The 104484-nt window shown below is 36.5% G+C and overlaps 4 protein-coding genes across 7 annotated transcripts; 3 read left to right on the forward strand and 1 right to left on the reverse strand.

Annotated features, from left to right (window-relative positions):
* Positions 1–14648: 14648 nt before the first annotated feature.
* Positions 14649–15967, forward strand: PMCH (pro-melanin concentrating hormone). The gene is made up of 3 exons (XM_053943250.1): positions 14649–14959; positions 15459–15660; positions 15880–15967. Exons 1-3 carry the CDS (start codon positions 14708–14710, stop codon positions 15927–15929), a joined length of 504 nt encoding a protein of 167 aa, XP_053799225.1. The 5' UTR covers positions 14649–14707; the 3' UTR covers positions 15930–15967.
* PARPBP (PARP1 binding protein) lies at positions 15653–54156 on the reverse strand. 2 transcript variants are annotated; one of them, XM_053943248.1, is made up of 12 exons: positions 54086–54102; positions 53292–53439; positions 52908–53065; positions 46671–46898; positions 45684–45791; positions 44066–44236; positions 42358–42512; positions 31717–31900; positions 27355–27533; positions 26064–26145; positions 17243–17384; positions 15653–16614 (listed from the first exon to the last, which is right to left on the reverse strand). In XM_053943248.1, the coding sequence occupies exons 2-12, from the start codon at positions 53326–53328 to the stop codon at positions 16280–16282; spliced, it is 1779 nt and encodes a 592-aa protein (XP_053799223.1). In that variant the 5' UTR covers positions 53329–53439; positions 54086–54102; the 3' UTR covers positions 15653–16279. The 2 variants fall into 2 exon arrangements, with proteins under 2 accessions (XP_053799223.1, XP_053799224.1); XM_053943249.1 differs by lacking the exon at positions 53292–53439 and having other exon boundaries at positions 54086–54156.
* Positions 54157–54320: 164 nt separating this feature from the next.
* Positions 54321–74924, forward strand: NUP37 (nucleoporin 37). Of its 2 annotated transcripts, none has more exons than XM_053942804.1 (10): positions 54321–54410; positions 55898–56117; positions 57734–57858; positions 58847–58919; positions 62501–62595; positions 70284–70374; positions 72133–72314; positions 73220–73270; positions 73678–73771; positions 74572–74924. In XM_053942804.1, exons 2-10 carry the CDS (start codon positions 55962–55964, stop codon positions 74683–74685), a joined length of 981 nt encoding a protein of 326 aa, XP_053798779.1. In that variant the 5' UTR covers positions 54321–54410; positions 55898–55961; the 3' UTR covers positions 74686–74924. The 2 variants fall into 2 exon arrangements, with proteins under 2 accessions (XP_053798779.1, XP_053798778.1); XM_053942803.1 differs by lacking the exon at positions 54321–54410 and adding an exon at positions 54480–54576.
* Positions 74925–79045: 4121 nt separating this feature from the next.
* WASHC3 (WASH complex subunit 3) lies at positions 79046–93724 on the forward strand. Of its 2 annotated transcripts, none has more exons than XM_053942805.1 (7): positions 79046–79147; positions 80657–80755; positions 82980–83045; positions 84316–84444; positions 86005–86115; positions 89414–89478; positions 91965–93724. In XM_053942805.1, the coding sequence occupies exons 1-7, from the start codon at positions 79097–79099 to the stop codon at positions 92047–92049; spliced, it is 606 nt and encodes a 201-aa protein (XP_053798780.1). In that variant the 5' UTR covers positions 79046–79096; the 3' UTR covers positions 92050–93724. The 2 variants fall into 2 exon arrangements, with proteins under 2 accessions (XP_053798780.1, XP_053798781.1); XM_053942806.1 differs by having other exon boundaries at positions 86008–86115.
* Positions 93725–104484: the final 10760 nt, after the last annotated feature.

Below are 104484 nucleotides of genomic sequence, written 5' to 3' on the forward strand. Positions count from 1 at the left end.
TTAACCACCTGCCAGTATTGCCACCATGACCACACCAGTCCATTTAGCCCATTAAAGCAACAGAAAATGGAAAAGTGAACTCTGACATAGCAGAAGTAGAGGCATCACTTGATCCTTTTTACCATGGGAACACATGACAACTTTGACTTGCAACCCAACCCAGAAGCAGATGCGCATTTATCACCAACCTAAAGCCATATTCAAGGTATAGGGCTGAACTGTAGAGGGAAGGTGACAGTTCTGCTGCCTGTGTCTGTTCAAGGACAGAGGAAAAGTTTCAGAACTGAGTCAGTACCTTCTACCAGCACTAAATTCATATTTGGAAAAAACAACACATAAAAAGTCAGTGATTATAATATACTAAATGAGAGGCAGTACTCTAGGCCAACTATTATTATTTTTGCATTCAGGCTGCAATTCTTTATGCCACTAAGCTTCTGGTGACTCACACCACCATATTGTAGCAACAATGCTCTCAAAATGCAAATTGCTAATGACTTCTTTTAGCGCAATACAAACCCAGGAAACAAGTACAATTCAACACAGTATTTCCAGCAGTGCCATAAACATCTTCGCAAAATAGTTTAAACTAATGGCACTCAAAGTTTTATCTCATGCCTAAAGCTACTGTCATACTGAATAGCTATGATATAAAGAGCATTAACATTCTTGCATAAGGCACATTCTTGCTTCACAGAGTTAGCATACCTTTTATATACTTGAATAGGTATCAGTAGAACACAACAAATGCTTTCCCTTTTAAAATAGATTTCTATTATTTTTATGACTACCATTTTAAAGTATTTGCCTTATTGTGAGCAACAATTTCTGGGAAATCAGCCTGTACACTGACACCTGTTGAATTGGGAATAAACACAAGGAATTAAGAGATCTGTGTGCAGTTGCAGGACCATGATATTGCTATGCTCATGGAGACATGGAATGATGGCTCATATATCCACAGTGTTGAAATGGATGGAAACAGGCTCTTTACAAAGGACAAGCCACGAAGATGAGGCAGTGGAGATCTCCTTTATGTGACAGAACATTTGGAATGCATGGAGGCAGCCAAGAGCATTGAAGAGCAGCCCAGTGTGGGTGACATTACACTGGATGTCTGCTCTAGGCTACCTGGCAAGGAAAAACAAGCACATGAGACCTTCTGCAGACACCTAGAACAGGAGCTGTGATCAGGGGTACTATTTTCACTCAGTGAAAAGTAAAAGATATTCCAACAACACTAAACAGCATGCAGATCACCTGACACTTAGGCCACAGGTAAAAGACTAGCATCCCATTAATTTTCTGCCTTTTCCTCACTATTTTCAGATCAGACAAGATTAGGGAATTCAGTTTCTATTCAGATACAATGTTAAACTGCAAGTACATTTCTCAGTGAATAATCTACAGGTGAATAAATTACTTCAGTCTAGTGAGGCACATGTAAAATATGCGGTGTAAATGTGCTCACTTCTCATCAGTTTTTGGAGCCAGGCAAATATAAACCTAAGAACTGAACAGAAGAGTGGGTACCACAGAGAAGTACTTGTTCCCCAACCTTCTGCTAAATAATTGTGGTTTTTTCAAATCAGTGTTAGAGAGTATTGCATTAATGTAATTTTTTTGTTTTGAGGGTAAAATTACATGTCATGATAAGAACTACTATTCACCATCACTGTACTAAGTTTCCCTGATTACATGTGAAATCATTAAACTAGAATAGGAAAAGACCTGCTATAATGTTGCTGGCAATACTACCTGTCCCAGCTACAAAACAGCAGTAGATGAGCAGATATACACTGACATTAAAAAACATGTTTAGGAACCTTGATGGCAATAGAACAGGGTAATCCTTGTAACATGGACTGTTAACACAGGACCACTGCTGCAAAAGGCAGGAGTTACCAGAGTTTATGACCTGTTCTACTGTTGGCAGGAGTTAGTTAGAAATGGGGTTAAGTGCTTTGTTGATATAAATCCACTTCACTTTTTATTCTCTAAACAGGATGAAGCAAATGTGATTATTTACCATCTCATTTGCAGCAGTTCTTTGTCATCCCTCTCAGAGATGGTATTCTGCTACTGTAGTTTCTCACTTTCAGAAGCACTGGGCACAATTACAGGAAAAATCTTAACAAAAATTATTTTTATGGCTATGTTTATATGTATTTTACACAAAGGATCACACTATAGCAAGTGTTCAAGTTAAAAATGTGATAATTGTATATCTGTGAATGCTTCAGACAGACCTGATTTTATTTAATGCTTAACTAACACATTTCTCTTCTCTAAGTGACAAATTAACCCCATGAGTAAATGACACAAAATCCAGTTACCTTATTTACCTCATCCAAGTCACTGTACACATCAGGGAAGTAAAGAATAAAAGAATGAGATTACATTATTTACCTCAAAGCTTTTCTTATTAGTTAGGTACAGGCACAGCTCCTCTTTCAAACTTTGCCACTCAGAGTTTAAACTCCTACCACTGAATTACTCATTGCCTTATTAGTTTAGAAGGCGTAATTCTCCAAACTTAGAATATTTTCAAGGACTACAGATACATTAGGTGGTAAACAAATGAATTTCAAAAGAATAAAATTAATTCTAAAATTTCCTAGTGTGTCTTCTTTTCAAAATTATCCCCCTAAATCCCTTTATAACTTATTTTAATTCATAATTTTAAAACTATCTTAGTATTTGTAACCTCTTTTCATTTAACTTAAAAATAGGTATTGTATATTTGGGCAACTATAAAACCCAGTGTTTCTTCACTAGCCTAAAACTAAAACTATCTAACCCTTATTTTAATATTTTTGAAAGTGAATTTGAAATATGATAGAGTGATGGCAAATTACTAGAACAGATACAGAAATTATGTAGAGAATTTTACAAACTTTATTACATACGCAGAGAAAAAAAAAGAAACAAAGCTGCCAAAAATTATCAGGAGACTTTAAGACTACAATGCTTCTTATGAAAAATGCAAAAATGCTGTATTGAAGAGAACATCCCAATTCTAGGAATAAAATACAGAAGCAGTGGAGCATGTTACACTAATGAATAAATGACAATAGACATTAAGGTTAGCCTGTAGAAGTGAAAGAATGGTTCTTAGCACCTGGAAATACAATTTTGTATGCTGTATGCCAGAAACAAAATCAAATGTAATACCTCTTGCATACCTACCTATGGCAAATGAAAAAAACAGCAGAGTTCTGGTTATTACTGTTAAAATTTAAAAACATAGCCTCTATTCACTCCAAGGAGTTTTGCTTCTATTAAAAAAAAAAAAAAAATACTAGGCTGCAGTCACACTCCCAGATATATTGTGCATGCACCTAATCACCTTTGCAGGTATTTCTTCTGTTTACAGGATACATTTTCCAGTGGGTGAATATGCAGCCAGTCATACTAAAAAAGGATTGTCAGGCAGTTACTGTGCAGCTCAGCTTCTTGCTTTAGTGCAGCCATTGGGATACTTCACTACCCAAATACAAGGACTGCTCAGACTGAAGAGGATTGATTTCCAATTAGTTTTATGAGTATCAAGTACCACATGAAAAACTATGTAACATTCTTCATGCTGACCCAAGCTTTATATGGCAAAACAGAGAAAAAAAATCCATCTTTTTAATTTACTTTTATCTTACATGTTAAAGTTGATTTGCAAATGAAATCTCCCTCCCAACTGGAAAATCTAAAAACCTACAGGAACAGAAAGCATGTAATTTAGCATAGGTGTTTATACAGACCTCTGATTCAACTTTGATTTATCTATCAAAGAAAGCATTGATATCTCACTTGTTCCCAAAAGCATAGGGCCATGAACTTCCCAAGTTCACTTGCATTTTCAACTCCATGTCAATTTGAACAGTGCATTTCTTTCCTAGCTACTGCAAACAGAATATCATTAAAGAAGATACCATTCCAGCATTCTTGATTTTAATTTACAGATTAACCAGAAATATTAGGGAACAGCACACCATTTAAAAGCAAGTTATGTTTCTAAGAAAAGATCACAGAAAAATGAAAGAGGACAGTTTTTGTGAAGGTGAAGATAGGAATCACAGTCCTCTTTGCACCTGCAAAAATAATGTCAGATATGCAGGTACAAGGTACTATCAGTAAGTACAGAGAGGTTCTCTTTGCTCAGCAGGCAGAGGTCCCATCAAGAAAGGACTTAGCGATGAATAAAGAAAAATTAGCAGCAATGAAAGGAACCACTCTTACTCAAACAAGGAAAAAAATTATATAAGCACTCTTTAGCAAATAAGACCTAGCATATGATTGGCTTGAAAAGGAAAAACCTACATTTACTTCACAGTATAACCTTTCCTCATCAGCAAGACCTACAAGCCTCTCTAAATCACAAACTAACCTTACAAGTTCCTGACTTGATGCTTTCACTCAGCAGCAGCTGGCAAAAGTGATGTAGAAGTGATTCCCTCCCTTTGGAAGCCCCAAGGACATGTGTTCTTGTGCCCAGAGTAGTGACCATAACCCTCTCCCACAAACTCGAGTGCTCACAATTACAATCAACACTTACACACTTACCTGGTATCTTACTTGTCTTTTAGAAAAGTAGCCAGCTGTCTCCAAGATCCAGTATTGCCAGACACTCACAGGAGATGCAAAATAACAAAACTTATTACTGACCTTTGACTGCATTATGTACCTTTGGACATCCTTTGTCAACACTAATGTGCTCAGCATTTGGGGATTCCAATAATTGCTGTTATCAATTTCATAAAGTACATGACACTTCTCAATGTGAATTTCCCCCCAAATACTCTGACTCTAGCCTGAGTTCTATGCAATCACATGCCAACAACATTTGTTTATTAAGCCTGTGACATTTTAATGTGCAAGATGACAAATTTCATTGTCTGGCTAGGCTAGAAATGTCAGGGCAAAAAATCTCAGTGAGACTCATTTTTCAGTCCCAAAATACTCAAAGAAAACTAAAGTTACTATGTTTTTTAATATGTGTACTTGTACACAGATGGTTTTACTTTAATGAAAAGCTATTGCTGGTCAGTAGGAGAAGTGGATTTATATTCATTTTCTACCCACAAAGTCTTTTGGACTACTACTAATTAAATATTCTCTTGGCTTTTTTGACCAAGGAATGGAAGAAAGATGCATTCAGACCTTTTAATTCTTAAAACAATTGTTCTATAGCAAATGGTATATAGGGAATGCATTCAATGACCCCACTAATGTATGTCATGCATTTGACATTTGTGAGACCCTAAGACCTCAGTCTCCAACACATGAAATTTTTACATGACAGAGACCCACTATGTTTGCAATTGTAAATCTTTGCACATATACAGAGGTTACAAAACACTGCATTTTCATTTGCAGACTTAATTCAACATTTATCATACTTTTCAAAATAAACCATGAAATGCATCATTCACATAGATTTCTTACATTTGTCTTTGAAACTATAATTCACAATTACTTTTAACATTAATAAACCCTACTATTTCTCTACCTTTTCACTATTCTAGTTCAATACCTGATGGTCAAATTCTACTATTTCCTAGAACAGGTATATATCTAGGTCTAATTGTAAGTTTAACTTCAGTCATCTCTTCTGGTTGATAAAATGCTTACTGATTTGACAAGCTTCATCTCTAAAATGATTCATCTCTAAAAGAAAGAAGTTAGTGTTTAAAATTGGAAGGACATGTTACTCAGCTTCTCTTGATAATTAAAACCAATTTTTCATTAAGCACTACAGCTCTTACAAAAATATGTAAAGTTAATGACAATACCTAGCAAAATGTAGAGCTTGATTATTTCTAATGAAAAATTATGTAAAGAATTGCAATTAAGTCATCGGAAGCATGATTTTGCATAATCATCATGTGAAAAATACTGCAGGGATTATCTTATTCAATATAATCAATGTCATATGTAACTGTTTCGCTTTTGTACCCATTTTCAGATGCTGATGATAATTTCCTTACCATTCTAGAAATGTTTGCCTGTTTATGAAAGAAAATTCAACAACAGGAAAAAATCTAGATGATTGCAATTGACACATTTTCCTAACATAAAAACACTGTTGGTTTTTTGGATTATCTGTGACTTCATCTACAAAAATACTCAAGAGATTATGTAATCAGAAATAACAGTGCAAGGAGAGTGCCAGAAAAGGACTAAAACGTAATTGTGCTTAAGCAGCAGCTTACTATCAAAGTATCACAGCAATGCTTAGAAACCTTTTTTCCTCTTTCAATTTACATATGCAAGAAGGAGGTAAATAAAACAGCTTGGTATCTAACATGGACATTTTCATATCTTACCACAGAGTTATTAACATATTACCCCATGACTATGAGAACAAAAATATTCAGTTTAGAGACAATATTGCATATTATATATAAATCAGAAATAAAGTCAGATTCAGAAGTCAATTATGGCATATTCTTCATACAAAATTGCACAGAAGCATAGAAATATACCACATAAATTAAATTCTCTTTATTTTCTTCAACTTCTGTTCAATAACTCATGCTCAACAACTCCACAGAACATAATGAATATAAACTTGTTGCACATTCATTAAATATGAAATAAATTTTAAAAATGCTCTTCATCACTTTCCACCAATGAATATGTCTAAATACGTGGCACTTAATTTCCCACTAACAGTCAAAAGTCTGATGTTACATTTTCTGGAATGTTCTATGGCTTTATTAAATAAAGTAACATAAAGTATGTTAATGTAATTACATTTTAAAATAAATATGATAGATGTGTATTAATTAGAACCCACAAATATAAATACTGAGAAAAGTTGTTAATGGTTAAAACTATTCATGCAGAAGTGGTGATATTGCAAGACAGATGTTTTTACTTGCAACACAAAGTACAAGTTTACCACTTCAGGTTAAAAATACTTATGCTGGATGTTAAACTCAGACATTTATTCATTAAACGAACTTGAATAATTTTCACCACAAAAGATCAGAAAGAAAACCAATTCATCCTGATCACTTACAGATAATGTTATTAAACTATTTCTGCTTACTTTTATACCCTGAAGAGAGTGTTTTTGTTGAATATTATAGATATTTTATTCCTCTGAAATTCAAAGTTGTGATCTTATTTGCCCTGTTCTTTTCTTCCAGGGTCCTGAACACCACCATTTTATGGTCACCGCAGACAAAAATAAGACAATCTTCATACCCAGTTTCTAATTATTGGCACCAAGTCCATTACAGTGCTTTGCCTCATCAGGCCTTAAGTCAGCCTGTGTCAAGAAGTCATCACTGCAATCCAGATGTCTCCTGGAATGTGTGCAACTTGCTCTGTTGTCCTTTTTTTATAGATTTTATCATAAAATCCAATCTTGAAATCTGATTGTTCCTTGCCAGAAATTGCCTAACACATTTATTTAAAATTAATGTTTGCAATTATAGATGATAACTCTGAACAAATAGGTAGTGGTCATCAAACTTGATTGTGACTGCATATTACTAATAGCTTAGAAATTGTAAACTATTTCAACTGAATCCAATCTTAGCAATTCAGAAAAATAGCTAATGGGTGAAGATTCAATGAACACCAACATTTATCCACAACATTTATGAAATTATTAGTAGCTCAAGTTCACATATATTTTTACTTTGGCATGGGTAAGCAACAGATAAATATAATCTCTGCTTCACATTTTGGTCAGGAAAAACATACATGAGATTTCAAGACTGTACCTACATAATATATCCCTACATAATTAAGACAGTGGTGGGATGGTTTTTTACCCTCAATAGTTCCATTATTTTGAAGGGCTAGCTGGTTTGCAGTGTGATACTGTAAACAAGTCTCCAATACATGGTAAGGAACATTCAGATCCTAAGTACAATGATACTGGCAACTCACAATAGATCCAGAAAGATCTAATATCCCTGCAAAGTAGCAGCAAGTCTACTGGCTGAAGCTGTAATCCTCATTGGTTCTATTCTTTGTATACATGTAGCACTTCCACTTATAAAAATCTTGATCTTGCACAGAACTATCATAAGTACTCAGCTGCCACATACCAATAAGTGGAGCATAAAGGGCAGGAACCCTTTCCTTGCTCATTTTGCTCACTTAAAAATCACTTACAACTCAGTGTCCACAGCAGGCAGTATCAGCAGAAATAAAAACAGAGTATGATATGGGATGTGTGCTGATAACATTTCAGAGGATCAGACATGCTGTCAGCAAAAGATTAGTCTTTGAACGTGAGTCAATGTGGATGCAACAATAAATGGCAGACAGCATCCTCCAAAATGGTGAGACAGAATAATTTCAGCAGCAAATAATACTTCTAACCAAAACCTGGCTACGAAATGAATGACCTAGCTGAAGTCAATCTTTGGCAAAGGTTATTGCAGAAGTACATTTATCAAAGAAGGTAGTTCGTGTTGTTTACCTTTGGGAAAATAACACTTAATGTTCAAAATATGGGGCATGTAAAACAAGTGCTAAACATAGGGATATCCTAGGCTAACCATTTTTATTTTTTGCTTGGAAATAACTGAGTCTTGTAAAACACAAAACTCTAAGGTAAATCTTTCATGATCCTATATCAATGCAAATGATGATTGGTATTTCACTGACAGCAGTGCTATCTTCCATAAAAGACATCTCTGATTAAAGCAGCAGCAGATCATAGCTAGAATAAGATCATTTAAAGCAGGTTGGTTTCACTTCTAATTAAGTAACATCCAGTGCAATTCTTTACCTTGCGGCATTGTTCTTTGTAGACCTTGATGATCGTCTGTCCAGTGGACTGCTGCCACGGCTAACGGTCCTGACACCAGCATACACAGACTTGTTCAAAGCCTGCAGAAAGCACTGGATAACAACAATCCACCCATCTGGATTGTCAACACTAAAGAAGCAGATATCTGCCAAAGTAATTTGGCTGACTCCCACAGGTCCTCATTTATGGGAATTACCAAGCATGCTGGCATAGAGGGACATGGTATGTCCAGAAACTTAGTTATTTCTCCTGGACTGCTTCCATCAGAATCTCCAGTGTGATTGCCATTCTGTGTAGGAACTCTTGAGAGCTTTTATAAGTATCTGGCTGTACTTTTGAGTATCAATGGTAGCACAGTCTCTTCTGCAGACAAAGGTAATACAGAGTAGAAACAGTATGATTAACAGCCTGTAATTCCTCTTCCTCAGAGTCTGTGAGACAGATGTTTCAATCATACACAAAGTTCACATACTTGGGATGAAAAAGCCATGACTGGAATTGATATAACAGAAGCAGGTACAATTTGGTTAGATCACTAGCATAGATTTTAAAGAAAATACCTTCAAGGATATGAGAGTCACTAAATCATAATGTCACTCCTAGTCCTTGGATAACAACCACAAGCATTGCAACAATTAAGAGAACACACATACTGTAACATTCTGTACACCAGTGTGCTAATACCATATGAATGGCAGGAGTAGCATCACAGAATGGTTTGGTTTAGAGAGGGCCTCAAAGATTATATGGTTCCAACCCCTTGCTGATAGAGTAAACAGTAGAACAGCCAAAATCACTGGTATGGCAAACCAGAGAGAGAATACCTGGTGGGTACTTGTAGGTTTTAAATTTTACTTCACAATAACAGAATTAAAAGATAACTGATTCTTTTTCCAGAATTCATGAGGAGAAACCCAGACCCACACCTTAGGTATGTGGCTCAGCTTACCATGTGAAAACTATACTAGAGCATTTCTGTGTGTAAACACCTCTGACTTCTGTGTTTATTTAAGGAATATCTTACAAAATAGCATACCTCAAAAATGTACCTGACATCCAAAACAGTGTAAAACAGGAAAAAATCTGTTTTTTCTCATGCTGCATTTCATGGACTCATAATGCAGCATTATTGTTCCATAACTACCAAGATTCCAAACAACTGTTTGGAATCAGAGGCTTATACTCTGTCAGGAGAAAAAAAACATTAGTAGAAACAATTCAGATGAAAATGCAATTGTGTTTAAGAGACTGAAATGTAAAAATAAACAAAAACAAAACCAAACCAACCTAACAAAAAAACCTAAATAAAAATTGTCATTTTTGGTAAAAAAACACAGGTGACAAAAAGTAAATTATTTGTATTTTGATGAAGTGCCAATTTACTGAACAATTGCTCTGCTAAAAAGAAATTAAGCAGAGTTGGATTCATTCTTCTATTTACACAAGAGCTGCATCTTATCATGCAAACTGACTCAGAGGATCCAGCTCAGTAAGAGAACCTGGACTAATGTGTAGGACACAACTACATCATCACTAGGAGCCATGGATAATATGAACAATATTGATGATAACATTCATTTACCTTACCCAGACCCCTTTCAGATAATAGCAAAGAGAAGAACTGCTGCTCTGCTCCTCTCAAACACCAGCTGTGGTCAGTCTTACCATCACTGTGCACCAGCAGGAGCATTCACTGCCCTTTAGGGGCCTTAATCCACCAATGGTTCTTGCACCATTGGTAAAGAGCTATCAAGAATCAATATTGCTAAAAAAAGTATTCCTCCTTTCATGTTAGTTATGCAAAATAAATTACTCCCCTCAGCACTATCAAAACTGTATGAACAGTAATGGTGAAGAATAGAAAACACAGGAATTTTAGCAGGCTTGCACTCGATAGCCAGCTTCAAAGCCTCTCATGGACATCCTGTGCTCAAATGAAGCTCAAAATTGCAGTTGCACCTCTTGCTTTTTCCTGGATTTTTTTTTTTTTTGGCTGAAATCCTCACATCTGCCTGCAAAGTAAAGGGGCCCAGTCTTTTTATCCTCTTTATTGTTCTCACAAGGAAGTTCCTGCTGTTGGCTGGTTACAGAATAATTGAGTGTGCTTTGTCCACAGGCATTTCTCTCAGAAATGCAGATTTTTACATGAAAACAGAATATTTCACTATCACCACTGGTTTTTTTTCTTAATTAAGAAGCTATTATGGCTTGAGCAATCTCCCTCTTTTCCTCTTTCCACTTCATTGATTAATTGGGCATCCTTAATAGATTTACATATGGACTGCTTTGCAAAAGGTCCTTCAGAAGAAGAAACTTAGTTGTTGGCAGGGGGGGACATATTTCAGGGGGTGTTAATTTGTTTTTAAACAGTGAATCAATTCTAAACATAGTGTATTAGCAAATCTTTCCTACAGGAAAAGACCATTTTATATAATACAAATAATTCTAAAAAAGGACAGACACAGTGATCAATATGCTTATCACTAACTTTGTTAGAAGAAACTATGCATAAATTGTTCTCTTCTACTGCTGCACAGTTCCTTAAGAAATATTCACATCTTTATGTATTTGCTTCAAATTAAATTCTGAAATGCTTTTCAAAATAAACAGCAGAAAATATTTTTAATGTCTTCAACTGTGAAATTAATTTGTAACACAAATTTAACATTTAATTCTATAAATACACAGAGTATAATTCAACAGAGGACTGAAATGGATACCCTGGATCTTGGGCAGAAAATTGGTAAAAATCACTTAGTTTATGGCATTTCATCCCCACCCTTTTCTTGTACATTCTCCTGACACATTTACAGAAGATGACTTTTAGGTTCTCCAAATATTTACAGCTGTGCTCCTGCACAAGTCCAGAGCTGATCTCTTATATGCAGCATTGTGCCTATTTCATGCTAAATCAATTTGCTGATTCCAGGTGACTACCAATTCAGCAGGAGAAACAACAAAACAGTGCTAGGCAAGAGTCTTAATTTCCTACAGTCAATAATGAAGTCTCCTAATTATCTCTTATCTGCCCTGTGAACTGCTGTCACGCTCTTTCCGTTTTTAGCACAGAGAATCTCCACTTTAACACCTGCTTGTTAGGTTTGGTGGGAAGGGCTTAGAACTAAAACACTGAGGTATTTAGAACAACACACAAGAAAGGATTAGTATTTCCACAAATCAGACTAAAATACAGCTGTTTGTATAAAATGTACAAGATCCAAACTAAAAATAAAACAAACAAAACAGATCCCAACCACCTTTAAAATCAGAAGTAGTAAGCCACTGGCCAAATTAACATTCACCAATTGGTTTTGTGCTATTTTAAGATTGACTAAAATTATTTATTAAGGTTGCTTAAATAGTTTCTCTTGCATTGTGAAGATTTCAATTCTGATAATAGAAAATAATTGACTTTATACAATACATACACCTGCTTCATTTAGTCTTCAGTCAATACTAGGAATTAGGTTCAAGCACTTGTACATGGTAATTACAGTAGCTACAAGACCAAATTAAACTATTGCTATTGTTTTGTAACTCATTCCTAGAAGAATTCAAACAAGTACAGAGAAAGTCCAGGCATGTTATCACCTAGATTTTATTTACTTACATATACCACATGAGATTTCTGATGTTAAGAGTTCATATTTTGTTGTGACTAGATGCAAAGTGGAAGCAAGAAGAATTTCTCAAAGTAATTGTTATTGTTCTGAAAGCACTACTGGGTTAATAATGCTATTTATAATTTTTTTTAAAGTCCAAATAATGGTGAAAGATAGAAGCTGATGTATTAAAACATTTTACATTTTTACTAAAATTGAAAGTTGCAGGAGGAAGAAATAAAAGTGTAGATATCAGTGTGCTAGGATTCCAAGGCATTATGAAGAGCTGTACACAACACACACATAGCATACCTGCAGGTGTACAAATGTTTTCTGCCTGTTCAGAGCAGTTGTTAAGTCATTGAATTTACAGACATGTGCTCTGAATTTCTTGGCAGCCCAGTTAGAAGTTTATACTCGTTATCACTAGAATCACCCTGGATCTTCAACAATCCTTAAAAATTAACAACTACTTCAATAAGCAGTAGAAGATCCTGGGGCAAGTACCATAAGTTTGCCCTGACTTCACATTCTTTCACAGACATCAGCTTGTGTCTCATAGCAGAAAACCAGCCAGATGCTGTAGTTGGACTTTCTGAATGATCCAGGTCAGTTGTACTCATTGGAGCTGTGCTTTGTATTACATGACAGAAACATTTGAAAGTCAGCCCCATGTGAGATGCTGCACACCTGTGGGTGCCAGAGCTTCAGAGGAGCAGAAGCTCCTGTCACCTACCCAATTACTGGGTTGATAGTTTGTTTTCAACCTCTTAATGATAGACCAACATATGAAAAAGAACAGCTTGCTCCAACACAGCCCCAAAGCACTCCTTTTGTTCTGTCAAGGCTGAGCTAAATCAAAAGTACCTGCAAGAGAGCATACATGGCTTTTGCTTTATTAATTGAACAAAACTGTAGACATATTTAATGTGAGGCAAAAATTAGCAAACAGAGATTGAATGAGAAGTATTAAACCATGTACAATGAACTCCCAAATGTGTCTCCTCTGTGGCCAGGCAGTTAAAGTCAATGGAAAAAAAAAAAAACACTTCAATTACCCAAAGGCAAGTACAGGCTCTAAAGCAAGGAAATGAAAACAATGAAAAGCAACAATTCTGTTTGTGAGAGATGCTTTGCCCAGAAAGGATTAAATGCACTTTTCTCATTTGGAGAAAAGAGGGTACACCAAACACGTTTCTTAGTCAAAAAATCTGCTTAGTCAGGCATGACATTTTCCCATGAAATGCCTTACCAAGAAGTTCCTTTGGCAAGGCAGGTGCTTTTCCCGGAAGTTTAGCAGGGAACAGTGGCCAATTTCCTAGTGCTTTGCCTTGAATAGCAGCATGGTTCCCTGCACTAAGCTAAAGGATAAAACATGAAGTACTAGCTAAGAGGCACACAGTCAATGACTGTGTGGTTTCTATCACTGACATTAAGAGATTAGCTAAATTTCAGCTGGCCCTATTTGCTTCCCAGATAAGGCAGAAAACCCCAAACCAAACAAAACCAGCCAACAGCAACAAAAAAACCCAGCCCCATCAAACAGTAACAAGACAACAGTATGCAGAAACGTCTACATTTCCTTCCACAGGGTAGCAGATACATTTCAAAGGCATTTGAAATGAAAAACTGGAGTTTACTTTTCTTTCTACGTTCTTAGCAAGAATATTTGACTATGTTATATTTGTAGCAGAGAAAGGTCCACTTTCAGTAAGAAAATACAAACATAGTTAATTAGGTACTAATAAATATTTCTAGCCATTAGCTCTGTATAACGCAACCTGACGTAATAAACATCAAAATACACATTAATTATTTTAGCTTTAACACAGTAGCAGTCTAAGCTATCATGAAATTTCCAGAATTTCTGCTCTTTAGTGAATCCAGTTTTGGTCAAAACTATGATGCATCACAGCTTTACAACAGTCCTGCTTACTTATGTAGATTAGTTCCTCTTCTTAAATTGCCTTAACCAGAGGTAAGGCTTTATAAACAACACAAATGGACATCAATTTTTCTGTGAACTTTGTTGTACTGATCCACCAAAAGGAACTAATCTGTTCTAAAAACATACAAAGAAACAAATTAGGTATGACAAAGAAATGTTTTAGTTCTAAACAGGTGGGATTAGAAGGATTATGGAAAAGGTTACTCCTTAAAATTAGTCATTTTAAAAGCATGAATGCATCAGCCACTGAAGTAGTTTCCATTCAACCTGTGAAATATATAAAGTGTGCCATTCCAGAAATGGAAAACATAATTATTAACCACTGGACAAGCTTTCTTAGAATTTAAGAAGTGCCAAACCTCTATGCAAGTGTTAAATAACTAAAAAATGTGCATCTCATCATATATCCTAATTCTCTCCCTTCTCTCTCTTTTTTCTCAAGGTTTTCTACTCTCAGTTTCAAAGTCTCTGCAAGAGGTCGAAGATGAAGATATGTTGCTAGCTGCATTAAACCTAGGAAAAACTCTACAAAATGGAGACAAAAGTATGAGTAGAGGAGCTATACCTTTGCTAAAGCACTACAAGACTGATGACAGCAGTGTTTTCAATTATAAGAACGCTGGAAACATGAAGTTTTTGGTGAGTTCAGTTTTAAATTTTGGCTTAATTGTAAAATTGAAATTAATTTATACCCCTTTAGAAAACAAGTACAACAATTTAAAGCAACAACCAGGTAAATATATAAAAATATCAGTTTAACATAACATAGCCAAGAAAAAAAATTCAACTCTATATAGCTAATGCCAAGATTCTAAATGTGTAACTTGGAGAGTTTAATTAAATCTGATTTTCACAAATAGTAGCCAAAACTTGGAGGATGGGAGTGGGGGGAAGGCATAATAAGAAACTTATATTTATATTTGATGATGTCTTTATATGCAGCAACAGGTTTTTAACTTTGCCAAACACAAAACTCATTTAATTATGTTCATTAAACCATTTTGGCCAAAGATGCAATACAGGTCATTACTATTAAGGTATGATTTTGAAACATAAAAAGTAACTTCACTGTTGAAGTATAAAGAACAAAATGTCGTGAACTGACTTTAAATAAACTTCTTGTCTGCCCTCAAAACAGGACAGAAGTTCCAGACATGATTTCTTCAATCATGTTAAGCCAATCAACTTAGGTAGAAAGCAACTACCTTATCCTGCACTGAAGGGAGCCATGGCTTTTCCAGCTGACACTGAAATTCAAAATATTGAGTCAATACAGGAAAGAGATACTACAGATGAAGAAAATTCAGCTAAACTCCCTATAGGAAGAAGAGATTTTGACAGTAAATATATTTTATTTTTACACAAAAAATTATTTCATTCGGGTAAAGTACACTGCAATATCAATATAGCAATTTGGTAAAGGTTCATTTAGAACTTCCATGACTGTTATGATTTGGTGTATGGGGGAGGGAGCATTTGTTAAAGTAATATTTCCAGAAGCCATAGGAAATCTGGTTCTTTGATGATTTAAACTTTCAAGCTCTTCTTTTCTTCTATAGTCCTCAGGTGTATGCTGGGAAGAGTCTATCGACCTTGTTGGCAAGTGTGAAAACCACTTATCTCCACCACCTTCTCTGAAGATTAAACATTTTATTCTGAATTTAATGTAATTTGAAGTTACTAAGTGTTAGTGCAACTGTACATACATATCCAAAAATAATTTTCCATTGCATTGTAGAAGGATACATAATTAACTACCCAAAATAACAGTGTAATTATTAACAATGTACTGTTATTCAAAAATAAAATACTTCAGCATAATCCAGACTTGTAAGCAGTTGTCTACTATAATACATAAACTACTTTCAATTATTTGTGTATGAAAGGAAGTAATTCGTAAATTTCAACCATTTTTTTTTTGCAAAATTGTCAGCATACCATGTATGTGAAAACAAAAACTTAGAGTTGAAAAAAGTGAGTTAATTTTGCCTGACCAGCAATCAACTTATTCTTACTTGCAGTTTTGGTCTGTTTTCTCTTTCCACCAATTTTGCTGTCCAATTCCTTCTTAAAGCTGTTTGAAGTCTTAAGTCTTTTAGTATTTTTTTGCAAAGATGGTTCACTTTCCTTGTCACAGATTATTTTGTCATTATTCAAATCCATCTGTTCATTCTCAGAGTTCTTGTTCCTTGGCTGACAACTCAGCTTTCCCATTTCTGTATAACTTCTAGTCTGGTGAACACTTTCAGAAATAGTTCCAAGCCCTGGTACATCAAGATATGAATTTGGACCTTCTGTCATGTAAGAATATCAAAAACATATGTGAGGAAATAAAAAGTTACCTGGGAACATACATCCTTTTTCTATAAGGACTGCCATGTTTTTTTTTTTTTTTAATTAAAAAAAATGTATTACCAATAAAACAAAGCTATGCTGGTCATTGCTATTAAATTTGCTATGTGTTCGTAAGTGCACTGCCAATTTAAAATTGCATTGCTCAAAAACATGTAAGAACTAACATAGGGAAGAGGATTTATAACTTTAAGCTATTGGAAGAGAGAGTTAAAGGGCATACAAATTTCATATATTATATAGTTTGTACTGCAGTAAAACAAATTTTCCCCCCTTTTAATGGCAAAAATATAAATGACACTTGGCTTACTTTTGTAGAATAAGAACAAATATGTCATATATGCAACATATATCACTCAAGATAGCATCAACACACTTTTCAAACATATTTTCAAAGCATTGGCATTACAATTCTATTGCAAAAAGATTTAACTGGCATATGAGACATTGAGAACAATGAGACATTTTTGTTCCTTTCCTTGAAAACATCTGAGTTATACTAAAGGCTTTTTGCATAGCATTTAAAATACTACCCATCACATTTATTTATTCAATCCTACCACAGCTTACCTGTGGACTTTCCAGCTTTTAAATGTTGCTTTGGTACAGGATGTTTGCAGGTTGGAATTGCATGGGAATGCTGACCACTCTTTTCACTCAAGTCATTTTTATACGTACAGGCAAACTGGGATTTAATTGAAGATTGCTTCATCTGCAAATACCAATCTGCCATTAGCTTCTATTATTTACAAATTGAAAGACAACACCAGTAAGACTTGTATAATAATGAGCTTTCCCATTCTTTTCATGTAAAATACCAGAAAATTCTCACATTAAAAAGAAAATTAGATAATCATTTGCAAATCATAAGGGCTTTCAAGAATAATAATTTATTATTCTATTAAAAGTACTAAAATAGTTCAAAAATATTACTTTCAGCTCTTTCAGAAAGGTGCACATTAAATGCTAGGGCTTCAAATTAAAGTTTTCTGTCTTAAGATACCCCTGTCTTCTGATAGACTCCACTGTTTTGAGTGGGTGCCACAACTACTATAGTCAATTTTCATAATTCTGCAGGTCATCATCTATATTTATATATGAAAGAGGAATATCAAGTACTATTTCAGATGTCACATTTATTTACAAAACAAAGCCATTTCACCACTGAATGCCAGTGTCTAACTCCTCACTTGCCAAAACATACCCATTTAGTTCAAGTCACAGGAAACATTTCCTCAGCTTATTCTTAAGTTACAGCTTCACATCAGCTGAGAATTTCGGGTCAAGTGTTGTACTTTCTGCACAATTGACCGTAGGTGCTATAGGTACTGCAAGACAAATTCTGCCCTCACTGCCATTTGAAAGTGCACTGGATTATACAAATTATATTGAAAGATGTAGCAGATAACTACAATACAACTGGATTTTTAGCTTATAATTCTATCACAACAGCACAGGCAAATTTAAATGAATTTGAGCTGAACAGGTGCTTCAGTAAAATCATCAGAGGAAAGAACAAGTAATAAACACTGTTCTAAAATAAATATTACTACATAAATAGATAGCAGGAGTGATTTGTCGAATAAGAGGTTTACAGACACGTCTCCGATTAAAAGGTTTGCATTATGCAAGTCTACTTTTCTTCTTAGCACAAGCAAGATTAAACCTTGCAGATCAGATTTGACCCTTAGAGGTATAATTTTCTTCTAACTCAAATTCTCAGATTTAGACAGAAGGAAAGAGAATAATGTTCCCAGAAACCTCCTTTCACGGAGGACTTCATCCACAAAATTCAGTCACATTGATGCCAGTTTGATCAGATCCTGCTTTCCTGCATATAGGGTACCAGACTCAAACTTATCACTGAGATGCAACCTAGATATCTTTTCATGGTACTGCTGTTGGCCAAGTGAATACACAGAGAATTTGGCAAAAAATACCTCATTCATTTACAGAAACACAGTTGTTCTTTCTGGTTCAAAATGCCTGGACATATATAGCTTTACTTTAATCCTCAGTATTCCCTTCAAGAGCCAAAAGGACCAAGTTTTCCCCATTGTCTATGACTCCAAAACTGCAATCTATTTGGGCCAGATAACAGACTGGGAAAGAAAAGGAGATTTAACAGGGCAAACTAATAAGCCTGACTCTCAAAAACTCAAATCTCTTTCTAATATGAATCTACTTTGTACTTTAAAATATTTACCACAAAATACGACTATGTGCATAGATATTTACAAGGTTTGTATGCTTCAAGATTATGCCGCAGCTCACTGACTCTAAGTAGAATTATAGAATATGCTGAGTTGGAAGGGACCCACAAGGACCATCAAGTCCAACTCCTGGCCCTGCACAGGACACCCCAAGAACCACACCATGTGCCAGAGCATGGTCCAAACATTTCTTGAATTCTGTCAGGCTTGGTAGTGTGACCATTACCCTGGGGATCTGTTCCAGTGCCCAATCAACATTCAGGTGAACATCTTTTTCCTAATATCGAACCTAAACCCCTCAAAAAGCTTCATGCCATTCCCTTGTGTCCTATTCCTGGCCACTTGAGAGAAGACATCAGAGTCTGCACCTCCTTTTCCCCTTGTGAGGAAGCTGTAGACTGCATATGCCATTGTATTCTTTTCAGAAAGTGTTTTGAAGGATAGAGCAGCTGTCTAGTTTAAATTTAGTGAACATCGTATTGTACAATTACAATATTAAGAAGATACAGGGCTTGCATTTCCTTTCAGCTTCAGGTTACTGTAATATTAATGAAAAATATTTTCCAGTATTTGATATGTTTCTGAAAAACATCATCTTAATCCTTTACAAATTCCTAATTTCTCAATTATTGTTCAGTAACTGACATATATCAATAATTCTGCAACAATAAATTAAATGGCTACATTCATATTGCAAGAGGCGAATAAGCTACAATTTTGCAAAGTTGATAAATCTAAAATAAATAGAGCATGAACAACAAAGTTTGAGCAAGAAAGCCTGACAGTTACCATTCTATAAGCAACAATAAATGCAGGGTTTTTTTATAAACAGTGTTTCTTTTTGCCGCTCCCATCTGACACTTGACTAATTCAGTTTGTAGGGATAGAATATGTGGAGTCAACAGACAGAAGTCAAGTTCAAATACTGAAAAAGTCACAACATAAACCAATCTGTGTTTCAACTTCACTGAAGATTGACATATGTCTATTGCATCACATATCAGTCAGGCATTTGCAAACAGGTCCCAAAGCTCTACAAAATCAGAATGTGGATGCTAGAACTAATCTAGAGGATGTATATATGGTGTAAGACAACTTGTTGAAGCAGTCAAACTTTTCAACTAGCCCAGGAACATATATTCACTACAGTTCTGTACAGGACTGTATTACATCGGTTGAAGTAGCAATAATCACATTTTAACAGCCTGAAGGCAACACTAAGGAGCACAAGTCTAGCACCGAATTAGAAAGGAGCGCTTCAGTGGAATGTTTTTAAGAAGAAACATCAACCTAAAATTTACTTGAAGCACACAATGAAGCCTGTTAACAGCTTGAAAAAGCTCTTAGGAAAAAGCCCTTAGCATTCTTTGTATTAAATTCCCTAAAATTCACTGCTTTAAGAACACCACTCCAATGACCCACAGCTTTAGGAGAGAAAAAATGTTTGGAGATCAGTTTGCTAACTGAGTAGCTGTACACAAATAGCACACAATGAACTCAGCTTTACTATTCCTTCTCTTCACAAGCAAGTCAGATGTTGCTCTTATCCCCATACAAAGAAAAGGTCTGCTGCATTTCAGAAAAAAATGTTCACTGTTACCACTTTTCAGCTGGAAGAAAGTAGGATAGAATTTACAACTCTTCCAGCACAGATAGGTCAATTAGAAGTTCTAATAAGCAGATAAAGCAGTACATTCTCCCACCTTGACATCTGTATCTAGAGAAATGTTTCAGTTGTTCAAAATGCCCACATAAAACAGTCACTTTTATGTGAGATATTAATGGTGCATGCTCTATTTATTTTAAAAAGTTAGATTATAATCTGTTCCAGATCTCCTTCCAGCATCTGCATACAGTACTGCCAATATTTAGTCACTAAGAATGTTGAGATTTGGTTTTTATGCACTGGAATGGCATAATAGAATTTGAAAACCTACATCAGTAACAACAAACACATGTTTTTATTTTCTAGCCAAACAACTAGAGTACTATTTGGAAGAGAAAAAAAGAGAAAAAAAGAGATAAAAAGAAAATTTATTTTCTCCATCCTTACCCTTGTCCTTTGAGAAAAAAAATATTCAAGGTAAGTTGAAAGAGGAAGTTGAAAAAGGGAGACGAGTACAAAGGGACAAGTAACAAAATAATAAATTATATCTTTACCAAACCAAGGCATGTTATTAAAAAATATCCTGGATATCTCTGGTATTAGCAAGCTTTTATTGTACTGAAACAATAATTTTTTTTTTTTTTTTAGCATGATACTGTACCAGCCTTTTGCTATCCCAAAATAACCTGCTACTGTTTTGAGAACATGAACCCCAAATCACCTCATTATTGGTTTTCAAACCAAACTCACAGCTATGGATACTAAAAGTAGTTTACGGGTCTTATAGAAATAAAAATGGTATTTTCTACAAAAATGTGGATTATCAACTGACACCAAGTCTTCCCTCAGATTTTGTGCTGAACATATAACTTTATCATTCTCTTTACTTCTCTCCTCTACTAAACTACTAATCAACTTTGGTGTTCTCCATAATTATATTGCACTTAGGAAATAACTAGTTCTTGCAACAATAGATAAAACTACTACCTGAAGAAGATTGTTTTCTCTATTACTATGACTCTTCTGTTCACAATTACAGTGAGCACACAAGAAAATTCTTGATAACTTCCTGTTGATAGTTTTCCAAGTCAGAGTTTATTTGTACTGGAATCACAAATAGGCAAAACAACTCTCTCAAGTAACAGCATTTAGAGAACTAAGCTATGAAAAATAACAGCAGTGCATGAAGCTAGATATTAAGTCATTTTATAGAGACATGAAAAAGTTACATGAGAAAGGCAGACCAGGATTTTTGCTTTGTGGAGCTTTTCTCTTGGAAGGATTTCTATACACAGTAAAATTACAATGAACTTCAAGCATGCCAAGATTTGTTAGAGTTCTTAAGCCACAAATTCTTCTTAAAACTAGATCTGCAGCTATGTTCTGAATTGGAGGGAAATAGTGCCTCATATAGGAAAGGTTGTCTCCTGTTACATTAAGAAAAAAACCACACCAAACTACTGAAAGTCCTTGCAGCTGTTTCAGGGTAAGTCTGCTAACAATGCAGCATGATTTCTAAAACAATATATCAAAAAGCCAAAACAATCTTAACTTTACAAAAAAAGATCTCTTACACTCTGATATATTGCATGCTTACAGCCTAATAAATTTGATTCTTCAGTTCTCAGTTCTGAAGTTCTCAGTTCCACTCAATCCCATTAGTTCAGGAACAAGATTTCACCTACAACTTGAAAGTCTCAATATTTTGCAGTGCAGAACAAAGATGAAAATCTTATTATGCAACATTTTTGTTGTCCTCAGTTGCTCCTCAGCCTAAACAAAGCAGGTTATTGTAACAGCCTGTTCATTCCCCTCTCACACCACTAAGCAGAGCTTTAATAACCCATTGAAATCTACAAAATAACTAGTCAACAACAGGGTTTCTATTCATATCACATAAATAGAAATATGATTCAAAAAAGCAGATATAAGGCTGGATGAACCCTTTTCAGATGAAACAACCCTCTCCTGTCCACTTAACCTTCTTATGTACTCCAATAAAGGAGACAAGACACATAACAAGGACAGCCAACAAGAGACATAATTCAATATGTGTTCCACAGACCTTTCTGAATTAAAGACTCTTATAAAATACCACTCACCAGAAGACACTTAAACAATAGATAAACTAGAAACCCAAAGGAAAGGATTTTTCCCAAAGGAAAAACCAAGTTTCATATTCTTGTTCTTACCTACTTCTGCTAGAGGAAATGAAACAATGCAACATGCTTGCTCCCCAGACTTCTTTCTCATCAAGCAATAAGAGCAACAGCTTTGCTTCCCAACAAATGCCAATATAGTTACATGATATTTCTGTGTTTCTTCCAGTATTTAATGAGGGTTGATAGAGAAAAAATATTTCCGTGTCATTCACCACTGCCAGGAATTTGTTTTGGCACAATGGAAATATCCACAAGATTTATGTTATTTCTGAACACCAATTCCAGCTCATAGCTACCTGTTTATTTTATCCACTGTCCTTATTTTTAGATACTAAAACACATACTGATGACATACCCTACGTCTAAATATTATCCATCTGCATTCCTCCGTGTAATTCCATAGAAGTTGAGAAATCAGTTCCTTTTAAGGAAAGAGGGCACAACAACATTTTATCTCTTGCTTTTTTAAAATTTTATTTTAAGTTAAGGTGTTTCTCTTTTTTCTTTCTAAATTCTCCTAAATGTCTTTGTTTAAATATAGGGACTTAGCATACAACCAAACTAAGCACCACTACCATGTTTTTCTTCCGTTCTCAAATACCATGAAAAAGGTAACTTCTATGGGATAAGTCCTAATGAGACATCCTTAACTTATACTGTAGACTAACCACCTAACACCTATCAGAGGCAGCATGGTAAAAAGGCACTTAGGATAGTCTTTTGGGATTAAAGTTACCATCACACATATGGCTAAAGAAATTTCTCTGAAGGATCACAGATATTGAGAAGAAACATAACATTGCTACTCCCTTATTCAAAAAAAACAAGTATATGGTATCTCCTAAAGCAATTGCTAACATGACTGCACTATGCATAGCAAAATTTGTAACTGAATTTTACAAGCAACCTGTATGCATTTCAAGATGTTTGCATGGAATAATAATGGAGACTGACACTCGGTGTAAGAAGGTGGTAAATATTACCACAGCACTTGAGATCTATAACTATGGACAAGGAATTCTTTGTGCTATGTGCTGTACAGTAAGGACAGAACAAAATTTATTTCTACCAAGAGACATTACAATCCTAGACAAGAAATATATGGATTCACAGCGAAAAGAACTGAAATTAGTCACTGTAATGGGCATTTATCTCAACAAAAAGCACTACTAAGATTTGAGGAGAGGTTGATTTAAAGGTACTGAAAAAAGTTTGAAAGGAGTATAATGAGTTCTGCAGATATCTACAGGAAATCCCTTCAGCCATAAGAAACAGTGTAAAAGCTAAAAGGGTTCAGGTGAAAATTAAAAAATGAACAACAAAGACTGGTACTGCAGGCTGAATATAAGCAAGGACAGAGCAAAGCAGCAAATAAAATAATCAATGCATTCAGACAGGCTATAACAAGTAGTTTATATGTACCACAATTTAAAGGAACAGACTGAGATGCAAACACTAGGATGGTATCTAGTGTCTAATCACTTTGATAACAATCTTTGGAACAGTAATCTCAGTGAAGGAATGTAGGCTAAAGTTGCAGCTAACAAGTCCAAGAAAAACATACAGCAGCACATCAAGAAGTAAAATTAACACCTAATAAATTGCACTTGAGTAGACAGAGAAAAATATTCCGGAAATGTCATGGAGTGAAAATATAACATGTACAATACCTTCTTCAGTGTTATAGGAATACACCAAGACAGACAGACCTACCACCCCAAGATAAGAGCTGGGTATCCACAGCATAGTGTAGAATTAACAGAAGATACCAGTTTTGACAAAAGGGACACTTGGGTCACTCTAGATCTGTAAATTGTTGGTAGCTAAGTTTTGTTTGTAGATGTATGCAGCCACAAAGAAGGTACAGAAAGAGAAAAGAGAAAGATATGGACTTAAAAGAATATGGAGGAGTAGAAACATGCAAAAGAAAATGCAGAAATTTTTAGAGGTAGAGAGAAAAAAAAATGAAAGATCAACATTTTAAGAAAGAAGTAGGATTTTATGTAAGAGGGCAGAAATCAAAAATGAATGGCAGAGAACTGAGTCTTAGTTATAGAAGTTATTAGTTGTTTGTCAACAATCATTTTAGTTGACTCATTTTTGCTTGCTTCCATCAAAAACCTGTCAAACCAGCAAACGTCGCAAATGTGACAGATAATTACTTTTAGATAATTTTTGCACTTTGATACTGAACAAAACTGTTTGTGCATCCAATTACAAAAGTTTCATTCAGATAAGAGAATGATATATTTAAACATTTTATGCAAACATCATGACACATTTTTGCTATTTGATGAGTAAAGCTGCTATCTAAATATGCTGCTTACATAAAATAAAGTTGATCCTGTATTAATTTTTTCATAATTTGCCTATGAGTTTTAAACTAAGTTTCACCCTACTTAGCGCATGTATCCAAAATACTCGTCATTGACCCAATCCATATAAAAGGACTCAGAATGAAGTTGAAGAATATTTAAAATGCATGCTGAAAATACTGACAGTGCTTTTCATTTTGATGTCTACTTCTTAGACATGCACTATGTGTTCAAGTTTATCTAATGTTCAGTGAAAGATATTTTCCATTGTGCTGTTCTAGAACCAGTCTGATTGGTTAGAACACCTCTTCCTATCATGTTGATTACATTTGTGTTTTTACATATTGCCGGGACTAAGTTTGTAAAAAATATTATGCCACTACTTTTATTTAGCTTTCTGTTTAAATACTGCAGAAGACAAGCTCTGCCTCCATCCATAGTCCCAACGTTCAAGTTTGCCAATTTTAAGGAAAAAATACTATGTAAAATGTAGTGCACTGAAAGACAGCAATTTTCTGAAACATTGAAACATTGTTCTTTTGAATAGAGCCCCTCACAAAACCAATGTGCTGTAAAGTTCCATTTCATCTACAAAAAGCAAACATTAGCATCTTTATTTTAGTGTTCACAAAGCAATGTTATAGAAATGTCCTCAGATTGGTACAAATAAAAAGCATCAAAAGAAAAAACAAGCAATGAAACCATCACTATTATACTTTTTCAATGTCTATTTTATCAGAAGTAAAATCAGGTGCCTGCCTTCAGTTCTATCTCTGTTTTCATATAGTTCGGTTTATTTCTATGGTCCTGAAATACACAGGTAAATGAAGAGAGATTAATTCAGTACACCCTCACTAAGAAAATTTCATTAGGAAGTACTTTGAAGTTTAAAAGCCTCTCTCTTCTGGAGTTTTAGATATTTCTATTCATATTAAAATACTGCTCTAGTTGGACCAATTACCACAGGTTAATCACAACTACATTTCTTTAGCTATGGGATGAAAATCTCAAATACCTGGCTGAAATGTAACACTGTAGGAATTGCTATGCAACTATAGAGGCATTGTCATAATAGTGATAAAAGTAACAGAGTACCTTAATTACTTTTTCATCCATACATTTCAGAATACGTTGTCCAAGAGGTTTTGGAGAAGAGCCATTGGATCGTGCTGGAGATCTATATTAAAAAGAGGTAAGTATTTAGAACATGTAAAATCAATTAATTAATAAAAACTGTTGCCATACCAAGTTCCTCAGGAACAGAAAGGTAAATACCTTTACTCTCCAAGCTTTACCTTATTTTCTACCTTCCTAAGGAACCACATGTACTGCGACAACTGAAGAGAGCACAAAGAAATCAAACCTACAGTTCCAATTTCTGGTACTCATTTTGCAGTGTGTTTCCAATATTGTAGCTCTGCAGACACAGCATTATTATTATTATTATTATTTGTAATGCTAGTGATGATCTTCTAAGCCACCATTCTACTTACACCCTCCTGTAATGCATCTGGTTGACATTCAATATAGTTTTCCACATATTTCACACAAAACATTTCCACTCTCTTACATGTCATTATGTAATTAGTTACATACATCAATGAAAAAACTTGATGCCTATAATGAAAAAAATTAATGATGCATATAAAGGGGAATTTTTTGGTCTTGAAATAAGAACTAATCTGTACATTTGTAAGTAATTACTTCTCTGTTTAAGGTCATGGCAGATCAATGAGGACAGGTTCTTCAACAATAATTCATTATTTATGTAGCTCATTTTATCCAATTTTTCATAAATAAAATTTGATTTAGCTTGTTCTTTATTTATTTCTAGTTGCCTGTGGGGCAAAATTTCTGCCAGCCTTGCATTGGTTCTCCTATTTTAATTGCCAAAATACGTAGCTTCAAAATAGCTTCATCATGTTACTGTCTCCACCATTGTTCCAGTTCATGAATCTTCTTTGTAACCATAATTCTTTGTAACCAAATTCTCAGCATCCTGCTTTTTCAACGACTGATGATTCCTCAGGACCAGTGACCAAATAAATCACTGCTTCTTCAGTGCATAGATAGACGAGTTTCCTTGTCAGTGCCCACAGAAATGGGTTTTTGAGTGTCCTTCATAGAGTTTGTGCAGCCCAGAAATGTACTATATAAAAAAACCATGTTACAAAAGTATCTTGAAAACACCGAAAACGCAAATGAAGATTTAGAAAACTTTTGAAAACTCAAAACTGCTCTAAAATTGCTTTTGCTTTACACCTAATCTTACAGCAGACTGCACGTTGGTTATTTGCTTTGTGTAACATCAATGCTTTGTTAGACTCAGATCCTTAAAAAAAAGACAAAGAAAGGAACACAACAAAAGCAACCTCCTAACACTCACCTGAAGAGTGTCAAAACAGAGGTGATGCCACACAAATTTAAGCTTTCACTGTCACACAACAGATCCGCTTTGTTCTGGGTGGGAGGACTGACAGCTTCTTCATCCAGAAGAACTAGCAAGACCTTTACAGTATCTCTGCCACAATATGCAGTGCCATGATTTATGGAATGCAATTTTGGCTGAAAGTAAATTAAAAAGGAAGATAAAACAGCAAAGTTCAGCAAGCCAGACCAATAGCTTGCCTCCAAAATCAATCCACATCAGTACAAGGTGTGAGAATCCCCTCCCTCCCTTTTGCAGTAAGGGGAATTTATGCAGAATTTCTCCATGGGAAAATTTTTCTCATCCCAAGTAGTTAGTAGAGTTTAGATCACTGACAGCTATGTGTATACACAGATGAGCAAGTCACGGGGAAAAATATATAAATCTATGCTGAAAAGGTGCAGCAGAAATGAACCTTCTATTTTCTGGAACACAAACATATTCTGTGAAGTCCAACCACCCTGACTAACAGTCTGCTAAAGCAGTTGGTTAAAAGTGATATTTCCATCAAGATTTGACAACACATGTACGTGGCACAATTTCCTGTTGTTTGGGTGAATTCCCCACGATTTTCCACAAGAAAAAAGAATTCCTTAAAGAAAAAACCCAATCCGCATCTGGAAGTGCTCAATGCAACAGTCAGCAGTACAGATGAAGAAATCCATAGCCACTGTGGGACTTAAAAAATCTAGAAAGTTGCTATATTTTTCTTTAAAAGTACTAGGAATTCCATAGAGAAATTTAGGGCTTAATACACAGTGGTAGTTATTTTAAAACTATAGGTTCTCTTATTCACTAATACACAGAAACACTGAATACTCTGACTTTATTCTGAAGGGCAAGACAAGCAATGAACTGCATTTATCTAATCAGTTAACTGCTTTTAAACACAGTCTTGAAAAGATCAAATTCTATTTTTCTCTCTATTTGATTACATCAATTAGTGTATGTAGCTTTCAAGAAACCATAGCAACACATGTCAGTCAGCTACTATAAGTTATAATCAATAGCTAGAAATAGCAATTACAGAAATGGTTGTTATTTGGCTTTACAGAATTGGCCTATTTCAGTGCCATTTAATTTCTTCAAAATTTATTCTGAACCTTTTCAGTTACATCACCATAACATAGATTTTTATTAAATGTCATGTGTGCCATTGTGAATTTGTCTTAATGAAAGAAGTTCAAAATTGGCATCATTTTGACTGATGATACACAAAAAAAAAATCTTTAGAAACAATTTTCAGTTTTTAAGTACTATAACACCAGAAGCTCATTCTGTGTACTAACCATGGACAAAAGTCCAAGGCAAAATAAGAACTATAGGTAAGACAACAAAAAGATCTCAGTAAGACAAAAAAAAAAAAAAAAAAAACAAAAAAAAAAAAAAAAAAAAAACCAACATGCTTATAAATAAGCCTAATAATGAATCAAATTATTTTTTTAAATAAAATAGTTCCAGACAGATTCCATTTACAGTAGTAATTTTCCTAGGAAGAAATTAATCACAATTCCCATTAATCACTTGTGCAGGCTTCAACACAAAATAGTGCTTCCTGCTGCATAAAGTAATAACTTCTCTTGGAGCTCTAGATTCTTATAAACCAGGTATTTGCAAGAAAACTGAGCAATGATGGAAGAAAACTGCCACTGCCAGGAGAAATGCAAATATTTTTCTAATGAAGTTACACTTTTTAAGTATATTTTATGAGGAAGCAGCCTTACCAGGAGCAAGTGGAGGCATAATTTTCACCTCTATACTAAAGATGATATTTTAAATTTGCACTCAAAGAAACTATTTAATCTCTTGCATAGGAAAAAAGCCTAGCATCCTATCAAACCAAAATTTAAACTGAATATAGACCATTTTTTTCTGAAAAATTATAGCATCAGGGGGTTTTCTTATTAAATGCAAGCAAAACAAAACCCCCAAGCTCTATGTAAGAATCAGAACAAAGCATTAATCTTTGCTGCCCTGAGATCTTAATAGAACAACACAGATGCTCTAATTTCTAATAGAGCTTGAATTGATTTGGAAAACTTATTGGACTTTTAAAATTTTGCTTTCTCTTTTTATTACCCTTCCGTTTGTTTAGTAAAATGTTCTTCCACACCAAGTTCCACTAAAATATTCAATTTGATATCACTATCTTAACATTTGCCTAAGCTCCCTTTTCCACTCCTCAGCTCTCTGGATCATATGCTTAAGGATAATTGTTAAAATAGAAATTCATCACAATCTTCACAGACTTCACTTACATCAACAAAAAAATTCCCCACACCAAAATAACAAACATAGCACTGACAAAGGCAAACAATTTACACACATTCTACCCCTCATCCCTCCACAGTTACAAAAAAAAAAAGTTACCTCACACTTAGCCTGTTCTCTACCAATGTTCAATCCACATTTTACCCATTACCTCTCTCAACTACTGTCCTTATCTCTAATTCCTCAGGCCCCACAGAGGACTGTGCTGGTTGACCCTGGTTAGCTGCCAGGTGCTTGCCAAGCTGCTCTATCCTTCCTCCTCCTAGACAGAACAGGAAGTGAAAAAATCTTGAAAAAAGCTCATGGGAGTAAGATGAGGACAGATTGCTCACTTACTAATCATAGGCAAACCAGATTTGACTTTATGAAATTAATCTAATTTATTGACATTTACTCATAACAGGATCCCTTCCTCCTTCCTGGACTCAACTGTACTCTCAACTTGTCCACCTCCTTCCCACAAACGGAACAGGGGGATGGGGAATGAGGATTGCAGCCAGTTCCTAACACTTTGTCCCTTCTGCTGCTTCTTCCTTATGCTCTTTGTCTTCTCCTCTGTGTGGAGAGAGATACCCACTCCCATGGAATACAGCCCTTTATGATCTTCTCCACTGCAGGTCCTCCCCACATCATCAGGATACAACCATCTTTGCCATCTTCTGCCTCAAGGATGATGCTAAACATTTCTACAGAGTCATCAGACTATGAACTTCTGGAGAACAGTAAGAAATAAATATAATTTTGGAAAAGAAATGGTGAATTTCTCTGAAGAATAAAGTTTTAATAAAAAGCTTTTACCTGGCTTATAATGGTCTACATAATATTTTAAAATTTTATTGGTAACACAAGTAGCTAAATAAAGACAGAACAGACAGCAGTTATAATTTTCTCAGATGGGAAAGAGAAACAAATAGAAGGATAGGAAAGGGAAACAGGGAAATACACTGAACAAGCATTCATAGCAAACAGGAAAATGAGAATGAAATATATATCCAACATACTCTGTGGAAACACACATTTAAACCAGCTTAACTAGCCAATAGGGTCTGGCTGGTTTTAGCTGTCTTAAAAAAGAAAAAGGATACTGAAGGTTTGATTAAAATTTGTTAAAAATCTTTTGCTACCATGGTATAAATCCAATGACTTCACAAAAAGCATCCTAAAAATTCCAAACACATTGAAGGTGTCTATAATTTTTTTAATTTGCTAGAAAAAACAAATTACATTATTAATCTTATACATCAACAATGTAAAATAAAATAATTAAAGTTGGTTGATTTTTTCATCACAAAAAATTATAACCTAAACCAGAGTAGATTCACAGTATACGAACCACAAATAGAAATCTTGTATTATGCCCTCAACACCTGACTCACAGAACTTTAAATATATTGATTCCTTCCAAAAAAAGGAAAACAAAGTCATTAATAGCTTCATTAGTGTCTTGAAACACTAAAAGAGAAAAGCTTACATATGATTGTTTGGGGCTTTAATTCCCTTCCCACTCCACATTTTACCATCTTACAATCTTACATACTTTACCATCTACAATCTTGCATATTTAACCTTACTTTGAAGGCCTTACCCTTTGAAATACTTGATGCTGTACTAATTAAAACCTGTGTATTTTAATAAAAGACTACTGATACATGTTCTCAAATCTTAATTCTACTTTCATGAGGTTCTTTTGTTTGGAAATTTGTTAGATTCACTGCTTTGAAATTAATGGCAAATCTGACACTAAGTATCTACATTTATAATTACTGCACAACCAAATTAAGCATTAAGGAGTATTTTGTTTGCAATTTTAAGGTAAGAAATTTAGTTTATGTAAATCAGTTCTTTGATAGTCATAGTGTAATCCTCAAGTGTAAGTCTTTCAACAAGTTTAAAATCACAGTGTAGAGGAAATAACTACTTTCATACAGTTAGGAAAAAGATTATACTCTATAGATAGTCTTTTAAAAATGTAAAAGAAACAAAACAGGCAAAAGATTTTTGCTTTCGTATAAAGCTAAACAGTCAAAAGAACAAAAGAAGTCCCATTACCCGTGCTGGACTGACTCCAGTAGTGCTAGCAGTCAAGGTTTCCTGTTGTGAATCAATAATATTTTTAATCTTCAAATCCAAGTCTTGTACAGCTTCCTCCACTGCCTCACAGAAAGGATCCCCATTGCTCCGGCCTTTTATCAAATGCATCTTCACTGTTGACAGAATTCGCCCCCCTGCGATTCTGAAAATAGGCACAGGGTCATCTCCACATTAATCTTGGCAACACTTGAGTACACCTATTAGTGCTGAACATAGCCAGCCTTCATTGCTCAGAGACAACAGCTTTGATCTTTTAAATCAAACAGCAGCATAACGTATTGTCCAACAGAATAATTTGCTATAAAAGAAATTATAACATAATGAATTCAGCATTTAGTAATACTCTGAGCTGCAATACAAAACTAATGTCCACTTAGAAGTTCAAAGAAAAGTATTTTCTTTAAACCTGTATTTATAGTTTTGCTCAAATTGTTAAGTATAAACAAAATTTTTAACTCAAACATGCATTCCTCTTTAATACCCCATTAGATCTGAGTCTTTTGTGCTTTGTGAAGGTGCTTCAAAATCCCTATCTTCTTTCAGTTTTATTTAAATAGATAGTAATTAGACCACATGAACTTCCCTATTAGCTATAAAGGCACACTCCATTAATCTCTGTCTTCAGCACATGTGTCTGACTACTTTAATTAAGATTTTTGTGAAAAAGAGAATAAGCTCCTTGAGTTAAAAGCTTAACATTGTTTCCAGCACCTAAACAAAACAGTTTGTATGTTTTACCATTGCTTTGTCTTGGGCAAAGAAAATAAAGCATTACAAGAACCACTCAGCTCTCCTATATAATAATCGATTTCTTCCCAAAAGCTGCTTTTTTTTCCTAAATGAGGTTTGCAGTTCACATCAAAGCAAAAATGCAGCAGAAATGAGCTGTTATTGGCACCTACAGTAGAATTTTTAGTACATTTATGTACATTAGTACATTAACGATGCTTCAAATGACAGTTCTGTCAAAACCCCAAAGCAATGGCTTCGTTATTCCAGGTCATATAACCAAGAGTGACATGACTCAGTTTTCAACTTCCTCCATCCTTACTGGTTTCCTTCATGCTCCTGCCAGCTTGCCCTAAAAGGATACCTTGCAAATGCAAATAAAGACGTATTTTGTACACATTAAATTCTGAAGATAAATTTCAGAATTCCAGCTGGGAGAACCTTCATCAAATGAAACTCTGCACATCTACATTCATATAAAATACAAAATAATTGGGTAGAACTAGATAAGAATAGGAATTGAGTCAGAGGAAAAAGAATTTGTTTATATTGTTTCCATTTAAAATACATGGAGGGAACTGGGCCAGAGACCTTACTGTTTTGGCTTATTCTGGCTGAAAAGGACTCCTCTAAATAACTTGAAAAACCTGATGTTAACATGAAACTTTAGGCGGGGGAAGGGGGAGGGGGGATTGTTATTGGGTATTTTTAAATAGGAAAAAACCAAATATTTCCACACAATTCTCAACTTCAACTTCTACAGACTAAAGATTATACAATTCACTTAGATTCAACTCAATTAGATTTTCAGGCTTCATTAGACAGGAAAACTTATGCTTTGAAGAAATTCTAGCACAGTGTACGCACTTGGCCAAAAGAAAAATCACCATGTCCAGTTTCTCCATAGACAGCTCAAGATCCATCCAGATCTTGGAGATGACAGTTTAAAAAAAAAAAAAAAAAAAAAAAAATCTATTGGAGCACTTCTCCAAACCCCACAATTCAATCTAACCACAAAAGAATGAAAAGTTCAAAGGGAGGGGAAAAAAATCCACTACAAGTTGTCAAGAGGTAAGGGGAGAAAAATGTTGAAGAAGAGTTCTGTTTCAGAGATGCATACAGAAACAGCAGCCAAGTCTCCCGATGATTCTTGCCAGGCTCAATACTAAACTTATATTTTCCAAAATCATATACTCAAATGAGAAAAGTATTGTATTAAATGAGAACTAAACCTAGAACTTCAAGACAAATGAGCAGGTGAAGGGATTGATTAAAATTCCCTATGAAAACCAGATTCAGTTATTTCTGTCTACAGATCTGTTGAACTTGCTTGTAAATAAGCAATAAATTTATCATTTCTACACATTTAACATATATACCCATATGTATGCTGAAAGAAAAAATATTATACAACTAGTACTGGACACTAGCACAGTTAATTAACATACGCATGCCCTTAATTTAAATTCTTTGCTCTGCATGTACCTCAATTATAGATTCATAGCTTTTCAATGGGAAAAAAAAACCAAACCTTTCACAAAACTATTTTCTATGTTTATTTTGTTGCCTCTATTGCCCAATGCCAACTAAAGATATTTGCTAGTAGAAATAAAATTCATTTAATCACTTCTCCCCATATTCCTTCTTTTACAGGAAAGAGTTCCAGTCTCCTATCAAATATACAGAGTAGTAACTGGAGCAAGGATAAGTTTATTTATACTTCAACTAGAATTTTTATCAACAGGTCAAGACCTAAAATGCTGATTCAATGTGTGTGGATTAGTACTGAAATGCCCTGCCACATCTTATGCCATTTTACACCAAAACATAAGTTGTGCTGTGTCATGTTAGTGTCGTATCATTAGTCATATATATATTTGTGTATATATATTCATATATATATATATTCATATTGATACATATAAAATGCTGAATGTAGTTACTAGATCAGTTTCTAGAGAGGCTCAAAAAGACTAACTAAAAGCATGATGATAAAAGGAAAATGTGGTAAAAAAGCACATGGGATGTTTGGGGTTTTGTTTATTTTACAAAGATGACACCTTATTACAGATTGCTCTGATTTTACTCTTTCATAGATTTATATTACTCAGAAGATCAGTTGAACTTGAATGAACTTTAAAATAACTGGTATTGCACTAAAAAAATATTTATAGAAATAAAATTAGGTTGGAAACTGTTATCCACTTTGCAGCTCCTAACAGCCAGAAGAACCACCATATTTTTTTTAAATATGGAATTACATGGACATCTCTTACGATAATTTTTATAGCAGCAAAAGAAGTTTTTTCTTTTTAATTCTGAAAGAGAAGCAAAAAAACTAGTTGAATTCAAGAATTAACTTGATACATTAAACAAACCAATGCCATTTGTCTAAGGCAATTGGAAAGACCTTACCCCTTCTAGTCAGTGATCCTGTTAAAAAGCTTTCTGTGATGTTCCATTCAGATCACAGGCCACTGATAAGAGGTACTCTAGGATAAAGTGCTTCAGTATCACATCCATAGTCTAAACTGCATCAAAGGAGGACTCTTACCAAATCCAGTCAGCAAATATAGTCATCAGTTGCCACTATGGCAGAGGTTGTAAAATAGCATTAATCTAAAAGCTAGTAATATGATTCTTTTCAGAGTCACATGCAACATTTCTTTGCTCAAAAGGTATGAACTGAAAGAAAACTCAACTAGAAAACCAAATTCTATCTTTTTCTATGACAGAAATAACCAAAGGAAATTCAGTGTAATTATAAATGGAAGAAAAACCCAAACACTTTAGAAACAACCACCTTCCACTGTCCAACAGAGTGTTTAAACACAGATGCCTGAAGTCAGTGTACAGTGGCAATCCTCCAGTGAATGGGTCTAGTCAAGTCCAAACATGACCATCAGCATGAAAATTCGCAACTACTTTAGACCAGCAGAGAGAAGGAGTGGCTTACTTTCTTCAGCTTTAACCAGCACTAAAACAGAGGTCAAGCAGGATTCAGCTCACCTGTCTCATAGCTAGAAAAAAACAAATGTCTATGTATAGATAAAATCAATCATATATTAAAAATGCATTATTTGCACCGGTGCTTCTAAAGAGTTAAAGTGCAATATAAAAACTCTACCTGTTACCCAGGCACTGGACAAATCTGATCTTCTGTCACCAGTTTCTTCTATCAAATAATACTCACAGATCTTGTGCCCCCTTGAACCCTTTTTGCCTTACATCATCTGAGTCCCAACCTTACCCTTTTCTATTTCATTTTCCTTATCAAACTATCTTATGTAGAAGTAACTAATTTATAAGAAACTAATAACACACCTTGTCTATTTTGTTCCTACTGAGATTATAAACAATATAAACAAGCTCCTCTGCTTACCAAAAATCTAAATGACATCAGCAAGAGCTCTTCCTCCAGAACTCAGGCCTTAGTGTGAAAAGTTAATATGGTGCAAGACCACTTTTATTTATTTTCTGGAAATACATCTTTTCCAAAAAAGACTAAAATAGCACAAATAAGGGGAAAAAATGTTGAGGATATGGACAATATTCAAAACCTGATAAAAAGCAGAACAGAGTCCTGAAGTCTATTCCAAGAACAGAAAAGAATATATCAAAATTCTATTACACTAAGGTCAACATTTTTATTCATTCATTTCAACTTCAACAGAGGTAAAAAATAGATGATAAATATATAGCTATCTGACTCAGGTAGTGGGAACAAGTGTCTTAAAAGAAATCACAAACACTCAGTGCTCACAGGGTGGGAGGAGATCACAGCCTTTTTTCCTTGTTGTGGATTTAAAAGATGCTTTAGAACTTGACAACTCAGTTATCCAATTTTTTAATTTAGAACTATAGGAAGAGAGCAGCAGTAACTCCATTCTCAAACACAAAGCACCAAGATACCAACTAGAGCTCGATCTACCTGGGTAGAAGAATGGGACAAAATGTATCTAGGAAGAAATACTATACAAATGTTTCTAACAGAGCAGTAACTGTGCTTTTAAAGCAAATCTAAAGGCTTATTTCTTATGTTATAGCCATAATTTAAAAAAAAAATTACCAATGCATGTTCATTTAGATTTCGAAATTTTAACAATAAAATCTTATCAGTGAACTTCTCTAGATTTTAAATATATTTGTAAAAGAAAAAACTATATCAAAGCACTCATAGTAGTCAAAAACTCCACCTCCGGCAATGGATGTATGATTATTAATTTAATTTTCTGACAGATATCAAAATTAAGTGAAGACTCTTCCTTAGACCTTTTGGAGTTTCACAGATTATTATATCCATAACAAACACACAAAAAAAAAAAAAAAAAAAAAGACCCTTGTTGCAGAGTATTTTTCCATCTTGCTGTTCCTGCTTTTGCTTTATTGGCTAAAATTTCTTTCAGCTTGTTGGAAGAAACTAGAGTGACTCTTCATAGTCTCCATCCCAAGCTTTGCTACCCAGGTCTGGTGACAAAGTTGGTATAAAAGTAACCAAGTATTCTTCCCAGAATAAATCTTGATAAGCAGCCATTGAATTCCCTGTGAGAAAGTTCTAAAAGGCAAAGGCACTCAGGCAAGCTGTTATTAATTATAATAACATAAATTATATTATACTATAATAATATTATGAGCACAGGACCATTCCATCACAACACTTAGGAAAATATGCAGAAATATTAGCAGACCAGCTTGGCTAAACAGTGAACTGATAGAGCTTGAATGCAAAAAGGCTTCACAAAGAATGGGAGAAGGGAAGAAGGGAAAGATTACAAATGATCTAGAAACATCACCTGGGCATTTAGAGATGCTATCAGGAAAACTAAAGCCCAGCTGGAGCTGAGAATTACAAGGAATGTTAAAGGAGCTTCACCTACTGAACAAAGAAAATGAGGGACCTTTGCTAAAAGGCAGCTTTTGCAACAGTGTGGGCACAGATAAAACAGAAGTACTCTGTGCCTTCTTTGACTCAATCTTTACCAACACACTGATTAGAGAAATTTTTCAGAAAAGAGTTGCCAGCAGCGGATAAAGATCAAATCAGGCTTCACTTGACAGTACTGATTATGTTCAAGAACATTGAACCAAATGGATTGCATCCAAGAGCCTTAGTAGAACTGGCAAATGCCCTCATAAGACAACTCTGTATCATCATGAAAACTCAGGGTGACCAGGTGAGGTCCCTGACAAATGGAGAAAAGCAAATCATTGTTTAAAAAAAAAAAAAAAAAAAAAAGGTCCCATAAGGACAGTTTGGGGGGACCACAAGTTCATCAGCCTCATTCTGTTCCTCAAGAAAATAATGCAAAGTCTTCTAAGAACACATATCTGGGCATATGAAGGATTAGGTGGTAGCTGGTAACTATAAGCATGCAGTTATCAAATGTAAATTACGCCTGACCAGTCTGTTTCTCCCTGTAATAAAAATGACTCAATTTGCAGACCAGGGGAGAATGGTGGGTGCCATTTCCCTTGATTGTAGCAAGGCTTATCAACACAGTCAGAGAATACTCTCTGTAGGAGAGTAACATAGGAATATTGATGTTAGAGTCTGGAAGGTTGTACAATTAGAGGAGTTAACTGGTTGGATCATCATGCTCAGAAGGTAGCAGACATTGTAACAATGGAATATCATAGGAGCCTATCCTAAAACCTGTTTTTTTCCCTATTATCTTTGGTAGCGGCTCTCTAAAATTACATGCTCATCAAGTTTGCAGATGATGCCAAGTTAGATGGAATAGTCAACACTCTCGAGGGCAGAGCTGCCATGCAAAGATACCTAAACAGACAAGAGGAACGGGCTGACAGGAACTATATGAAATTCAACAAGACATGCAGAGTCTTGGAAAGGAATAACCCCTTGCAATGACACAGGCTGGGGAGCAGCTCTATGTAAAAAACCTTGGTGCATGTTCAGCAAGCAAGCTGCAAGCCAGGCGCATGCCTTGGCAGTAAAGAAGGCCTACAGAATCCTTGGCTGCAGCAACAGTAGCATAGCCAGTAGTCTGAGGAATGTGATTATCCCTCTCTAATCAGCATTCATTGGACCAAATTTAGAATACTGTGTCCAGTTTTGGGCCCCCAGTCCAGGAAAGACACTGAAACTGGAGCAAGTTCAGCAGAGGGCTGCCAAGCTGGTCAGGCACACATGCCCTGTGAGAAGCAGCTACGGGAACAGCTTGTTCAGGGTGCAAAGGAGAAGGCTTCAGGGGGATTTACTAATAGCTTTCCAATACCTACAGGGTGGCAACCAAGAAGATGGAGCCAGACTCATGTTGACAGACAGTGAAAAAAGACAATAGGCATAAACTGAAACAAGAGAGGTCCCAACTCAATATAAGAAAAAAAAACCCACAACTTTTCACCGTGAGGACAAAAACAGTTGGAACAGGCTGCCAAGAGGGAGATAAAAAACCCCCAAGGATGGAGACTGTACAAAACTTGTCTGGATAAAGTCCTGATTAACCTGAGCTGACTCCATAAGTGACCGTGTTTTGAGCGGGATGTTGGACCAAAAACTTTCTGATGTTCCTTCCAACCTGAATTATTCTATAATCCTAAATTTAAACAATCCTATATACAATGTTTTGCATATGCTTGCACAACTTTCCAGCAACTTTAGACCACAAACCTCCAGGGCTGTGTGAACACTGTCTAATTAACTCAAGCATTCAGCACAAGCCTAGATAGAGTCCAATGTGCTTCCTCTCCCCAAATATTACCACACCTCGAGATGCAATCACGACTTCCCAAAGGAAGCACATAAGAAACAGCATTTTCCCTGTCGGGGGGAAGCAAAGAGCACAAATCCACATGGTGAGGCGAGCTGTGTGATGCTCCAGCGGGCTGCGGAGGCTGCAGGGGCCCGCGATGCGGAGCCGCTCCGGAGCGCCGCGCTCGCTCCGGTAGGGCGAGCTGGATGCGGCGAGCGCGACCCGGCTCCGGTGTGAGCTGGGCGATGGTGACACCCAGTGGCCGCTGCCTGCGCCGAGGGCAGCGCCCAACTGAGGAGAAAATAAGCTGCCAACCTCCCAACTTTGCTTCTCTACAAAATGAGTGGGGATTTTTAAAGTGTATGTATACGCACCCACACCTCCCCATACTAGCCATCAAGCACAGTAACCAACATGATGAATGACCTTGTGTCCTTCCATTTTAAGTCACACTTTTTTAACAAACTTGGGAAAAGCCATTTCAGGAGTTCTTCTGGCCTAAAAGAAAAGGGTTTCCAGAATGACGGATTAGAGCTGCAGCTTTCCATTTATGCCAGCAGGAAAGAGTTTTCAGATCTTCAGGTGTATAATAATCATCCATTTAGCTGACAAATACAACATTGATATGCTCCTTGTCAAGAAACGGGTGTAAAAAAAGTAGAACATCCAAATTCTACATTTACTGTATTAACATTGTCCAATTCTTATAAATCTATAAATGGTTTTAGCATTACAAGTTTTACAGCACCCCCAAATGTTAACAAATATTCATGTTACCAATTCTTGAAAGATAGTGATGTCTTCTAATATCAGACATCTGGATAATGAGGAGAGGCAAACAATTTCAAGATGCCAGAGATTTGTAGGAATCCTCAGTCTTCAGTGAATACACCTTGAAACTACCAAATTTCATTTTGTCTTTCCATTTCTCCTGCTATCAGGCATGCCAGATTTGAACCAAACCATCATAGTTTCATTAAACTTCTATTCTTTGACAAATTCACTTTTGTGCATCTAATCTACTGTTAACTTTCTTAGCTGAATGATGGGGAGATGAGAAACACATTTTTGTTATTCTCCATAGGTTAGCAGATACTTGGTTACACAATATCTCCTACTAAGCACAAAATATTCTTAAGCACTTCCCACCACTGTCCAAGACCTTAAATTTGGTTTCTAGATTCCCAAAGCAAAGGAATCAGGCAGATGAAGAAAGCCTCTTTCCAGTATGTGTCTCACAGTGACCCACCATTTATTTGGCTACTTTGTATTTTGTGCAGTTACAGGTTTCGTAAGACGTCCACTGTAACAAAATTAAACTGAAATAAAAGATTTTAACCATTAAGTAAAAAATACAGCATTTTTCTTGCGGCATAGCCAATACAGAGACCTGGTTAATGCAGGCTGGCTAATCTCTGCATCAGAGAAAGAGCAATGCTGCAGACAGGTTGTCTAGTTTGCTCTTGGATTTCTCAGCAGGCTTGTACAGATGAAGTAACTCAGGATTCTGCTGCATTGCTTCCTTTGTCCCCCTCTGGTCTTTACTTTGCAGCAGTAACAGAACTAGAGACATTTTTTTGCATAGAACTGTATCCTCTGGAGCTCCCAACAACTGCCACATGACAGGACACACAGACAGTCCTCATCCATGGGACATACCAAACACTTGAAAACATCTATGGATACACAGATGAAAAACTTATTTTATACTGCGAGGGTATAAAAGGCATGTGGAGTACAAGAGGAGCTACAAACAGCACAGTACAACCACCTTCCACTCCTGGTCAGCAAGACAAACAGCAATACTTACATGTGTACAGCCAACTTAATGCACAGAATCTGACATTAACAAGATTTATACCCCAAAACAAATGGAACAGCAGGTGCAGCAGGGAAAGCTACATAACAAATATCTGAATGCTAAAAAGCATTTCCAAGCTCTAGAGAATTCACCCAGTGAGAAACTTATAACTCCCAGCAACTATCCCACTCCAATTTTTCTCACATTTAAACATTCTCTTTTAAACAGAGGAGTAATTAACAAGATACAGCATTTTATGTTACATTTTTCTGAAATGTATTCACCTGAGAAAGTATTTTCACCCTAAAAAGTTCATGCATATAAATATTTTTCCATTTCTCATTTTTTATCAATATATAGTGCCAGATACGATTTAAGCAAAGGAAAAATAGCATATACTATATGTTGAGCAAATAGTTTTCTTTAGTCACCAGCACAGACAGTATGTCTCTGGCATCCAGGATGTTGAAATGAAAGAACAAAAAGCAGAATAAAAAAGTAAGACAAAACTGCAAAACAACTTCAGAAATACTTCCCACTTCCAGCTTCAATGGAAACTGAACATTAACTTAAATAATGCTTATTTATAACATTTTTTTTTCCACTGTGAGGATTAGACTCCATTCAAACTTGAAAAAAAAAAATCCTTTAGTATCAAGGACAGAACTATTAAAGCTGATTTGCCAAAGTTTTGTATGTAAAAATTACTGATTATAAATGACAAAATTAATTTCTATGAAGCATAAGAAAATAGCTCTTCTCTCTGTAATAATGCCAGCACTTGCCAATTCAAACCCCTGTCTTACATTTACATTTCTCTAATTAATCATATATTTATAAGCCTGCCCAGAAGACTAACTTCAGTTCTTCAAACACAATCAAAACCAGCAACTCCACCAGAGCCTCCCTAAGAAATAATTCTTATGCTTCATTTATATAGCTAAAATGAAAGAAAAGGCTAAATAACCAACACTGTAATTTGTTAGCAGCAATAAAGACTCCTTTACAGAAGGGTAAAGAGAATGAAATGACCAAAAGGAAGGAATTAACTAGCAAGAAGTAAACCACATACCAATTTATGTATTTACCGGACGCACAAGTTGGAAATCTTTGTAACTTCATTTACAACTAGAGAAGCAACCAAACCACCATACACATGTAGATTTGATAAAAATTCAATACAAAAAAAAACCCTCAAAAATTCATAAGTTTACCCCAATTGTTTTTCAATTATATTTTCAAATAAGGTTTAATTTTTAAACATTTACTCTGAATTCTTTAGTAAGTACATTATTTGATTTTCTTTTTGTTCAAGTACAAGAAAAGGAGGGGCCCACCAAGACAAAAATCTATTACCTTGTATTTAAGACTTCACCAACAATTTCTTGCAGCTTGTCAATAAAATTAACAAAGTTGGAAAGCCCTTTTACATGGGCTCTTAAAGGATCATACATAGAAGATGCAGAATCTCTTCCTCCAAGTTCTATGGTCCGGATAAAAGATGTTGCCATCTATTAGGAGAAATAGGCAGAAATATCAAACTGTAGACAGCCATGGACTGCACATATGTTGAAGTGAGCCTTTCCTACAGGTCTGCAAATTGTGTAACAGTTGGCTGATAGCAGAAATAACTTACCTGAAATCAAACAATGGCTCTTAATTGGAAGCTTTGTACATCTCACCATAAATATTTGCAAGATCAATACTTAAATAGTACAATAGTATTAAAACAAAACACAAGTAAAAATAACCCAGCTAATTTGATGTTTACATCAGCCTTGTGAAAGCTTAGGACAAAAAACTTATTAAAACATTGTACAAAACTCTTTTGTAGTTGTGGCTGTTTAAACGCTCCCGCTGGCCTCACAAAAACTACTCTGATATTCAGAGTGCTCTCTACGACCCAAGGACAATTTTAACATAAGCATGTAAAAATTTACTTCCGCTTATAACAATATTTAGAGATGCAAATAATGTATATTCAAATCTTATCAAAAATAATCATAGCTAAGGCTTCTGTCATTCTGAAAGTGTCCACATATTTTTATATGCTGTAAGACAATTAAAAGATGTGCCAAAAGCATACCTTAAAGTACAACCCCCAAAATTTTAAGGCAACAGTAAGAACAAAAACCCTAGCAGCTGGCCAGGAAGGTGAAAGTAAGGATAACAATCCAATGCTTTTGACACAGATGCAGTAATGTTAATTCTACACAAAAATTTTAATTTCAGAATACACAGCTAAATCATAAAGCTCTTAGGGCTGGAAAGAGAAAAACTGGCATTATTCCAGCACAGAAAGTAAACCTGCTAGTATTCCTGCCTTTGTGCTGAAGATTTCCTGTGGATCAAGTACACAATTCATAGGACTTTGCCCTCCCAATGAAAAGTACTCTTATTTTCAGAATTTCTACAAGACAGAGATGCCAGAAAAGAGGACTTCTTCACACAGTAGTGAAGTTTCCCCTCTGATAACTGAAGAAGACATGGTAAATCCAGTCCAAACACATACAGTTTTTTATACAAGGTTAAATTAGGAGCATTAGGAGCTAAAATAATTAAACCTGGAACCAAGTTTTCACAACTTTTCCATATTTATTCAACCATAAAAGTCTGAGAAAGCAGCTGCTTCAGTGACTACATACCCATACTGTTTTTAGCTCAGACTGCTGTTGTCTGCACTGAGGTTACACTCCATGCAAAATTTAATAACTATTTTGAGTATGAGGGACTACAGTGGTTCTTTGGAGAAAGAATACTTATTTACCTTATTTCAACTATTTCTGAGATGGCTCTGTGCTGACAACAACTACTGCAAGATCCCATTTTAGAACTCTTGAGATACACACAGAAACTATTTTTCTGTGCACCTTGAGATCCCATGACCAAACAAGCAACCATTTCTCCCCCACAGAATCTATTGTCTTTTTAGCTTTAAAATCTTTTTCATGGTGGTATTTGACTCTGCTTGCAAACATCAGTGTTGCGCATAAAGACACATTCTCTGTTTAGAGATCTACTTTATTGACCCTGACTTCCAGGAAGATTCATTTGACGCACATACCAGAAAAATGGACATTTTTTTCTCTTGGGAGGCATGTTTCAGGTTAGTGAAGGCTTCTCTACCAAGTCCTCTGTCAGGAACATTCAGAATATGAGCCAATGCCAGATCATCCTTAGAATTCACCAAAAGGCTTAAATATGAACAAACAAACTTCTTTGCCAGGATTGTCACCTGCATGAGAAAGCATCACACAAATGGGTCAATCTCACTGCTATAAATTATGTTCCATTTTATTTTAAAGTTAACTTAGACATGTACTGATGTAGTTTTTGGAAGAGTAAGAATTCACCTTCCATCATATCAAAATGCTACTTTATGCATGAGGATTCTGGAAGTCTTGATGAAAACAAACATGATAAATAAGTCAGAATTGCATATATGGTACTTGAATATTCACAAGGTGTTTGAGGTTTATTAAAATTGGTTATAAATTTCTGTTAGAAATCTCCCCACAGACATCCCTTTTCTATCTCAAAGCAAATACTAGCACCATTAAACCTTGTAAGAATTTGTCATTAACTTCAAAAAGACTAAGATTTTAAACTATTTGCCAACTCTGCCAGAGATTCAGTAATTTTTTCTTTTGGCTTCCAGGGGATTTCAATCAAAGAAACTCTACTGCCTGAGTTTGGACATAAATTGTGACCCAGCCCCACCCACATAACCAATATATAACATTGTAATTGCTAATATTGCAGCACTGTTCTAGACCCTGTGAGAACAACAGCCCCAGAACAGAAGAATTGGCAGTTTTATTGCAAGAAAAAAAAAAAAAAAAAAAAAAAAAAAAAACCAAAACATTAACAAAAGAACATATAACAAGAAAATTTATACCTGCCATGGAATATCTTCTCATTCCACAGTACATATACAACAAAATATTGTTGCAAAAATCAAACATATACATGTGACTGTCTGCAAAGACAGTCCTCAAAGGAGGAAAAAAGAGCAAAGAATATTTTTACTGCACAAGTCAAAGCAGCAAGAAAGCCATTGTGGTAGTGGTAGAACCTGAGTTCAAAAAATAATTTCTTGTCCAGAAATATTTTGAGTTATAACCAAAGATTGATTTGAAATTGCCATTTATTATGAGAAAAGCAAGTTTGGAAATGACTAAAGCTCCAGCATTTCAAGCACTGCTAGAAAGTACCCAGAGATCCTTATTTTGGTGGTTGAAAGGGTAAAGGGAGAGAGTCCTCAAGTCCTCTATTGGGACAGCTAAACCTTGTTTGCTTTGCTACAGCTACCACCACAGTGGCTATTCAGATTTCTTCCATATGTAAGGGACTACAGGCTAATAAAATGAAATCAAAGGAGATTACTTCATTTATTTAATGCACAGTCAAAACAATGTTTGAGTGATGGTGTATTTGTAGAAAAATTTGTTCTACATTAAGTGCCTGCCATTCTGGACTGTCCTCCAGAATATAAAGTTCAGCACATAGCCCCATACACACATACAATACACTCGAGTGATACAGAGTTTGGATATGCAGGTGTTTTGTTTTTTTTAACCCAGCCACATTTGAATAACAATCATTGGAAAATAAAACTGTTATATTTCATCTTTTCAATAGAATAGACACAGAACATTACAAGAGACAAAAATAATTTTTACCTTCATATGCTCCTGACCCTGTCTGTTGATTTGTATAGGAGTAGAAAGAATAGAACCATTATTTTCTTGTGCATTCATTACACCGGAAATAAATTCCAACAGTTGAACCTTTAAGAAAAAGTTCATAATAAACTTAAATATGAAGATGATTAGAAAGCAAAAGTGGGTTTAAAACCTGGTGTAAACCTATCTCTCTGTCACTTTGCTAGTGTTTGAGGTTACCACAGCCCTTACAACCTACTTTTAGTTTTAGTCTTTAGAAGTACAACTGTTCTAGTAGAGAAATGAAGTGTAAGATTAAAATTAACTTAGAAATTATCTCAAACAGTTATGTTATACATTTGCACTAAAACCCACTGCTTGCATTTTGGAGAATATTTAACATGTTATGTCAAGTTCAGGAAGAGTTCATTAACCCACCCAAGTTCTCTATCTTCCCCAGGAAAAGCAGGAGGAAAAGAAAAACATAGAAAAACAAGAAAAAAAAAAAAGCAGGAGGAAAAAAACAAACAACAGCTGTGACTGAGTGGCTGAACTGGAACTTCCGAAAAAAGAAACTTAACATGCAAATACATATATTATACAGAAGTTTTGTTTAAAGAGCATGGTGTTTTCAAAATGGTAATCATTAAAAATATACTGGATGCATATCAACATACAACCAAAACTCCATGACATGTTAATTACTAAGCTTTGCTCCAGTTTTATCAAATCTCTAGAGTTTATTTCTTATTCCAATTTATGGCAAGGAGCCATTTATTCATAGAAGAGTTGTGGGACCTCACTATCTAGCAGGACAACAGAAATAATTTTTGAGTGAATTTAAAATCTCTTTACAAAATTTAGTAATTTAAACTCAAGGACTTCCTCCCCAAAGTTGTGAATAATCCAGAGCTCCTGTGTATAATATAGAAGGGTCATAAATCCATAACTGGAACCAAAAATATGTCAAAACAACATAAGCGGTCAAACAAACATAATACTTACAGGGGATATGATTTCATCTTCAGCTAAAAGTCCAAGACTAGAGCACTTCTGATATATGTCTATTAAATCTAACATATTGCTTCTTGCTAAAAAGGCATGATAGGCTTTTTTCACATCAGCATAATTTTCAGGTTCATTCATGTTTTCATACAATCTCAGTTTGTCATGTAACAAGTAGTTCCACATCTCCAAAACATCACTGAGTGATACTGTGAAGTCTCCATGGTGCTAAAAGAATGAAAAAAACAAAATATATTTAATATTCAGCATAGTTTTGAAAATAAATTTAAAAGAAACTGCAAATACATAAACAAACATAAATTTGAAAATCTATTATAATTTAAATTGATCGGAAACAAAATCTTACTTATAGCTTTGCATTTACAGTTGAATTTTGTTATATTCTGTCAGTATTTGTTCCTGATCTTTAAAATACCAGGCATGTATATTAAAGTTCACTCGTGAGAAAATACAGTGAATGTTGCACAACTACTTCTTACATAAAGTTTCTTATTTGCAGAAATAGTTTTCAGCATGGTAGGCATTTACTACCCAAAGGCAGTAAATATGGCTCCCTTACTTTGTTTCAAGCAGTAAATTGGGAACACACATCAGCTAAAAAAAGCAGCTTTTTTTCCTTGCGTTAATACAGTTATACTTTATCATAACATTGACAGTGTTGCTACACAGTTCTAATAAATACACATCAAGCCATGCACATCCCTCTGTTACTACTATAATCAGCATAAACTATACACTACAGACTATATTCTTCTGGTGAAAATGACCAGATTTTGTTCCATGTGCCCCTCTGCCTTCTCCTCCAACCACCTGCTCTTACCATCTTCTCTTTCACAACTTGTCGTCCTCATTTTTGTCCACACACTACTCTTTAAAATGAGTACCAGTCCCCAGTTCCTGCTGGTAAACATTTGTCCACACTACTGGTATCTAAAGCACCCCCCAAGCTGTGGCAGCAAAAAAAGGTGTTTTTCACCATGTAACATGAGATAAATGCCCTCTGATGAAGGAACAAGCCTTGCTTTGCACTGTCCATAAGGGCAGATGGCTCCTGTCTACAGCAAAGGTTTAATTCTATTTCATAACATTTCCACATTAAGAAAATTTATTATTTATAAACACCATTAGCAATAGAACACATAAGAAAACATGAGAAATTCCAATAATTTACATTGTTCCAGCCCAAATGATCCATCCTTTGGGTTCTAACACATTTAGCACAACTTTCTCAATAGACCTCATTAAGAACCTAACACCAAAATCCTGAAAGTCAACTTTTTTGGTATTGTCTAGGTGAAGAACAAGGAGTGAAAATTAAAAAACACTCACATATATTAGCTTCAGAGCACTTTTCTGCCTTCTAATTTGTGCATGGGTTATGATAAACGAACACTATGAACTTACATATTATTCCACATATCACCAGAATGTTAAAACTGCATGTGTGTTTTCTGAAAAGCACCTGATTTTCATTTCAGCCCCTCAAAAAGTTAAACATATAATCATATTATAACCCAATTTAAACAGATCAAAGCAGCAGTAAACAGGGAAAAAAATGTTTTCTCAGTTTATTTTGAATCAAAATCCTTCAGGAGTACCAAGTTAAAGTACAATTTCACAACGTATCTAATAAATCAAAACCCTTCCTCACCAGATCAAGGGCCTGCAGAGATTAGCAAAGTTTATGTTAGTGCTGCAAAAACATTTTAAATCCAAATACTGCATTCCAGATATTAACCTTTGTGATCAGACATTCTCTGTGATGGCGTATTCCATTACTTACACAGTCGATTTGTCAAGTCTCTGGTTTTAAAATTAATTTTAAAAATACTGTGGTGTTTTGCAGTAAGCATTTGTCAACTGGCTAATAGCTTAAGGAAGTTCCAAAAGTCTCATATTTTCATTCTATTATAGGCAGAACAAGTATTTCATTTCATAGGAATAGAACCAATAAAGTATTAGAAAGCATAATACAGCATATTAAGTTACCTGGGGACTCTGGTTTTAGAATGTATGAAATCCAGTAGCAACATTTCATGCTTAAAGACATCATTTTTTTACTGTTTTGTAGGTATTGTAAGTTTTCTAGTGCTAAGTATACAGCAAATCTATTTCTATTTTGACAGCAAATTGTTTTAAAAACCAGAAAGTTGTGCCTTCCAGCATCAAAATGTTGGCTTCCACCTTCCCCAAACAAAGGCTCATCAATCCTTTTAGGAATGTGTGTACAAAAGACTGCTGTGCTTAAGCACCACCATTGTGTTGGGTCTATTCTTTCCAGGCATACTCCTAGACTGCAGCATTGTTTTCTGGCTTTGTCCTTGAGTTGGGCAATTCTGCACTCCTGTCACCTCTGGTCCTGCTCAGCCTTCATTGCTTCCCTACACTCTCACACAGCAGAGGAGCTCCTAAACTGTGGTACATAAGGCACATCAGGGTAGGAGAAAGCAGCATTTTTAATAAGTTTGCTATCATGGTGACAGTGCTGTGCACAGACTGAGAAACTGGTTCATGTGAGTACAAGCACATGACATCAGACAGTTGTGAGGTTGCAAAGTGCAGAAGCAGTGAAATTACAGGCTGAAAACTCAAGCTCAGAGAAATGACAATATTATAAAATAATAAATAAAATGACAATGGCACTGAACACTTTTTTTTGTGGGTGAAGGGGAGTGTTGAGGGACAAAGTGCCAGGGCCCAAGAGAGTAGATGCTCTGTTTCAAGATTACTAGAGAGCTGTTGTACATACAGGACAGTAGAACAGTAGCTGCAACAGCAGAATCACAGAATAGGCAAAGGAAGAACTGTACTCTCCCAAACAACAAACCAGTATTTTCTAAAGCAAACTCTATCAATTATAGTGGTAATAAAAACAAAAGACTGAAAATTTAGAACCCTGCTGGTTAGAAACAAATGAAACTATAAAAAGCCCCACACATCCTTGCTTCCTCTTCTACCTCTCAAAACAGACACCTGTAATACTAGGGAGAGAGGGGTGGAAGGGAGAAGAAAAAGTCCTATTCATAAGCAAGGAAAGATGCATCAAGACTTAAGTGGCAATAGTTTTAACACCGTTAAAACAACCTCAGTTGTTAAGCAAAACAAACATTAACTTACAGTTATGATTTGATTACACACGGTATGGGAAAGATAGTAGAACAGCTTCAATATATAATTTCCTTTAAAAAAATATCCAGGGAAATATTTATTACTCCAAATTCTTTTCTAAAGAAGAGCCTGTCCCTTGTAGAGAACGCTACTCAGCACTAGTGAGACCACATTTAAGTACAGTGTCCAGTTCTGGGCTCCTCAGTAAAGCTCAAACAAAGCTCATGTATCACCCACAGACATCATTAAGGTACAGGAGCACCTCACATATGAGGGAAGGCTGAGAAAGCTGTGGCTGTTTAGTCTGGAGAAAAGAATTCTGATGGAAGATCTCCTCAATGCATACAAATACCTGAAGGGAGGGTGCAAAGAGGATGAAGCCAGGAGCTTTTTTAAGGTGCCCAGTGGTAGGAGCAGAGGCAATGGGCAAACTGAAACACACACAGAAGGTTCCCTCTGAACATCAGGAAACACCTTTTTACTCTGAAGATGCCTGAGTACTGGCACAGGCTGTTCACGGAGGTTATGGAGTCTCCATCCTCAAAGACAATTTGAAAGACACCTGGACAGGTGCTCTATTTGAGGGAGGCTGGATAAGATGACCTCAAGTTCCCTTCCAATTTCAACCCTACTGTGATTCTGTGAAAAATTAATCATGCTGAAGAACAGCCGAGACAATCTCTCTTAGTAGCATCATTACAACATGTTACAAGCACATCACATAAAATTGCTACAAAGTTAGGAGTATCTAGGTGAAAGGTATTTCCTTACATCACTGACCTTATGCCACTTGCCTTTATGCCACATGGTTACAACCCAAAGTATCTTCAGAGGGATTCAGAGCATAGGTTTGTTTTTCTTTCATCCCTGCTGTTGGATCAGGGTTTATCACACTTTTTGCTACCCTTATTCTGGTGAAATTTAAGATTAATAGCTTATGAAGCTTTTAAACTTTCCTAGAGTTCTCCTAAAATCTTTATTATTTTTCATTCTCACTGTGGATACAGGTACCAGCTAAAACACCAAATCCATTAAACTGTCCAAGCTCCTAAAGGAAGAGAAGTATATTTTGGTTGTTTGTGATAGGTTGGATATGTTGGGTTTTTCCCAATACAGCCACTCAATAGCCTGTTAATGAAATTATTTTTATTGCAGTAATTGACTTTATCAAAATAGATTTCTATTCTACAGGTGCTAACAATTCAAAATTATTGTATTTAAAAGAGAAACCTAACAAGGGTCATGCCTACAACTGTAATACTCTGCATCTTGGTTTGAAGTTTCAGTGCTGAACAAAATAAACTAGACAGATTTTGCTTTAAGACTGAACTTCAAAATGGATACCATCTAAAGAAATTGTGCTTCAGAGGCAGCACATGCAAATGCTAAAATAATTTTAATCCACATATGCAAGCCAAGGTTTGTCTTATTAGACCAACTAGAAAAAACAAATCAGGTTTTCGAAAACTTGTTCTTTTTTCAGATCTGAAGGAGAAGCTAAACATTTCAAAATTAAATTAGTTGAAAATAACTGCTATAATTTTTGTTAGACCTTCTCTGAAAGAAAATATTTATGGAAGAGAGGAATATTATCTGGAAGAGGAAAAAAAAAGGATAAAGTAAAATAAACAAATTACCTTTAGTGGAAGAAAAAACTTATTGTAAGGAAAACAGGGAGCAATGAACCATAACTTTTTTCATGTCTGTAAGTTTTGGCATACAGCAGAACAACACATTTTAGTTCTCAGAGCTGGCCTTGGAAAACTGTTTGCAGTTTTTCCTTGAGAATCACAACAAACATGACAAACAGCTATCACCTCCATATGCAATTTTGCATTAATGTCTTTTATCAGTTTTCCAAGAATTAATTTTGATGCACACTGATATTCTCATTTTAACATACATAGGTATTGTGAGGACACCAGGCTCCTAGCTGGAATATATTACATTCCAAGAAGTACCAATGTAGTATCTTGGCATGCTAGTATCCTTACTGCAACGTTTCTTACAGTGGGGGATGACTTAACCAGTTTTATACTTAATGTTTAGACAAGAGTCACCCCCAGGCTGCACATTTCAGACTACAATTTTTTTTTTCTGATGCACAAACTGAAGCAGGTCTTCTGTTTGTTTGGGTTTTTTATTGGCTTAGGGATTTCACTTTGATGTGGTTCTGCTGTTTCTGGTATGTTTGTTGATTTGGTACATTTGTTTTGGTTTTCTTACACTAAAGGTTTGTACTATATGTTTGACTTACTATGCAACACTTGAGAAAGTCTTCCAAAACCAGTCAGAATTGTTTTCATCAATAATTAGGTTAATTAACCTAAAAAGGTATCTTTAGGCTAGTAAAACAAGTATTGTAATTGTTCTCCTTAGATGAGACACAGGCAAAGGCCTGTTTGTATATTGCAACTCTTTCTGGTATGTTTCAGACATCCTCCACCTCTGACAAGCCATAGGCTTCTTTCAGAGACACTTTAGGGTTATTCCTCCTTTTCAACATTTGACAGATACTTCATGTACACACACAAAGAAAGCCATAAAACTCCTACTGGCACTGGGTACACACTCACAACTTACAGGTACATATAGGTCTTCACCTGACCAGTGTCAGGAAAAGCAGCAGCCAGGAATGGACTGTGGCAAGTACAACTGACACAAACTATACCTAATCAGTTTTGTAATCATGTTCTTCACACGTCATTCAGAAGTCTTTTTGGAGCACTCAGAAAAAAATGCACCCCAAATGCCATAGTTCTCCCACCTTGATTTATAGCACAAAAGAAACACTGGATGGAAATAAACAGAAGAACAGAAGTGACACAGTCAGTTGAAATACACTAGTGTTTAAAGTTTGGAACTCAAGCATACACATAAAGCACTTTTCCATCCTTCCTTTTTCTAAACCCTGCTTCAACAGTGCACTTAATCATAGTAATTTTCTTGCCTTGCTGCATTTGGCCCTCAGACACAACTTGTTTTATAACAAACAGCAAGGAAATGACCAAAAAGTCATTTCAGGTTAGTGCCTAAGCACTAAGTGCAGCCAGAGAACCAAGTCTCAGGTGTGCCAAGTACCAAGAACATACTGAAAAGAACACTAACCTGTTTATTGACTTCAGCCATGGACAGTTGTAACGCCATCAACATGCAGTCTGCTCCACATACAGTAGTCCTTTCAGAGTTAGAAAATAAAGGCCATTGTCTTCTGAAACACTTGACCAAGTGTAAAATTTTTTGCTGAAAAGTAACCATTGTCCAGACTAGAAGATAAGATATAATCAAGAGAAAAACAAGTAACTATGCCAGAGGCATATGCAGGTCTTCACCTCCCAAAAAGCTGTGCAAATCCTGTTGTATCTTCTTAAAGACCAAGCTCCTAGAATAAACTCTTCCAACTAAACCAGACTTGCCTCACTGTGACAGAGCAACTATGAAAATAAGGGATTAAAAGTGCTTAAGTATGTCACACCTCCACAAAGCCCTTACTTTCTTTGTACATTATGCCAACATAAAGGAATGCCATCACAAATATGACAGTCTTTGTCTCCAAAAGCAGCTTCAGAGTGTCTTCAGTACTTTCTGCATTCACTATTCACTATACATTCAGATGAGTGTCTATGAGGATGTTTTAAACCTAGAAAAAAAGATACTTAATATTTCTAAGAGTTACTAACACAGACAACTCTAAACACTTTTGTTACCGATATAGTCTTTCCCCTTTTTTTTTTAAATTTGGATTTTTTTTAATTCTATAAGGCATTATCTTCTCTGGCAATAATTGGACTATTTCATGCTTTGGTCTCTCTCACCTTCTTGTATTTGTCAAGACAAGGTACATGACAATGTAGTACAAATTTGCCTTTAAACTTGTTCTTTTCTGAAACTAAGTTCTCTAACACTGCAAGGACAGTACAGGAGCAATACCCATCCCATTTACTTCCAGAAGACAAAACTCGACCTTTGACCTTTTTTCCATACGCTGAAGCAGAGCCCACAGCACGTTTGTTTTTTGGTTATTGGCACGACTGTAAAAAACGAGGAAGCGTGGGCAAGGGGCAGGGAGGACAAGAGACATGGGGAAACAAGCACGACTGCAATAGCAACTTCTCACTCTCCAAAACAGAGAGAACAAGCAGGGGACAAGCCACTTGATAATGTGAACGTCACATGGGGGTCACAAAGGATGAAACAGGTGCGCTGCAGGTCAGCGTGGGGCAGAGTAAAACCTCTCCAGAGGCTTTTCTTTCTCCCCACCCTGCGAACTTTCCGAGGGACCATACCTGTCGCTCCCATCGGAACAGCCCGAACAAGCCAAAACCCCTGCGGAGCCGCCCCTAACACCCAGAAGCCGGAACTGGCATCACCTTTGCGGCTGAGCGGCGCCGCTGCCGTGCCCGAAGCGCCGTCCCGGAGCGCTGCCGCTGCAGCTGCGGCGGGGCTAGGCCGGGGCGGCGGCCGCGTTCAAATCCGCCGCGCGGCCCAATGGGCGCGGGACCGCTAACCCGGAAGCAGCTGCGCCGCTGCCGCCGCCCGGGGCCGGCGCTGCTGGGGAACGGCCGTGCCGGAGCCGGAGCCGGAGCCGCGGACGCGGACGCGGACGCGGAGGTGCGTGTGAAGCGGGGCTGGGCCACCCCGCCTGGCTGGGGAGCAGCAGCTGGGCCCTGAAGGAAAAAGGAGGGAGTAGGCGGGCAAAGGATGCGCATGGATGGGGAGGGGTAACGCGCACCCACGCTGTCCGGTTGCCCTAATCGTGCTTTCTAAAGAAATGAAGGTAATAATACTCTTGGTGTTTTCAAGCTGGTCTGGCGGCCCATAATTCAGGCTGAGAAAGTTGGGGTTGTTCAGCCTGGAGAAGAGGAGCTTGAGTGGAGATCTCCTTCCAGCATCTCAAGTGACACTACAGGAAAGCTGGAGAGGGACTTTGTCAGGAGCTGTAGTGATAGGGCGAGAAGCAATGGGTGCAAACTGAAAGAGGGGAAACTTTAGTTACATCTGAGGAAGACATTCTTTACGGTGAGAATGGTTAGCCACTGGAACAGGTTGCCCGGGGAGGATGTGGATGTCCCAGTCCTAGCAGTGTTCAAGTGTTGGATGAGGCATTAACAGCCTTGTCTAGTGGAAGGTATCCCTGCCCATGGCAGCAGGGTTTAGGACTACATGATCTTAAAGGTCCATTCTAACCCCTTAACATTCTAAGATTCTATAATGGCTTGTGTTCATGGGAAGCCTTGAAGGAAGAGAACTTTTGGTAGGATTAAAACTTGCATTTGGCTTTAGGAGCAACGCTATGCAAGTTATATGGCTAATGTATTTATGGTAATATAGTGGACTGTTGTATGAATTAATACACAAACACACAAATGTGGAGAACCTCTCTGTGTTTGAGTGATGCCTCTGTCAGACTTGGCTGGCTCCCAAGCAAAGCATTCAGGCTTTGATGCTGAGACCTTCAGGTCGCTTCCACACCAAAATCTGTCAAAGGTCTGAGATTTCAAGCTGGTTTTCCACGTGGTGTGATTTCCCAAAAAGTCATAGACTAATGTCAAATCTGTACAGGGACTAAAAGGAATTGATTCTGAAATCAATTGTGTATCTTGGCCTCTTGTGTTCTAGCACAGAAACCTGATTTTCATGAAAATTGGTTGAATGCATGACTGTTTTAATTTACAGTTTTGCAACCTTGGTTAACTCAGTTTTTAGTTAGACACACAGTCTGTAAAGAGGTAGACAAGTAAAGAGAATTTGAAGGTAGCGATGTGTTGTTTCTTCTCATTTGATAGAAAATGTTAAAATGCTGTGTCTGACTCTTCTGGAGTGTGTGCAGTTACTTGGTTTTTTGTATTGGTGTTGGGTTGCCAAGGGTAGCACAAGATCTGCAGTTATTGCTGAAGTCTGTAAGAGACAGTTTTGAATGTATGTTAGTTTAGTAAATATTTTGATTGTTGAAACAAACAGGCTACATCTAATTAGCTTAAGCGCAGCTTTTGTGTTCTTTAACATGTTATAGGAAATTTTTATTTGCTCTGCCACAAATACTTTACATTTTTTATTCATGCAATGAGTCATCTATGCTTTTTTAAATTTTTGTGTAGGAATGTGGATTTTTGTCCTGGAGAAGACATTGTTTCCGTGATACCTTGACTTAGTTCACTGAAAATGAAGCAAGATTCTACTAGAAACACTTCTTACACTGTGGATTGCGAGGATTATGTGCACGTGGTAAAATTCAATCCATTTGACAGTGGAGATTCAAGTTCCCTCATTGCTTATGGTGGCAACAATTATGTGGTTGTTGGGAGTTGCAGATTTCAGGTTAGTCTGTCTTACTGTTGGTTTTGTTCGATGCCCCTGAAATTGACTTTGCCAGCACCTCTACTGCAGGAAGACTTTGGTCACTTTCCTGTTTCTTCTCTCAGTGTGGTAAACAAGGGAGAATTTTACTTGTTTATTACACTAACAAGTCTGGGATATTTGTTTTTCAGGAAAATAGAAATGTATATATATCTGTAAAATACACACTGATCTATCTGTGCTAATTATATAGGTATTTCTTTTTAGGGATGAACTGTAGAAATACTTACCTATTTTTTTTTTCACAATTGTTTTTACTGATCTCCCTTACAGACTGTTGGAAACAGTAAAATTTCTTACCTTTAAGTTATTTACAGTTATATTGTGAAAAATTTTTAAATGGAAAATACTGAGTATTGTATATTTTTGTACTGGATAAAATGTTTTTCATTAGATGAGTTTTTTTGCCAAGATGCTTGACAATCAATTGAAGACAATTGCTTGGAATTTCTAAGCTTTTTTCCTTCATCTTGCTTCTTCATTATGCAATATTATTTTTGTAATTTGTCTATTATGATTAATAGCATAGCTGATATTTTTATTATTATTATTGTTACCCCCATGGTCTTACTGTTGGAAATTTTCTGAAGAGCACCTAGTGCTAACCACAAAAACATATTGGCATTTGTGTAGCTCTTTACCCTGTTTCTGTAGGTGTAGGCCTTGGAAAGGAAGTAATTCAAATTTTGATAACCACTGACACAAAGTGTTTTTTCTATAATGTTCATATCCTCCCTTCCACATGTGGAATCAAAGAGCATGTCAGAGTAGGAGAGGAAAATGTTATTCTTTCTTCCTGTTGAGAAGCATTGAAAAACTGTGGGTAATTTCATGCATCCGCAGCTGGATTCTGCTTGGCCTCTACATTATGTGGAGGGCATACAGAAAGGTTCTTAAAGTAGATTTGTGACATAAAGAAAATTGTGTAGGAATATCCTTTGAGGTGCTCCATTGGATGTTCTGAAAACTTTTAAAAGCTTTTTAGAGGCCAACTTATTGATGGAGTCCATAATCCCAACTCGTGTTTTATTTTTCCTGTTATCTGGTGTTCTTATCAGTGGTAAGAATAAGCAAGCTTGTAATTAGGATTAGATGACAGAGGATACCTTTTTATCTCCTGCTGTTTCAAGAGCGATGCTCTGGAAGTGACAGCATTTTTCCATGGTGTAAAAACAGTTCAGGGAGAAGACAGATCAAATTACATGCTTGCTTTTGTTCCCATTGCTTCTTCCTACTGCAATGTATGCTAAATTGCCATGCTGTTTTAAGTGGCCTTAGTTGTATCTGTGAAGATACTCATACAGAGAATGAGCTCAGCATCTTCATAGCTCAGTTCTGATTTTTCTGCTCTTCATTGGCCTCTGGCTTGAGACTGCAATCATTTAATGTATTTCTAAGTACTTAAATATTTCAAATTAATGCTTTCTGTATGTTCCAGATTTTCACTTTGAAGGTGTTAAGATCTGAAAAGATCCCCATATGTGTAATTTTGAAAGCCCTTTCATTTCCTAGCAATCTGATTTGTTAGAAGTCACCAAGGCCTTGTTGTGAATCAGCTAACTGCAATATTTCTATAGGAGGAGGATGCAGAAGTGGAAGGCATGCAATATAAGACACTGAGAACATTTCACCATGGAATCAGAGTTGATGCCATAGCATGGAGTCCTGAAACTAGACTTGATGCTATACCTCCCCAGATAAGGTACTTAACAATAAACAACTACAGTGAATCCTTGTCTCTTACCTGTTTTCCCTAAGTCCTTAATATTGGACTGTTCAAAGCTTATGAGTGAAATCTTACTCCTTAGAAATCACTGACGAAGTCTCTGAAATCTTCAGTAGAGTATTTATTCTTATAGTCTTCTTTTTTGTTCATGTGCTTGTTTTTGTCCTCCTTCTTCTGCCCCTTGATCCTCTCCCCACTGAACAAGCTGTAAATAATTTTTTTCATTATTTTTATGGACCTCAGACATAGTTTCTTTCTTTGTACATCTGTGAGGAGCCATTTCTTTTAAGAGCTTTAGTAAATGTGAGATCATTTGAATGGCCCCCTTTATAAAGCTATTTGGACTGATTTGCATAATATGTGCTGTGTTTCAATGTAGGTTAGACACTATTTGTGAGAGCTTTTGAGGTGTAAATCTAGCAAATCTAGAAAGATAGTTAGCTATTAAATGTGAACTTTTGAATTAAAATGTACTCAGTAGTTTGTTTGATTCTTCAAAATTCCCATAGTTGCTTACTACTCCATTTTCATACAGTCTTTTGGGTTAAAATATGTTGAATAGAAATTGGTTTATGAACTTTATATTTCAGTATTTTAAAACACTGATAATGAGGGCTGTTTTTTGTGCCCTACCACTTAACTTCTTCCAAGAAAAGTTTCAGCAGCATTTATGAGAGATATTTCAGGTAATTGGTAATTGATCCAAATTTAGCTTTGTAAAAATATCTGAATAAGTATTCTTGGCACTTGATGCACACTGTTTTACAGATAAACTCCAGTTATAACTCTGCTTGTGGCCAAAGCAGAAAAGTTAAGATAGATGCTTTTGGGTTTTTTTTTTCCAAATCTGTTTTTTTCTTTGCATCTCACTTTGCATTTTTAAGATGAAGGAAAACTGATTAAAAGGCGACTATTGCAATGTTGATTGACTGAAGGGCCTTTTTTTATTGTCTGTTGAGTGTAGGTTTTGTACTGCAGCTTCTGATAGGAAGTTAAGGCTGTTTACTTCAGACCTGCAGGACAAGAATGAATTTAAGGTAAGGGCAGCTAATGTGATTTTTAAAAGATTATTTATTTTTTAGTGAAATCTAATTTTTAATTGTCTTTCTGCTCCACTTGTGACAGATCCTAGGTCCATCATCTCTAGGGATAATAATTGTATTGTAAATACCATTCTGTCTTTAAAGTGGGAATAACTGTAATTATCACCTACATGATCTTCTGATTTCCTTCAAAATTCTTCCTTTGAAACAATGTTCCAATCCAGGTACTACTGTTAATTAGATGTTTGTGCTATCCAGTGTAAAGTTTTTTTGGTGAGGTCTTAGCTAACAATAAGCAAAGCTAATTAATAAAAAAAAAATTGGGAGAGAGTATTCCTTGGCTTTTACTGCTTTAGAATATGATAATGCCTCTTTTGATGAGAGTGGCTTATTAGGTATAAAGGAGAAAAAAATAAACTTTTACTTTTGGTGTGTTAATTTATATTAGTAAGACAATGAGACTTGTCATACAGAAATTAAGTGAATTGGGGATGTCAGTTATGTGGACATACTGATAATAGAATGAATAAAGGCAGGGGCATAAGAAGTAAAGATGGATGCTACTAAATGTCTTGAAAGAAAATGCTTTTTGTATTGCTTCATACATGCACATACTTTTCATTTCCTTCTTTTAGTGTTGGTCATACATGATTTTGTCACTGAGCAGTGGCATAACTGGCATAGTGAGTCAGCTTGGTGGGATTTCTGACAGAATAGTTCTAAAAGTTCTTTATGCTCTTTGCCTCTGAATTGATGTCTGTCATTCCATATTAAAGTCATCTATTTGTGTAATATCTACAGTTTTGTGAATTTCAGAGAACAAGCTTTAATGTTAAGCTGTGAATTAAGTCTTTTAACTTAGCAGAATGTAAAGTTTCTTTAATATTTAGCAAATGGATTGAAAATAAGTTGAAATAATTAAAAATGGGATAAATTTGGTACTACAGACTCTAGTGAGCTAAATTAAACATCTGAGTTCTTATTTTTAAATTTGTTTTGGATTAATAAGGCCACAAGAAATAGTGTGGTCAGCAGGGGGAAGGACGTGTTTGTCCCTCTGTACCTGGCACCTTGAATCCTCTCTTCAGTTTTGTGCCACTCAGGACAAGAAAGACATTGAGGTGCTCGAGCCTGTCCAGAGAAGGCAGCAGAGCTGGTGAGGGGTCTGGAGCAAAAGTCCTATGAGGGAAAGTCTAGGTGAGGGAAGTGGGGTTGTTCAGCCTGGAGAAAAGAAGGCTTGGGAGGAACCTTACTGCTCTCTACAACCACCTGAAAGGAGGCTGTAGCCAGGTGGGGGTCAGTCTCCCAGCCAACAAGTGATAGGACAAGAGGAAATACCCCCAAGTCATGCCAGAGGAGGTTCAGATTGGATATTAGGAAAACATTCTTCTGTAAAAGGGTGGTCTAGCATTGGAACAGGCTGCCCAGGAAAGCAGTGTGATCACTGTGTTCCCCTTATAGATGTGGTGCTTAGAGACAGACCTGGCAGTGTTAAATTCGTGTTTGGACTCAGTGATCTCAGAGGTCTTTTCCAGCCTTAATGATTCTGTGATTGTTTGGTGCATACATAATACAAATGAGAAATGTTGGCTTAAATTTAAGAGTAAAGCTATTAGCTTTGTTTATGCCAGCTCCACCACTGAAATTAGCTGTCCAAGAACTTTATTAAGGATGTACTCTGGCTGAGGAAAAGGTAAAAATACATACTGTTACTGGTTCAGGCTTGTTAATGTTAAAAATAATCAGAAAACAGCTAAGAATACATATTTTTACCTATTAGTGAGGAAATCATTAACAAAAAGAATGTGGACTAGTGTGTTTATGTCAGTAAAAGTTGTCTTTGAGACTGTCTTCTGGGGTTTTTTGATATAAAGTGTGGAAAACCCTTTCTAGCAATCAATTAATTTCTTATATCTGGACAATCATGCACTCTAGATTTCTTCTCAAGAAAAGTAACACCTAACTCTGATTTAAGGTACATGCAAAATCCCAGATGTTCACAAATTCTGGGTGAGCTATGCTGATCTGGCTTTCAATAAAGTTTGATACAGTGGCTTCTTATTAACAGTTAACTGATACCTCAGAAAACCTATTTCATAAACCTGAGGTTGGACTCATGATGAGCATGTGGAAAATTTTGATCCATTATACGGTGCACACTTGACACATGGGATCTTCAGGAGAGGTCCAGAACATGGAAACAAAGCTGAAGGAAGTATGTGACTACGTTCAGAATGTAATCTCTGAACATTTTGTCTTTTATAGTAAACAATTAGTATGTGTTGCGTCTGGAGGGATAGGCAGAGTAATCTTACTCTGTTTTCCCCGTGGAAAAACTGTCTTGATGTAATTATCAACAAGGAACTTGAAGCACACTTGAGTTTTCCATTACTTTGTCAACACGACTAATCCAAAATTCATGGGTTGGATCAAGCCCAGAACAAAAAAACAAAAGGTAAAATATGACTGATGGATCTTCATGAAACCTTTTTCTTCTTTTGAGGTTTTCATTTGGAAATGAATTATGGCTTCCTTGTCCTGTTTCAAATTTTGCTTAATAAAAAGCATATTTCATCAGAACTGTGGAAGTAAAATGAGGCAGGATATTTGAATTCAGAATGCTGAAAATTGTCAAAAGACTTGGCATCCTGTCTAAATAGTTTAGCATCATCTTAGGGCCCATTAGTTCTAGTATAATCCATTAGGCTTTAATAAAATAATGGAAAAAAATAAGTTGGCTGCTGAAAATGTTTCTGTATTGAATTGATGGGGCATTCTTAAAACTTTTAGAGAGTTATTGTGCCTGCTTGAGATTTTCTTTTTTTTGTTTATCAGTTCTGCATTTGTTCCTCAGAATAGCTACACTTAAAGGTGGTATGTTTTTCTTTGAGAAAACTGTGGAATTTTTTTTCATTCGACCCTATTTTCCTCTGCAATCTCTCAGTCTCATGCTGTTATTGAGAGGATATTTCTGTCTCATTTTTACGATACCTTGCTGGGCAAAACAAAAGCAGCTGTGACTTGAGACTTAATCAGTGAGACTGAATAGAAGAGGGTGGAACAGTAACAGATATATCTACACATGGAAATTTGCCTGACTTAAAATATTATGAGATTTCTTTCAAAAACACCATAGGTGTATTTAATGAAAGATGCAGAGATAAGAGTTACTTAACAGTAATCAGAGTTCTTTAATGTGGGTAGATCATGCATTCATTGCCTGGTCATTCTCCTCTTCCTTTTGGAGATTTACTATCTTCTACCTTCAAAATTCAGTGGTTGAAACAATGATAAAAAGCTCTAGTGTGATTCACAGATCTCTGTCAAGCAAAAGCATCAAACTGACCTCTGAGCTAACTACAAGGACTAGTGGGGGGAGGTCTTTTCACCTGCAGTATGAATCAACACATGAATTAGATACTTTAAAGAAATCCAGTTAATGATAAAAACTTTTTTTACCTTCTATTAAAATTATAGTTTTATCTTAACATATATCATTCCTTACCAGGTCTGTTAAATATATTGGTGGAACAGTCAGCTCTAAGGTAAAAGTATTTCTCTTCTCTGGTTGGCAGACATTTGATGGCCACTCAGATTACGTAAATGATCTGGTCTTTGCTCCCAACGAAGGTCAAGAAATTGCAAGTGTAAGTGATGATCACACCTGCAGGTATGCATTTTGTTCAAAACACTATTGAAAAACTAGCATTGGACTTTTTCTTTCTGTCCCATGTTTTATATATCCACTTAAATAAATAAGCATTTATATATTTATTTTTAGTGTGCCTTCATCGCCCTCTAACAAGAGTAGTCCACTAACAAGATAAGAAATGGACTATTCTTGTTAACTTAGGTTTTGGACTGGCTTTTTGTTGTGACTTGTGGGTTGTCTTTTTTCAAAGCAACATTTTGAATCGGCTAGATTCAAAATGAAGAAAACTTTTGTCTTGGATTTGCATATACTATTTTCCCCCTTCTGGGATAGGAATAAAATGAGAATAGGAGAGAGCAGACATGTACAGCTCAGTGCTGAATTATACAGACCTTCTCTATGTATTCTGTCATCAGGTGGGTCAAGTTTAGTCAGTATACATATGTGAACTTACCCATCTACCCAAGTGTATTAGCCTTACCAGGGGGTGGGATGACATAGCCTGAAGACAGCACCATCCTAATACAGTGGTACTGGCAGCTCAAAATACCATGATTACAGCTGCTTCAAACCCAGGTGTTTGAATATTTATAACTGGAAGTAGAAAGGAAGCATGGTTGAATGCTTTGAATCATGCTGGGTAAAGGTTTTTGATGCAGGAGTTTGTCCTTGTCAAAAGGTCACCCATCTTGTAGTAGTGTGCATGAACCTATTAAGTTGCTCCTCTTACCCCTGCATTGCAGTTGGAGAGATCAGGAGGGCTATGCAGGTTTTATCAGGTCATTGCAGTAGGGCAGCAAGAGAGCTGGGAAAGCAGCATCATTGACTTTCTTTACTCTGATGAGCAGGCAGTTTTTCCATAGATGTCTAGTCAGTATTTCCAACAAAAACATTAGGAATGAATAGTAGAAACGTATGACTTACCTGTATCTTCTCCTGATTTATTTTCTATCCTTAATTTCTTTGTCAAATCTAAACTTATATTTGGCTTATTCAGTAAAAAACTGTTTGACTCTGTGGCCTTTTCCTATTTCTTTTATGAAATGCTCAGCTTTCCTGGGATGAAAGAAAACTAGTTGTCTAATTCATAGTAATTTAAAGGGAAATAAAATATATGTGATTAATATATACTAACAAGATTTCAGCTTACTACCTATGAAAGACATTTTATGCCATAAACCATAAAGTCTTTGGTTAAAAGCCATGGGAAATAAGTAGGCTTTTTTTTGGCTACTTGAGTTCTTATTTTTTCCATTCATGCATGTGGGGCATGAAGAGTTTTTCTATTGAATTTAAAGGTTACAATTTCAAAACGAATGGAAAATGCATTCCTTGGGACTTACCAAAATCGTTCTTTACTTACTCTGTAATTTGCTTCAGTAGTAATGTAAGAAGAGGAATAATTCTTCTGTCTCTACTGAATTTCTATCCTGAAATTGTTCTTAGGATACAAAATCTGCTAATGCCTGTGGAATAAAGTTCTAGAACAATTAGTACAAGCCTTGAGTTCCACTTTTAAGTCTTCATAAAGTTTTAAAACAAATTTTCAGTATGTACTGACTATATACAAGCATGGTTAGGTCTTCCCTGGTTTTCACTCAAGAGAAAGTTTAGGTTTAACTTCATCAGAAACCACTAGGGAAGTGAGATTTTCAGTTTCCACCCACTAAATAGTCTTGCCACAAGCTCCTGCAACTGTGACATCTCAGAGTGGAGTTCAGTCATTTTGTTTGGAGGACAGACAGTGTAAGTTGGATACTGGTTATATCCAAAGTTCTTACCTTAAAGTTGCTGCTGTGTCACTCAGGAATTCTTGTTTCTTGCACATGGTCTTTATTGGCCTTGATCTCACAACTCAAAACTTTTTTGCAGCTGGGAAGTAGAACTGCACTAAAAATAATTGCAATGGTCATCTGTGTTATGGTAGCTTTAAGGAATATTTCATTTAATTCTTTGAAATGGTAAGGCAGTGTATACTTCTTTGAACATTTGCAGCAAGTGTTGGAATGTGTGCATCCCACTTTGTTAATGAGATCTGTGTGTGCAACTCCCTGAGCACCACTGTTCAAAAAAAAAAAAAAATTACTACTGGCTTTTTCCTTATGATTCAGAAACAGTCTAGGAGTCTACACAGATTCAAATGTACAAATGATTTTCTTCTGATACTTAATGAAGGCAAAAAAATTGTGGGAAATGTTTGGAAAGCATCACAAGTTCAACTGGCACCCTCCACTGTTGATGGTTATAGATACTATCTGATGTTTCTGAAATTACTTAATGCAAAACACTATCCTGTCAAAACCCACTAATCTCATATCCATGCTAAAAATGAACCCCTTGACTGTTAAAAGGTTAATTCAATCTAGTTGATAATCACCTCATAGTCCCTCCTCAGGTGGAACTGAAATGTTCCTGACAGTGTCAGACCCTTAAAAATATTAGCATGGCAATTTCTTCTGGTCATCAAGTGCTGGAATGGCTTGTATTTTGAAAAGCTAAAAAACAGTAATCCATCCCTTTCTCTCCCTCACTCTCTCTTTTTCTTTAAACTATTTCTTAAACTACATCCTCTTCCTCTCTTTTTGAGTGCAAAAGAATGTATAGTTGAATTATATTCCATGTTATCTGTGACTATACTTGCTTTTTGATTCCTTTCTGAGTTCTGTTCATCTCCTTAGGCCATGGCTCACATCACTTCATAGAGGACTTTGTGAATTCATCAGTCACTCTGAAGTTCAGCCTTTTCTGTTGCCTGTAGAATAAATGCCAGACCATGAGAAGAATAGCTTTGTTCTCTAACCAGGGATTAGGGAGCAAGGTTTGATGTCACTGAAAGCTAAATTATAGTTTTAGAATGCTTTGTAGTGTTTCATCTGGTTTTAAGGGGGTTTATCTGTAGCATATTTTTTACATGGTACTCTCGTGCCTTAGGTATTTTGTGTAGATTTTTCTCTAGACAATATGAAGGAAAGGTAATGGTAACTCCTGGGTTTTTTTTTTTTTTTTGGGGGGGGTTGTTTTTTTTTTTTGTTTTTTGGGTTTTTTTTTTTTGCGTTGTTGTTGTTCTTGTTTTCTTTCATGTATTGCCAGCCCACATTGCACTTGAATCTTACCTTGATGATACAATAAATATTTCAGTTTTTGGCTATGTGAAAAGTGGTCATTATCACTTATTTCTGCCTCCAAAACCATATTCTATTTGCATCTTATCATTCCTGGTGCAGTCAAGTATGGATTTCTGTCAAAATTTATACAAGTTGTCATACCAAAATACTTCTTCTTTCTGAGGTATGCTGGTTACATTTTATCAAGCTAGTTCTGCATTATAATTTATGAAGATAAAGAAGTCTTGAATTGTTTTCAGAGTCCAGTCTTTGAATTTGCACACTTGTATGCATCCCTGTATGTCCCCCAAATGTAGTCTTACACAATTCTGCTACATTGTATAACCATGATGCAAGTATTACCAACTGGCGTTGGACAGTGCAAGAATTAGCTAGTCTCATGTCTGCTTAAAAAATAAACAACCAAAAGCTTTCTGGATCAAATGTTTGGAACATTATTTCAGTCTTATCTTAATAAACTTTTAGTTAGGAAGTCTTCAAAATACGAGGATGATGGAGAAATTTCCTTTGTGACACATTATGGTTCATGTTAAGAGTAACACAGCCCTAGAATGTAGTCTAGCCTATAAATTGTTTTCAAATAGAAATCATTGCATTAGATTTGTTTGGAAGTTTTATATTTTAGAAAGACATCAGCAGAATTGGTAGTTGAGTTTCTCAGTAGCAGTCATACAGAAGCATTTAGTGTTATATCCACATTGGGAACAATAAGCTAATAGCTCTTAACCATTTTTTACTCTGGTTGAAAGGACAGAACTGAAGTGTCACATTTGTTTCAAAAATGCTGTGTGGTTTCTAGTTTTGCATTAGATAACTTTAAAGGTATTTCAATAGTAGTAGACAAAATGTATTTCTTGGACTTAGTTCTGAGTGTGCATGGCCTGAAATGTGTATTAGTGAAGTGGTAGATACTGCACTGTGTCTCCTGCTTCTACTAACACTGCAGGGTATAATTGCAGCCCACAGTTAGCTGTGAGAAATTGATCAATCTATTGATTGCATATCCAAGTAGATATTATAAGAAGCTAGAGATAACATGGTTTTTAATGCCAAAATCTGAAATATTCTAATTGCTAATTCTTTAGGAATAGTGACATTTCCTTTGATCACCAAAAGAAAACAGCGAACATGGGTCAGCTTTCTGAAGGAATATTTGTACATTTCCTCTGTGAAAAGACTTCATAAAAACTTAAATATTACATCTTTCTCTTTTTCTAACCAGACAGAGGAATTTCTACAGTTCCACTTCAGCCTTTCATGTCCTGCCTCGTACCCTCCAGATCTGGAGCTGGCAGAAGACCTTAGAGAAAGCCAGTGTTGGTTGTATTCTCTGCAGTATTTCCTAATGTCTGCACTTTCATGTTCCTTTTCTGAGATCTCCTCAATCCTTGTGCTCAGTGAGGAACAACTTCACCTTTGTGTGATCTCAGGAACAGGAATTTTGTCCTTCTCCATAGTCCTCTAGGCTTTTCAAGAGTGATAGGATTTTCCTCGCACATGGAATATGTCTGATGGAGATATAAAGAAATGTATTAAAGTTCAATACTTAAAAAAACCCCAACAAAACCATATTGGACATGAATAATCTTTGGGTAATGAATCAAGTATAGTTGATCATGCTTTGTTGGGAATGAGATGTCAAGGTTTCTTCTAGCCCCCACCCACTCACTAAAATTGTTAGACATCTTTTGTTGGAAGAATTCCCATTTTTATTCCCATCTTCTGGGGATTTGAGAAATGCCTGAAGATTGCAATCTGGTTTAGTTCTTTTACTATTGCAAATGATGATTTTTATCCAGTTAGTTGATTCTGCTAGTTAGAATTATTCATAATTCAGAAAATTAGAAGATAAAATAAGGATCATCTCCATTGCCACAAGTTTTCAGAGTTCTAATGAGGTACTTTGCCAGCTGTAATAGAAGTCCACTGTATGATGAAATTGCTGCACATATGCATCCATATTCATGCATATGAGCTATAATATAGTTGATACAATGGAATTTGAATTATCTTCAAGCTGTGAGATAACTGCAGTTTTCATTTGTTTGTTAGTTACAGGATTTGAGTGACAAGAGAAAGGTACTAGTATCTCAAGAATTTTCTTTAACAGCATTTGCAACTATCTGTATTTGAGTTGGTTTAAGTTTTCTGAGTACTGCAGTAAATAATTTCTCAGTCCTTAGTTAAAAATTAATTATTTTACTGAAATTACATGTTATTTTTGAGACTATACATTAATACTTGGGCACTTCTTTCAACTTTGTTTATTCAAACTTTTCTCCAATAATTTTTGTGGATTTTGTTTTAAATATCAGAAAAAAATCCCACAAGCTCAGTGACAAGTCTATGTCATGATGGTTGGTTGGAAGAGAAGAAGTAAGAGAGTTACACATTGCAGGGTTACAAAAGATAAGGATATTTGGTGAAAAATAGACAGTTATTTTACTTTGGTATAAAACCATGGTAGTATTAGTAAGGTTTCAAGAGCTTTGAATGGGAGACAAAATCCTCAGTCCTTTTGGATTGACTTACGTGATAGGAATGTGAACAAAATGGGGAGGCAGCATCTGTAGCTGATTTGGTTATGGTTACTGAGTAATTTAGGAATTGAAAATCAGTTTGGCTAAATTTTTGGGGTTTGCACATGTTTTACTTGGGTTTTTCACAAAGAAATATTGAAAAGAGTTAATTGAACACATATGTAATTGTATAGACATGATGCATTCAGACCAGGATCTATCTTGATATGCATTGCCTGGTTTGTGTTTTGGGGGTTTTGGGTTTTTTTTTTCCCCAAAACTAAATTATATTATCTTTGGTGTATCAATAAAGGAAATATAAAAGATGCTTTTATCCCTTCTCATCCCCATACTGTCCTGCCATCCTTACAAAGTAAAAAATACAAATCTGGTAACTTTATAAATAACAAAGTTACGGAGGTAAAGGCATAAACTTCTGTCTCAACACCTAATAACATCACTCACTTCAGAGAAGGAAACATAATGGCATATTCCTTTTGCCAAAATGATTCACCATCTTCTGTTGTATCATAATTTTCTCCCTGCACAGTAAATACACATGGGAAGTGTTGATTTGACTTGGACAAATCTACAAGGCAAAACTTTTGGCAATAGAAGAAAGTATTGTATGTTTCTAAATTACCTAATCAAGTAGATATTTCATTTTTAAACACTTGTCAGGTTTTTATTTTGACTTTTTTTTAGTAAGCACACTGATTCTTCAAGATTAGAGACCCTGTGTTTTCTACGGGGAGAACAAATATTTGATCTATTGTGGTTTGGCATAAGAAAACAACATTGTTCATTAAATATATTTACTTTATTCCCATATATTTTGTCTAGACTTATGATGTATTAGTTAAGGGGTTTTTTTAAATCTCTTAAATATAAGGCTCTAAGCACCCTCGTGAGATATAAACTGAGAAAGTCTGAAGGAAGTCAGCAAAAATCCTCTAGAATAAACAATAATAGTACGTAGCCACTCATCTAGCTCAAAAGACTGGGCAGAACACTACTTTAAAAATTGGCTGTTTCTCAAGTTTTGCATGTCAGAGAGGAAGGATATATGTGTATGTTTCAGTGTCTAAATGTATATAAAGAATATGTAGCCTTATGGTTCAGACTGATGTTCACAACTGTGATGTCTTTGTCCTACAACTGAACTATCAATTTTGTAGGAAAAGAGGGAGTTGAGCAGTGGCTGTGAGGTAAAATAGTCTCAGTTTTGATTTTGTTGCTTTTCAGAAACAAAGTAGCTCCATGGCTCATTACCACTCATATTGAACACATCCAAGGAAAACTCACCCATCACCTAACCTAGTTTTGCTGTTTCAGCATATGCTTTCCTGTTCATCCATATGGACCAAATACTGTTGATTATTTAATTTTTTATAGCTGCCAGATATGTACTGTAGGTGTTTCTAAAGGAAAAGGTAAAACTGGCACATGTAACTTACCTGTTGAAAGCTCTCCAAGACCCTTTCTTGGTTAGTGTTACCTCTGCCATAGATCCTTCTGTTTGCCTTAGCTTCATTTCTGGTTTCTTATATTTCCATTACTCAATCTTGTCTTACCAGGAAATACTGGAAACTCTTATATTAAGCAGCCAAAATACTTTAATAAAGGGTCTTGCCCTTTACATGGCAACGTGGATGATTTAAGTTGTTTGCTACCTCATTTTAGGTTCCTTGTATCAACTGGACCAGCACTGACTTTCCTGCTTTGTACTGCCTCACTGCTATTTATGGTATAGTACAAAGGCTGTAGTGTTGACTTATGAAGAAATGGGAACATCTCACTGAGATTTCATGTCTAGATAACTAAAATGTCAAACTATTTGAAGAGTTAAATAGAGGCTCTGCCTAGCTGGTCAATGTTAAAATGCATTATATCCATAGCACTGGCCACTTTCACTGACTTCTTCAAATGATACAGCATGAACACTATTTCATTTGGTCACTTCCTCTGTGAACATATTGAAGCACTGAAAGTTAATGCATTTGCAGTCAAATGGCAATAGTTTAGTACTTTACTTTTTTTTCTTTCTTTCTTTTCTCCCCAGGGTCTGGGATTTGGAAGGAAATGAGAAGGCCCATTTTGTTTTACGTTCTGCTGGAATGAGTGTTTGCTGGCATCCTGAGGAGGTTTTTAAGGTTGTGGTTTTCTCCCTCACCACCTTTAAAATAACAGGAGGGGAGATACACCTGAAGTGTGAATCTTTGATGCTGTAGTAACATTAAAGTTTGAGGACCTAGTTTACACTGTAACTGGATATTGGTTGGATCTGCTAATGTGAAGGGACTGTAAATGAATTTTCATTACCATTCTTGTCATTTTACCCTCAGTCCCTTACTCCTCCCATCAGAAATACTCCTTCTTAATTAGGTACATCAGTTGTTGATAACTATTCTGCTGATTGCTTATTAACTGACAGTTATCAAGAAGAGCTCGTTTTGTCAGTCATGGTAAAACAGCTCGCCACTAATACAGACTATTTATAGAACATGCCAAGCTTTGAAAAGTATCTGTTTGAAGTTAACAAGGGATATTTTTGTTGTTGTTCTTGCTTGAAGTGTATGAAATATGTTCTGAAAAATCAAATCAATAGACTGCCAGTCTTAGATATTATTAGCATGACTTTTCTTTAACCATTATCAGAGACAGAGACAGGCACAGGTTTTTTTTTTGGTGTTTTTTTTTTTTTTTTTTTTTTTTTTTTAAGAAAAGCCCATTCCAAAAGCTCATAAAACTTGATAGATTTAGTTCTTGGTGAAAAGCTTATTGCAGGTCAAAATGCTTACTGCACCATGACCTTTAGTTTGCAGGAAAGCATGTTTTGGTAACAGTTTTCCCAAACAAACTGGTATTACTGGAGTATTTTTTTTTTATGCTTCTTTGCCCTTCTTAATTATTGTTCATGACTATCTGAAAACCATTTCTGCTCATGAAGAAAAATCTCATTTCATCATCTGGGTATTGGAATGGGTTGCCCAAAGAAGTTGTGAAGGCTCACTCCTTGAAGTGTACAAGACCAGGTTGGATGGAACCCTGAGAAATCTGGCTTAGTGGAGAGTGTCCCCGCCCATGGTAGAGGGTTGGAACTAGAGGATTTTTAAGTTCCTTTCCAAGTCAATCTTTCTATGAGTCTATAATTTAATCAGGAAGCTCTTTCTACAATACTTAAAAAATAACTGCTTGTTGTAAAAACAACTGCTGTAATGGAAAAATTTTAGATAAATTCTGTTGCAAACTGTCATAAGATGAAGTAAGAGATCTTATATAAAATCAGAATCTACAGTTCTACAGATTCTACAGCCACAGCCACACCAATACTTTGCTTAGAATGGTAGAATCCATTTTAGGTTGAAAAATCCTTGAGTCCAACCTTTGATTGAACACCATCATATGAAATAAACCATAGCACTAAGTGCCATAAATAGTCATTTCTTGAACACCTCCAGGGATGGTGACTCCACCACTTCCCTGGGCAGTCCTGTTCCAGTGCTTGACAGCCCTTTCTTTTTTACAGCACTATGGGTTCTTTGTGCTCAGAACAGAAGCTGCTGAATGTTAAAATAATAACTTTTTGCTGTATGAAAGCACAGTGCTTTGGTGGTTGTGAACTGGGTTTCTAACCACCAAAATTATACACATAGGTACCTATAGACATATAGAAATAAAATAATGTAATCATTATGTATAACAGTGTAACAGTAGTATCGATTAAAGTGTTTTTTACTTATTGGTTACAGAGTGCCCAGGAGAAAGTTTTTTGGTATGAGGTGAAAAACTATACTTCATTTAGTATTATTAATATTAGCTTGAATGTATTCTAGGTTTTCTATAGAGTGGAAAAAATTAATTTCCATTACATTCTAAGTTTACCACATTCTATGAATTTCTTTTAACAGCTGATGGTGGCAGAGAAGAATGGGACAATACGATTCTATGATCTGATTACACAGCAGGCCATTCTCTCCCTGGAGTGTGAACAAACACCACTGATGTCAGCAGACTGGTGTTTAAAAAATACTTTCAAAATTGGAGCAGTTGCTGGAAGTGATTGGCTGATCTGGGATATCACTCGCTCCAGGTATTTTTATGCCCATGGCATAGGTGTCTTTATTCTCTTCATGAGGAAATGCTGGTACTTGGCTAATAGAGCATGGCAGTCACAGAATCACAAATGGGTCAGGTTGGAAGGGACCACAGTGTGTCAGCTGGTCTGACCTCCCTGTTCAAGCAGGGTCATCCTAGAGCACAAGGCACAGGATTGTGAATGCCTTCAGTGGGGGAGACTCCACACCCTCTCTGGGCAACCTGTTCCAGTGCCTGGTCACTTGCAGAGTAAAGAAGTACTTCCTCATGTTGAAGAAATTCCTGTGCATCAGTTTGTGCCCATTGCCTCTCATCCTATTGCTTGCAGCACAGAGCAGAGCCTGGCTCCATCCCCTTGACACCCCCCTCCAGATACTGATGGACATTGATGAGGTCCCCTCTCATTCATCTCTTCTCGAGGCTGAACAGGCACAGCTCCTCCAGCCTTTACTCACAAGAGAGATGCTCCAGCCCCTTACTCATCTTTGTAGGCCCAATGCATAAGCTAAATAAATGAACAATTATCAGGAATTATGATATTGATACAGGCCATTCCCTGGTATTCTTTGTTTCATCTTTATCAATATTTTATGTTAAAAATGCAACATTGTCTGTCTTTCTGTCCATTTGAGATAGCATCTCACTACTGTTTGCCTCCCAATGTATGTATTTGTTAAAATTTCATTCCAAGTCATAAGTAGATAAGTATTGATCCATAATAAACTGGACAACTACTTCAGTTTTCCTACTCCAAATTGAGATTAAAGCTGCAGGAATGCTCTGGTTTTCCCTCAGCTGCTTCACAGAGAGAAGACAATGTGTCCCCTTCACTGTACTTTTGGTACTTTATAGTATGAGCTATTTGCGGAACAGTTTTTTTACCATGAATGTCTATTTTAGTTATCCACAGGATAAGAGACCTGTCCATGTTGACCGAGCCAGATTATTCAGGTATAAATGTTTTCTTGATTTTGTGTGTTTTATTTATTTAAATCTATGTCTATGCAAACAGTTGTCAGTTTAGTAACCTGGTTGTGTCTCACTTAAGTCATTTTTAGGGGGACCGGGTCTATAAACTTTGTGAAATTTGTGAATGACCCACATTTAGTATTTATGTGTAGCATTCATGTGATACTTTTTTTTTTGTTTTACAACACTGTGCCTATGGGGCTGTGAGTAGGGAATCATTTGGAAGCTAATTCACTAAATCTGTTTCTCTGCTTTTAGTAGAATATGTGACATCTTCACAGTTAGTCCCAAGGGAGAGAACTCCACTTTGTGTGCACTTCTGCTGGTATGATAGGGGTATTTGGAAAGAACATTCATTTTATTCATAGGTGGATTCATTTTATTCATAGGTGGTCCCGAGTGAATGAAAATCTGTTTGCAACCACTGGATATCCAGGAAAGACAACTACTCAGCTGCTGGTTCATCATTTAGGACATCCCCAGGTACATTTTTGACTGGAGTTGCATCTGTTCTCCTCAGATCAGACTCATGTTACTTAAAAGCTACATTTAAAAATGAGCCCAAACCATTCAGAACTGCTGCTTGGTTTAGCCATTTCATTTTATTTTGGTTTGTGACATTCATGCTAAGGAAAAAAAAAATTGATGCATACTTAAACTGCTATTTTAGAAGCTGTTTGATCTATATGTTTTAGCTTGGTTTGCTATATCAGTTCTAAGGGGAAGAAAAACACCTTTAACTTGATATCTAATAAATCTGGCAATATTTCTAGTTCTTAAGAGGCTAAAAACACCTAGTGGTATATTTTTCTGGTTTTAACTAATTATATTTTAAATCATTAATGAAAATGCAAAGCATAGGAAATGTTTTGGTTTTGTGGGAGTCAGTATGTATTTGTAATACTTACAGCAAAAATATTACCTGCAAACAGATTAGTTATGAATACATTGAAATAACAGAAGTAATTTCATTTAAAAAGGTTTATAAGTTTGATATTGTGCCTTTATAATAATAGTGTTTATCTAATATAAAGAGTTGAAACTTTTTGTTATAATGGAATATTTTGCTGTATGTTACTTAAATGTAGGAAGCAGCTACTGGAACTATGTAGCAGAGAATCACATTTTTCAGTAGAATTTCTATTGTATTTTAACTATATTTGTTAAGGATTATTTAATCTGTGGTGTTTATTTGTCTATGCAACTTGGTATCTGCAGCTTAGAAATAATTTATAAGGGACGTTGTATTGATATTTTTCTCTCTCTCTCTTTGTTTTTTACAGCCCATTCTTACTGGAACTGCAGCTGTAGGATCTGGTTTGACATGGCACAGAACTCTTCCATTATGTGCAGTTGGAGGAGACCATAAAATTTTCTTCTGGGTTACTGAAATGTGAAATAAGCATTTGCCTTCAATATGAAACTTGACAGCATAATGCCTTTTTTCTAGTAAAATGAAGAAATTTACTCTTTGTGATGGTTTTCACTTGGACAGCAGAAGAAAGAAGCAAGCAAGATTTAAATCACTTGTGTTTGGTTTTTAGCTTGCAAGCACAAGAGGTTTTGAAAAAATTAGTTATCATACATCTGGTTCTTGGTGATTTCTATTAAAATAAAATGTGCTTTTTAAACATGGTATTTGGTGTGAAATGAATTTTTTTCAGAAGTTTTTAAAGAGATTTTGTGTCCCAGCATCTCAGTCTGACAATCTAACTCAGTTAACATGGCTCAAATATCTGAAATTGTGCAGAGTACCTACAGAAAGAACACCTCTCTATAATTAACTTTCCCAACTGTGACTATCTTATAAGAAAAGAAATCAGTAGTGTACTGTCATAAAATGTTGTTCCTGGACATTTTTGAATAAACTAGTTACCACTACCAATGAAGAAGCTAATGGTAAAATCAGAATGATAATGTGAAGCAGTTTTATTTCTCTAAAGATGACAGTGGGATTTACTTCAGGCCTGTCAAACAGCATAGTGAGTTTTTTTTTCCTGCTTATAGCCTTTTACTTCCACTCTTTACAGGAAAATCAAAGGCATTCTGCTTTCTAGAAACATATTTGTTCTGTCCTTCCCATACAATACCCAGAATGGAAGTAAAAGAAGAGAAGACAGAGATAACTCCTGTCTTAAGTATCTTTTTTGCATGCTTGTGCAAGTGAAGGGATGTCAGGATCTTTCACTAGTGTAACAGCTCCTTACAGCATTGTAGCCCTCCTTACTAGCTGTAGTTAGATTTTAAAATATTTGTTTGTTTGTTCCTATTTGTGTGGGACACATAAAACCAATTCAGAAGTAAGACATCAATAAGTGAAACTACAGTTAGCTTTTGAAACCTAAAACCATATTATATTTCTCATAATCCTTTATCCTTGAGAACATTTGCTTTCCACCTGACAGCAAAATTTACCTAAAATTAATATAAAGTTCCTTATAAGTGCTAGTGGACTGGTGTGTGCCTAAACTCTAAAATAAGCAGATGTTTCAAGGTAACAGTGCTCTGTTTATCTTGTATCCATTGTCCGAATAGAGACAGCAGCCTTAAGGGGAGGTTTAATTCACTTGTAGCTAAAAATCTTTGTGGCTCTGGGAGGAAGGATTGGCCTGAGGTACTGTTATCCTTTTGGTGTGTAGTGGAGGTGAAACAGACGTGGGTTTTTCTGTCAGAGCAAACTTCACACAGCTCCTGCCTGTGCAGAATATATCCACTATACTCAGGATCCATACAGACAAGGGCAATATGCACCAACTATGTGCAGGTGCACTCTTAAGTGAGACTTTTTTGGTTTAGAATTGCTTAAGACCCAAGAGGGCAAAGAACAGAAATTCTTTTGTTCTGTAGTTAATTCAGAAACCAGGATGTTTGCTTTTCATGCTCTGTTTTTAAGGACTACTTAAAACTGTTTACCCAGGAATGATCTTGCCAAGTTCAAGGCTCTTCATTTTACACTGGAAAGAAGCAATATGGATATTTAAGTAAGTAAATAAATAAATAAGAGAGCAGCTAATGTTTTTAGCATGTTCTCCGTGCTCTTTTGTACAGAACAAAATAATTAATCCTCTCATGTTGCCTCAGCACAGTACGTGGAAAACTGAAACTTGACAAACCATTTTCAGAGAACTGCAAAACATTTATCATTTAATTTCCATTTTCTTTTTTTTTTTAAAGAAACCTACATAATACCTAGCATTTGTATTTCTCACTCTATTTAACTCTGAAGGGTTGATAATTCTCTGAACTGTTTGCAAGAATTGTACTAATTCTGGCACACTGAGATTATTGAGATTGGAGGGGAAATTGCTTAAATTCAGCATAGAGAAAAATCATTGAGGCAATATCAGTTTCATAGAGAAAACTTTACTAGAATACCCTTTGCAAGTATGGATTTAGAAGACTCCATGGGAAATCAAGCAAATGTTAATCCACACTGATCTTTTCAGCTGTTCATTGGACCACCTTATTAAAAACAACTATTTCCCCTTGTGGAGGATCAGGTAACACCATGTCTAGAAATTTTTTTGGATCAGCTTTTTATTTCTGTTTAACTTGTCTCTCAGTTGTATAGCTATTTGAGTTCTGGGCTGATTCTAACCTGAATGTGGTGTCCTGGGACCTGTAACAGTATATAAGCACACAAGATGCACATGAACATTGTAAGCTTCAGTAGCACTTGCCAGTTTTTCTCAGCTTGTGCAGTTTTGTTTTGCAGTTGACCCGAGGCTCTGATTCCCTGCAACATATGGAGCAGATCAGTTTCAATGCTTTCAAATCCATGTTCTTGCCTTTACTTTCCCGGGTACCCTAATCACAAGTCAGGTATTTTTTACCAGTGATGAAGACAGAGCTCTGATCTGTTTTCTGTACGCACACCTTTTCCACTCCAAGTTAGCCTCAGCAGCTGGAAAGCTGACATCTTCAAAACACTAATGTTCAACCAAACTTACACACTCTTTAATCTCTTTTCCTTCACTGGAGGGTGGATCTACAGGACAGGGCTTTTAAATGACAGTGTATATATGTACACATGCATAGGGTATAAACTGCCAGCAGTCACATACTGTACAGTACTGACTCCTCAGTCTGACATTTATCATCCAGCATGGGTGCTGGTAAAAAATACATTTTCAAATCATACACACTATAAATCTGGATGTTATCCCTCAATTACTTTTTTATAAATCCTCTCCTTGGAAGTTCAGTCATTTATATTTACAGCTGAACAAGTTAGTTGAATTAAAACTTTTTTAAGAGGCTTTGAAAAATTTGGATCATTTTCCTCCATTCTCTGTTTTTCAAATTTCATATCCTGCATTTCCTAACTCCAGCTGAGACTAAAAAGTGCTGTATTACACTTTTTATGCAGTATTTTTGGGCAAATTAAAAGCAGGAAGTACCAGAAAGTTCACAAAATAGCATATTCTTGGGAGATTTCTTATCCAGCTTTACAGACCAAGACATTTAGATAAGAGCTGGCTATGCATTTACATTAAGTTTCTGTGCCATTGCCTGGAAAAATTGCATTATAGACACTTAATGACAAATGAGATTAATTCTTCTTGAATATAATTTAGTTGGAATTTTAAGGTAATTATAAACAAATAAATAGTGGCAAAATAAGTTAAATAAACAACTCTATTGCCCAACACAAATTTAGACAACTCCTGTACGCAAGGAATGAAAAGCTAAACCCACTGAATTTTGTAGGTTAGCCTGCTGCTCATCCTTTGGGAGAGGTGAGAAATTGAGCCAACAACATGTCAGTGCTGCAAAGGAGGGTATGAATCACACATTGTTCAATAATTCAATTAGCATGAACAAAAAACTTTGCTAGACTACCTTCGTAATAGAGCAATAATGATGTGCATATGACAGCAGGTTAGTAACAAATACACTGTGAAAGTAATAAAGCCAGAAAAGCGGCTTCAGTTAATAAATGAGAATTTTATGGCAACTTGAGTAACAGAACTAAGTGCTCTGTGTGCAGCTACTATTGATTCTGTATATGGATTTGTATAATGCCTTGGCAAACAGCAATGGTTTGGAAGTAAACTGAGAATTTTGGTAAATTTTAAACCAAAATTAGCAGGGTACATTTGGGATCTAGTCTTCAAAGTATTACAGTAATTAGTGCGTCTTTATTCATCTCAAGAGAAGTTTCCACCTGACAGCCTCAGACTATGATGGTTTCTGCCCTGAATTTAGGAGGGTTCATTAAACGCACCAGTATTTAGATGTAACCATCTAAATATGGAAAGCCAGTACAGTATCTTTGGATTTACTGCTGTAAACAAGGACTCCAGATTTGTCTTTTTCGGAAGAACCCACAGCCATTCAGTGCTCCTTATTTTGACTCCCCACATCCGAAGTGTGGCACTTCCCCACTTAAGTTATGCGTATAAGCACAGAAACAGTTCCTTCACTAGCTTTTCTCATAATTTCCTTGACGTTTGACCGCAGGGGACGACACTTCCCAAACACCACTATGCAGGCCCTGTCCTGAGGCCTGTGGAGGGCTGGGTGTCAGTGTCACCCCCATTGGCATGGCCGGGCCCCTCAGGGGCTGCCACCACTTGCATGGCAAAGCGGGTGCCAAAGAAGGCACCCCAGAAGCTCGGGGTTTATCCTCGGCGTTTATCCCCAGGCCACAGCCGGCCGTGAGGGCTGCGGCCCGGGACTGCGTTTCCCAGGAGGAAGCGCGGGGCAGCGAGCGCACCCCGCCCCGCCGAGCTCGCGGTTTGTTTCCGGGCCGAGGCTGCGGAGCGCGGCCGAGCTGGGGAGCGGGCCTGCGCCCGGCCCGCCGCCATGGACGAGGACGGGCTGCCCATCGTGGGCTCCGGCATCGACCTCACCAAGGTACCGGCTGCGCTCGCCCGGCACTCCGGGGCTGCCGCTCCTCCTCCCCGGCGGCGGCTGCGCTGGCCCTGGTGCTGGGCGAGCCCCGCTCCCCCCGGCTCCCGGCCCGGCCCGGCCCGGCGGCAGCGGGCGAGGGGCGCTCCCCGTGCGGTGACGGGGCCGCCCTCGCACCCGGAGCGAGCGGGCTCTGGTCCTTACCTGTCTCCCCTGCTGTTTTCCAGAGGCGTTTTGCTGCAATTCTGCGATAACGTTGTATTTAAAGACTAAGCCGTTTCAAACATCGATCTGGGAGGCAAATCCTGTGCAAAGCTGTGTATTAATTTCTTTAAATGTTGCAGAAACTTTCTTTTTAAACTTAGTTTTCTCAACAGAGAGCATAAAGACAGAACAGTTCCAATTGACCCAGTGATTCTTCCGTGCTCTGTGCTACCCCACAGATTTCTGCTAAGGTCATAGGCAGTGCTTGGAAAATTTTGGAACCACAGAAGTGAACTCCAGCAGATGCTGTCGTACAGTGCACAGGCTGAAGGCTCGAGATAGTAGCAACAGAAGTCTCACAAAAAGTCAGGATGTTTTAAGATTGCCATAGTGAACTGTATATTGAATGCACTAATAAATCAGCGGCTAAAGAAGAGGTGAAGACCAGAGAGTCACTGTATTCACAAAAAAAAGTGCAGCAGAATCTTGGCTGCCAATAATGTTCTTTGTAAATATTCCACTTAAATCAATGACAATTTCATAGGCTAATTTCCTTTGCAAAGGTTAAGACTTAAAGCAATTGTCCAAGGTTATTAACCCTGAGGCATTAAAATTTTAGACATAAACTTTTTTGTGCAAATTTCTGATTCCAGTCTTCTATAATGGTTTAAATAAAAATGCCAACTCTGTGTTACAATATGACCACCATTCTTTTTGGCAAACATAAGATACTACATTTTAGTCTGAAAAGTATGTGAGCATCAAAACTGATTTGGAAGATAACTTTTGGTAATTTTAGGGTAGTCTGGACTTGCAAATGAGAACCAGTAGGGTAGCCACTAAATACTTAGACAGCAACATCACTACACTTCAGTTTTGGTCATGGCGTTAGTTGTAACTGAGTCATAGTATGGCTGGCCAAATTTGGTTTTCCTTCTTAAACTCCAGAAGGAAATATTCTAATTTCCTCACTGTTTTTAAAAAAGCATTAACAATGATTTTTGGGAATATTCACAATTTCATCTAAAGGTATTCTTTAAAATAACAATCCTTCATTTCTTGGGTTTTGTTGCCTTTTCTATGTGTAAATTCTCAGCTGTCATGTTAGTAGATTTTTAGTGGCAAAGGATTTGTATGAATGCATATGTATTAGAAAATGGTTTATGTATGTATGCATTCATAGCAGGCACGCTTAAGGCAGATTTCCAAATAATTTCTTCTAAAAAATGTACATTTATAACAGATATTTCAATCCAAACATGGAACTTGACATTGATGTGTAACGTTATTTTCTTATATTTTTTAATGCAGGTTCCTGCAATTCAGCAGAAAAGAACAGTAGCATTTCTAAACCAGTTTGTTGTTCACACAGTGCAGTTTCTCAACCGCTTTTCTACTGTTTGTGAAGAGGTATGTTTATTATTTCCCCAGCTGTCCCTTTATACATTTAAAAAAAATTCAAGAAATGGGAACCACTCATTTAAATATTTTTGATGTAATAATACTGGTAGCTTAAACCAAAAATGTAGTCTGCTTTCTGTTCAAGGTTTCTCATTAGTAAGTGCTTAAGACAGAATTTTTCCCCAAGGGATCCGTATGAACTCCTGATTGTGCCGCACTGTGTCCTATTTTCTTAAACTTTTGCATTTGGCACAATCTTTGAACTTTTTTGATACAGGGAATTTATTCTGAGCAGCTTCATCTCTGGTTCTTATCTTGTTATGAAAGAAGGATGCCATGTTCTTGTGGTGCATCAAAACTTACTTTCAGGTTTTAGCACCTTTAATTTAAAAGAGTCATACGCTAAGCACTGAATGTAAATAGTTTTTATGTTGAAAAAAGGAAATTTTGGGCAAGCGATTAGTATAGAACATGAAGCCCTTAACTTCAGTTTCCTGTAAAAAGAGAGAAAAATAAAAATAGTTAGGATTAGTACGTTTATTTGATGACTTTAAAGTCAATGGAAATACATCAGATCAACAAGATTAGATTTGTCCACTGACCAGGACAAGAGTCCTCCTTGTAAAAAGGGTGTTTTCTAATGTGGCTTTGAGGGTAACCTTTTTGTCTTTAGAGGTTTTTTGTACTTCTTCAGTAGTTTATTCAACAAAGAATGCTATACAGCTCTAGCCAGCTGAGCCAGGGCAGCAGTCAAATCCAATTAGACTTAGCCATGTAATCTGAGAAATTCTGTTATTTGTTGGTGAAGTTTAGAGCCAGATGAGTAACAAGTATAAGATTTGGCTATTATATGAATATATGGAGCTTCAGAGGAAAAAAAAGTCATTTTTCCTAGGTTTTTAAACTCCTGTAACTTGATAGGTGGGACAGTGTAACCACCTGATGATGCTATTGTCAGTTGTCCAAAACTCAGTTTTGACCTGATTTCAGTATTCCCTCTTCCACAGGCCCTGTGGAAATCAGAACACATATATTTAAAGCCACCTTGAGCACACAGCAGCACTAACTAATAAAACAGTTATTAGTTAACCAAAATATGTTGTTACTCAAGAGACTAAATAGTTGTTTTATATACTCCTTGAGAAGTTTTTCATATTCATGAAGGACAGAAGTGTTTTTAATGTGAAAGGTCACAGTGTAAGTCAACAGAAGCCAAGAAACTCAAAATCAGGGCTGACACCATCCTTAACTCTAAATTTCTTGGCTCTTGTCTAGTCAAATAAACCCATAAAATTGCATAATTGTCTTCTGTACATCTTTCCTCCCCCTTGTCCACTTAAATGTAGGACACATAGTTCCTTTCAATAGGAACTGACTCCTCTTTGTGAACAAAGGACCATCTGTAAACAAGTCAATGCTCTATCCAAAAAAAGTAACTCCTGTCAGTCTCTTACTTTTTCTAGCATATTGGCAGAACTGCCATTTTCTTAGGGTGTTAAAGTTCTGCTTCAGAGCCAGGCAGAATCTTGCCAAGGTGCCAGAAAGCTGTCAGAATGGTACGTATCTGCCAGCCAGCACTCTAGCCAACTTCACTTGGACAGGTCTGGTGGAGTATGGTAGTGATTAGTTAAAAGACTGGCAGTTCTTATGGGGTAATTTAGAAAAACTTAAGTTGTATTTAAAAAAAAACAGTCAAAATTTGATTGAGGTGCACCTGGAGCATATAGTGTCTGGTTAGTTCTGATTCATTGTGGATTTTGACTGTATAGGACTTTGAATCACCTGCTGTATTAATTACCAGATTTTCTCTTTGTATTTGCTCAGTTACATACACACACATCATCTCCTTTCATCTTCCACATTTGGAAAAACCTTTGAAGAAAGATCTTTTGGTAACTGGGAGAGCACAATATGTCTACCATTATTCCACAGTTGCCCAAAGTAATACCCTATTTACTTTTGCTTTCTGTTGTAAACAGTCTGTCTTCATTTCTGTCATTATATGGGAAAACCAACTGCAGAGTAAAATTATTTAAAATTTGTACTGCTGTAGCTACTGTTCTAAAAAGGGTTGTCATTGCTTCATTTATTTTATAATGTGATAATCTCATTTACACTGTACTCTGCCTTCAGCAGGGAGAAAAGTGATTTTTTTTTTAACTAGATGCAAACTCTTTTATATGTCAAAGTGCATATGGGAGTGTTTTCACATCTTAATTGTTTTCTGTTGTAGAAATTGTCAGCGCTCTCTCTCCGTATCCAACAAATTGAAACCACACTCAATATTCTGGATGCAAAGGTTTGTATAGATATAGACTTTATCTTCTAACAGTGACAACCTCCTAGATTATGTGAACTAGCTTCCTTTTTAGAGTCTGGCTTGAGCAAATAAGTTTTCATAATGATTTGAAGGAGCTAATATAAAATCCTGATATCAAAAATTCTCTCTTTAACTCTCTTCTCTAGTTAATGCCTTACTACTTGTACTGTGTAGCATTTGAATATGTAGTTGATACAGAAGAAAGGAACCAATAGTACCTAGTGGAAAATTTGAGTTTGTTAAGCATGTGGAACGGGAAAGGAACACTTTTTGCCATACAAATGCCAATAAGGAAATTCTTACCCCCTTTGTAAAACAAAAATACCTTTGTATATATCTTTGTATGTTACTGGACTGTAACAGCTGATAAAAGTAGCTAGAGAGAAGCCTTGTAAATCTTTTTGATACTGAAATGTGACTGGAACTGGATCTAAGCTAATGTAAATTTGTTAGATTTGTCTTCTTTAGCTGAAATGACAAAAGGTCTTAGATAGGAAATAGTTTAATTTATAATTTACTTGGAACAAAAACCTGACAAAATCCCGAAGTCAGTAAATCACCCACTATAAAATTTTAACAAGTTCTTCTTTCAATAATGATGGAGGCAATTTCAGTTGGCTTTTCTGGGAGCAAGGATGGGATATTTTGAAAACGTTCATTAAGATCTGCGTGGGGGAAAAATAGTGTAATAATACAAACAGAGCTTACTAACTCTTACTTATTTCAAAATACTTAGTAATTGTCTGAATTGATGATTTTTGCAGAATTCTTCATAATCATATTAAATAGAATTTCCTTCAAATAGATTTGTGGTTTAATATCCACTCACATCATTTCCTTCAAAAAAGTGAAAGATGCAGAAAATTGAAAAATTTGTAACCGGTCTCCAATCTGTTAGGTGATAGAGCTCTCCTTGCCATGATTTCTTTCACTGTAGGGGAAGTAGCAGAGATGGCATGGCTATTGTGTGGTTGATAAATGCAGTAGCAAAATACTGGGAAGGTGTGGAAGCCTTTCCTGGTCTGCAACCCTGTGTTAACAGTGACAGTTTTTATTGTAGAAGGCAGCTAGGTAGAAAGATTTTTTTTTCCCCTCAATCAAAATACCAAAACTAGGGGCAGAAACTTAAAATTTTACTAATGTAAAACCTACATGGACAATAAGTGGTAAGCAGCGTGCTGCAGATTTTGTTGTACATGTAGTCTTATGAAGTGCTTATTGCTTATTTGATGATGTATTTTGCATTCAGTTATCCTCAATTCCTGGCCTAGAAGATGTCAAATTTGAAGTGTCCAGTGCAAATGTGAACAGTGTTACAAATGGTCCTGTGGCACAGGCTGCTACAGATAAACAGACAGCTGGATCACTTCAGTCTGGGGTAAGTAATAAAGCATAACTCATTCCTTGGAGGAATAGAGCTCTCCAGGTCAAGTTTTTTATGTCATTTGCAGTAGATAGAAGAAGCAATTCTATTGGAAGTGAGCAATCAATTGTAAAAGTCTAAGACTAGGCTTTTCTCTACTGGCACTGTTTTAACAAGTGACTTAAAACAAAAAAGGCTATACCCTTTATTTACTGTGTGACTTAAATAATTAGAACTAACTCAAATCTAATGCTAAATGTCTCCTTCCTTTTCTTCAATCACACTAAAATATTAACATGATTACATCAGGGCGCTGGGAACGTCATGAATGAAAATAATAGTTCAAATCGCATCATTGCAACTCTTTCTTCCTTTCTTCAGAATGTGAGCTTTTAGCTCAAATTGGAAAGTCTAGCATGCTTTTTTCTAAAGAGTTCATTACATTGAAGGTTTTCTGTATATTATCCTCCATCTACAGCAAAGGCCAGCTTATTACAAGCAATCAGCATTAAGACACTATGCCTGCAAGTAACTGTTTGTCATTTTGGGGAATTTCATGTGTGTGGTTGGTTGATTTTGTAACCCAGACATTTGAATCCCATGATCACTACTTAACTAAGTGAACCTTTATGGCTCATTTGTAGATGGAGTTCTTTTCCTGGTTTCCCCTTACAGTTTCTTCTCATGGAATCCTCAATTCTGATCTCTGCTCATTCTCTTATTTGGTGGAAGTTGCTGTGGAGAAGCAGTAGCTGGAGCACTCTGCTGCTTTTGCCTGCCTGTCAAAGATTGCAACTCTGATTTGCAGGCAGCAGCAGGGTAGACACTGGACAGCATTGCATGTTCAGCCACGTTAGAGAATGACTCACCATGAGTTCATTTTCTCTAAAGTGTTCCTCCTCTCAGATATGGAAGTATATAAAATAAGTATATAAAGTTCATATATTTCTGAAAGGATGTACCCAATGCTGCTTTCAGGTGGTTAGTATTGTAGAAAAAGTGCAGTTTTCTGTGTTATTTTAAAAGTACTAGAACTTGTTATTTTTCATTTCATTTAAATTAAATACTTTCAAGGAATCTTTGATTTCATTACATTGTCCTTTGAGTAATGATTTACACTCAGAAGTATAGTTTAGAAGTTACATGATATGTATGAAACCTTTGTCAGGGAATCAAATATTTTGAGGAAAAAAGGCATTGGACTACTGGGGGAGATTTATAGATATACTCCTTATAAATATTTTTTATAAAAAATCCACTTACATTTAATGCTGTGATATTTATTAAATGCAACTTAGGGTTATTAGGGCCTTTTTGGTTTTTTTTATGTGTTGCTCAATAACTTAAAATTGTGTCTAAAAGTAGAAAGACACTCTTGTAACAGTGAACAACAAAAGAGCTGGATTTGTGATTTCATACATCTAGGAAACCTCTAATTTTGTGAGTGTAGATCAGAATAATCTTGATGAAGAAGAGTTACACTTTACCCTAAAATACTCAGTTTTGTTGTCTGGAATCTCTCCACGGGTGTGGTGTGTGCACCTAACTATTAAAGGGTTTGTTCTTCATATACAGCAGAACAATACACAAGAGGAAGGGTTACAGAAAACGGAGGTAGTAACAGAAAATGTCACAACTGTGGCCAAGGATCCAAGATATGCCAGATACCTCAAAATGGTACAAGTGGTAAGTCAGTTCTCATGTCATTCTTTGGCTAGGATGTTATATTTTTGGTGGAATGTACCACACATCTGTAAGTGAATCTTAAATGTCAGAAAACATATATTGCAATAGTAATCTTTAAGGTAGGATAACATCATAATATTCTAGCACATATTCTCTAATTAATGAATTAATGTAATATATTCCCTCAGACAGCTTCTGGCAAGATCTTTCTACAAAATTCTGATGGTAGACTTGTGAACTGAAGGTGTGAAATGTGTAAATGCAAAGTGATATTAGCCGGAGGCACAGAAGATGCCACTGAAAGTGGAGTTGTCCTGGCAAATTGGAGTCATTCCTTGCATACAGACTGATTACAGTCTGATTTTACTGTAGGGTACAAAATACAGCTTTGCAAGTATAGTCCAGAACAGGAGTACTTGATATTTCTGTAAAGACCAAAATAGAGATATAAGGATTGCTTCACTGTCTGGTTCCACTCCAGTTTCCTGTTATTCATGATGTATGTTTTGTTTACATCTTTATCTGTGGTCTCTTTTACAGATAAATAGGAAATAAATTATTGTAATCTCAATATTAACATGTGTGGAATCTAATGAAGGAATGAGAAGGTGAATGGGAGACTATTTGTGATATTTTTAAGAGGTCATTTCATATACACAAACTTGAAAATGAGATTGGAAACAAAGAGTTTATTTCAATTTATTTTCAATTTGTCAGTGGAAATTTTCTTCTAAAATACGTATTATAATTCTGGAAAGTATGACTATATCATAGTATTAATAAAATGTTGCTTATGTTAAAACTAACTTCATGGTTTCACTCAGTCTTCAGAGAAATTATTACAATTGGTCTGCTTCATCCCTTGAATGGTGTTCCAAACCTTATTTTTCACTTGAATCACAAATTAGCATTTTATGGATAGCTTATTACAAACCATTTGAAAAACCTAGCAGTGGGATAATAGCAGAGAATAGAACACCATGTTACTGTATTGGTTTAATACCAGACTTCGAAGTGGATTTGAAAGTGCTGGATGGTCTAATTACTTTGATTTTTTCTTTTTTTTTTGGTGACTGCTAGAGGAGTGAGATCTCACTTTCCACATTTTCTCCTGTGTACTGGCAGTTCCTGGTGACTCCTTTGCCAGTTGTAAACAGTGTGGTAGGAAAGTCAAACTAACGTACTCAAATTAATGTGTGTTTTTGTATTTGCCAAACTTGTCTCCTTGTCCGATCAAGTATTTCAGTTAGTGTCATTTATTTGCCCAAATTAAGTTTCTAGCTGAAGATTTGTTTTAACTGATAATTTATTTATTACTCACAATGTTTGTAGTATAAAAGTACTACACTACATTCTACACTAAAAGTAGCTCTTCCATGAAATTGTGACAAGCTCATTTTGGTGGAGTGCAATTGAGGATACTAAATTCTTTTTAAAATTTACAAAAATATTCCAAGAAATCATACAAAAGCAGTACCATATTTGCAGATTAAAATTTAGGAAAGCATGAAAAGTAAAGTAATTGCAATGCCCTGATTGTATTATAAACAGATATAGGTGCAATCTTAATTGTTTTCCTTCAGATAAGAAGTCTAAAAGAGCAATTTGATTAAACTTCAGACTAGTTTTGTAAGTCTATGATATATTAGGGTACTGAGAGGATTTTTCCTCACAGATTTTAATGCACACAGTGTTGGAATAAAACATATTCCAAGTGTGAACATAAAAACGACCCATTCTTAGAAATCCTATACCAAGTTCCCTTTGATTGAAATCAAATATGAATTCTGCCTTGCCTGATATGACTCAATTCTGTTTTCACCTGGTTTGAATTGATGCATAAACAACTCATCAGTGACTTCTGAGGTGGCGAAGAGTACCCTAAGAGCAGTCAAGCAGGGGAAAAGCATTAGTACAAAATGGTGTGTAGACACACAATCCCTGCTGTCCAAATCTATACTAGAATAACTGAATTTTTAAACCGTCATGAAATACTCCAATAAATATTCAAAATATTCACCTTTGTAATGCACATGAGTTGTGAAGTACTGAGATACTCTTTTATTTCAATATTTATTCAATAAATATTCAATAAATATTTATTTATTACCTTACAGCTGCTTGAGTGACCATTTTTGACATTATGCCTGATAGATTGCTACGGCTATGTACCTGTGTGTGTGCTCCACAGTGCTCATGCACAAGCCTTGATTGTGATTCTTACTGTGGAGCTGTCACTAGAATCACATCTTTCTCTGCAGCATTAGTCATGGCTGCCCTTTATTTTATCACTATCTTACTTACTTTTGGACAAAAGATACTAGTCCTACACCACTTTTCATTTAGAATTTCTTAGAACACCAGTAACTTTGTCCCTTTAGAATCAGAAATTGTATTCTCATTTGGTTTGGGGTTTTTTTTCCCGTATTCTATATTGGCATGGAGTGATCCAGATGGTATTTCTGATGATTTCCAACAGGAGATGGCAAAGCAACAAGTTGCCTTTGAGTAACTCTAGTGGAAACACAGGAGCAGTTTGTTGGAATGTATCTCATGAGAGGACGTGGGTCTTGGATATGTGATCCAAGATAAGAGCATGTTTAGGTGTTGATGAATAAAATAAAGTGAAGAAACTGTGGAAGGACTTGCAGTGAAGGGAAGGAATTTTTTTAACATGTACATATTTGGCTGAAATCTGCCCACAAGTCACAGAAGATTCAAGCCTGACTGCACAAGCAGTTGTATTTGGAGAATTCACTTTTAAATTGTGCTTCTGTTCTCATGTCCTGTTTGCTTTTTTCTCCATGCTTTTTAGACTTCTGCAGCTTTTAGCACTGCTTTACAGGATCCTTCTGGAATGGTAGCAGATGCACTTCCCTGGTTTTCTTCTCTCTCTTGGGTATACCTCCAGTATGCCTAAGTCTTTCCTAGCACAACTTGTCTGCTGTCTTTTTGCTACTTTGTGCTTTCTCCACATTCTTATCCATATAGATAACTTCAGCTTCATGTTTTTGTCTGCATGAATTGCAAGTATATCTATCCAGTCTTGATTCTCTCCCTGCAACTTTGTCTAGATATTTTGCCATAAATATAAAATGGATTAAAAGAGGGCCTTTAATCTCAATAATTTCTTGCTTCTAGGTTCATATTGATGGGAACTGAGATTAATGTTCCATGCTGTTGTTTGACAAGTGACATGCATAAATTTATATGAAAGTGTGGTTTAAAAGTACCTGTGTTATTTAACTCACCTGTTTGTGTCCAGTAGTTTTATATTATTCTTTCTCCTGCTACACAGGGTGTTCCTGTAATGGCAATACGAAACAAAATGATTTCTGAGGGGCTAAATCCAGATCTTCTCGAGTAAGTAATTTATGACTACCAGTAGGGCTGCAGAGCAGCTGTGTGTTTAAAAAACTTGGAAAAAACGTGCTTAGAAAAGGTTGTTCAAGGTGTTGTGAGCTATAGGTGACAAGCTAGCATCTGACAATGTGCATTTAGCAATGAGGACTCAAATAAAAGGTCAGTAGCCATTTTCAGTGCCCTGTGTAGACCATGAGGTTTTTCCCAGTTACTTGCTTTCAACAATCCAGTAAAAAAATATCATTATTGTAGAGTAGTAAGAACAAGCTGTGTCTTATTTTGCTGGATGCATGGGGGACAACACAGTTGTTTCCAGATTCCCTGAGTAGATGTAGTGTACAACTTGACTTCAACACTGACAGTGAAAATTGAAGTCAACAGTTTAAAATTTTGGCTGTTGATTGAGCTAATCTGATATGAAAACTACTAAGAATAGATAGTAGTTTTCAAAGCTTCTTGTCCAGCCATAAACATTAATTTTAGTCTTACTTTACAGTTGACATTTAATTTAGTTCTACTGTATTATTTCACAGAAGTTGTTGAACTGAGGAAAGTATTAACTTTATTCTTGTAGTACAGACACCAAAATGTTTGAAGTATTTTTGCATTCTTTTCACAAACTGTCAGGGTATTAAGAAGTCCATTTTTCCTTTCCAGTGAAGTCTTTTTACATTTTATAAAGGCTTATTCTGAAACTAGCTACTTGTTAAATAAAATAAACCTGAAGTATCATCATATGATGAGTCACTTTAGCTCCCAGCTACTTCCTGGTCTAGATAAGCCTGAAGTAGTTATTCCTCAGTTGGTTTTTTTTACTGATTGAATGAGAAATAAAAAAAAAAGACCCTGTGCCATTCACACTGCATTTCTTGGGTCTTCAGCTTCCTTAGGTCTGTTCACTCAGTCCCAGAGAAAATTAGGAAAATGTACACATGGCTGTGTGCTCAGTCACTTACTTCAGACTCCCCGAGCTCCTTGCCATTGGCTGAGCTTGGGTTATTTGTGGCTCTAGATGTGCTAATTTTAATGATACAATATTGTTTCTACACTCTTCTCTTAGCTTTCCCACCTCTGTTAATGCTTCTTTCTCAACTTTTTACAGCATTTGGTAACTGCCTGTTCTATCAAGCTCCCAATTTACCTATCTTTAACTTTTGTTTCTTATCCTTCCTCTCTTGCCTTCAGTTCCAGAAGAGTTTGTCCTGCTCTCATGAACTAAAGGAATTCAGCACCATCTTCCTCTTCTTAATAAAAGAGAGGTTTTGCACTGGTCTTTCATTTCTTTGCACAGCTCTTCTGTTTTGTCATTACCACGGCAACAAACAAGGAATAATATTGTGAAGTGGTATTTGCATGAGAAAGCAAATGCTTTCTTCATTTGTTTTAGAGGTGTGCAGGGGGCTCTTCTGCAGTTCTTTAACACACTTAACATCTTTGCACCAAAAATGTTTAGGAACACTTTAAAGTTACCTTAGGGATTCCCAACAGAGAGATTATACTAAACAGAACTAATGTTGGAAAAGAAATTCTATACTCCCAAGATAAATAAGAACAGGATGATTAATACTACTGTCAGCTTTAGTTTAAAATGCTATATTTTATCCAAGAGATGTTAACTATCATACAGGAAGTGAGTTTCTCTGAATGTCCTTTTCCCCCAAGTATAATTATGTGTGTATTTTCTACCTTGCTTTCAGTCTTTATCAGGCTCTGTATTGCTTGTATGTCAAATCCATTATCTACTTAGAAGGGAAAGTCCATGGAGAGCCAGCATCTTCAGGCAGTAATGTTAATTTAGATGGCTTGCTTCTCTCACCTTCATTTCAATCAGTAGATTCCCCAAGCAAATATTTTGCCACACTGTTAATATCCATCCTAAATCCTCTCTTAAAAACTAAATACAAGAGGTCTGATCATTTGTAGTCAATAACAATCCCATGGCTGCTTTTGCATGTCAAATTTAACCCAATGTTCTAGCCAAATTCCACTCTTGAGTAATTCTTTTTTGCTTCACTAAATTATCCCTGCAGTTTTAGTTGGATACAATATTGTTCATTTCCTGGCTTATTTTTTTCATGTACTATTTACACTGCTCAATGGTGTACAGAATGTTCCTTTCAGCCCTGCAACCTCTGAAGATTGAAAAAAATTGAATTAATCATTATTGCCTGCTTTCAACTCTTTCTACAAGTGTTTGCCACTTCTTAATGATCTGTCATCATTTCTGATGGCATCAAAGGCATGCATTCACACTGGTGCCTACAGAATTTTGATGTCCAGTGAGTTACAGTTTCTAGTGTTTGCCTTCCAGTTTTAGGTGATGCAACACCCCTAAGGTGTGAGTTTGTGAACCATATACAGTTAATGTGCTAAATGTTGTGGCAATAAAGTGCCTGCAGTTGTCATGCAGGGACAGTGGTGTTATGTGCTGAGCTGCTTGTGCTCTCAGCTGGATTTACAACACAGAATGTTTTTGTTGCCTGCAGGACCCCAGATGCCCCTGTGCCTGCCTGGGGAGACGATGGCAAAGCAGAAGACAGTTCTGATAGTGAATCTTCATTCAGTGACTGAAGAGACTGGTTCCAGCCCTTGGAAACCTTTGTTAAGTGCTCATTTGGAGCTTTGGCAGACAATGGTTTTGTGTGGATCACTCAGATGACGTGGTTTGTCTGATGGTGTTTTAAGAACTAAGATCCTTCGTGTTCTGTTCTGGAAAGTTTGAACAGGCAGTGTGTTTCAACCTGAACCCTTCCCCCATGAAAATGAATCATGAGATCCTTGCAGTTTTTATGCTGCATCATGCCAGATTCATTTGTTTCTGCTGAAATTACTTGTAGGGTTCTAAGAATTCCACACCTCTAAACCTCCATGTCTCTGAAACTGCATTCTGGTCATTGTTAGATTTTCTGTGTAAAACATTTAACCTACGTTGCCTTCTTTCTGCCCCATAACTTAAAGGTAAATTAACTTTGGAAAATGGAAGTGTTTAATTGATAAACTGTACCTTTTTTGCAGTATCCTGTGTCTGCAGTGGTGCTACAAGAAATACATAAAAGTCAACTCTCTTATGGTGATTGCAAATCAGTGATACGCAGATTTGAGAAGAACTAAAATACACGTGAAAAATATATTAAAACCCATTTTGAATCTATTTTCAAAGCATATACTGCTATTCAGTGCCACATTAGAGTCTGTATGAAGCTGTTAAAGGAACTCCTACTCTTGAAGGGTTGATTTAGCCAGTTCAGGTTGCAGTGTTGTAGAAAGGTACAAACATGGCAAGATTGATTTGATAGTGACACTGGGAAAAAAACAGGGGACTGGGAGATCATTAATGGAATCTCACTACTTGTTAACTGTTATGTGGGTCAGTTGAAACTATTTTCTGACTTCATTGGCCTTACTCAAAAGAAGCTGTGGCTGAACAGTTTTCTTAGGATGAGAAATCACCTCCAAGTTGGTGCCTTTGCTGATAATTTCATCAAAGAAGCTAAAATTCAGGTTGTATAAGAATAAAACTACCTTGGCACCTCTTGAGGCATGCATTGAGGAACAATATAAAGAAATGACTGATGTGCCCTAAAGATTCCCCTCAAAATTACTTGATGTACTCCTTGACTCAAAAATTATATTTCATTAAAGAGTATTCTTTAATACAGTTTGTTCCACATGAAATCCTTTGCAATCTGCTTGAAGTCCCCAGATTGTTGTGATTATATCAGAATGCTGTGTGCTAGGCAGTCATTAACCTTCTGGTATTTCACATTCGTTCTGTGACCAAGAGAAGACTAAAACTGAAGCTCCAAGTTTATAAGTTTGTTAGACTTTATGACTGAGTCAATACCTTCTCTCTTAGTTATTTGTGCCACTTCAGTAGGTTATCTGCTTTTTTTTTTTTTCCCTGCAACTTAAGCATGGCTCCCATTTCAGCCTAGGAGACATATTTATGCTCTCCATAACCGGTAAATCAGAGTAATGCCTGAATCCCTACAAAAGCATATATGCACTAGAGAATGTCTACAGATGGTATTTCAATGATGGGTTAATTACTATTGAACACTTAAAAATGTACTTAATAGTTAACACTTGGTAAAACATAAAAATATTAACATATTAGCAATAAGTTTTTCAAATGTAAATGTGATGTTATTTCAGAATGTATATATTGAAACACTCATGACTTTTTAAAATCTATATTTGAAAACTCATTTAAGCAGTCTGTAAAATAAAAGCTATGCTTTGTAAACCAAAGTTATGGTTTTATTTTCTCCTATATATTGTTCTAAACAAGACAGTGAAAATTCTTCCAAAGTCTGCAATTCATGTTTCTCCAGAACTAACTTTGCTGAAGTTGTATCAACCTGCTAGCCAAAGGGATGAGTTTTGGAAATTGGGGTTTGGAGTTAATGTTAACCCATAGTGGCACTCTGACTACAGAAGAACTGAGTATCCCATAGCCACAAGAAGCAAATTTAAGGAAGGCTGAAATTAATGGGTATTGTATGTTTGATACTTTTGAACTGACATGGACCTATGGAAGGAAGTAGCATTATTTAAAGAGTTGAATTGAGACGTAGTTAATTATTTTTCTAAAGAAACAAGGTTACCAAAAGACATTTAAGAAGGCATAGCTTCAGTTGTTTAACATTATGAAGAAACTTTTCATGTAAAATAATTTTAGTTTGTAAAGAAAAAAATGAAACCACGCAGATACACGTTTATGTGGAATGAAAAAGAAAGCCTCTCTGGCCTACAGACACTTGATAAAATAAGGGATGATTAATCAGTAATTATATATGTCACAGAATAACAGTATCATTAATAGAGATTGTGAATTTAACTGCTGAGGAATTTTTGGATGATCTTTTCAGGGTAGACATTGACTTTGGAGTACTGCAATGTTAGCTAACTTGCAGAAACATTAAGAAAAATCTTGCCACTTTTTCTCGTCTCCCAGTTGAATGGTGACTAAATCTAAATGTCTGAATTGTGAGAACTGGGAGGAAAAAAAGATAAAACCATCCTTTTTACATTCAGTTTCTCAACAGCCATAGTGCTTCCGCTACCTTTGGAACCTCTGACCACTTCAGGCTCTTCTGTTCCTAAACACATCCCTTTGCTCTTAAAGTGTAGCCAAATTCAATCTGAGATGTTTCAGCTGACACAAGGAGCTATTAAGTATGGGAAGGTTGGTTTGAGACTGAATTATGTCAGCTGTGCTGGTGCTCCTTGATCTGCAGCAGTTTTCTAGAGGTGTGGTGCTAACCCAGAAAGCTGGAAAGTCCTTAACCGCAACCTAAATACTGTAAGTGGAGAATATTCCAAGGTGCTCATTATTAGCCATCTGTTTTGGAATAGAAGATGGAGAGAGTATTTCAGCTTGGCAGCACAGTAATCAGATATATCTAATACTTTCAAGGGAAAAATTCCATTTTTAAGAGACTTTTATTTTTAAAAGCTTCCAACAGAACTTTTAGAAGATACAGTATACATTAAGAAGTGTCAGTAATACACATCTAATATGCACAAATTTTCCATGGATTTAAACTCATCATCTGGGGCAGTATTACAACTTGTAGGCATAAATACTACTGCAGAGTGTTACTGGAATAACCACTGAATGCATCTGTTAATACTAATTATGTACTACTGGTAAACTATATATTCTTTGTTTAAACAAACATTTTTAACCCCATCACCATATTCCTCATTTTGCAGGTGAACGGGAGTGCAGAATGCATAAAGATTAGTTTCCTAATGGTATTACAGGCATTTTAAATGAATGTAGATGCCCTTAGACTAGATGAATGTCTGTATTTTTGTAAGCAAAACCTCAAAACCTGTCAAAGGCAAAACAACATCTGGACATGATAACTTTATAGTGAGGTCCTGGTTTAGTAGTTGTAATCATTAATCTGTTCCCTCTCAAGTCATCTGTTCAGCTACATTTGAAATGAAAACTGATGGTTCTTTTTCCAAGCTGAGTCTCTTCCTCTCTCTTGTTTTTCTTTCCAGTGTGTGTTATTTACACCAGTGAGTAAGTGTATAGTTTGACGTTCTGTGAAAAAAAAAAATAGCAAACTATAGCCTGTACTTGGAAAAAGAGAGTATCACTAAGATCAGCACTGTGAGCTGTGTGTGATCAAGTCAGTTTTGCTTTCCATAGTGTTACATATCAAGAAACTTAAATTCATTCATTCAGTCTGTCTGGAGATCCAGTTTTCTCTCTGAAAAGCCAAACAGAGGTAACAGTCTTACAATGAGTTTGTCTGCAGAACAGGACATGAATTTTCTTATTCTTCTGAAAATTTGGCATCCTGCTACCAGGATGCCAAAATGCCTGATATCCAAAGGCATTTTGGACACCAGGCATTTGGTGCCTGCAAATGCCTGCACTGGTGTCCAAAGTGTTACTTTCCTGATGCTTCATGTGATGGTGTCTCCATTCATGGCACTTTGCAAGCAAAACAGAAGTGCCACATTAACTGGGGCCCGTGGCTTGCTTAATTGTGCCTGGCTTGCTTAATTGTGCCATTCTGTCTGTGCTGAAAGTCAGTACTGAGTGCCTTAAGGGAAGATGTGAGGAGCATGGTAGTGTTCCTGCAGTCCCTTTTCCTGCCACCAAGGCTTCACTCCAGCCCCGAGCAGAGATTGATGCTCAGTACTAAATTACAAGGTTGTTGTTGCTTCCAAAAATAATTTCATTAATTTGGGAAGCTGTGGATATTCCTACCTACTGTTTGACTCACTAACTTTGCTAATACAATATTGTTTTAAAGGAGTTCCATGGGCTTGTTCATTATGAGGGTATCAAAGCAGAAAATTAAAATAATATTCCTCATGCCATACAAAAAATGAGTGACAGAAACAAGCTTAGCATAGGATAATGTCACATTCTGAAGAAACAAGTCTACATAGCCATAAATTGAAATGCATGTCATTGGGCGGGAACAGATGCAGCACAAAGCACTTAATTTTATTTGCTAAAAAAAAAAAAAAAAAAAAAAAAAAAAAAAGCTAGATCTGTATCTTGACCTTAAACTAATGGATTATTTTCTCATTCAGTGTACTTCCCATTTTCAGGTTAATGGGTAGAAAGGAAAATTCTGAATAAACATTTACTTTGCAGACAGTTGGTTTTCTTTGTTTCAGACTTCAAAACTGGTGCCCTCTTCCTGAAGGAATGAAATGGTAAATAATAGTATTCTGTGATTTAGGTAGTACACTCTTTGCCTCTGAAGCTCTTGTATATTCTAGAATATGTACTAGAAATCACTTCCTGGGTTTCATTATGGCTGTCTGCCCTGGTCTGTAGAATCAGAAATCATAGTAAAGTAATTGCTAGCCCAGTCTTTCATTAGAAGCATATATCCAAGTACTGAAAATACAAGGCAGAACAAAGGGATCTGAGAGTAATCTTTTACATTTATATGAACAGTTGTTTTTATAGGTGATTACCATCAACTGTTTGGTAAACCTTATCCTTAAAGTCACTTGTAGTGGTGAGAAGTTGAGTACACGTGAACCAACCTGCTATGAAGAATTGGACAGTGGAAATAAACTTCCAAGGCTTGTTTTAAATGGGCCTCTCTCCTCAGAACTGTGATGATCCTTTTTGCTTTCAAGCAAATGATCTCTAGTGTTCAGTTGACTCCATGCTCCCAGCAAATTGCATAATCCTGGTGTGATTTCCTATATCACGACCCAGGATATGGGGAATCCTTCCCCAGTGAGAGCCAAACTGTTCACAATTAACATTGTGCAGTATTGATTTCTCTCTACTACTTCCCAACAACTCTTTGAAACAAAGAACAATTCTGTGTGTTGAGATGATCCTTTGGTCTTCTGGATCCAGTTCACCTATTTTTAAAGTACATCAGAAGTAGGGAGGGAAATGAACAGAGGAAATAAATTGTCTTTTTCTCAGCTGTTTCATCTTTTTCTTTTCCCTCAGGGGACAGCCAGTATTTTTGTAAAAAATAGATTAGGTGAAAAATGGTTCATAATGCTTTATCACATGTTTGTTGTGGTTTAGGAAACTGATGTTAGAAGCTTGCCTGCCTGCACAAAAGTATATGTCAAGAAGATAATTTCAAAACAGCTGAATTCAGTTAAAATATCATGGGTGGGAGTTTATTTGTAGTATTTTTGTTACTGTAGCTTTTCCCTGCCTCTTACTTGGCTTTTGTATTTGCTTCCTCTTCTCTTGTAAATGTGGGGCTTTGTTGCTGTTGTTTCAGCCTCCTGGCATCTTTGCTCTTCAATCATTGTTGAGCTGACCTATTACTATATTTGTAACTAAGCTGTCTTTTGAGCTCTTCCATTTGACAGGATAACTCTGTGATACTTGCTGCATATTTTAATTGTGAAAAGTGTTTAGCTTAATTTACTGTGGAAAAACCATCACTTTATACACATCTCTCTTAAGTTTGCCTCAACTTTCAGAACCTGTTGGCTATTTTCAGTCACATTTGGGTAGGGACAAGAGGAAGGCATCCCAAAGAGTGGGGTTCTTATGGATTTGATAAAAAACAAATAACCAAGTAAGAAGGAGAGATGATGTAACAGCATTTGAGCTGAAGCATCCCTAGCTGAAGCCTTCTTATACCCTGAGTGGTCCATGCCACAAAGAGGTGTTACCCAGTACCCCATTCATGCTTTTCCCCTGAGACTGGGCCCTGTCAACAGAAGCCTTTAACCCCCTCTGGTTACAGCCCTAAACCCAACTACAGGATGGTCACCTGGATTTTCTTTATTCAAGCCACGTGTCAATCAGCAGAACAACACAACACTGATTCATCATCAGTGAGGTCTGACCCACAGACAGAACCCAAGGTGCAGTAAACAGAGCTTCCTTTTTTCCAGGGTCTCCTGTGATGTTTTATGAGCATAAGGCTATGTGGACTGTAGCCCTGCTGTAGGAAATGCACACTTGAACTTGCATCTTAGAAACCAAAGCCAGCCAGGCACATGCTCAAGCTTCCTAGGAAGTCAAATCCTTGAACTTCTTGCTCTAAGTATGTAGTTACCGGAAAACATTTCAAAATGTGACCAGCTTGGATCAGGAAAGATGCCATGTTTTTATGGTGACTGAAGCCTTGGCAGAGAGGACAGGAGCAGTAGGGCAGTTCTCTTTGGGAATTATTTATATTGTGCTCACAAGTGGACCATACTGTGCTGGTGTTGTGTAAGCCAATCCTCAGGAAATCAGGTGGGAGTACAAACTTTCCTTTTGCCGTACAAACAGAGTGTGTTCCGTAACTGAACTTGTCTTTCTGGTGTTAGGGAGGTTTTTTTCAGTTATTGTGTCTGTATCGTCACACATAGCAGCCCACCCTGCACTAGCTGTTTTTTCCAGGACCTGTCCCTCCTGGGCATCCATCCCTTCGCTCCATCACATGCTGTTACTCTCCACAGGATGTCCTGGTGTTGAAATGAGCCTCAGCCACCAGCAGCACCAAACACGGCTACACGTGTCAGGCCCCAGCTGGCTGCTGCTCCCTGTGTTGCTAATCTCACCTCTCCCGGGGGCTGAATTGCTCAATCTTGCCCAAGTATTTGACACTGGATTCTTTTGTCAGATGCCTTTGCTGGGACAGTGTGATAAGTAATGGACAGACTGTCAGGAGCAGGCTTTCCCAGATGACACACAATGGGGCTCTGCTGACCCAAAAACTTGACTTCAGGAGCCGTGAGCCCCACCTTCCCCTGAAAGGGCTTCCTTTCTGAAAAGAGGTTATGGTTTTGTGTGTCTATGTGTGTGTCAGCTTTTAGTATATCTCTGTTGGGTAGTTCACCTACCATTTCATTCACACACTGAGCCCACAGTCCAGCTAGAGCCACAATTAATGTCACACAATCAACTGAGGTAGCAGCTATGCCATTTTGGATGCCATACTTTGGCCATTTTCCAGCATGTATCTTCACTGTGGGAGACTCCTTATCATACAGGAATCACCTGCCAAGAGGAATGCCCTGTCATACAAGAGACATTTAGGATCAGCAGTCATTTGCTTATCTGTTCCAGGTTTTGTATCTGTCAGTTGCAAGCAGTCATCCCCAGTGCATTTCATGTCCTTTCTTCAATGCACTTTAGTTTAGCTAGAGGATAGACAGCATTTCTGATTTTAGATTTGCATAACAAATTCACTTTAGTGGCAGTCTTCACTTTATAGTTTTGCTTGATCTTTTTCTCTCTAGCTTACATAAGCAAACAGAGTGAACTGGGGAGAAAAAAACATTAATTGATGCTTAACTTCATTATGGACAGAATATTTATCCTCAAATTTTGGAAGTTTTTATTACATGAGCTCTTTCACGTTACAAAGAAAACACATCCACACATATGCATTCTCACACGCACCCTCCTAACTTCCCAACATGTTTATATTTTCAGTTCCAATTTGTAACACTTCATCTGTTACTGAGCAGTGCACATTCTTTATTTATGTTCAAGATCCAAGCAAACAAAATTCCTTCAAACATCTTTCTAAATCAGAGAAGAAATGACAGTGGAAAAAAAGTAAAACAAATTCTCTCCCATTTATATGAAAATTTTACTGAGGCTTGTTTTGTTACATAGTGTTATAGTGAAAACAGATGATTTTTGAAACTTGGCTTTGAAGCAGGACTCCCTTCAGCCTCCACAGGCAACCAGACATTCCCCTTCTGCACATCACTTCCAACAGCTCTTTCGTGCAAATCATTTCCCTGTTTATCCTCCAGACAAATTACAATTGCTGGTCTTAAGTCATGTGTGTACTATGAAAAATGATGTGTTGTCAACCCCGGACCCCAATCCTCTTTCTAAATCCTTTCTTTCGTAAAGAATGAAATGAAAAGAAGAGGGAATTAATTCATTGCACTATTTTCTTTTCTTTTAAGATGTTAGGGTGGCTGCAGTGGGATCAGCTGCTCCGTGGACAGCGCAGTGAGCAGCAAATACAATCAGCCTGTGTACCTTGCCTGATGCCCAGCATCAGAGCTTCAGCAGCTCTGCTGACGCCAGAAGAGCAAGCCCTGCATTCACCTTCCCTAATCTGTGTTCTTTGTAAAATGGCTGTGAACTGTTTAGCAAAATGTTTAGCTTGTTTTGATAGCTGGACTAAATTGTAAACAAATGGTAACCACATGCTATTCACAGCAGAATAATTTTGCTTGGTTTGGTTTTATGACAGCATTTACACAGTATTTTTTGCAACCTTAGTGACCTACATGAGGTTTTTGTCTACAAGAACTACTATTTTTCTTTAAAAACAAAGAATTAACAAAACAGATTATGGCAGGTTTGGTTTTTAACAATAACAGCTGGTAATTTAATGGAACCCCCCCCCCCCAGTGTACTTTTCTGGTGTTTTCAGAGATCAGAAAATCTGTTGCTGCTGTCCCAAGGGTCTTTAACAACACTCAGTTGAAGTTCATTGTCAGGGAGTCATGGCAATACACATTACTATTCTCCGTAATTCCTGCCATCACAAACCATTTCTGGCTTCTCCTCACCTTGCTCTGAAGTGGTTTTTCCTTTGGTTTATATGGGTTTTTTTACTCAGAATTTGGGAAGAAGAGGGTACATTGTGATGAAACCTTCCATAAAATCACTGACACCATCACACTGCAGTTACAGCTTTGGTCAATTTGCCTTAAGGCACAAGCCAAGATTAGATGGTTCTAGATCAGGAAAGAAGAAATGGGGAAGGCAAAACCACACAAAAGCTTTTCTCCTCCATTCAAAAGTCCCAGAAGAAATCACAGATATGTTAGGTCAGCCTTACAAAATTGTTCTTTAACAAAACACAAGTAAAAAGAAAAAAACAAGACCCAAAGTATTAGGGTATTCAATATCTGAATTATTTCATGGTAATGTTGGCAAAGCAGTAGCAGAATAATTTTGTGGTTTGGTTGTTGTTTTCAAGACAAGACAGCTTTGTAAAGTTGCATGAGAGGGAACAGAAGCCTCTTGGTTAAGATTTGTAAATATAAAACATCCTAGGGCTCTGTCCCTTTTCTCCTCTCCTAGATCATTATTCTCAAGAAGCCACCTATAATTCTCTTTGTAAATGGTCTGTGCTGCATGTGAAACAAGGAAGGAAGAAACAGGGGGAAAAACTCAAAACAACAAAAAAAATCACAAAAATATTTGTTGAACAAGACACAATAAAATAAGTATATTTGAAAATGTTTGATTTTCAAGGAGGAACATCTCTAGTTCTTGGTTCTCTAGTTTATGAGGAGGGGAAGGTTCAGCTGCTTTAACCACCATCAGCTCCATTTTACTTCCAAGATGACATACTTACAAATTGAATTTATAGTTGACTGCAAATATGAGAAACACCAGTGCTACTACTTCTCAGTGTTTCACTATGGTTTTTGTGTCTTATATGTAGAAGCTTTTTCAGTAAAAGATAAAGACTACATCACAAGCAAATGCTTTCTTTTCCCCGTACTTAAATGAGTCACTGAGATTAAACAAGGCTAAAGTTCAGGGGTCTGACTTAAGAGTCTCTTTCATTTCTACTACCCCTAGTATTTTGTCTTACAGGCTGTCACATTTTTCATTCCTTCTAAACCCTTTCAGCATGACATTCATTTGCATAAACAGTCCCATGGCAATAGCAGGAATAATATTTAGCTCTCTAAATCGGAGCGTTTATCCATACTTCCCAAAAGTATGTCAGCTCTGAGCACATCTGGTCAAGATGCCACTTGAAATTCCTGCCAGCTCTTACACTGTGGTGGTGAATCTGAGCTGGTTGCAGCAGCTTGAGTCAATTTTCAATTCATTTTTCTTTCACAGGAACAACTGGAGCCCCTGGAGAGGAGAGACTGACCTGCTCCTTTTGCTTCCTCCAGCTCCTTCTTGATGCCTCACTGACTTGCCTAGTCCCCTCTCTCTATGCTTCTCATCCCATGCATCCATTTCCTGGAAAAGGTCACAAAAGTATTTATAAAAATGTCAGACCCACTTAAAGCAGATTTTTAGACCTGCCATGTTCCAATTATTGGGATGAAATATCCCAAACCAGGTGCCCTGCTTGGGATGATTTGTTTCTGAAAATTCTGATTCAAAATTCTTTCTTGAGAAAGGGGGAAAAAATCTTTTTTTTTCCCCCTGTATTTTTAAAAAAATACTAATTTTTGAAAGTTTTACTGTTCTTGCATTTAGATCAGAGGGAAGGCCTTTGCCAGGCAGCACCAAGGGCAGGTTCTCTTCCCCTGATGGAGGGCAAGACAGGAATTGAGGCCGGTGGCAAGGCAGGAGCAGAGCTGGTCAGCACCAACACAGTCCCACAGACCATGTAGGAGGAGAGCAGGCAGGGTCCAGACGCTGAGCCCAAGTTGAGCCCAAAGTCCAGATCCATAGTGGTGAGGTAGGTTTGAAGTGAAGTTGACTTTGCAATTCACATTCCAGTCTAGAGAACACCGAGTCATTGCACATTGCAGTGATCACCAGGCATGCTTGTTGTGTGGAGGGAGCCAAGCTAGAAAATCAGACCAGAGGGTTTTCTTAAAGAATTTCAAGACTGATGATTGGTCTCCTCAGTTATCTCTCTCCTCCCAGAGAGGTCCAGCCCCACCAGAACTTTACAACCTTCCGTAAAATCTTTGTAAGCTCCACTTTTCCCTTTGTGCAGTGAGGATGGTAGCCCCAGCCTGGCACCACAGCAGCAGGAGTGAGAGGGGGACAGGACCTGTGCAGCAGCCCACAGCAGGGATTTCCCTGTCCATTTCTGGTACAACATTTTCTGCTGAGCTCCCCTCAGCTTAAAAGCATTGAAACACCTTGTACAAGATTCATGGAAGTAATGGCTGCCCTGCACCACCACCTGGGAAAGATAACAAAATTGGAACTTCCCTATGGGAATACAGAGCTTAACTGCAAAATCAAAACACAAATGGCACTGCACTTGCAGAGGAATCTCAGATTTTACTGTTGCACAGGTAGCTTTAAAACTGACAATTTACAGCTTGCATTTTTAGGGGAAAAATGCAAGCCCAGTCTTAAAGCCCAGTTTTGGCTGGAAACTGTAATACGTATATGCTGCAGAGACTGAGAGAAAAGGGTTGACTCACTCTTCTTGTGTGAGGAGGGATAGTGTGGAAAAGACACCAAATAACACCTAATAAAAACTAGGCAGTGATGCATATAAACTAGATGTTGGGAAGAGGTCTGGTAAAACTTTATTTTCTGGCACTAGTAGTACACCCCGAAAGGCTGTCTGAATGTTGGAGGGGTTTCTTGACAGAAAACTGAAAACTCCAATTGTAATAAAAGGAAATATTTTTCTGACAGAGCAGTAAAAAGGTGCAACATCTGATGCCCTGATAAATATACCCAGTTACCACAGGCACCTACAATGCATCCTCTAAATACATTTTTTTGGCTGGTGAAGTGGAAAAATGGGCAAATTTAGGATTAAAGAAAATTCTATTCCACTTTGAATGTCTGGAGAGTGGCTGAATGGTATAAACTGTGTATCTTGGCCATCTCCAAATATATAGGCAGGCATTTGAGGCAATGTGTTAGGACTGCATTTCCTCAGAGGCAAAACTCAGTTGCAGCCATCAGTAAACTTGTACTTTTCCATCTGACATGGTTAGTAACTTGGATTCCTGATGAAGAAAAAAGATAGTAGCAAATAATTAAACACAAAAGTGGTGACATATGCCCCATATGGTAGCAGGTTTTCTCTAATTGGTTAGGTGGAACCATGAAGATATGAGAAATTAGTGTTTCCCTTATAGCAAAACACACAAACAAACAAGACATCTACCAAAACTACTGTCAGCATGACTCTGCAGCATTTGTCTGAGCACTATGGGGGCAGTAGCTTGAATTTCACAGCTGTGAAGATGTTCATCTATGTTTGTGCAGCTATTTTGCGTTCAGTGAGTTTCAAAGTTTTGATGGAAAAATTTAATGGAAAGCTCTGGAAAAAAAAACAGTTTTCTGGGTTTGAAAGATTTGAAGCTACTTGCAAGGGAGTGTAATTGATATGTATGAAACCT

Source organism: Vidua chalybeata, chromosome 5, assembly GCF_026979565.1.
Source record: "Vidua chalybeata isolate OUT-0048 chromosome 5, bVidCha1 merged haplotype, whole genome shotgun sequence".
Taxonomy (NCBI): Eukaryota; Metazoa; Chordata; class Aves; order Passeriformes; family Viduidae; genus Vidua; species Vidua chalybeata.

Coding starts and splice junctions, on each gene's coding strand:
- PMCH (XM_053943250.1), top strand. CDS start 14,708: ATGTGCATCTCATCATATATCCTAATTCTCTCCCTTCTCTCTCTTTTT. Junction 14,960..15,458: donor CTGGAAACATGAAGTTTTTG/GTGAGTTCAGTT, acceptor CCCTCAAAACAG/GACAGAAGTTCCAGACATGA. Junction 15,661..15,879: donor AGGAAGAAGAGATTTTGACA/GTAAATATATTT, acceptor TTTCTTCTATAG/TCCTCAGGTGTATGCTGGGA.
- PARPBP (XM_053943248.1), bottom strand. CDS start 53,328: ATGGCATTCCTTTATGTTGGCATAATGTACAAAGAAA. Junction 53,066..53,291: donor TGGCATAATGTACAAAGAAA/GTAAGGGCTTTG, acceptor CTTATCTTCTAG/TCTGGACAATGGTTACTTTT. Junction 31,901..42,357: donor GGTGAAGTCTTAAATACAAG/GTAATAGATTTT, acceptor GCCTATTTTCAG/AATCGCAGGGGGGCGAATTC.
- NUP37 (XM_053942804.1), top strand. CDS start 55,962: ATGAAGCAAGATTCTACTAGAAACACTTCTTACACTGTGGATTGCGAG. Junction 58,920..62,500: donor AGGACAAGAATGAATTTAAG/GTAAGGGCAGCT, acceptor TCTGGTTGGCAG/ACATTTGATGGCCACTCAGA. Junction 62,596..70,283: donor AGTGATGATCACACCTGCAG/GTATGCATTTTG, acceptor TTTTCTCCCCAG/GGTCTGGGATTTGGAAGGAA.
- WASHC3 (XM_053942805.1), top strand. CDS start 79,097: ATGGACGAGGACGGGCTGCCCATCGTGGGCTCCGGCATCGACCTCACC. Junction 80,756..82,979: donor TTTCTACTGTTTGTGAAGAG/GTATGTTTATTA, acceptor TTTCTGTTGTAG/AAATTGTCAGCGCTCTCTCT. Junction 86,116..89,413: donor ACCTCAAAATGGTACAAGTG/GTAAGTCAGTTC, acceptor CCTGCTACACAG/GGTGTTCCTGTAATGGCAAT.